At 48.2% G+C, this 144,179-nt stretch overlaps 2 protein-coding genes across 3 annotated transcripts; one reads left to right on the forward strand and one right to left on the reverse strand.

Moving 5' to 3' along the window:
- The first annotated feature begins 43,032 nt into the window (after window positions 1-43,032).
- Pard6g (par-6 family cell polarity regulator gamma) lies at window positions 43,033-99,602 on the forward strand. Its single transcript, XM_027935349.3, has 3 exons — window positions 43,033-43,278; window positions 70,043-70,265; window positions 96,808-99,602. Exons 1-3 carry the CDS (start codon window positions 43,207-43,209, stop codon window positions 97,662-97,664), a joined length of 1,152 nt encoding a protein of 383 aa, XP_027791150.1. The 5' UTR covers window positions 43,033-43,206; the 3' UTR covers window positions 97,665-99,602.
- An 11,598-nt stretch (window positions 99,603-111,200) lies between these two features.
- On the reverse strand, window positions 111,201-140,463 carry Adnp2 (ADNP homeobox 2). Of its 2 annotated transcripts, XM_071602584.1 has the most exons (5): window positions 140,387-140,463; window positions 132,475-132,595; window positions 118,371-118,460; window positions 114,090-115,035; window positions 111,201-113,666 (listed from the first exon to the last, which is right to left on the reverse strand). In XM_071602584.1, the coding sequence occupies exons 2-5, from the start codon at window positions 132,580-132,582 to the stop codon at window positions 111,763-111,765; spliced, it is 3,048 nt and encodes a 1,015-aa protein (XP_071458685.1). In that variant the 5' UTR covers window positions 132,583-132,595; window positions 140,387-140,463; the 3' UTR covers window positions 111,201-111,762. The 2 variants fall into 2 exon arrangements, with proteins under 2 accessions (XP_071458685.1, XP_071458684.1); XM_071602583.1 differs by having other exon boundaries at window positions 111,201-115,035.
- Between the last annotated feature and the right edge of the window lie 3,716 nt (window positions 140,464-144,179).

Here is a 144,179-nt window from a genome sequence, read left to right on the forward strand (position 1 = left end):
ATCACCAGCTTGAAGCCCCTTCGGGTCACCTGACCCCTCTGGAAGTTCCTCATGAACTCCGGCATTCTCTGCCTGGGCGTGCACCTCCTTGGTGGCCTCCTTCAAGGCCTCGGACAGATCTTGGGGCAAGCTGTCGCTCTGCAGGCGGTCTGTGGGGTCTGTTGCCGGGGCTGGCTGGGGCAAGCTGTCGCTCTGCAGGGTCCACGGCTGGGGCTGGCTGGCGCCGGCGGCTCTGCAGCAGCGGCCGAGCAGGCAGCGGCTGTGTCAATTTCAGTTTTCAAGGGCAGATGTCATAGTAGCATTCATGTCACAGGGCAGTTATTATATGAGAATTGAAGCTCTATGTGGATATTATATTTTTACTAAAGGTCTTGGGGACTGATTATATTAGGAATAAATGCTATTATGAGGTTTTTCATATGAGTATTAAAGACCACATTGTATATATCATGTGATTTTTGTGATGCTATACAAATAAATATGACATTACTAATTAAAGACCACAGAGAACGTCACATTGACTTGCTTTTTAGTATAAAAGAACCCAAGGCAGGTGCATTATTGCTAAGAGCCAAGTATATGATGCATGGCATTTTTGGTTGAAAGGTGACGCCAGCTAGCCATTGAGATGATATGATTATGTTAAGATTTGCATTCATATGGATATTGGACTCCTGCTGTTCACCTAGGCCGGCTACGGGACTCCTGGAGAGTTCCCATTGGTTGGGGAAGTACAGTAGGAGGGAGTTCCGGGGGAGGAGCTCGCTCGGCGGTCCGAGAGGAGGCCGCGTGGGTGGAAAAAATCTTCCCGGGCGGTACCGGACATTGGCGGCAGTTTCAAAAAATAAACTTTGTTCCTGCTTGAGTGGCTCGTGATTTTGTGCCCAGCCAGACTGCGGCAACTGGTGGCCCGCACGGGGAACGCCTGAAGTTTGGAGGTGAGTAAAATTGCTCGCCCCTGAGGGAAGGCAACAAAATGGGTGACCATTTCAAAAAACAATGTGTTCTCGTTTTGATTTATCTTGTTTTTGTTTCAAGCTGCCTATCCCTAGAATTTTCTCAGGCAAACTGGGAAAATTGGTTGGCTCAAGGTTTGAAGTTGTTCGGCCCTGAGAAAGAGAAAATTGATACAACTATTCTTTGTTCGGTTTTTGTTTCATTCTGTTTCGGTTTTGTTTTATGCTATCTTATTGGGTTGCGTTACCTGTATAGTAGATTAGAAACTAGTAAAAAACAAACCGAAAGACTGTTAAGTAAATTGTTAGAAGTCCAGACTATGGTAGAAAACATGTTAGGTCAAGCGAAAGAGAAGGTCTCTCAAGCTAGTCAGACAGAGGAAGATTTGAAGAAAGAAAGCTTAGAGGAAAAACAACCATCAGGCGGGGAATTACAACAGGAGGCTGCTACTAACCCCGTTCTATCACCAGAGGGCGTAATTCAACCAACAGCTCCATCTACAGCTGAGCGGCCCTCAACTCCCGTAGTTGATGGACGGAATCCTGAGGCAGGACCCCAAAGATTAGCATGCCCTGTACTTGAGCAGGCAGGAGGGCAACGAATTCACCGTGCTTTAGATTTCAAAACAGTGAAGCAATTAAAAGAGGCTGTAACAACCTACGGGCCGCAAGCACCCTTCACTGTGAGCATGGTCGAATCCATTACCAACTTAGACATGACGCCAGCAGATTGGGCTAACATGTGTCGATCTGTGCTAAATGGAGGACAATATTTGTTATGGAAGGTTGCCAATGAGGAATTTTGCATGGAGACAGCTAGGCGAAATGCAACAGCCGGTTACCCTCAAAGAAATCTAGAGATGTTATTAGGAAAAGGACCTTATGAGGGTCAACGGCAACAAATTGAATATGATCCTGGCGTATACGCACAAATTGCTGCAGACGCAGTTAGGGCATGGAAAACTTTACAGGGGCATGGAGATTTACAAGGACAATTATCTAAGGTAATACAAGGAGCTAATGAACCTTACGCTGAATTTGTAGATAGGCTTATTCAGACAGCATCTAGAGTATTTGGAGATACAGAACAGGCAATGCCATTTATAAAACAACTGGCTTATGACCAAGCAAATCGTTGCTGCAGAGAGGTCATCAGACCATGGAAACATGAAGATTTAAACACATATATTAAATTATGTAGAGACATTAATGAACAAGGGCAAGTCTTAGCAGCAGTACAACAGGCTTTAGATGCCAGGCCAAAAACATGCTATAATTGTGATCAAACAGGACATTTTAAAAGGAGTTGCCCCATAGGAGGAGGGTTTAACAAGGCTAGGTATCAAAGGAATAGAATACCGGGTATTTGCCCACGATGCCGTAGAGGGAAACATTGGGCTAATGAATGCCATTCTCAAACCACCATAGAAGGTATTCCGTTATCAAAAAACAGACAAGGACCAAGTGTTTACCCACGATATCGTGGAGAAAGGCATCAGGCTCCATTGCCAAAAAACGGACTGGAGGGCCCAATGCTCCGGGGCCCAAAACCACAAATATACGGGGCAGTGGAGGAACCCAGCAACACCATCAAGGTAGTGCCCAGGACGCATTATCCATTAAATCCCTCATCAGACAAACTAGAGGGAGCGCAGGGTTGGACATCTGCGCCTCTGCCAGAGCAGTACTAACTCCAGAGATGGGAGTTCAAATCATTCCCACAGGAGTAAAAGGACCTCTTCCCCAAGGAACAGTAGGCTTATTATTGGGACGCAGTTCTTCAACACTAAAAGGACTTATGATAAGTCCTGGGGTAATTGATCCCGATTATGAAGGTGAAATAAAAATTATAGCTAGTTCTCCAAGAGGTATATCAGTAATTTCACCAGGAGATAGAATAGCACAGTTATTAATAATACCCAGCCTACATGATAAATTTTCCAGTCGTACTGTAGAAAGAGGTTCCAGGGGATTAGGCTCCACAGGTGTAGATTGGGCTATGCTGTCTTTAAATCTAGATTCTCGCCCAATGCTAAAACTAAATATTCAAGGACATGACTTTAATGGGCTACTTGATACAGGTGCAGACCTTAGCATAATATCTCGTCAAGAATGGCCAAAACACTGGCCATTACAACAAGCCACTCAAACGCTTCGAGGCCTAGGAGTGGCAACTAATCCCCATAGAAGTGCAATGGTATTAGATTGGAAGGATCCTGAAGGATGTGAAGGAACTATACAGCCCTATGTATTGGATCATCTTCCTATAAATTTATGGGGACGAGATGTCCTAGATCAATTAGGTTTGACATTAACAAATAACATCAATCCTAATGCGCCCACTACTAGGGCTAGACAAGGCTTTAGGAAAGAAGAAAGATTAAGAGAACAAGAACAAGGTATGACAGCACCAATTCAAATAAATCAAGAAACAAATAGACATGGATTGGGTTTTCAGAAAGGGCCACTGAGACAATCAAAATTACTTGGAAATCAGAAAGACCAGTGTGGGTTCCTCAGTGGCCCCTGACTAAAGAAAAGATACAAATAGCCCATGACCTGGTCAAACAACAATTAGCGGAGGGACATATACAACCTTCCGTATCTCCCCATAATACTCCCATTTTTGTCATTAAAAAGAAATCTGGTAAATGGAGATTATTGCAAGATTTAAGAGCCATTAATAATGAGATGGTTATTATGGGACCTGCTCAATCAGGGATTCCCCAATTGTCTGCTTTACCAAAAACCTGGTATGTTTTAGCTATAGATATTAAAGATTGTTTTTTTTCAATTCCAATTCATCCCGAGGATAGTCCACATTTTGCATTTACTATCCCTGCACTAAATCATGAAGGTCCTGATCAGAGATATGAATGGAAAGTACTCCCTCAAGGGATGGCTAATAGTCCAACTATGTGTCAAATTTATGTTAACAAAGCAATCCAGCCACTTAGAAATCAAAATCCTGAACTACAAATATTTCACTATATGGATGATGTGTTATTGGCACATAAAGATAAAAACACATTGCTAGAATGTTATGCCACACTTACAAATTTATTAAAAAATTATAATCTAGAGATAGCAATAGATAAAGTACAATTAAATCTTCCAATTAATTATTTAGGGGTTTTATTATCCTCAACCATGGTCCGTCCACCCAAAATTCAAATACGAGTAGATCAACTCAAATCACTTAACGACTTTCAAAAGTTATTAGGAGACATAAATTGGATAAGGCCTTATCTAGGCATACCAACAGGAGAGTTGGGACCTTTATTTGATATTCTAAAAGGTCCATCAGATCCAAATTCACCCCGCATGTTGACGCCTGAAGCAAGAAAGGCATTAAAAATCATTGAAACATATATGGAAAATATGCATTTGGATAGAATTGATATAAGTTTGCCTTTATTATTTATTGTACTGCCAACAAAAAATATACCTACAGGAGTATTCTGGCAAGAAGGTCCATTATTGTGGATACATTTATCTTATTCTCCTAATACTATTCTTACTAGGTATCCTGAGGCTGTAGGACAATTAATACTCAAAGGAATAAAAGCAGCCAAGGGAGTGTTTGGGATTTCTCCCAATAAAATTATTACTCCATATACTATAGATCAAATTGATGAGTTAGCTAATGAGTTAAATACTTGGGCAATAATCATGTGTAAATCTAATGTTTCATTTGATAATCACTTACCGTCTAATCCTTTGTTGTCTTTTTGGTCTAAACATCCTGTAGTTTTTCCAAAGATGACAAAAAAAACCCCTATCATGAATGCTCCAAATATATTCACTGATGGGTCAAATAATGGTACAGCAGCAGTAGTTACCCCTGATCAAACTTTTACATTTTTAGTACCCAAACAATCAGCTCAAAAGGTAGAGCTTAATGCAGTATTACAAGCTTTTATGATGTTTAAAAATTCTGTATTTAATTTATTTTCTGATAGTCAGTATGTAGTTAATGCTATAGTATCCCTTGAAGATGCTGGTAGGATTTCCCCTTCTTCTACTGTTTTCTCTTTGTTTTCTACTATACAAAGTCTAATCTGGGACAGAAAAGATCCATTCTTTATAGGACATATCAGGGCACATACAGGATTGCCTGGAGCCCTTAGTTTGGGCAATGAGTTAGCAGATAAAACTACACATGACATACATATTTTCTCCACAATAGAAGAAGCTATAAATTTTCATAAAAGGTTCCATGTCAATGCTAATACTTTACAAAAGCGTTTTAAAATAACTGAAGAACAAGCCCGACATATAATAAAACAATGTCAAAATTGTGTGACATTTTTACCACAAGTTAATCTTGGAGTCAATCCTAGAGGACTGATACCTAACCATATTTGGCAGATGGACGTCACACACTTGCCAGAATTTGGAAAATTAAAATATTTACATGTTACAGTTGATACTTCTTCCGGATTTCTGATGGGCTCCCTTCATGCTGGAGAAAAAACTAAAGATGTTATAGCTCATTGCTTACAAAATTTTGCCACTGTGGGCGTTCCAAAACAGTTAAAAACCGATAATGGTCCTGGTTATACGTCCACCTCTTTTAAACAATTTTGCTCATCATTTGGCATTACTCACATAACAGGAATTCCATACAATCCACAAGGACAAGGCATAGTTGAAAGAGCTCATCAAACTATTAAAATGTACTTATTAAAACAAAAGGAGGGAATTGGAAAGGGGTATATATCCCCCAAAGATAAACTTAAAATAACCCTTTTTACTCTAAACTTTTTAAATTTGGATTCATCAGGGCTTAGTGCTGCGGAAAGACATTTGTATCCAAAAAATGTACATAAGCCTAAGGTACTTTGGAAAGATATTCTAACAGGACAATGGAAAGGTCCTGACCCAGTGATAGTCTGGAGTCGGGGCTCTGTTTGTGTTTTTCCACAGGAAGAACAGCAGCCGATTTGGATTCCAGAAAGACTAACTAAAACAGCTCCTACAGAACAAAAGGAAGATGATTCCACTCAAATCCATAACAGCTGATATCCAGATCTCCAGCTTGGCTATTCTTACATCTGTGACAGTGATTAACCAGGATGTTTTTTTCAATATCTATTTTATTATTGCTTTTTCCCACATCATAAAGTTCTATTTTATTTTTGAGCTCATACAGACCTAGGTTAATGTTTTTTCTGATCAGTTTTTTTGACTGTGGAGTTTTTGAACATTGCAATGGAGATTTCACCTAGGTAAAGCTACAAGGCCTTTACTATTGTCTTATGTGTTATATGTTACGTGTGCACACTTCTGTTTTGTGTTGTATGTCTGTATGTGCGTATGTCCATATTTCACATATGAGGGGCGCTCATGCACATGGATCCAAAAAAAAAAAAAAAAAAAAATTTTTTTTTTTTTTTTTTTATTATTCACGTGATTTTAATAGTTTAATTTAATTTGGGTAAACAGCTGTTGAGGATTGTTCTAATATATGAACAAATAGAAGGTTAACAAATCTGTTTGTTTACTTTCACCTTTCCTTTTCATTATATTTAATAATTCTGTTCAGGATAATGTAAATTGTTCTAAATATTGTTTTCTTAGTACCTGTTGAAATGTTACATATTTTTTTTTTAGCATCATTGTCAAAATTCCTATTTTCATCCCAGTGCCGGTGAAGACAAAGATAAAACCAAACTACAACTTCTTTGAGAGTTATCACAACAAACCGTGTAAGCTGATACATCAATGATTTATAACTCAACAAGTAATGCTCAATCAATGAGTCGATTTATTTTGGAAGGATATGGACATATTGATAGATTCCTCTGCTTTGAACTGCTTACAGAACTTGCCTGGACTATGTATCACTTGTATGCTTTATTTTGGGAGGATATGGACATATTGATAGATTCCTCTACTTTGAACTGCTTACAGAACTTGCCTGGACTATGTATCACTTGTATGCTTTGTGATCTATTTGTTGATGCAGCGAATTATGGTAGTGCTAGCGTATCTTTGCTGATGTGTCACCAGTGATGTAATTTTTCCTAGGAGCCGTTAATTGACTTGGTGTCATGACATTTCTGTATCCTCCTCCCTTCTACTAGTGATGGTCTAATTTTGGGGGCCAACAGAGGTGAGGTAAAGAACCTCATCCCCCCACCAGCACCAAGGCCAATTTTGGGGGCCAACAGAGGTGAGGCAAAGAACCTCACCCCCCCACTGGTACATAGGCCTATCCACAAGTATGGCTATATGCTGGACCGGTAGTCAGTGACGGGTATGATCCAATTGCAGTGGTATCAACCTAAGACAGGAGGCTGACGCCTAAAAGTCAGTTTTCCGATGACGGGTAAGAACCATATGTTGAATTGGACAAACCTAACAGGCACGGTCCCTAGCCAGATTGCTTGTTACTTAAACAGAAGGGGGGAGATGCTAAGAGCCAAGTATATGATGCATGGCATTTTTGGTTGAAAGGTGACGCCAGCTAGCCATTGAGATGATATGATTATGTTAAGATTTGCATTCATATGGATATTGGACTCCTGCTGTTCACCTAGGCCGGCTACGGGACTCCTGGAGAGTTCCCATTGGTTGGGGAAGTACAGTAGGAGGGAGTTCCGGGGGAGGAGCTCGCTCGGCGGTCCGAGAGGAGGCCGCGTGGGTGGAAAAAATCTTCCCGGGCGGTACCGGACATTGGCGGCAGTTTCAAAAAATAAACTTTGTTCCTGCTTGAGTGGCTCGTGATTTTGTGCCCAGCCAGACTGCGGCACATTATCAGTTTTTGAAGCTATAATATGGATAGTGTATCAATATTGAGGGCTACAAGCCAGATATTTTATCAGTTTTTAATGCTATAACATGAATATTGTATGAGTATTGAAGTCCACAGGGCAGCTATTATATCATTTTTACATTCCATAGTATGGGTAATATCTCAATATGAAAATTCACAAGTCAGAAATTTTATCAAGTTTTGATGCTATAATATGGATATTATGTTAGTATTAATGTCAAAAAGAAGCAATTTATCAGGTTTTCATGCAGCTATTTTATTGGTTTTGAATGCTATACTATGGATATAACATAAATAATAAACCTGTAAAATGGATTATCATTTTAGAACAAATTCTTTGAGGCAGCCTTTATAATAGATTTGGATGATATAACATGAATATTACATTAACCAACGCTATGATATTAATTTTACATGCTACAATATGATACCCAATTGAGGGCTGAGGCTGTAGCTCAATGACAGAGTGCTTGCCTATCATGTGTGAAGCACTAGGTTTGATCCTTAGCACAACATTAAAAAAAAAAAATGAGGGCTGTGGATATAGCTCAGTTGGTAGAGTACTTGCCTTGCATGCACAAGGGGTACATGCTGGGGTTCAATCCCCAGCACCAAATAAATAAATAAACAAATAAATAAAGGCATACTGTCCATCTACAACTGCAATTTTTTAATATTATATCCAGTTGAATCAAAACAAGGGAAATTTATATATTAATGTAACTCATGTAGCATGGATATCACATCAATATTAGGGCCACAGGGCAGCTGTCATTTAGTTTACATTCCATAATATGGGTATTTTATTAATGTTAAGGTGACAGGAAAGATGAAATATTGCATCCTGAGGCCACAGTATGGACATGATATTGATATTCAGTGCCAATCTTATGTTAGTTTTTTTTTTTTAATTTTTTTTAATACTTATTTATTAGTTTTCGGTGGACACAACATCTTTGTTTGTATGTGGTGCTGAGGATCGAACCCGGGCCGCACGCACGCCAGGTGAGCGCGATAAGGCTTGAGCCACATCCCAGCCCCTTATGTTAGTTTTCAATGCTAGAATATAGATATCCTTTTAGTCATAAGGGCCAAGTTCATCTCTTATAATAACTTTAGATGCTCCGATATGGATTTCATGAGTATGAAAGGTCAAAGTGCAAGAATTATTGTAGTTTGAAATATGCTATAATATGAATATTGTATTAATGTTGAACACCACAAGGAAACCACTATGTGACTTTTAAAAGGTATTTTAGTGATATACTATCAGACATAAAGGCCATAAGGAAGCCATTAATCAATTTTAGGTGCTGATCATATAATTATAAAGGCCACATTGCACCCTCATATGTTTTCCATGATAAAATGAGTATGTCTGTTTAGTGTTAGGGGAGATATGCAAGTTATTTTGTCAGTTTTTCATACTATAGTATGATATCATATCAGTTTTCCAGGCCACAAGGCAAGTAATGTCAATTAGTGATGTGACCCATAATATGGATATCTGATCAGAATTGAACACCAGAAGGTAGCCAATTGATCAGTTTTTCTTTCTGTCTTAAGGATTACCTATCACCAATGAAGGCCAAAAGTAGTACTTTGTCATGTCCTTGTGTTATATTATGGATGACTTTCACTATCAAAGGCTCAATGGCAGTTACTCTATCACTTTTTCATGCTCTATTATGGATGCCATGTCATATTAGAGGCCACAAAGCACCTGTTTCATAAATTGTTCATAGTTCATAGGAATAGAATAATAGTACTCAAGGACTCAGGGAAGCTATTTTATCAGTTAGTATGGATTTACATTAATAATAAAGGCCACAAGACAGCTATTACACTACTTTTATACATGTTATTTTAATATTAAAATCCAAAGGGCAGCTATTATATTAATATTGGATGCTATAATATGGATGTCATATTAGTATTAAATGTCATAGGGCATATATTACATATAAGATATTTTAGTAAAAATATTACATTAAATAAAAACAAAAAGTCACATTTTGTATTAGGGTTAGAGGTTATAGTATGAATATTACATTAATATTAGAGGCTGAGGACACACATTGTATTAGTTTAAGATGCTGTAATATAGATATTAAATGGGCACAGGGCAACTATTCTATTATTTTGGATTATATAGCATGGAGATTATATTAACAACTACAGGGCAGCTATTATATTAATTTTACATGCTGTATTATGGATATTACATTAATATCAAAGCCACAGGAAACGTATTGTTTAGTTTTAAAGGACACAATATGTTTATCATATCAATATTAAAGGCCATAGGCAGCTATTCCTTTATGTTTAGAGGCTATAGGAGGGACAGCATATTAATATTAAAGGCCACAAGGCATCTGTTTTACTAGTTTTAGATCCTCTAGTATGGATATAATATTAGCACTAAGGATATAGGAAAAATATAGTATTAATTTAAGATACTATATTATAGGTATATATTAATATTTAAGGCCACAGAGCACCTATTATATTAATTAGACATGCTATCATATGGATATTACATTAATATTAAAAAACAAAGGGCATCTATTATGTTAGCTTGAGATACTGTAGTATAGGTATGCTATTAGTATAAAAGATCACAGGCAGCTAATACATTAGTATAAGGTTCTGTAGTATGGCTATTACATCAGTATTAAAGGCCACTGGTTAGCTATTACATAAGTTTAGTTTTAGAGGCTTCATTATATACCCCGTAAGTATTAAAGGCCTCTGGATAGCTATTATATTCACATTAGATGCTACAGTATGAACATCATATTAGTATTAGAGGCAAAGGACACATATTGGTTTAAGATGCTATATATGGGATTTTACTTTAATAATAAAGGACACAGGGCATCTACTAGATTAGATTAGATGAGACAGTATGTATATTATATTAATGTTAAAGTCCACAGGGCAGTTATCATGTTAGATTGAAATGGTATATTATGTATATAATAGTACAATAAAAGACCACAAGGCAGTTAATATATTAGTATTGGATGCTATAGTATGGATATTTTGTTAATATAAAAGCCACAAGGCAGCTATTATATTCATTTTAGATACTATGAAATATATATTATAATGCTTTTAAAACCATAATACAACTATTATATTACTTTAGATGGCATAGGATGGAGATCTTTAGTATTAGAAACCAGAGAACTTCTATTGTGTTAATTTTAGATTTTACAGAATGGATATCATTAGTATTAAAAACTACAGGGCATCTATTATTATACTTTAGGTATCATAGTACATCTCATATTAGTATTGAAGGTCACAGGGATGCTATTATATTAGTTTTAGAGGTCACAATATGCATATTGTATTAGTGTGAAAGGCCACAGGGCAGCTATAATATCCATTTTTTATGCTATATTAGGGACAAAATATTAGTATTAAAAGGCCACAGGGAAGCTATTATATTCATTTTAGAGGACACATTTTACTGTCCTCTAATATTTATAATATTAATAATAATATTAATATTATGTTAATGTAGACTGGGGCTGGGATCATTAGAGAGCCTTTGCCTGACACGTGTGAGGCACTAGGTTCTATCCTCAGCACCACATAGAAATATATAAAATAAAGGTATTGTGTGCATCTACAACTAAAAATATTTTAAAATATATATTATGTTAATGTTAAAGACAGCAAGGAAGCTATTATACTAGTTTTAGATGCTATGGAATGTATATCATATGCCTACATGGCAGCTATTTTATTAGTTTCAGATGCTACACTAATGGATATTATATTAACATTAAAGACCAAAGTGAGGTATTATATTGAATTTAGATGCTTTAGTATGGATATTACATTAGTATTAAAGGTCACAGAGCAGTTGTTAGGATAGTTTAAGATGCTACAATATGCATATCATATCATTATTAAAGACCAAAGATCAGCTATTACATTAGTTTTAGATCGTATATTTTAGATTTCATATTACTATGAAAGGCCATAGAATGATTATTATATCAGGTTTAGATGCTCTACTATGGAGGATATATTAGTACTAATGTCCACTGGGCAAATATTATATTAACATTAGATGCTGTAATATGGATAGCATATTAGTGTGAAAGACCACAGAGCAGGTATTATATTAGTTGTTGATGCCATAGAATGGATATCATATCTGTATGAAAGGCTGTGGGACAGATAATATATTAGTATAATATGCTATAGTGTGGATATTACATCAGTATTAAAGGCCACAGGACAGCTGTTATATTAGTTTAACATAGAATAATACTGATATTACATTAATTTTAAAGGCCACAGAGATGCCATAATATTAGCTTTGGATACTAAAATATGGGTATTATGTTACTATTAAAGGCAACAGGACATCTGTTATATCAATTTAGATGCTACAGTGTAGATATATTAATATTAAAGGTCACAGGGTAGCATTTATATCACTTTTATATTTTATAGTATGAGTATCATATTAATATTAAAATCCACACAGCAGCTGTTAAATCAATTTTCCATGCTATAATATGGATATCATATCAGTAAAAAAAAAAAAAAAAAAGGCCACAGGGAAGCTATTATATTAGATTTAGGGTCAACAGTGTAGACATCAAATTAGTATTAAAAGCCACATGGCAGTAATTATATTAATGTAGAGACCACAGTATGGATACTATATTAGTGCTAAAGGTCCCAGGACACCTATTTTATTAGTTTTAGAGTGTATAATATAGACATCTTTAGTATTAAAGACAATAGGTCAACTTTTGTATTAGTTTTAGATACTATAATATGGATATCATTAATATAAAAGGTCAAAGGGCAGCTATTGTGTTGTGATTTTAGATACTAGAGTATGGATAATATGTTAATATTAAAGGCCACAGGGCAGCTATTTTATTAGTTTTAGGTGCTATGGTATGGATATAATATTACTATGAAAAAACCTAAGGGCATCTATTTTATTACTTTCAGATGCCACAGCATGGATACAATATGGACATGAAAGTCCAAAGGGCAGCTCTTACATTAGTTTTAGATGCTGGAGTATGAATATCATATTAGTATGAAATGTCACAGAACAGCTATTGTATTAGTTTTACAGGCCACAATGTGGTTATTATATTTACTTTAAAGTCACAAAGCTGTTATAATGTTAGTACTAGAGTCCATATTACTGATATTATTTTATTATTACAGATAAGAGTGTAATGTTAGATGACATACTGTGAATATTATCTTAGCATTATTAGAGGCCACAGTGTAGACATTACATTAGTAACTTCCAAAATTCAGATATTATACTAGGATTAAAGGCTAAAGGTTGGATTCAATTAACCTTAGAAACCATGATGTGGCTCATATTTGTGTTGGATGCAACCATATGGATATTATATTAATATTAATAGTGACAGTATGGATAATATATTAATATTAAATGCCACAAGGCAGGTATTAAATCAGTACTAAATGCCACTGTGTAGATATTACAGTATTCCAAACCACAGTGTAGACATTGTATTAACATTAAAGAACACATGGCATGTATTATATTCTCATAAGACAGAGTGGATATCATATTAACTTTAAAGGACACAGAGAAGCTATTTTCTTATTAGAGCTCACAGTGTGGACACTATATTAATAGAAAAGGTCACAGAGTACCTATTATATTAGTGTTAGATGCCACTGCATGGATATTATATAAGTATTAGAGGCCACCATGCGGTTATTATGTTAGTATTAGTGACCAAAGTGTGGACATTATATTAATATCAAAGTCCACAAGTATTAGAAGCTTCAGTATGGCTATTGTGTTAGTATTAGAGACCACAGTGTGAAAATTATATTAGTGTTAGAGGACACAATATAGTGTTAGGATATTACATTAATGTTAGAGGCCACAGTGTGGTCATTATATTAACATTAAAGACCATATGGCAGGGCTGGGGCTGAGGCTCAAGTGTAGAGTGTGCACCTAGCACATGCAAGGTCCTGGGTTCAATCCGCAGCACCACATAAAAATAAATAAAATAAAGGTATTTTGTCCAACTACAACTAAAAAAATAAATATTAAAAAAAAGATCATATGGCAGCTATTGTATTAGTGTTTGAGGTCACTATGGACACTGTACCAGAGGCCACATGTGGAATAGCATCAAAGGTCACTAGAGAATGTATTAGCACTAGAGGCTACATATGGATGATTGACACATTTGCATTATCTCACCACCATCTCTGTATTATTATACAGCCAGTTCTGGTAAGGTGCTGTGCAACCTCTGGTAGCCATTGAAGCTCAGCATAGGATACTGCAGTTCAGCAGTACACACACACACACCCTCCTGGAATTCCTAAGAAATGAATGATATTCAGCACTGTATTTAGTTTATTCAAAGCCATGATTTTGGAAACTCAAACAGAAATGAAACCCATTCTCCATGATTTTTCAAATGGCTGTGATTAAACAAGTTTTTGAAAACTATATTGAATGAAATCAATGTACACACAAACTGAAATTCCTATAAAAATTGACTCATAATAGTCCATAAGCAAACTTTGAGAAAACTAAAAATTTTCTAGAAGGAAACAGAAGAAAATCTATGTAATCTTAGACTTAGTGGTGAGGGTATAAGTGTGTGTTCTGGTACTGGGGATAAAATGCAGGCCCATAGACATGCCAGACAAGCTCTATAATACTGAGCTATATCCCCAGTGCTTAGTGGTGCATTTTAACTTACAATAACAAAAGTCAATGGACAGGGCTGGGGATATGGCTCAAGCGGTAGCGCGCTCGCCTGGCATGCGTGCAGCCCAGGTTCGATCCTCAGCACCACATACAAACAAAGATGTTGTGTCCACCGAAAACTAAAAAAATAAATATTAAAAAAAAAGTCAATGGACAGAAGAAAAATACTGATAATGTGGACTTTACAAAATTAAATTTTTACCAATGTTGCATGCCTATAATCCCAATTGCTCAAAAGACTGAGGCAGGAGGATTATAAATTGGAGGCCAGACTGGGATATTTAAAAAGGGGTAGAATGTAGTTCAGTGGTAGAACACTTGCCTAGCAGGAAGACCTGGGTTCAATCACCACACAAAAAAAATTAAATTATATACTCAATGAGAAAAAGAACAAAAAGACAAGTCACGGACAGATAAATTATCTACAAAACACATTCCTGAAAAAAATTCATTCAAAATACACAAAGGATTGTCAAAAGCCAATAACTAAAAACCCAAATAAAACTGGTAAATATCTGAACAGACACATAACCAAAGAAAATACAAACATGGCAAATAGTTATACAAAATGGTGCTCAGCATTACATATTATTAGGGAATCATGAATTAAAACAATAGTGAGGTAGCACAGCACAGCTATTAGAACTGCTACACTCAAAGAAATAGCAGTGCATCAACAGCTGCAGGATGTGGGACATCAGCACTCTCACGCATTGCTAGGAAAACATGTGGCATGGCCACTTTGGAGGACAGTGTGCCAGTTCTTTCCAAAACAAAAGAAGTCTAATCTATGACCCAACAGTGTGCCTATCAATTATCTGCAGTTAACAAATATTTTGAAAAATCATAATAAAAAAATCCAGTATGTAATTACATGCAGCAGTTCTGCTGATGTTGGTTAGATGAAAAATCAGAATGTCCAATGTCCTTCCATAGCTGAATCAGCACACAACATAAAGGAATAAACCACCAACCTATACAGAGACACAGATGAATCCTACCTGACTAAGCAAAGTTAGCCAATCCCTAAAAAACAAATGCCAAATGTCTTCTCTGATATAAGGAAGGTGACTCAAAACAGAGTAGGGAGGAAAAGCATGAGAAGAAGATTACCACAAAACAAGGAAAAGAGGTGGGAGGGAATGGAAGGGAGAAGGGGAATTGCACAGAAGATGGAAGGAGACCCTCATGGTTTCACAAAATACATATATGATGGTGTAAGGGGGAAGGGAAGAAAAAAAGAGAGAGATAAGTGTCACAGTAGAATGGGTAGAGAGAGATGATGGGAGGGGAGGGGAGGGGGGATAGGGAGGGCAGCAGAATACAACTGACACTAGGATTGCTGTATGTATACACATGGAGGTATAACCAATGTGATCCTGCAATCTGTACACATGGAAAAATGAGAATTCATATCCTATTTGAATCGAATGTATGATATGTCAAGATCATTGTATTGTCTTGAGCAACTAATAAAAAAATCCTACCTGATATGCTGCTAAGTAAAATAAGCCAGACTGAAGAGGCTACACACTGTATGGCCCATCTTTTATGACATTTTAGAAAAGACAAAATTGCAGTCAGATGAGATGCACAGGATGAAGCCCAGGAGGGTCCCTAGTGCAACAGCCTTTGTCCACTTAGAGTTGGGGCACACTACCCTCTCTGTGCATGGAGGTATTCAGCAACTCAAAAACTCCCTAATTCACCTTTGTTTTTAGAGACTTTGGTAAAGAAATGGAAAAAGTCATGTAAGTATCATGGATTATTAACTCAATCTCTAGCTTTTTTTCCTCCAGAGGATAGAGTGGGGGACTGAAAGTTCCAAGCTTTTGCTTGGTCTTTCTCCTGACCATCCTACAACCTGAAGCTTCCCTAGAGCCTGTCAATAATCTTATGAGAGCAAAAGATCTTCCTTTCACCCAGGAGATTCTGGATGATTTAGGAGCTCTGTTTAAGGAACCAAGGTCAAAGAACAAATAGGACAAAAGATGATTCTAATACCCTATTACTTGGAGAATATGAGAGTTTTAAGATCTTTGAACCAGAAACTGAGGACTGAAACCAAGTGTGTGCTTCTTATATCACAACCTATAATCTAAAACTATAATGAATTAATTGCTCATAACCAAACAATAAATTAATTACATGACAGAATCTAGTACCCAGGTTTCTCACTGCTGAGGTGAGAAGTTACAGATAAGTAAGGAGTGAAGGCAGAGTGATCTATATCATAATGGATCTGAACCCACTCACTGCAGATCAATATAAACTCATGTTTAGCTTAGTACAAACACCGATGGTTCCACATAAACATAATTATAATGGGAGGGTGTGTATTAGAATGCACATACACTTCTTTGCACTGTCAGTTGTGAGGATGCAATGAGCACATTCAGCTGCCAAATGAAAGCTTTTAATATCACTTTCTAATAAAAGGAGCCAGGGTTCTTTGAAGAAGTGGCGGATGCTAGGACTGATACAGTAAATTCATGAGTCAGGGTAATCATCAAGTATCAGAAAGAAAAAACTTTGGGGAAAAAACCAGAAATTATGCTAAAGGACAATAGGAGAAAATAGAAAGAACCCCCATTGGAAAGAACTCCCAATGGCTAAAGCAGAAATGAACTGGGCAACAAAATACTAGAGAATTAAATAACACAGCTTAAAGTACCTATCCAGATGTCCACACTGGACTGAACATATAAACAAATGGGGTTGCCAAGAAACCTCTTGTGTAGAACAATTGCAGATAATCAAAGCAGACATACCCAAGGGTTGCAATGTGGGTCACCTTGCATAGAAGCCACATGGGTAGAGACATCTGATGTCTGAGAATGACCAGTGGACATTTTCTCTGGTCAATTGCCCAGGGACAATGTGAATCTCTATCCCGTTCTGCCATGGCCCACATAGCACCTGAGATGGGTGTGTCCTACCAAGATGTCAATCAACCTGCTGACTGTAAGACATCATGAAGTAAGATTCCATGCTTGAAACCTTATCCCTGCCTTTGAGGTACCTCCTTAAATAAACCACCAGAGCCATTTTTTTCTTTGTCTAGTTCCAGAATCCATAAGGACTAGAGCTATAAGGGGCTTCACCTTTTGTAAACATATTTCTGAGTATTTGTGTTTTGTTATCCACTAATTATTTGGGATTTTAAGTTTTAGGGTTGTTTACCCCCTCCTAGGCAGAAAGAAGAACCCCCAGTGAGATGCTGGCCATTGACTCTGATAAGTACCAACATGACATTCACCTTGAGGATATGACAGAATAGCTCTCCACCTCTGTGACCTGCTTTCTCCAGACCTATAACCCCAGTCTTAACATGAGAAAAACTAAAACACCCAATGGAGAACAATCTAAAAAAAATACCTAACAAGTCCTTCTTTTTTTCTTAAGAGAGAGAGAGAGAGAGAGAGAGGATTTTTTTTAATATTTATTTTTTAGTTTTCGGCAGACACAACATCTTTGTTATGTGGTGCTGAGGATCCAACCCAGGCCGCACGCATGCCAGGTGAGCGCGCTACCACTTGAGCCACATCCCCAGCCCTAACAAGTCCTTATTAACACTGTCATGGTCATCAGCACAAGGAAGGTCATAGACACTGTTACCTCCAGAGGAGTCTATGGAGATATGATAACTGGTTGTCACATGGGGTCCTGGATTGGGCCTTGGAACAGGAAGAGGCAGAACTGAGAATCCAAAGGAAATACAACTTCAGTAATCAGTAGCATACCAGTATTTGTTCTTCATACATATGGTCTAAGATGTTAACACATCTGAGATAGCGCACGTAAGACATCACAAGGGAAAAATTGGGTTGAGGCTATCTGGGCAATCTCTGCACTTTCTTTGCAATTTCTGCATAAATATAAAATATAACCTTAAGACATGGTTATATTTTTCAAACATCTACTTGTTTAATTAGTGATAGTTAATTACTGTTAGCTGACACTCAGCCAGTTCTATAATTTCTTATAAACATTTATGACAAAAAATAAATAATTCAAATATTTAATTTAAGATATGTGCCTTTTCGGGCTGGGGATGTGAATCAAGCGGTAGCGCACTCGCCTGGCATGCATGCGGCCGGGGTTCGATTCTCAGCACCACATACAAACAAAGATGTTGTGTCCGCCAAAAACTAAAAAATAAATATTAAAACTCTCTCTCTCTCTCTCTCTCTTTTAAAAAAAGATATGTGCCTTTTACTTATATGCTTTATGTTGATGTAATAACACGTGTAAACTTATTATACTTTTATGCTGTCACTAGGTCCTGGGTGTGCCTTCTAAAAACCCAGTCTCTTTAGAAAAAAAAAAAAAAAAAACATTTCAGTGATTATTTTGACATATGGCTAAACTTTCTCAAAAGAGTGTCTTTGTTTAAAAAAAAAAGTTCCAATGATAAATTGGCTCATTGTGACTTTCAATCCCTTCCCAAAGATCCCTGACTTTGTTTCTATGGATACCCTTTAGCAGAAATAGAATCAAATATTTGCTACTGGAACAGAGAGTTAAAGAAAAGAAAAAGGTAAGTGGAAATTGCAACCACCATGAGTAATACCTCCCAAGTAGAAGAATTTAAAAAGACACCAGTATCCATCTCTTCTATGATGTTCTGCAGGAAGTAGTGCACCAAAAAGAGGAGCACGGGTGGCAGCTCAGTTCAGGAGTGACCTTAGATGCTGCTGTGTTGTAGGAAAACACTATACCTACTAGAAACCACAAAAAAGTGGATGCCCAAACTGTTGAATCATTCTAAATTTAGCTGAATTTCTAAGTTATTTTATTATCACTATAGATTGTCATGAAGCTAATGATAATTAAAGGATCTATGATGCTAAATGAAAAGTGCTTGCCCAGCATGCAGAAGACTCTGGGTTCAACCCCCACCACCTCAAAAAAAAAGTATTTTTGCTTTATTTGTGTAATCAAATAGAAAATGAATAATCACTACTCCTAAGAAACATGTTGACCTGAAACACAGTTCAGACTACCAGAATCAAAATACTCTTCTTGCTATCATGAACCAGCACAGCTTGCACAGCTAAACTATCATGAACAGCAGTGTCACATTGTCAAGTATGTTTGTATTAAGCAAACCATCAAAACAACAAAAAAGCTTTATCAATTATCGAGAAGAAGAAAAATGACCATAATTTAGCTTAGGAAATTATTCATACATTGGAAACTTATGATACTAACATTAAAATCCTCTAGGACAAGCCAGTCACTTTGACACACACCTGCAAACCCAGGTATTTGGGACACTAAGGCAGGAGGATCACAAATTTGAGGCCCAACTGGGCAATTTAGCAAGACTCTGACCAAAATAAAATTTTAAAATTCTCCAGGACAGATATCCGATCATAGACAACCATGGCAGGTGTAGAACAGGGCATAAACCATTATGTCAACCTCCCCAAGATGATGACTAAACCTGTACTTTGTTAGCTCACAATATTAATATGTCTAATCTCTGCTTTTTCTAATTTAAATATGATAATCCTTTGAAATATGGTAAAAAGTATATATACTTTTCTAATAAATCCAACAAATACAAGATATACTCAACTCTATTCTAGAAACAACCTTATAAACACATAGAAGTACCAATGTTAGGATAAGATGTAATCATGGCACTTCCCACATGAAATAACCCCAAGTGCTAATAAATACATAATCTCAAAAGAAAAAATTTAAATTTCTGATATCAAATATGTTGGTACATTTTTAAATGATATTTTGAACAAAGACAAAACACTTAATAGAGTTCTCCAACAATTCCTGACAATATATAAAGCATCATGCTCATCAGAAGGCCCACTCCCCTTGTTTGCAAGTAATAAAATAAACTCTCTGATGAATGTACAACTTTAATAAGACACATGAATATACTTCCTAAATTTAAAAATTAGAAAATTTCTGTTAAAAGATTATTTTTAGTAAATGTCTTGAATTACAAAATGCAGCTATGACTTGCCTCTTACATACTATAATGATTTGAATCCTGAGGAAATTTCATCTATACTGGTTTTAAGTATGCAATATCAATAGTTGCCATTAAAAATATCACAACTCTGTTTATTTCTTCCAAAATTGATTTGAACATTTTGCTCAGAATTATTTTATCCAAATTTGGAAGACATATATTGTGATGTATATGCATATGTGTAAATACATAATCTTTTTTTTAATTTTAATATTTATTTTTTAGTTATCGGCGGACACAACATCTTCGTTTTGTATGTGGTGCTGAGGATCGAACCCGGGCCGCACGCATGCCAGGCGAGCGCGCTACCGCTTGAGCCACATCCCCAGCCCACATAATCTTTTAAAATGATACCTCTGGATACTTCTGATGCTTAGGTCCTGTCAAAGACATCTTCTATTTGTGAGGGGAAAGGGAGAGTAGGTGTTGGGATCCAATCAGGGCCTCTTACGTGCTAGGCAAGTGCTCTGCCACCAAACTGCACATCCAGCCCCCAGTGATATCTTAATAAGTAGAAATTAATTAAAATCATTTATGATTATTATGAGAAATTTCAAACCAGACAATTCTCTCAATCAAAAACAAAGTAAGCTAAAAGTATATTTTTTAAAATATTGCTGATGAAAAAGTAGCCAAAACACTTGATAACAAAAAATTAATAATTCAATAAGTGGGCAAAATAACTAAACAGACACTTCTCAAAAGAAGAAATAGAAATAGCCAATTAATATATGAAAAAACATCCCTGGCGATCAGGGAAATGCAAACCAAAACTATACTGAGATTTCATCTCATTCCAGTTAGAATGGCAAACATTAAGAATACAAATAATAACAAGTATTGGTGAGGATGTAGAGGGAAAGTACATTCACATGTTGTTGATGGGACTGCAGACTAGTCCAATCACTCTGGAAAGCAGGGTGGAAATTCCTCAAAACATTAGGATGAAACCACCATGTGACCCAACTATCCCACACCTCAGTATTTATCTAAAAGAACTAAAATCAGGATACTATGGTGATATGGGCACATCATTGTTTACAGCAGCACAATTCACAATAGGCACAATATGGAACCAACCCAGGTGTTCATCAACACAGGAATGGATAAAGAAAATATGATGTATATACATAATGACAGTTACTTAGCCATAAAGAATGAAATTACAGCATTTGATGATAAATGAATGGATGTGGAGAACACCATGCCAAATGAATTAAGTCAGACTCAGAAAGTCAAATGAGAGCTCCTGGTGTCCCTAGAGACATGACCCAAGAGGGTCCCCAAGCCAGACATCTCCTTCAGGGTCAAATATTTTATCTCATATGTAGAAACTAGAGGGAAATGAGGAAATATAAAAAGGGTATGATCCTATTCCATCAGTGGAATAAAGGGGATGGAGGAGGAGGAGAATGAGAAGGAAGGAGGGATAAGAAAGGGAGAAACTGAGGAATAAAACTGATCAAATGATGGTATGTATATATATAAATAAAGAGACCACAGTGAATTCCACCTTCATGTGTATCTATTAAGCACCAATTTAATAAAACAATAAATATATAGAATGAAGACCAGTAGAGGAGGGGGAAAGGAGAGGGAGAAAGAAAGAAAGTAGAAGTACTGGGGATGAAATGGACTAAATTATATTCCATGCATGTATATATACATCAAAATGAACACCACTATTATGTATAACTAAAATTTTCTAATAAAAATATTTTTACATGTACTGCCAATTGAACACTGACTTTATCAACCAAAGAAAATATGATATTTAATTCCATGAAAGTCTTGAAATAAGTTTTAATAAATTCTGACTGTGTTAGAAATAATTCATCTACTTAAATAACTTTGTGGGCTTAAATATTTACTTTTAAATTTTTCAACATTTTTTCTTCTACTTTAACACTGCAAGAGAAAATGAACTATTAAAACATTAAGAAATGATTTAAGTAATGTGGTATGCTGGAGCCTCTTCTCAAGCTCAGGACCCTCCCTCACTGTTCTTCCTTCCTGCCTGTCAGGATCCTGAGAAACCACCCTAGGTCACTGTGTTAACATGCTGAGGGTCACAGTTGGGGGAAGGAGCCCTTCAGTGAAGTGAGCTGGATGAAATAGTGAAGGAGAAAGCAGAATTCACATACAGGGGTGCCCTCAGCTTTCAAGCCCAATACAGAGCTCTCTCCACATTCTCCCCACCTTTTAATCACCTGCCACCTGCTCATCCAGGAACTTCTAGAACGTTTCCCTGAGGCTAGTCTGAAGAGAAGGAAGCTCCCCGAGGAGGAGGGATCCCTAGAGATGTGACCCATGAGGATCCCCAAACCAGGCATCTCCCTTAGACTGCTCTGAGGAGAATGAAACCCTGGGTGTCCATAGAGACATGACCTGGGGGGTCCCCAAGCCATGCATCCCCCTCAGGCTGCTCTGAGAAGGGAGCTCCTGGCATCCCTAGAGACATGACCCAAGAGGGTCCCCAAGCCAGATGTCTCCCTCAGGCTGCACTGAGGAGAAGGGTTCCTGGCATCCCAAGAGATATGACCCACAGGGGTCCCCAAGCCAGGTGCCACCTTCAGGCTGCTATGAGGAGAATAAAACCCTGGGTGTCCGTAAAGACATGACCTAGGAGGATTCCCAAGCCACACGTTCCCCTCAGGCTGTTCTGAGGAGAATGAAACCTTGGGTATCCCTAGAGACATGAACCATGAGGGTCCCCAAGCCACACATCCCCCCTCAGGCTGCCCTGATGAGAAGGAAACTCTGGGTGTCCCTAGAGACATGACCCAGGAGAGTCCCCAAACCATACATCCCCCTCAGGCTGCTTTGAGGAGAAGGAAGCTCTGGGTGTCCCTAGGAACATGACCCACGAGGGTCCCCAAGTCAGGCATCCCTCTCAGGCTGCTCTAAGGAGAAGAGGGTTCCTGGTGTCCCTAGAGACATGACTCACAAGGGTCCCCAACCCTGGTGTCTCCCTCAGGCTGCTCTGAGGAAAAGGGAGTTCCTGGTGCCCCTAGAGACAAGACCTTTGAGGGTCCCCAAGCCATGCATCCCCCTCAGGCTTTTCTGAGGAGAAGGAAGCTCTGGGTGTCCCTAGAAATGTGACACCAGAGGGTCCCCAAGACAGGCATCCCCCTCAGGCTGCTCTGAGGAGAAAGGAACCCCAGGTGTTTCTAGAGCCATGACTCACAAAGTCTCTAAGCCAAAAGTTCACTGAGGCTGCTCTGAGGAAAAGGGAGCTCCGGGAGTCCCTGGAGGCATGACCCACGAGGGTCCCCAACCTGGCTGTCTCTCTCAATCTGCTCTGAGAAGGGAGCTCTGCCCCTCCCTGTGGAGTGACCCAACACTCCGGTGAGCTGGGGCTCTCCGGGATTGGTCCTTAGGGGGAAGCCAGCTCCTCACTCTCAAAGAGGCAGCATTAAAGATGTGGTGAGGCCCCTCCCCTTGTTGACCACACCCCTCTGGCCACGCCCAGCGCAGGAGCTGCTCTTAGCTCAGAGGTGGGGCCTCTCCCAGCTCCCTGGTGAATGTCAGCGCCTCCTTCCACCTCAGCAGTTACTGAATAAAATCTGTTCCCACTGCTGTAACTAGGTCTAGCTGAGGAGTGGAATCTCAGGAGAGGAGAAATGGAGTCCAAGAGACCCCCTCCCTGCACCCCAGCCCTGCACTCCACCAGGCCAAGTGCTGCAGCAGCCTGAGCCAGGCGGGCAGAGGCACAGAGGGAGGCAGCCACAGGGAGTCTAAACACTCACTCAGGCGCCCAAGGGCAGAAGGCCAGAAACAGACTACCACAGAGGCTTCTGGGATGTGTAGTCTTCCAGACAGAGTGACTTAGCCAGGGACTGTCCCATTTTAGAATCAGGGGTTTTAAGAAAATCTGTTAAGTCCCAGCCCAGGATGGCCACTGTCAAGACGAGGAGAACCTGAGCTCAGAAACAAACTCCCAGAACCCCAGGGCGATTCTAGACAGTTCACTCCATCTTACCAATCCTCCTCTAGTAGCAGAGGCATCTGGGAGCTGCCAGCCACATTGCACACCCTTGACTCAGGGCAATCTAGATAATTCAGTCTGTCCTACCTAACCATCTCTCACCATAGAGTCCCCTGGAAGCAATGGGCTGCAAATTCACTCAGCATTCCTGGGGATTTGGGTCAGCATATCAGGTGTCCTGTCCACACAAGCCTTGCCATAGAGGACCATGGGAGCTGAGTGCCATGACTACTCTGCCATAGAGGACCTGGGCAGAGTAGTCGTGCTCTGACTTGCAGCCCTCCCCCAAGAGGCCTCTAGGAGATATGGACCAGAAGTGTATTTTGGCACTCTGCCACCCAGCCCTCAATGTGAAGGCTTTGGAAGACACAGGCCCCCAAGTTTTCTGGGCGGTGCAGTCTGGTGTTCTGCAGGTTCAGCACTCACTCTGGAAGCTGCAAGCCAAGTGTTTGCCTGGCAGCCCCAGGATAGTGTGATCCATTATTCTACAATGCAGCCCTTGCTCTGGAGGCTGCAGATCCCCCAAAGATCATGGAAAGTATAGTCTGGTACTATGTTGGTATAGCCTCACCAAGGTGGCTCCTGTGGCTGTGCGCCCCCAAGAATTCTGGACACTGTAGTCAGTTCTTCAGCCCTGACTTCAGAGGCCTCTGGGAGCTGTGGGCCACTTGGTGTTCTAGGTAGTGCAGCAATCTACCCTACCTAAGTGGACCTCTTCATCAAGGCCCTTGATAGCCGCCTGCCACATTCCTGGCCAGGTACTCCTGGGGACTCTGGGTAGCACAACCCAAAGCTCTGCCCATACAGCCCTCACAGGAAGATGTCTGGGAGCTACCATTCCCCCAGGAATCCTGGGCAGTGTAGTCTGACCTGCGTTCATAGCCCATGCCATGGAGGCCTCTGGGAGTTGCAGACTGCACACTGGCCTGGGTGTCTCCCACCAAAGATTCTGTAGTACAGTTCAGCTCTCTCCAGTTCTCATCAGGGCAGGTCCTGGGAGTTGCAGCCCCTGAGAATTGAGTGTACAATTCCCAGGGGCTGCTGATACATCCCTGCCAGGAGGACTATAGAAACTGCAAGCCACAAGCTTGCCCTGGTACTCTGAGGATTCTAGCTAGTATAATCTGGTGCTCCTCCAGTGCAGCCCTCACCATGCAGGCCTCTGGGAACTGCAGCTGCATGTTCACCTGGGGATTCTGAGCAGTACTGTAGTCTGGCCTTCGGCCTGCACAGTTCTCACAGTGGACATCTCAGGGAGTTGTAGGCTGCACACTCTCCTTGACACTCCCCTGCCCCAGGGGATTCTAGGTAGTGGAATTCATTTCTCTCCTCTACAGCTCCCTAAAAATTATGGGAAATGTAGTCCAGTGTTTTGCCTGTGCACCACAGAGGATCCTGGGAGCTGCCACACCTGAGGATTCTGGGTAATGTAGTGCAGTGTTTTTCCTGCACACCCCTACCAACAGGACATGAAAGCTGCAGGCCACATGCTTGTTCCAGTAATCTGAGGATTCTAGGTAGTGTCATCCAATGCTCTAGCAATGCAGCCCTCAACAGAGAAAGCTCTCGAATTACAGGTTGCCCATTCATCCAGGAATCCTCAGGGATTCTGGGTAGTGTAGCCCAGTGTTCTTCCCACACAGTTATGACTATGTAGGGCCATGGGAGCTGCCGGCTATGCATTCACAAGGGCATGCCCAGGAATTCTGGGCAATGTAGTCTGGCTTTCTGATCTTGCAGTCTTTTTTTTTTTTTTTAAGACACAACATCTTTATTTGTATGTGGTGCTGAGGATCGAACCCAGGGCCGCACGCATGCCAGGCGAGCACGCTACCACTTGAGCCACATCCCCAGCCCTGATCTTGCAGTCTTCATCACAGAGGCCTCTGGGAGCTGCAGGCACCGAGAATTATGTACAATGTACTCTGTTGTTTGGCCCATTTTTCAATCACCCCTCCCCCACTGAGCTAGAACTCCATCCACTAGATTATTCTTTTAACAGACACAAATACAATATGTACACTTAAAGTAATTTTGAGTTTTAATGCATCCTCTTTTCAATCAGTATTTTTCAAGTACTTTAACACTATAACAAAAGTGAGCCATAACCAGGCACAGTGGTGCATGCCTGTAATCACAGAGGCTCAGGAGGCTGAGACAAGAGGATCTCAAGTTCAAAGCCAGCCTCGGCAAAAGCGAGGTGCTAAGCAACTCAGTGAGACACTGTCTCTGAATAAAATACAAAACAGGGTTGGAGATGTGGCTCAGTTGTTGAGTGCCCCTGAGTTCAATCCCTGGTACCAAAAGAAAAAAAAAATGAGCCATTATAACATGAATAAAAGCAAGGAATGAGGCATGCATTAGCTCTTCCCTCAGGCCCTAGTGTGGCTTCAGATGCTGGGCCCTCCTTGCCCTCCTTGCACCATCCTGAGGTTGTATTTGTATTTCCCCTTTCTGTCCTAGGATTTCTCCCCCAAAATACCCCCAATCCCAGCGAAACATTTTGACATGCAATGATGGCAAGTGGCCAAAGCCTCAATAAAGAATACGTTTGTTAACATAAGTCCTACTAAAATGTTACCAGGGAAAGTAAAGAATGTAACAGGGCTGCTTCCTCAGCACACTGGGCAGCAGCGAAGGAAGCTCTGGTCCTCACCATGGACACTGCCCCCAAGCATCCCAGGCCAGTGTCTTCCTAGGAGGGTCATCAGGAGAAGGAAGCTATGGCCCTCTGGATCCTCATGCTTTTCAGGTGTCCCCAGGCCATGGCCTATCCCAGGTGAGTCACTAGGATAAGGAAGCTCTGATTCTCATTGTAACCATGGCTCCCAAGTGTCCCCAGCAGGTGCATCTCTTCAGGTGGATCCTGAGGGTTAGGAATCTCTGGTTCTCACTGTAGACACAACCTCTCAGTGTCCCCAGCAGCAGCATCTCCCAGGGTGGGTCCAGAGGAGAAGAAACACTCCCCCCACAATCATCCACAGGCTTCCCCAACTGTGGGGTCTTCCCAGGTGGGTCCCAGGGAGAAGGAAGCTCGCTGTAAACACAGGACACCCACTCCCTGAAGGTGGGATCCTCACAGGAATGAGAGAGAGTGACTCTGAGCGCCCCCTGCTGGTCGATGTGGACAGCATAGGACCCTGGGGCGCTCCTTCTTTAACCATGGCTAAGCGCCCCCTCATGGCAACACTGGTGAAACTCTGAATTTGTTCTAATTACTCCAGGACATCAAACAGAAATAAGAGTATACCATCCCACGTCTTGATCTAACTGGGTGGAAATAACAAAAAGCAAAGTAAATAGCCACTGGAAAAAAGTCCTTTGATTTCCCATATATTATAAATAATGTGTAGCAGTTTTTGAAGTTTGAAAACTAAAATAAGAAAAAAAAATTGGGGAGAGTGGGTACCATGGATTGAACTCAGGGGCACTCTACCACTGAGCCACATTGCCAGCCCTATTTTGTATTTTATTTAGAGACAGGGCTCACTGAGTTGCTTGGTGCCTCGCTGTTGCTGAGTCTGGCTTTGAACTCACAATTCTCCCATCTCAGCCTCTCAAGCTGCTGGGATTATAGGCATGTGCCACTGTGCCCAAATAAGGCATTGCCATTTTCAATAGCACCCCCCAAAATTAAAGTCCTTAATTAAAATCTTAAAATACAAACGTACTTTCCGAAAACCTTGAACACAATTGAAAGAAAACAAATTTAATATAAATGAATGCAGACATTCCTTGTTCAGGATTGGCAGACTAATATAGTTAGGATGAAGTTCTCTCAAACTTCTTCTGAGCTTTTTTTTTTTTTTTTTTTTTTTTTTTTTTTTTTTTGAGAAAGGTCTATTTAGTTCTACTGCACATTTATGATCTGTTTACTTAGTTTTTTGCTAATGAACTTTTGGAGTATCTTATATATGCTGGATATCAACCCCATGCCAGATCTATACATTATGAATTTTCTTCTTCCATTCCATTATGAAATTTCTTCTTCCATTCTCTGAGGAGTGTTCCTTGCTGTGGAATCAGTCTGATCTTTGCATCTGTACAGCACATAGGGGAAGCTGAGAAAACAAATCTGACACAGTTTCTTGGACTTGGACTTTCTTAATTTTGCAGTAGTGTGTTCACATGGGTGCCCATCCACAAGGAAGTCACCAGATCACAGTATGCACCCTGGCCTGAGTAAAGGGGTATGTGGAGGAAATGAGCACCCTGCTCCCCACAGAGCTGATTCCACAGGGTGGAGTTCGTACCACATCGGTTGCCTCATCTGGGGAGTTCCACTGAGTACTCAAAGGACGGAGATGTAAACTCACTTTCTCAGTGCAAATGCACTTTACAGCAGCTGTTCTCCAACCCTTCTGGCTAGCTGTCCTCTCTGGAACAGGCTGCTGTGTGCTTGGATCATGCACAACCATCTCTGATTGTTCCTTAGGACACTGGGGGTCTCACATCAACCTACATATGCTTGTCTACTCTGCATCATTCAAAATCAAGAAGATAGTTCCCAAGTCTGTCAATTCACACCCGTGTTAAATTCCTAGGAAGATGGTGATGTTGACCTAGAAAATGAGGTCGCTCCTTTACATATTGCCCTGGTTTTAGCAGTTGCTGGGGTTTGCGCACTCTGCCATCTGAGCGACTTTCTCGGTGTCCAGAGGCTGCAGAGGTGTTATCTGTTGTTCCAACTTAACTTTTCCCTTCATTTTCATTGAGCCATAGTGGCCCTGAGGTTAGCAACTGTAGCTCCAACCCACCGAAATCCTGCAGGTGTCCTCCGGGCGAGCAGAGTGTCCCTGCCTCCCGGGGACTGGTGGCTGCGCTGTGGGAGTGGAGCAGAACAGGTGAGCGCCTCCTGGGCTGGGGAGCCTGGAGGAGAAAGGGCAGAGCCGTGGTGCGCGGATGCCAGGCCCACAGTTTCCACTGCAGGACAAACCAAGCATCTTTCAGAAACTACGACCTGGCTCCTGTCTGCCAGGTATTCCTATGGGCGACACAAACAGGGGGCCTTTCTGGCAGCAGAGCGTGGAGACCCGGGACCCCTGAAGCCGCACCTGGGAAGGGCGAGTGCCCTCCAGGCTCCATAAAGTCAATCCAGGGCGCTGGAGTGGGAGAAAGGGCTGCGTTCCAGGTCGCGATTTCTGAGTTCTAAATCCGCTGCACCCTGGCCCAAGCCTGCGTGGTTTGGCTATGTGACTTAACAACTCTGAGCTGTAGTTTCCCACCTGCGCCAGGCGGTGGCAGTGCAGTCCTGCTTTCCGCCAGACCAGCGGCTAGGAGCTGGTGGTTTCAGGGTTGGAAAGCTCTCTGGGGCTCTGCAGCACTGCCACCCTCTGGGCATGGATCCTGCTCCCCTCTCCATAGCTCTGTATTCAGCTTGTACTCACACTTCATGACACTGCAGCCATGACGTAATTCCACATGGGTACTCACCCACACTTCAATATACCCCACATTGTTTGGAGAACCATGCAGTAAATGCCCTCATTTGCGGGGCTGGGATGTGGCTCAGTGACTAAGAGCTTGCCTCATACATGTGAGGCCCTGGGTTCGATCTTCAGCACCACACAAAAAGAAAATAAAAATTAAAAATAAAAACTAAATGCCCTCATTTGCTATTCCCCCTTTCAAGACTTAAACCTTTCTTTCAAGCTTTGGATCTGAGATTTCTCAGTGTCCAATGCAGGTGGCTTTGGTTTTTCCCTCATCTAAGACTGGGCCTTGCAATATGGTGGGGCTGGAAGCTGATAAGCACGACGTGGTGTTTACACATGATGTTGAGGCTGGGACTGCAGCAAAGTTATGTCTAGGAATAGTGACTGAGCCTGGACCAAAATGTAAGGAGTTTTGAGAGCTGTTGAATAAACACCCAGGCCCTGCCTCTCTGATCTTGAGTCTGAATTATACCAATTAACAGGTGGGATGGGAGCTACTTCTACATAGCATACACGAAAGCAATTCATAGGAGAAAGGAAGAAAGGAAGACTGCAGAAGGCATCCTACACTTGGCTGGGCTCTGGGCACTGCTCTGACCTGTGGCCCTTCCCCATGGGGCACTAAGCCCCGCCTCCTCACTGCCAGGAGGTTCCCTGTCCTACAGACACCAGGTTGTCCTCATCTTGGACACAAGAGTTTTCCACCAAGGCCTTCTGGGTTCCAGCAGAAGTTCAGTGTCTAAGCCCAGTGGATGCTACTGGAAAGAGCGGGCAGCTGCAAAAGGGGGTGTGAAAGGCTGGCCAAGGGGAAGTAAATGCAGGTTTGCCCTTGCACAGAAATGGGCTTTCAGTGGACACACTTTGTGCAATAAAGTGGCTAACTCTGAGATGAACAAGATTGATAAGCATTTAGCCAAACTAACCAAAATGAAAAGAGAGAAGACTTACATTAATAAAATTAGAGATGAAAATGGAGAAATCACAGACATTACAGAAATTCAGCAGAACATTAGAGACTATATTGAAAACTTATATTCCAATAAATTGGAAAAACTAGAAGAAATAGACACATAAACCTGCTAAAACTGAATCAAGAGGACATAGAAAACCTAAACAGACCAATAATTAGGAATGATATATAGAAACCATATTAAAAAATGCCTTCCCCTAGAAGTATGGCACTTGCATAAAAACAGACACATAGGGCTGGGATATAACCCAGTTGGTAGAGTGCTTGCCTTGCATGCACAAAGCCCTGGGTTCAATCCCCAGCAACCCTGCCCCCCACACACACACACACGACACATATACTTATAGTACAGAGTAGAAGACACAGAGACAAACCCACACCTACACTCATCTGATCCTTCACAAAGGTGTCAAAAACATACATGGGAAAAAAGAGCCTTTAAATAAATAGTGCTGGGAAAACTGGCTATCTGTATGTACAAGAATGAAACTAGACCCTTATCTCTCAGCTTGCACAAAAATCAACTGAAAGATTAAAGAAATTAGACCATAAACCATCTCCTAGAAGAAAGTATATGGTCAACACTCCAGCATACAGGCACAAGCATCAACTTTCTCAATAAAATCCCTAAAGATCAAAAAGTAATGCCAAGTGTTGATAAATGGGATGTATCAAATTAAAAACCTGCTCAGCGAAAAAGAAATGTGAAGAGAGAATATACAGAATAGAAGAAAATCTTTGCTAGCTACTCTTCAGACAGAGGATTAATATTTAGACTATATAAAGACATTCAAAACCACCAAAAAAACAAATAACCAATAAATAAATGGGTAAATGAATTAAACAGACACTTCTTAAAAGAAGAAATAAAAATAGCCAACAAATACATAAGAAAGTGTTCAACATCATTAGTAATTAGAGAAATTCAAATCAAAATCACACTGAGATTTCATCTCACCCGAGTCAGAATGGCAGTCATCAAGAATACAAATAACAATAAATGCTGGAGAGGATGGGAGAAGAAAAAGCACTTTTACACTGCTGGTGAGACTAAATTAGTACAACCACTGTGGAAATCAGTGTGGGGCTCCTCAAAGGAGTAGGTGTGAATCCAGCACACGACCCAGCTGGACCACGCCTCAGTATTTAGCCTAAAGAATTAAAGTCAGCGTACTAGAGCAGTATTTGCACACCCATGTTTACAGTGGAGTTTTATTCAGCCATAAAGAAAAATGAAATTATGCCATTTGCAGGAAAATGGATAGAACTTGAGACCAGTATGTCAAGCAAAATAAAGCCAAACTCAGAAAGTTAAAGGTGGTCTGTTTATCTGCTATGTGAAAGCTAATGATGAAAAAGGAAAAGAGAGGTGGGAGAGCTCATGAAAATAAAAGGGAGATCAGTAGAATAGAAAAAGGGGCAGAGGTAAGGAGGAGGGGAAGGAAAGGGGAAATACTGGGAATGATGTTGGCCAATAGTGATATTGTGCACATGTGCAAATATATAACAACAAATACCACCATTATGTACAACTATAATGCACCAATAAAAAAAGTGGGAGAATAAAAGAATGGCCAACTCTGTGTGTGTTCTTATAAATATCTTAGACTTAAACTGTGCAGTAAACTGTGTTGCAAGAAGCACTGGCCTAAAGAAAGCCGTGTGGCAGCGATGTCCTTCAGGTGGGTGGCCGAGAACCCCATGTTAGCCTTCTTGGTTTCATTTAGCATTTCCAGTTTGAGGCTCAGCCTTCCTCTCAGGCCTTTTCAACAGGAGTTTAGGGTTAGACAGCAGGAGGATTTGGGTCTGGAAGTGAGAAGTTTTTCCTAGAACCATGGGGCTGGGGCTACAACAAGCAGGTGGCAAAGTTTGAGCAGCAGAGCAGCACTGGGCTTACTGTACCAGGAGGCCCCAGCCAACTGTGAAGGAGAGGAGGAGGGACCCGCAGAGTCCTGCAGGGTGGGATCATGGGTGGTGAGGCAGGAAGGGGGAAGGTGGGTACAGGCAAGTGGGTTTCACGGTGTTCACAGCTGGAGGTCAGATGTTCCAGCTGTGTGACCTTAAGAAAGTTAACTAACCTTTCAGAGTTTCCGTCTCTCATTTATAAAGTGGCCTTAGAATTTATTCATTCCTACATGGAATGATTAAATGAGAAGTGGAGATTTTAAACACCCACAAGCATGAACATCACTTCTGCTTTCTTCGCGCCTTTTCACTTGTTCCTCAAAGATTCCAATTTGATGGGCCCGGAAACACTGCCTGCAGAAGGTGCCCACAGTCCTCAGGCTGGGCTCTCGGACCACACCTTGGGCGGTGCTGTTCCTGAGGAAGGAGCAGGAGTTGAGGCATTGACTGAGGAGCAGAGCTATCCCAGTTCTTCAAGGCAGCTCTGGGGGTGCTCCACATCACAGAATAAGGCCGTAGTGCACACAGAGCAGTCCACAGGCAGAGCCCTGGGTGGGTGTTGGGAGAGCACTTCATGCTGAGTGTTGCATGTCTCTGGCAGGTGTGTGTGTGGCACATGACGTCTGCTGGGGTGGAGGGGATGTTGGGGACACTTAGGATCTTTCACTCTGGAGACACAGGGAGGGAGGTGGAAGGCGGGGCTGCAGTCCTTAGGTGCTGGGTCAAGAGACTTGGGCTTCCCTAGAAGCAGCAAGAAGCCACAGAGCACATAAGAAGAGGGTGGCCAGACCATGCTGATGGCCTGTGAGGGAGGAGCAGGAGGGTGGGCAGCAAGCAGGGCCAGTCACTGGGGACCCGAGTAAGCCAGCCAGGTGACAGCCAGTGAGAGCTTCCTGAGAGGAAATGAGGTGGAACCTGACCTGAGAGCCATCTAGGAGGAAGATCAGGGGCCTGGAGGGGAGGCGGGGTGGGGAAAGAGAGCAGAAGTGGTGACTCTGTGTGTCTCTGCAGAGGCAGGCCAGGGCAGCAGGTGTATGTGGAAAGGGAGTCCTGACCTCAGGCCTTTACAAAGTAAAGTACAGACCCTGTTTGATCATGGAGCTCCTGGGATCTCAGAGGAGAGGCCTGGGAGGAGGAGAAGTTCCCATGTTTGGACCCTTGGGGACCAGGTGCCACCAAGGCAGGGTAAGGAGCAGGAAGGGTGTGGTGCATTGATAGGATTCCAGGTCACATCCATCTCCAGGAGGTGGGAGCACATGGAGCCAGGAGATCGAGCAGGCTAGGAGGAGAGGGGGGAGGTGGCAGCTGGCTGGGCCAGAGAAAACAAGGAGGCCTGGAGGATCCTGTCACTAGATGCCCCCAGGAGACCCCACCTTAGTGGGTCCATTGGGCAGGAGTCACTCTGACCAAAGCCCTGGCTCTAGCTGGAGGCATTTTGGTAATGTGGGAGCAGAAGCCAGTTGGCTCTGCTTAGGAGAAATGGGGAGTGGACAGGGAACCAGGAGCCCTTCTGTGAGACATGCATGGGAAGGACAGAGAGTTTAGGCCATGGGGAACACAGAGCACAAGACCAGGAAAGGGGCCTTTGGGGTGAGGAGCAGCTGTCTGCACTGCTCACTTCTCAGGCATGTTATACCTAGAGCGAGAAACCAGAGAAGTGGAGGGAGAATCTTTAGAGGAGGAGGATGTCCCAGATGCTTTTGCTTATATTCTGAATGTGTGCTATGGGATTGTAGACCAAAACCAGAGATACCTGGGTGATGCTTGCCTGTCTGTCAGGTCCCCACCTGGCCACAGCCTTGCAGCTCCCACTGACCAGCAAGCAGGCTCTGCACTGCAACCATGGAGCCTCACACTAGTCCAGAGGCATCCAGGAGAGCCCCACTGTTGGAAATGCACAGATGCAAACAATGGTTTCCACATGGCTCTGGAATGTGGGGAATGCAGTCTGCTGTGGCTGAGAGAGCATCTGCAAGGGAGATGCTTCAGAGTCCTTGGTTGGGAAGTTTCCTGAGGCTCCAACATGGCTTCACCAAAAAGACAGGAAGACCACTTTGAGCAGGTGCAGAGGAAAACCTGGAGAGAAGAAATGTGACTTTGGATGAGACTCGTGGTAGTGGGATGAGAAAGCCTCACTGTGCCAATTTCAACTTAAATAGTGTCATTTGGTATAAATTCCTGGACCAGAGGGTAGACTCCAGGGCCCCAAAAGCAATGCTGAAGACCAGGGAAGGAAACTTCAATGTGGCTGTGTTGGGAAGGCACCATGAAGGCAGGTGCCTCAGCCACGTCTCTGGGGTGCTGAGGCGAGCCTTAGGTTTCAATGGAGGAAGAATTGAGCCTTGGTAACACTGTGGTCTTGTGGATAGTTCTCTAGTGCTGGGTCCAGAGAAGTCTTTCTCTTTGAGGGCTCAATTCAGTTCCTGTGAGATGATTGCTCCTGCTGAGGATAGAATGCAACCTCATTATGGGGTTACTTTCTGGAGGTATAAGATGAGGACTGAAGACTTCCAAATGTCACTCCTGTCTGAAACAGGAGGCTGCAAGTCTCTGTAAATCTGGCCTCTGTTCTGGAGGGGATGAGAGAGGTTAGTAAACTTTTGTGCTGCTCATTTTTAGAGGAATAGCTCTTAAATGTGTAACATGTCTCCCTGCAGAGCCAAGTGGGGACCTGAGGACAGATGCAAACTGAGACAGACTTCTGGACACCTGCTGCCCAGTGAAGAGTCAGTGCTTTGAGTGAAGGCCGTCTTTCCAGGTGGCTGATGCAGTGTCTCCTGCCCCATCCAGGGAGCACTCAGCATGGGCTCAGGGCTCCTGATGCTCTCCTATCATCCCATACCTGTGCCCTGGAGGTATGATCATGGAGCTCCTGGGATCTCAGAGGAGAGGCCTGGAGGAGGTGGAGTTCCCATGTTTGAACCCTTGGTGGAAACACAGTCAGCAACAGATTTTCAACCTCAGAGTCCTGGTGACCATGTATTTGATAAGTGGTTGGCAGAGGTGGCTCTTTGAAACATTCCTGTCACTGAAGATACAACCCACCCACAAATACACTCTGTGTACTTGGGGCAGATCAAGAGGCTCTGGAATGCACTATACACTTTCCACAGTGGACAGCTCAGTCCCTGGCCTCCACCCTGGAGCAGGAGCTGGGAGGGACGTAGCTCGGGGCAGGCGCCACCCAGCTCATGTCCCATGTTGCCCTCCTGAGATGACCTCACTGTGTCTGCTCCTTGCCTTTGATTTTAAATGATCACCATTAGGACCAGCTTGTGGCTAAAAAGGAGAAATGATTCTTTCCTGGGAATTAGCCACTAATTTTGTTGCCTAGACCTTTGACCCGTATGACATCCACTTAACCTGGTTAGGTAGTAAGTCAGACAGTACCACTTCCACAGAACAACCTCCATAAGAAAACACCCCTGAATCCTAGACTCCCTCACTCCAGGTCATGTCCTTCACTGAGGCTGGGGGGCAGAGACACACCACCTGCCCTTCAGCTCTGGGTGGATCCTGAGCCCACTGTTCTAGGACAACTCAGAATCCACATGCACCTACCAGCAGAGCAGGCTGTGAGCCTAGTGTGAGGTCAGAGACAGAAAACAAATGAGCAGAGTGTGACCAGTGGAGCTGCTGGGATAACTTAGGTCCAGGACACCTGCTGCCCAGTGAACTCTAACAGGTTCAGTGGGGTCAGCCAGAAGGTGGGAGGCAGGAAGCCCTTTGGACAGGGGCTTGAGCCTGGGAGGAGAGCAGCCATGGTAGGGACACTGACAGGATGAGACATGATGGGGGTCAGGGAGCACATCAGCACCTGGGGCTCGTGAAGGCCACTCCTGACCTTGCATCCTCCCTGTGTGAGGGACCAGAGCTGGGACACACTTGGGGCACAACTGTGGGGCACACACATAGTCTTTGCCACCTGCCACCTCACCCTCTGTGCTCTTGCCCACCTCAAGCCTTGCCAGTGCCAGAACATAAGGGATGACAGCATCCTTCCAGCTGAGACCCCCAGGGTGTGCCCAGCTCACTCTGATGGAGACCAGGTGCAGCCGCAAGGGGATCTGAACTGAATTCTCTGGGCACTCCACCTTAAGCAATAGGGGGAAAGGACTCTACCCCTGAAATGGATACTTTATGTTCATAATTTCAGCTCACTTTTGTTGCTTTAAAGAACACATTTTCTTAGGAGACTTTTACACCAAAGTATCATCTTCAAAGAGAAAGCTCAATATGAAATTTCTCTAAGCACAATTTCATTTTAAATACATAGATATGTCTTGTGTTGTTTATATTTCTTTGAAGTGCGGAAGATCCCCAGGGCACAGCAGAGCCTGCGATTTATTAATTGTTGGTTTCACAGCACGTTGACTTTTCCTGCATAGGGTCTCCAGGGTCAAGGACCAAAAATGAAGGCAGTGCAGGTCTGCACACTTTAGATGTCTATAGAAGTCTTCAAGCTCAGGTCCTTACAGGAAGCTAAAGGCCAGGGTGACTAATGGATGGCAGGAGGTGGAAGTGGGAAGCAAATAGCCAGAAAGAAAGTACATGTCAACACTTGGAAAGGTTCCCTGAAGCACCACATCTGAGATGCCCTTCCAAGAGCAGGAATTCTGTGCAAAGCAGGAGCAGTGCAGCCAGGGATGCACCTGCCGAGCACCTGTGGAACCAGCTCCCATCCTGAGCTCCCCGTTACACATCAGCACCATGTTAATTTGCATGTTCCCTGTGAGTTGGCCAGTGGGTTAAGGACTTGAGTGGCTACCCTGGCTCCTATTTAGGGGTGAAAATGTGGGACTCAGAGGAGCAGCTGGGTATAGCAGAGACCTGATGCCTCCCGCTCTGTCCATGCTCACAAGCTGGAACCACTGGCCCTGAAACCTCCTGCTCCTGGTCCTGCCAGGCCTGTCTCGCCTTCTCCTGTGTTAACTCCATATCCTGACCTCCCCAGCAAACCCAACAGCCCTGGAGACCTTTGCCCAAAGTGCTTGAGAGTGTGGCACTGATAAATGAAAGGTGACATCTGATCCTATGGTGCAGTAGCAGCAGAAACATGGGCACCTCTAAGCTTGGAAAGCACTTGCACATCCATCCCCCTAGGAGGAGGCACCAGCATTTCACAGGTGAGGACACCAAGGCAGAGCACGAGTGGAGCCAGGACCCAGCCCAGGGTCACATGTGCATGCTGCACACTGACCCCAAAAGTCAGCTGAAGCCCCTCCAGGTCCTGGAGGGGAAATGCCGTATCCACAGAGACATCACACAGCAAACAGACTCTGCACTAATCCACCCAGGCGAATTACTCCAAATTAACCAAAAAGGACTCCTGACAGAAGTCTTCCAGGCTGGCAATCCATGAAAATCTGCAGCCAGGAGAGGCCTGAGGAGAAGAGGAGGCTGCCATTAGTGGAGAGGCGGAGATGGGAAGGGCTTCAGGGAGGGGAAGGTGGCACCTCACCGGATGGGTGCACTTGTAACCTCTGGAACCCTCTCCACACCATGCACAGACTGCCCAGCTCTGCCTGTGACCAAGTCCAAAGCAGCAGCATAAGTCTGCAGCCAATAGATAAAGAAGCTTTTACCCGGTCAAACAGATGAAAGTCTAATGTGGGCATTTCCTCTGGCAGAGCTGTTGCTCCAGGGAGTGTGCCCACTTCACCCCTGTGGATGCCTGGATTTGAAGTGTTAAAGATGCAACACTTATTTTTACCTGAAATAGTTTGAGGTTTAAACAGAACTCTCCTTGGCTGTGTCGTTTCGCTGTTGCCGGCTTCTACCCCTTCACATTCACAAATCCTGCCTGTGGCCCTCCAAGTCAAGGTGATAGCCAGGGCTGGAAGGCATGCTAAGACCCTGGTGCTATAACCTCCGGTGGCATGGCCTTGAGTTGACCTCCTAAAGCCTGTTTCCCTGGTAAAATGGGGCGGTAACTGTAGGCTGGCAGTAGGTACATACCATAGAGTACTAGGTGACTACACCATACCAGGCTTTCAATAAACAAAATCTTGGGAATTCTGTGTCTTTATAGCTTCAATTGCAATTTTTATTTCAGGATTGGTCCCTGCTGGGCCTCAGATGTAAAGCCTACTCTCAAAACACACAGGCAGGCCAAGCACAGTGGCCAGGCACCAGTGTTACGCCTGTCCACAGACAGCCTCCTTAAGATGCTTCTGTATTTCTTCTGCATTGAGTCACTGAGGTTAAGCTGTGGAAATCAAATGCCTGCATCACCCTCTCTGGCACATGCCACACCCACAAGGACTTTGCTGAAGGGTCATTTTGGACATGAGCAGATGAGGCCCCTAGAAGCATGCCATCGTCCTCCCAGCAGGTGTGTTCCCGGGTAGCAGCCTCTAGTTACGTAGACAGGGTGGGTCTTATAGCCACACACCTCCATCACGGCACTGCTTGATTTTAGGCACACACACTCAGCAGGCTTTTTTAAATACAGAGGACATAGGAAAGGTGTGGAAATCCCTTGTATCCTACCCAAGAGATAACTATGTTAGCCTAGGTGGATTTCCTCAATTTGGCATTGAGGTTGCTCCAGGTGGGTGACATGCAGATGCCACTCCACTGCTAGCAGAGTGCAGAAGGCCCTTACACCTGACTGAGCTGGCAGACAGCCCACCTCCTGGGGCAGGAAGGGATGGGCAGGGACCAGACTTCTGGCAGTAGCACCACACATGGTGTTGGCTGACCCCTCTTTGTGGAGCTGTCCTGGGCATTATCACCTCTTCCGCAGCAGCACTGGCCTCCACCAGCCAGCAGCACACCCTCTTTGACTATGGATGTGCCCCTGGGGGAACCCCTGGGGGCTATGCCCCCCTGTTAAGATGCAGCATGCCCGTGAAGTTTCCACCACTGCTGCACCTCACAGGGCCGCCTCCTGCTCAGACCTCCTGACCTGACACCCATCCTTCACCACAGGTAGTCCACTGAACTCTGCTGCCTAGTGGGCCCAACCCTTAGGCTGGTAATTCTGTTACCAGGGATCCTAAACACAATTTCTCTTTGTGTTTTGTTATCTGAAAAGTGAAAAGCATAGTGAATTGCCAACCTCCTTTCTTTCTGACCTATGTGTTTGGGATTTTGAAGTCTCCTACAAATTTCATTTTGGATACTAACAACCCAAAGCATGCATTCTGCAGGTCTGTGCTCAGTTGGCAGCACTTTTGTTTTGTTTTGTTTGGGTACCAGGGATTGAACCCAGGGGCACTCAACCACTGAGCTACATCCCCAGCCCTATTTTGTATTTTATTTAGAGACAGGGTCTCACTGAGTTGCTTAGTGCCTTGCTTTTGCTGAGGTTGGCTTTAAACTCACCATCCTCCTGCCTCAGCCTCCCTAGCCACTGGGATTATAGGCGTATGCCACTGCACCCGACTCAGCAGTTTGTTTTTGAGTTGGGGTCTCACTGTGTTGCCCAGGCTGGCCTCAAACTCCTGGGCTCAAGCCACCCTCCTGACTCAACCTCCCTGATGGCTGGGACTACAAGCATATACTGTTCCAAAGGCATGAGAAATATGTGTATTTAATGGCCTAACAATTCAACACACCTGGCTTTGGTCACTACCAAAGACTGATTCTTTGAAACAATGGCTTGAGGAAGAGTAAGCCTTACTTGTCCCTATTTTCTTCCCCACTTTCTGACTGAGACCAGCCCACCAACAATTCCTCCTGAGGCTTCCATGACCCCACAGCTGTGCAGAAGGACAGGCTCTCAGGCCAGGGCCCAAGGGACATTTGCCTTTATCTCTGAGGCCAGAATGTGAAAACGTTTCCTGCTGAAGGCTCTGAAAGTTGTGCCAGTCCACACCCAACCTGATGTCAGGCTTGAGGCCCAGAGAACCCTGCTTAGGCCCAGCTAGAAATCCAGTGGCTTCCTCGTCCTCTTGCTGTTTCTTATGCCAACCAAGTCCTGAGGGCAGCAGTGATTAAGAGCTGGGTACAGCCCCTCTAGAACGTCCTTGTGCTCATGAGGCCTAGGACCTCGTTCACAGAGCTCTGATTCAGCAGGTCTGGGTGGTGCGCTGCTGAGGAGCCCTATGAGAGTGTTAGCCTGGGACCACACTCTGAACCGTAGGGTTCCCACAGGATTCCAGAGAATGCTGCACCCCATCTGGTGGTCAAGGCCAGCCTGAGGCACTTACACCCCACCTTCCCATGGAAGGGCTGCTTGTTACCCAGAGCCCAAACCTGCAATTTCCCTCCTTCCCTCCCCACTCCCAGAATGCTGTCCATTGCTCCACTTCGGAAATGTCTGGGTTGGAGCTCCTCCTCTCACGATGCTCCTCCGCCTCTCCCACCCATAAACAAGGTTTCCCTGGATAGGGCAGCATGTGATCATGGAAGGTCTGACTCGCATTCAGTTTTCAGAAGTTCCCCAGGCTGCTGTGGAGTGTGGCTCCCTGGCACTGTTCTCAGCTTGCTCACCCATATGTGTCTGTTTGGGAGTCCATCTACAAATCTGACCCTCTGCCGAGCCTGGTGCCTCTCTCATGGGTAGGGATCGTGACTCTGAGCCTTTACGGCCTAGCATTAGTCCCCTGGCCTGTAACAAGACAAATATATAACAAAAGTAAATGAAAATTAAATTTGGGGGAATGAAGTGTGGCGATCTGTTCCAAAGGCATAGGGAATACGTGTATTTAATGGCCTAATAATTCAATTTTTAGGTGTTGATTTCCAATAAATGATACAAAACTAAGCAAATTTGGGAAACAGGGCATTATATAAAATCTAAGCATTGGAAACATCTTAAATATTCAGCAAAAATAGAATGATCATAAATCAAGCCTATGACATGAAGTTTTAAATTGTGTTTTTTGTTTGATTTGGTTTGGTTTGGTACCAGGGATTGAATTCAGGGGCACTCTACCACTTAGCCACATCCTCAGCCCTATTTTGTATTTTATTTAGAGACAGGGTCTCACTGAGTTGTTTAGCACCTCGATATTGCTGAGGGTGGCTTTGAACTCACAATCCTCCTGTCTCAGCTTCCGGACCGGCTGGGATTACAAGTTAAAATGTGTTTTCTAAAAACACAATGAAAACGTTAATCATGCAACAAGCAGTGACAAAAGCAGGTTGCAAAACTGGACAAACAGCATGGTCACATTTCACCACATATGAATACACATGCAGAGAGGTGGAGGGCACCTACAGCACCCAGGTTTCAGGTGAGTGGAGTCCCACCACGTCAGGGATCTCACTCTACTTTCGCCTCCTTGGATACACCATGTTTCTCGTGCCATGAGGTTATGGCAACATTATAATTATGTAACTTGCAAATTACAAAAACTGGGAGAACACAACAGTCTTTTTTTTATTGTTTGCTTGGCTTTACGGCTGAGCCACATCCCCAGCCCTTTTTCTTATTTTGACGTAGGGTCTGCTAAATTGTCCAGGCTGGCCTGGAACTTGCGGTCCCGCCTGAGGTCTCTGGGTAGCTGGGAGTACAGGCCTGCACCGTCGAGCCCGGTTTACAACAGTGTTTTTAAAACCCCGTTACTTATCTTTCCGACTTCCTCACGAATGGCTCAAGAGTCAGGCTATATCTTGGTTTCTTTCACCTCTTTCCGATGCTTATTAACAAGTCCTTAGGGACGTCGCTAATAATGGGTGCCACCTTTCTCCACACTTCTTCCTTTTTTTATATTAGCTGCCTTCAAGTCTCCCTCTCATCAGAGGGGCGTTCTTACCTGTTCCTGTCCCTTTTCATTTGGCCTGAGCTTGACTGCGCCTTTGGAGTTCGCCCCCTGAAGGACCTTCTCCCACCTGCAGCCTGGCAGTCAGTGCGGGCAGGTGATGCCCAGTGAGATCAGGTCTCCGCAGGTTCTCCCCAGCACCCTTATGAATAATTACCCAAGACGACGGCAAGTGAGCTCCTTTCCCAGGCCTCCTTTGGAGGCAAACAAAACGAGTTCCTCCACCCGCCTCCCGCGCCGCAGGTCGGTGGTGCTTCTATTCCCAGGCTCCGGGAACGCAGAGAAAGAAACTTGACGTTGCTGTGAACAGCAGTCGGGTGGGGGCGTAGCCGGGTCCTCCCGGGCTAGGGAAGGCGGGGAGGTAAGGAGGTAGGGTGCAAACAGGGCTTGGGGAGACGGGGAGGTAGAGAGGTGGGGCGTGGGAAGACGAAGAGGCGGGGCGTGAGGAGGCGGGGCGTGGGGAGGCGGAGCGGCGCGCACCAGCGTCCCCGCGCTCCTCCCGCGCGCGGCCCCTGGAGTCCCGGAGGCGCGCGGCCAGGCCAGCTCCGGCCCGCCGCACACCAGGCAACCGGTCGCCCCAGCGAGCGCGGGCCGGGGCCGGAGCCGGGGCCGACGGCTGGGGGCGTCGCCCCCAAGAGTCTTTCTGCGGCCCCTGAGCTTTGAGGGCGAAACGAGACTGATCGGGGCCGAAACCATGAACCGGAGTTTTCACAAGTCTCAGACCCTGCGCTTCTACGACTGCAGCGCGGTGGAAGTCAAGAGCAAGGTAAGCCCAGGAAGGCTGCCCGACGATCTGCACCCCTCCCCTGGCAAACGATCGGGGTCCCCGCGGAGGGGGACCGGAGCGGTGTGGGAGGCGACCGGCGCCAACTTTCGAGCTCCGGCACCGCGCGCCACTGTGCGCTGGGTTCCTGGGATGTGCCTGGGGGACCCCGGCCCTTCTTCCCGCCCCCTGCACAGACACAAAGCCTGGCAGCCTCGGGAGGGTCTTGTTGGGACTGAGGGCTGTCGGACAGTGCGTGCACGCTCCAGACCCGCTCCCCGAGAGCTGCTCTTTTGTTACACGGTAAGAGGCGACCCGGGCGCGCCACACGTTAAGGGAGGGCGGCGTTTCCGGGGCGAACTGGGGGACGGGACTGTGCGGATTCCGGGCTGTGGAGGGCCCGGGGAGGGACCCTGCCGTGCCGCCTCCTTGACTACGAAGAAGCCTCGTTACCAGCGAGGAGGCTGGTCGCTGGCTACAGGGGCAGGGCCCGGCCCGCCACCCAACCTGGCTCCGTGTACCAGATTCCCTGGCCCCGGTCGTGCCCCTAGCCCCCACCCCTGGGGCACGCCCCTGGCCGAGATCCAGCCACCCCCACCCCCAAACGTGCCCCCCACTCAGACACCTCACCCGGGAGTGCCCCCAACTCAGTTCAGACCCCAAGTCTGAGGCGGGCCCCTGGCCCACACATCCTCACCTCCGTGGGCGCTCAGAACTTGACCCGCTACAGGACGCGCGTCCCGGGGCCAGACCCAGACCCCCACCCTGGGCGCGCCCCAGCTCCTGATGCCTGCGCCAGGCTGAGCGTGCCCTAACTTGCGGGTGCAGTGTGCGTGTCTGGGTAATTGGTTGATAGGATCTGGAGCTTCTGCCCTTTGCGGGGGCGGCTTCTTCTCAGCAGACTCTTTTGTCTGGGAGGGTCTCTGTGGTGCACGCAGGGGGCAGAGGAGGAGCTGCAGTCACTCATGGCCCTGTGGGAGAGGGGCCCTTAATCCTTTTGCTGACTGCTGCCTGAGAACTGAGTGGCCCGCTCACCCTTTCTGGCTGCGTACCCTTTCTCGGTAAAGTGAGGTGGAAGCTGCCAGAGTGGTGGGAAAGGGGCCGGGCCACTAGCTCTGTGTTCATCTTGGGCACAGGACCAGTGTTTTCTCTGGGCTCTGGGGAGGCGAGTCCCACCCTAGACTACAGGTGGCCCAAAGGATCCATCGGTGTAGGATTTCCAGGGCCCTCACAGGGGTTCGTGGGGGACCTCGCAAGGGGCATGGCCACATCCCGGAGTTGCGGGATTTCCTTTCCTCTTGGGAAGACACAGTCATCTTTTGAATTCCTGCCCTTTCCCCAAATGCTAATTCGGTAATCCCTATCCATGCCCATCTTCTCTGGTCCAAACCCATAGATCCGGGGTGCTATCCATGGGTTGTGAAGGAAGGACCCGCAGTAGCAGAGGGAGTTTGAAGAATCTGCCCTATTGAACTCTGTACAGTAGCCACTAAGCCCCTAGTGTTTGGGGTTTCTTGTTTTGAGATCATTGTAGTTCACCAACAGTTGTGAGAGAAAATAGACCCCAAGACTCTTCATCCTGCCTCCCCCAAAGCTGACATCTTATGTGACTGGCACCATGTGGCCTGTGCCAACTGTGGATATCAGCACAGTGCTGAGTGCTCACTTGTGTGGCCAGCAGCTCAGTCAGGTACAGGGCCTTTCATCACAGGGACCTCTCCTGCTGCCTGTTGTGCAGTGCCTACTTCAACTTAAGTGAGTTGGTCAGTATGGAACACTGTTCTGGTAGTCCGTAGCTGTGTGAGGTGCCTTTTCAAACATAGCAAGGCCCTAGGACAGATCTGGAGGTGCTCTCACTGGTCCTAACCCTGCAGTTCTGGAACTGCGCCTGTGCAGGCTGCCAGGGGCTAGAGTAGGGATCTGCCTTTGCCTGTCCAGGGGTGTTAGTCTGCCTGCCTCTTCCAGCCCTGCTCAGTAGAGAGGTGCTGCCCCATGCCCCACAGGAAACTCAAGTTCAAGAGCAGTGAGTGTCATGGCTGGAGTTTGGACTTGGGAGTCCTCAGGACGCCTCATGGACCTGGGCCCCCTGAAGTAGCTGTCATATCTCCTCCTGTCACACAGCCTGACTTGCTGCTTGTCAGAGGGTCCACATGGCTCTTCCTTCTGCACATGCCCTCCCACAGGTACTTACTGTGGAGTCTTCTCTGCAGAGAGTGACTGTTGTCACCATATAGGAGGCAGAACTTCATGAGATTAGGACTTAATGCAACCTGGACGGAGCACCACAGAGCATGGCAGTCAGAGAGCGAGTGGACCTGGGTTCTGCCACCTGCTACCTTTGGGGCTTTCAGACAAGGCATTTAACCTTTCCCAGCCTCAGTTGTCTTGTGCAAAGTGAGCATCATATCTGATTTGCTTACTTTCCAAGATGGAGAGAGTCAGTGAATCTGAGAGCAATCTAAGACTGAGCAGAGCCCACCATGGCAAGAGCTCATTTCTGTGGATCAGGATCCTCTGGCATTTCGAGATCTGGGCTGAAAAGTTCTTCAGGCCCTCTCATGTCTAAAATATATTAATTTAACCAATCTCTCACTCAGATTACTTTCAGGTTTTTTTTTTCCATAGTAAAATAGTGTTTTTAAATCTTCACATAAAGGAGTGTGTGTGTGTGTGTGTGTGTGTGTGTGTGTGATGTGAAGATTATTGGTTCGGTTAAGTCAGTGCAGGGCTCTTATTGTTTGTTTAGGACAAACCCCTAGAAGTAAAATTACTTGGAAGAAAGTTATGCACCTTTGTGGGCCTTTCTGTGTGTGTGTGTTTGTGTGATGCTGGGATCAAACCTGGGGCCTCTGGCATGCTAAGTAAGCACTTGGTATGCACATTTCTAAGGCTAATAAATATTGCCGAATGTTCTGGGCACTCATTTCTGCCAGTTTCTATGCTGTTTGATATCCGTCCATCCATCTCTCTCTCCTCTTCTTCTCCCAGTGCTGGGCATTTTCTCATACCTTCCAGACTATATAAGTAAAACCATGTCCCATTGTTTGAATTTGCATTTCTTGAGTTATTAGTGATTTGAAGGTTTTCACATGTATTGGCTATTTGTATACCTATTTTTAATTTTCTGCTCTTGTCCTGTATCATTTTTCCTATCAGTGGTCTTTTTGAGTTATGAGAGCTGCTAGTGCAGGTGGAACTGGCCCCTCTATCAGTAGAGGGGCCTTGCCCTAGGCACTAGCCCTGCACTCCCAAAGGGTGGGAATAAGCTGGCACAAGCTGATCCTGTGCTGGCTGGGCAGTCTGCTGGGGACATCTGGGCACAGGGCCTTATATTAGCATGTCTCCTCTGATCCCCAAGATATTATCACTAGCTGATCTCATTGGCCACCACGGTGCTGCAGGGGCACACCCTTCCTTCTGAGATGAGACATGGGGTGAGATGGAGCCCAGGCCAGCCTCCCTATTGAGTGGCTGGGGACTTGCCTTCCGTGGGCCAGTTGAGAACTGCCTGGACACAGTTTGACTCATCTGTGTGTCAGTTACACCCTCTTAAGACTCTGGTTTGCTGTACTGTTCACGTATGTGTTCAAACAGGTTCAGGGACTTGATCTGGGAAGTGGCATCCAGAGGAGACTTGTCAGGAACCCAGGTAGCACGTCAGTCTGGGGGCATGGTGGCATCAGTGTACCCAGAAGGCTGCCCACCTCTGGTGGGTAGGATCTGGAGTGGTAAAGCATGCTGACAGCCTTCCTGGGGCACCATACCTGGGCAGGGGGTCAAGCCCTTTCCTAGGACCAAGGGCACTTCAGATACAGGGCGGAGTCCTCCCAATTTTATGGAAGGGGAGAGTGATGGCGGTAGAACTGCTGGGTGGTTGGGTTTGTCCAGTTGGCTGTTTCCATGTCAAATCCATGTCCACTGGCTCCCCAGTTCCTCTTGGCAAATTTTAGTTGTATATGAACGTGGGAGCCCAAGGAGGTGCTGTCCCCTTTACAGCTCATCACCCACCCCACCCCTGCCAGCCTCTTCCCAGCGCACACCAGGGCCCTTCTCTGCAGCTGCCCCTGAACACTGTCTACAGTTCAGAGGTTACGTTCTAGAACAATTCTGGTTTTTTTTTTAATATTTATTCTTAAATTTTAGGTAGACACTATCTTTATTTTACATTTATGTGGTGCTGAGGATTGAACCCAGTGCCTCGTGCATGCTAGGCGAGCACTCTACCACTGAGCCACAACCCCAGCCCTCATTCTAGAACATTTCTAGATGTAAATAACAGTTCATCAATCCCTGTTACAACCTGTAAGAAAGGCTGTCTCACACTCTCATCATGCATAAAAAGACACTGAGCCACAGGCTCCTCTGACCTACCCAGGGTCATAAAGCTCAGCACAGGGTCTGAAACCCATAGAACCCACAGCCTGACTCCAGCACCCACAGTTGGGCCACTGTCTGCTCTTGGTGGAGAAGGGCTTGTGGCTCTTAGGAACTGCAGACCATGGATGCCGGACCAAGGTATAGATACAGGTGTCCCAGCCGCCTTCTGTAGTACAGGAGGCCCTGGTTGTCCAGCCGTCCCTCTGTAGTACAGGAGGCCCTGGTTGTCCAAAAGAAGCTCTATCGTTCTTGCACACCTTAGGTTCCTGCTGCAAGCCTTTAAAGGAGGGCCTCTGTTTGGTGTCTGTTCTCTGAAGTCCAGTCCCACCCTCTGTCCATTCATTTGCTTATTTGCTTGCTCCTCTATTGAGCATCTGCTACATGCCAGGCACAGGGCCCTCGCTGGGATACAAAGACAGCCAGGGTTGACACCATCCCTGCCTCCGTAGAGCAAGTGGCAGATTTGGCTGAGTGGTGGGGTCCTTTGTCACAACATTCAAATCCTTAACTTCATATCTTCGTGAAGCCAGATGCCCAAGGGCAACCTGGTTGGCCCTCTGTCTAACAAGGCCAGCCTCCATGTTGAAGCCCTGGGGTTGCTCTTTGCCTCTGTGACAGAGAGGCCTACCAGGCTGGCTGGCTCAGGTTTGGGGTTGGCTCCTCTGGGGGGTGCAAGGCTCCTATATGGGTCTTGCCTCCTCTGGGGCTTTTCAGTCTTCCCCTCATGTGTTTTCTGGGTTTAGCACACTGGGAGGCCAGAAAGTTAACAGGATTCCTCAGTTTCTCCAAGGGAAAATTCAGCATCTAACATGTGAAAAGTGGTGCTCAATATGCAATAGGCACCCAATAAATGTCTGTTCAGTTGATTCAAATGAGAAATGACTGGATATTCCTGTTAGCTACTAATTCACAAATGGTCTGTTAGGCTACTTGAGGAAATACCTACTTTTTAAAGAAAGTGATGAATACTTAATTACAGTTGGCTTATTGTCAGAGCGTCTCTGAGAAAGGCTAGTGCCTTGCCCCCTCCCTGCTTGTCAAGGTGGTTAAGCTAGTGCCATGGGTCAGTGGTAGGCAGGGCTGGAAAAGATGAGCTCGACAAGACATAGCAACTTAGGAAGCTGAAACTCCATCACTGTTTCTGCTGCTGTTGGGTCTCCTGACTTCCTCAGGGCTCTGCATGGCCAGCTCTGTGTCTCCAAGATCCAGCACTGTTGGCTTCTTCCAGCAGATCCCTGGGGGTCAGGACCACTTCCTGGGCAGACATTTGGGAGTGCTCTACCCTGTCATTCCCTGCTCCTGGGGTCTGGGCTGGGCTGCCCTGCCCCACCTCTCCCTGAGCTTCATCTCAGCCTGTCCATCCAGAGCATTAAGCACTTGAAACCTCAGGGCCTTCTCCATTTCCATGCTATCTGTGCTCTGTCTTCACTGTGGGAGTGACCTCAGCACCACCTGCAGCCCAGCACTGAGTTGTCTTTGCACATAGACTGTGCCCCCTGCCTGGATTTAGGGTGGAGCTGTGGCTATGGCAGGTCTGAGGACACAGGAATCCCAGAAGGACTCAACCACACTTATTAAGTACTTGTGGATTAATTAAAGCAAATCATCAAGTTTGCTCTGCAGAATTTAGGGCTCCTGCTTAGGTGTGAAGTTTCCATAGCCTTCCATTCAATGCTGAGGTCGAGTGGTTACTTTTGCGGGTCTCTTGGCAATCCCTGAGTCCACAGCAGTGGGCATTGTGGGGAAGCGGGTTGGGAGCAGAGCTGAGAGTTCTGCTTTTTCTGCCCTCATGGTCCCCACGAGGCTCCATTCTTACACTCTTGCTCCAGGATGTCACTGCTGCGTATCAGGGAAACTTCTCTGCTTCTAAAAGTCCTGCCTTCTGAGTGAATGTGTCTGCTTTCTACCTTACATCATTGGTACTCCTGTCAAAGGCTGGATTATGAATCAGTGAGTCCATGGCCACAGATCTTTACTGAGACAGGATGGATGGACTAAGACACCCAGACCCAGATTGCTTCCCCTCAGTGATTTCTTTTGGGGACGTATGCTGGTGTGAAAGGGCCAAGAGGGAACCTAGGACCCTTAATGTGATTGCTTTGAGTGGTAAGCTATTCTAGAGGAATTTAGATATGAAAGCCATGTTAGTGTCCTGTTCTCTATGGGCAAGGGACATGCACCACTGGCTGCCCACCCCCCCACATTCCTAACATCACTTCCTCGCTGCTCTGACAGAGTGTCACTATGTGATACAATGTGCTTTTCTGCCTTCTGTGGAGGTGGTGGCCCCTCACCCCCACCCTGTGACTGCAGCCCCCTGGGGCCTACCAACACCAATATGGTGGCAGCCATCCAGTCTGTGCTGAAGCTGAGCAGTTGCTGAGTTGGACTGTGTCATTCAGGTGCTCGGTTATGTCTGAAAACTTCGCAGGAACATGCCCCTTTTGCTGGAGGTGGCATCGTTTGCCTGCAAGATGACCCCGTGTCTGAACAATGGCGGCTGCAGGTGTCAGGTAGCCTGTTGTGAGAAGCAGTGCCTGAGAAAGCCCACTCCCACCTCATGAGGTAACGAGCCCTGCGGCCCCACAGGTGAGGTCTGTCTCCCGAGGGTCCTGCTGCTTTTTCTCAGGGGTGTGGCCTCACCAGCTGTGGGAGGGGCAAAGGGCCGGAAGGACCTCTCTCAGCTTAGGCAGTGGTCACAGCCTGGCCGAGGATCAGCACCCGGTGCTTAGTAGCTGAGATGTGCCGTTGTGCGGTTGCCCCAGGTTCTTTCTGCAGCCTGTTTCTGTGGGCCCCTCCCTGCCCCAGAAGCCTGATCAGGCGTGTGGGAGAAGCTGCCACCCAGGAGGGTCCAGGTGTGGGTGGCACTTTTGAGTGAAGTTTTATGTCAGGCTCCTTTCTCCAGAAGCACCTGCCATGTGCTTGGCAGAGTCTCTGTTGCCGCTCTTGACACCTTATGTGGTAGAGTCTCCCCACCTGGAGGGTGAGGACCCTGAGGCTCAGCAAGGCAGAGCCATTAAGTCGCAGTTCTGAATTGCAACACCATCCTGCATGGTCCATTGTCCCTGCCTCCACCTCACGAGAAACAGACAACACCTGCTGCGCTGAGGTCAGTGTCCCCCACCCCCCTTCTCAGTGTCTCCGGACGCCGACTTGGGGCTGGGCTGCTTCCTAAATGCCTCCTGCATCCTGTGAGATCCCCTCTCCTCAGCAGTCTGGGCCTTTGATCCTTCCATGAGTGTTGGCATGGGGTACGTCTGGCCCTGTGCAGTCTGTCTGGCGGATGCAGGGAGTGCAGACCAGGAGCACAGGCCTGGGCACCTCACCCACTTCCTTTTGTGCTGCAGTGGCTCTCCGTGGCTGGTCTGGAGCATTACCGATCCCTTCAGATCCAGGCACGGAAGGTCACTTACAAAGGCCCACCAGAGAGCACCACTTCCACCCAGAACTGCAGGCTCAGTCACTCATGGAGTTACAATAAACCCTTTTTATTTTGAAAAATGACCTTAAAAATAGCTGCCTTTCCACAAGGAAAGGCACAGGCTGAGCAAACTAAGGCTGCTCCTGAGAAGTCAGGACCCATGCTCAGCTGAAGACCAGTCGTATCCCACAGTGTGAGCCAGCCACACAGCTGCCTTTGTCACAGATGCATACACAAATGTGCAAGTTTGGGTCCTGAGGTTGAGCAGCACCTGTGAGAGCAGGCACAGTGTGCTTCTCCAGGCCTCAGGGGACACGCAGCTCAGGAGAGGTCTCACTCTCCCATGTCACATAGTGTGAGCACCAGAATGCATTCTTGTCACACTCACAGCGGCCTTTCAAGAAATGTGTCCTCATCCCTGTTCTACCAGGTAGGCACAGGCTCAGAGCTTAACACCTGGTCCAGAGTTGCGGTGCCAGCATGTGAACCTGTAGCCTGGCTCCACCCAACTTGGCCTGATGTCTGAGTTTGTATCTGTAAGTTGCCTGATCCAGCCCATACCCTCTTAGCCCCTCTCCAGCTCTCTGCCCGGAAACCACCTGACTCTTCCACGTATCACGAGCGCACATTGGAATGTGCCCAGTTTCCTCTGCAGGCCAGGTTCCAGCCATGGAATGACTTCTCGGAAAGTCCCATAAAGGTGGGTCAGATGAGCAGGCCCCAGGCGCCCAGACCTGGGCTGGCCCTAGCCCCCAGGTCTCTCTGGGACCTCCTGTGCCCAGCTTCTGAGCAGTCCCCTCTGTGCTGACTGCTCCCTTGTAGACAGCCCCTCTCATCCACACCCAGTTGTCTTCTTCCACTGGGGGGTCCCTTACTCCTGACCACCCCCAACCACTGGAGCACTCCAGGTTTTGTCTTAGTGCTCCTGGAATGTGGCTTTCACTTTCCCATTACTAGCCTTGTGACTTCTAGGCTAGGTCTTCTCTTCTGCTCTGTGAAATGGGGACAGTGACACCTTTCCAAATAGGCTTGGTGTCGGGCTGAAGGCCACGCACATGAGGCCTGGCACTGACTCTGTGGCCCGCATGTCTCTGGGCCTCTTCTGACACCAACCCAGCCTACAGAGCACACAAAGCACACGGAAGGCCAACAGCAGGCCTGTGGGCAGGGTACGTGGCCTCACAGGGGCCACAGGTGGGGCACAGGTGGGCTCTTGCATCAGCAGACACCTGGGTATCTCATGCTCCATGCAGTGATGGCCCAGACAGTTCTGTAGGTGTGACCGTGGCACCACTATCACCCTGGGCCGTAGGGGGTGGACAAGGCACAGGAAGGGGCCAGGTCCCACCCTGCCTGACTCACAGCCTGTGGCCTGATTTCAAATGTGTCCCAACGCGTCAGCCAGGAAGTCATCCCACGGCACACCACTGCCCGGTCCCACGCTCCGACAGATAGCTCATTGGTTGACAGCTTGTTTCTTGTTAGCCTGCTGCCTCCTCTTTTCCTGTATAGAGTTCTTTCCAGTTCTCTATAGGGCGTGTGCATGCACACACACTGATAGGTTCTGCCCCTCGAAGTTCTGGGGCAGCTCCTGCCCACCAGACACACACACACACGCACACACACACGCACACACACACACACAAGAGCATTCGTAGCACGGATGTGTGTGTATGGCTGGTGGTCCAGCCTCTGTCCCCCTTCCTGAAGAATCTGCTCTGGGCCAGGTCTCTGACAGTCTAAGATGGCTCTGCAGTTAGAGATGGGCACTGAGAAAGGAGAGCCTTCTTCCTCTGGGGGATGCTCTTGTGGTCCCAGGACCCACCTCCGAGGAGAGCGGAACACCAGATCTGTGCTTGCCTTTCTGCCCACCATGATGGGCCCTGTGTGCTGTCCTTGCTGCTCTGGTCTGGGCTGTGCAGGCTCAGTTCACACTCCGTGTGCACCCACTCTTTCCCCTCCTTACACGCCTGATTTAAATCAGAGCCTGGGTGTACGGCTGCTCCACTGGAGCCCCTGTCTGTAACCGTGTGCCTACTTTTTAGTACCCTGCTGGCCAGCACACCCCCAGGCCCCGGAAGGCAGGTGGTGGTTGTTCAGCACCACACACCCACCCCAGCTCAGGCCAGGCTTAGCTGGCCTTCAGGACAGTCCTGTTGAATGAGTGCATATGAAAAATGCTCCCTAGCTGCTGACAGCCTGGTCCTTGGTCCGCAGAGCACAGGCCAGGCACTGCTCTAGGAGAAGGGGCTGCGGTCTTGTGCCTACAGAGCTCCAGAGGATGCTGGTGCTGCTGGCTCAAGGGACACCTGCAGGAGCAAGCGCTGGGACTGCTAATCCGTGCCGGGGCCCAGCAGGCCCAGACTCTGTTGGTCTTTGGGGGCTCCTGGAGCAGACAGGGTTCCCAGCTTGGGTGTTGCACCTTGTACCATCCTGTCAGTTTCCGACCCATTTGAGACCACACAGCCAGTTCCGTATTGTGTTCTGTTTTTCTCACTCACGTGGTGTGAAGAATCCCTTGAGTTCCTTAACCCTCCTTCTTCTCTGTCTCTCACGCTCATTCTTTGTCTCTTTCATCTTTCTTTCTTTCTCTTTCTTGACAGGATCTGGCAAAGCTGCCCAGGCCAGGAACTTGAGGATAAGAGGCTTAAACCCTCTTTTAAACATCACTTCTCTTGACTTCATCATATTTCTGTGAACCTGCCGTTTCTTTTCTTTTCTTTTTTTAAAGAGAGAGAGAGAGAGAGAATTTTAATATTTATTTTTTAGTTTTCGGCGAACACAACATCTTTGTTTGTATGTGGTGCTGAGGATCGAACCCGGGCCGCACGCCTGCCAGGCGAGCTGGCTACCGCTTGAGCCACACCCCCAGCCCCTGCTGTTTCTTTTATGTCCTCTGACAGTTTCCGTTTTACACTATTGTAAATATTGTGATGAGCATTTTCTGTGGGAATTTCTGTAGGAGCTTGTGATGACCTGAGATTATCCTCACCAAGGGTCTGGGGCAGGGCCTATCACCTGGGTGGGGCCTAGCACATGGGATGGGAGCTCACAGGGAGAGGCACCCGGCACAGGTGAGGTGGGGTCCTCTCTAGGGGTGCATCCTCATGGTCCAAGGTAGTGACCTGGAAACAGCACTGTAAAGATTGTTTAAAGTCTGTAGAGACCACCAGGGGAAAGGAGGAGGAGAGGGAAAGGGGAAATGCTGAGGAAGCGTATTGACTAAATTATATTATTATATCACGTGCATGTTTAAATTTGTAAAAACAAATCTCATTATTATGTATAATTATAATGCACCAATAAAAATATGGGAAGAAGACTATAGAACTATAAAAATGAAGACTGCAGTGTTCTTCGTGTGTGGAAGGATGGGAGTGCCTTTTGTTCAAGATGCGTTTGGTATCTAAAGAGAGGGCTTTGCAGAGCAGGCCTGAAGGCAGCACCCTGGTGACTTTCCCCAGGTCCAGAACAGTCCAGAGCAGGGGCTTTCACCTGGCCATTCATTTGGGGCCTTTTCTTCCTCTCAGTCACTCTGCCTTCCCCAGTGCAGAGACCTGCTGTGGGGCCTGTAGTCCTTAGAGCTACGAAGGTTGAAACCAGAGTTAAGTCTGGGGTACCGAATGCGAGGATGGAAGGAGGATCCTTTGAATCACATTAGAGGCTCTCTGCCCCTACCACCTGCCTCCCCCCAGTCCTGCCTCTGCACTGCCCTCCTCCTTCTAGCTCTGTGCACTTTCCTGATGCACAGGTACACATGCCTTTCCAATGAGTGCAGCCTACCTCCTGTTCCTCTTTGAGGCTCGAATGACGGAGTGGGGGGAAGTTCCCATGGCAGAGCACGGTGATGGATGTGGAGGAGCAGAAGGGAAGGTAGCACTTCCGCCTGTAGGGACTCAGGGCTTTCCTCAGGAGCCTGTGACTGGCCTTGGTGCACCCTGGCAGGCAAGACATCATGAGCCATGCCAGAGGTGGGCCAGAGAACCTGGGCTGGCATCCATGAGGCTAGCTCCGTGCTGTTGGGAAAAGAGGGATGGAGAGCAGGCCGCAGGTGGAGAGCACAGGCTCCTTTGTGTGAGCAACAGGGGAGAGCTGGAGCCTGAGACCCACCACAGCTTCAGGAGGCTAGAGGACAGAGTGGCCCTTGTGCTGCAGGGGTCTGGGGCACAGGGCGATGGGCAGACACTCTGCACATGAGCTGGTGCGTGGCCAAGCAGGGCCAAGGCTGTGGCAGTGCACATGTGCAGGGCAGGGCTGATGGGACTTAGCCAGAAGAACACAACCCTTTCATGACTGTGCAGAGGAGCATCCTGTCCTTCTGTTCATGACATTCTCAGCCAACATCAACTTTAAAAAGTTCTAGAGTTTTAGTCTAAAGCTGGTTGACAGATTTAATTCATTAGTTCAGTGAAGATCACTGCAGAGTTGGGGAGGTCCTGCCACTTGTCAGGGGGATTAAGACGTTAAAATGTGCAACTACTTGGGGTTTGGGAGGTGGCCTGGTCTTTTGGCTGGTGAAGACTGCCCAGTTTCTGTGGCCTGTGCTAGCCAGTGTGACGCAGATGGTGACCATCTCTGTGGCACCTAGAAGCCAGAAGCCAAGTGATATAACCTTTCTGAAGTTTGGGGGCATCTGAAGTCAGGGCATCTGCCCCATAGCACCATGGCATCCAGCAAGGAATGTTTCCACAGTATACCAGTCCAGCGGCCCACACGTTGGGGACCGTTTGCTGCTGTTGTTTAAAGGCTTGCAACCCGTGTTTGTTTCTATCTTAAGCACAAAATACCTTTTGAAGAGTGCATAAAAGCAACAACCACTGGTTGTCTGTGAGGTGGGGACCTGGGGAGGCTGCAGAATGCCTCTTGAATTTTAAGTTGTGTGGCTATATTCCTGTCCAAACCGTAAAGAGAAACCATGTGTGTGATCTTCATCTTAAAGCTGTGTTCAGGAACCCCAAGGGTGCTCTGTGAGCATGTTGGGTGGTTTCTGTGTGGTGGGGGTGCAGTTGCCTTGGTGGGTATCTTTGTGGGCCCTCAAGAGCAGCCCCAGGGAACTGAGCTACCCAGCAACGGTGCCCAGGGCTCAGGCACGTGAGCCTTATTGGGTCTATGGGAGGCACCATGCCTGGCGTCCCCACCATGGGGACCTCTGGAGTGACGCTTTCTGCCAGTTCGCACGAGCACATGTGATCAGCTTCTCCGACCACCTCAGGTGAGCGCTACTTGGTCTGGGTGCAGAAGAGGAAAGAATACTTTAAAAACAGCAGAGCACTTGGAGGAAATGACCAAAGGTGGTAGAAGTCAGAAACTGCCTTCATCTCAATCCTGCTTGTCCATGAAACCAACCCGAGAAGGAGGCAAGCAGGGACAAGTCAGCACAGCAGAGGGGCAGAGAGCCAGGGCCAGCCTCCCACTGGGCCTCCATGCTGGGCCCTCTGTAAAGGGGCCAGGCTGCCTGCCCAAGATCAGCAGCTGCGCATGTGCACCTCATGCCCGCACACACGCAGTAGAGTCAGTGGGAGGCCGCTCCCCCAGGCATTGAAGGCCAGCAGAGGACCCAGGCCCCAAGTGCCCCCTATGACAAGACTGCAGCCTGCAAGGACAGGACTGTTTATAGTTCTTGCTCCTCTGAACCCTGGTGAGGAAGATACAGCCAGGCTCAGCATGAGGGGGCAGCTGCTTCACAGACTCAGGGAGCACGTTGGGGACCATGTCCAGCAGGAGCTGCACCTGGCTCAGCAAGAAGGTTTTAAGTAAATAGTAGCTAAGTTGGAGGTGAAACCTGGGACCATGTTTTCAGGGGTGAGAGAGTGCATGTGTGGCTGGGCTGCAAGTGGCTCCGTTTGTGATGCAGAGAGCTCTGGAGCAGGCCGCAAATAAGGGTCTTCTTTCCAGCCTAGAACCAAGCCCCTCCGTGAACAGCTTCTCACGCTCCCCAAGTCCCCAGCAGAGGAGCTTGGAAGGACACCTCCATCTGAGACATTAATGATTTAATCAAGGGCACAAAAACAGCGAGGCAGACTCATAGTACACTGAAGTGGGCCCAGGCGTGCCCACAGCAAGAGACCCGCACCAGGAAGGTTTGCCAGCCAAGTCAGGACTGAGGAGATCTCAGGCATGCCAGAACTGGGGGCTTTTTCTGTCCTTTTAGATAGAAAAATATATATTCTTTCTAGTCATTCATGCTCTGAATTAAATGTTTCCATACAGAATCAATTTGTTTAAATGTAGGTACCTTTAGATACCCCTTAGATATTAAAATAAATAAAAATTTACATATTAAATATCTTTTAACCTGAAAAATAAGAAACAATCGTGGTCATGTCGATGTATCATTCTTGGGACGACACCCTGAAGGGGAACAGAGTCATGTGGTCAGAGCCCTGTGGCTCCAGAACCTTTGCTCATGTGAAGCCCTGGTCTCGACCTTGGAGAAGGGGGTGCAGGACACTAGGAGTTTGGGGTCAGGGTGGGGACCGTGTGTGAGGGAAGGCACGTTCCACCCTGCTCTGGCGCCTGCCATCTCTCCTGCTTACCCTCGGGAAAACCTCGCCCTACCTGCTGGGCCTTCCCAGCAGCCCAGCAGGAGGGCCCTGCCTCCCCTGAGTCCTGGCTGTGCTGACAGCAGGTGCTGGGACCCCTCCTGGTCCTTCCTGTGTGCCTGGTGACAGCAGGTGCTGGGACCCCTCTTAGTCCTTCCTGTGTGCCTGGTGACAGCAGGTGCTGGGATGTCTCCTGGTCCTACCTGTGTGCCTGGTGACAGCAGGTGCTGGGACCCCTCTTAGTCCTTCCTGGGTGCCTGGTGACAGCAGGTGCTGGGACCTCTCCTGGTCCTTCCTGGGTGCCTGGTGACAGCAGGTGCTGGGACCCCTCTTAGTCCTTCCTGTGTGCCTGGTGACAGCAGGTGCTGGGACCCCTCTTAGTCCTTCCTGTGTGCCTGGTGACAGCAGGTGCTGGGACGTCTCCTGGTCCTTCCTGTGTGCCTGGTGACAGCAGGTGCTGGGACCCCTCTTAGTCCTTCCTGGGTGCCTGGTGACAGCAGGTGCTGGGACCTCTCCTGGTCCTTCCTGGGTGCCTGGTGACAGCAGGTGCTGGGACCCCTCTTAGTCCTTCCTGTGTGCCTGGTGACAGCAGGTGCTGGGACCCCTCTTAGTCCTTCCTGTGTGCCTGGTGACAGCAGGTGCTGGGACGTCTCCTGGTCCTTCCTGTGTGCCTGGTGACAGCAGGTGCTGGGACCCCTCTTAGTCCTTCCTGTGTGCCTGGTGACAGCAGGTGCTGGGACCCCTCTTAGTCCTTCCTGGGTGCCTGCTGACAGCAGGTGCTGGGACGTCTCCTGGTCCTACCTGTGTGCCTGGTGACAGCAGGTGCTGGGACCCCTCCTGGTCCTTCCTGTGTGCCTAGTGACAGCAGGTGCTGGGACGTCTCCTGGTCCTTCCTGTGTGCCTGGTGACAGCAGGTGCTGGGACCCCTCTTAGTCCTTCCTGGGTGCCTGGTGACAGCAGGTGCTGGGACCCCTCTTAGTCCTTCCTGTGTGCCTAGTGACAGCAGGTGCTGGGACCTCTCCTGGTCCTTCCTGTGTGCCTGGTCCACCCGGTTCTCTCCAGAGCCTCCTTCTGTATCTCCATATTTCTGAACATGGTTTTCAATCAGCTTTCAATTTAGCTATGTGCCAATTGAAAAAAAAAATCATCTTAAGATAAACCTTTTTAAAAATAACAACTCTATAAGCTATAATTAATGTGAAATAAAATTCACACCTTTAAGTATAACGTTCGTTGGTTTTTAGTAGTCAGAGTTGTGTAGTCATTACCACTATCTAATTTTAGAACATTTTCTTCACCCAAAAAGAAACCCTTGGGGCACAGACCCCTTGGCAGCTCCCTCCCCCAGCCTGTGGCAGCGCTGTGACTCTTCCTGCCTGCTGACTTGCCTGCTCTGGGTGTTTCACGTAAGTGGATGCACATGCTGCCTGGTTTTTTGTATCTGGTACCTTCACCTGGCCAGATGCTCGCGAGGTTCTTCTTTGCTGTAGTGCAGACTAGTGCTTCAGGCCTCATTATGACTGAATCATGTCTGGGTGCAGTCCTCAGCATGTCTTGTTTATCCGTTCTTCAGTAGTGGACGTTCACCTTGTCTTCACTCTGGGTGATGGTGTCATGATTCATGCACATGTGTCTGTGTGGACATGTGCATTCATTATTTCTTTTGAGGGGGGGATATGCCTGAGAGTGAAGTTATTGGGTCATGTGGTAATTCTGTTTGATTTTTTTTTTAACAGCTTTCTTTTTAAATAGTTGTACACAATACTTTTTTTTTAAATTTTTTATTGTTGGTTGTTCAAAACATTACAAATTTCTTGATATATCATATTTCACACTTTGATTCAAGTGGGTTATGAACTCCCATTTTTACCCCATATACAGATTGCAGAATCACATCAGTTACACATCCATTGATTTACATATTGCCATTTTTTGTTGTGTTCTGCTGCCTTTCCTATCCTCTACTATCCCCCCTCCCCTCCCCTCCCCTCCCCTCCCCTCTTCTCTCTCTACCCCCTCTACTGTCATTCATTTCTCCCCCTTGTATTATTTTTCCCTTTCCCCTCACTTCCTCTTGTATGTACTTTTGTATAACCCTGAGGGTCTCCTTCCATTTCCATGCAATTTCCCTTCTCTCTCCCTTTCCCTCCCACCTCTCATCCCTGTTTAATGTTAATCTTCTTCTCCTGCTCTTCGTCCCTACTCTGTTCTTAGTTACTCTCCTTATATCAAAGAAGACATTTGGCATTTGTTTTTTAGGGATTGGCTAGCTTCACTTAGCATAATCTGCTCTAATGCCATCCATTTCCCTGCAGATTCCATGATTTTGTCATTTTTTAATGCAGAGTAATACTCCACTGTGTATAAATGCCACATTTTTTTTATCCATTCGTCTATTGAAGGGCATCTAGGTTGGTTCCACAGTCTTGCTATTGTGAATTGTGCTGCTATGAACATCGATGTAGCAGTGTCCCTGTAGCATGCTCTTTTTAGGTCTTTAGGGAATAGACCGAGAAGGGGAATAGCTGGGTCAAATGGCGGTTCCATTCCCAGCATTCCAAGAAATCTCCATACTGCTTTCCAAATTGGCTGCACCAATTTGCAGTCCCACCAGCAATGTACAAGTGTACCCTTTTCCCCACATCCTCGCCAGCACTTGTTGTTGTTTGACTTCATAATGGCTGCCAATCTAACTGGAGTGAGATGGTATCTTAGGGTGGTTTTGATTTGCATTTCTCTGACTGCTAGAGATGGTGAGCATTTTTTCATGTACTTGTTGATTAATTGTATGTCCTCCTCTGAGAAGTGTCTGTTCAGGTCCTTGGCCCATTTGTTGATTGGGTTATTTGTTATCTTATTGTCTAATTTTTTGAGTTCTTTGTATACTCTGGATATTAGGGCTCTATCTGAAGTGTGAGGAGTAAAGATTTGTTCCCAGGATGTAGGCTCCCTATTTACCTCTCTTATTGTTTCTTTTGCTGAGAAAAAACTTTTTAGTTTGAGTAAGTCCCATTTGTTGATTCTAGTTATTAACTTTTGTGCTATGGGTGTCCTATTGAGGAATTTGGAGCCCGACCCCACAGTATGTAGATCGTAGCCAACTTTTTCTTCTATCAGACGGCGTGTCTCTGATTTGATATCAAGCTCCTTGATCCATTTTGAGTTAACTTTTGTGCATGGCGAGAGAAAGGGATTCAGTTTCATTTTGTTGCATATGGATTTCCAGTTTTCCCAGCACCATTTGTTGAAGATGCTATCCTTCCTCCATTGCATGCTTTTAGCCCCTTTATCAAATATAAGATAGTTGTAGTTTTGTACACAATACTTTTATTTTGTTTATTTTATGTGGTGCTGAGGATCACACCCAGGGCCTCAAACATGCTAGGCAAGCGCTCTACTGCTGAGCCACAACCCCAGTCCTAATTCTGTTTAATTTTTTAAGAAACTGCTAGCTCTTTACCAAAGCAGTTGTACTATTTATATTCCTACAAAAAAGGATGAGGGTTCATATTCCTTTTCATCATCACCAACATGTTCTTATCTTAAGGTCCACTATTTCCACCCTGGGGACCACATCTTCAACTCATGGGCTTCAGATCCTGAATCTAGGGTCCATTTCTTTGGGGAAATGTCTATTCGGGTTCTTGGCCCACCTTTTTTAATAGGTTAGTTTGCCTTTTAACTGTTGAGTTTTAAGGGTTCTTTTTTATGTTCCAGGTACAAATCCCTTATCAGACATAAGATATCTGCTTTAAAAATATTATCCACATTTCATAGATTATCTTTCCACTTTCTTTTTTAAAAAATTTTTTAGTTGTTGATGGCTCTTTATTCTATTTATTTATTCGTATATGGTGTTCATAATTGCATCCAGGGCCTCATACATGCTAGGCAAGTGTTCCACCACTGAGCTACAGCCCCAGCCTCTGCTTCCACTTTCTTGATGGTACCCTTTGAAGCAAAAAAGTTCTGATTTTAATGAAATACAGTTTATCTACTTTTTTGTTGCTTATGCTTTTGGTATCCCATCTAAGAAATCAGGGCCTAACCCAAGTACTGAAAATCGAATCCCGTGTGTTCTAAAAGTTTCATGGTGTAACCCTCGGTTTGTGACCCAGTCTGAACTCATTTCCCCGGGTGGAATGAGCTGGAGTCCAGCTTCCTTGCTGGGCATGTGGACCTGCAGTCGCCCAGCACATTTGCTGAAAAGACTTTCTTTCCTCCACTGAATTGTCCTGACATTCTTATGACATCAACTGACGTATCCCTGATTCACTTCTAGCCCATCAATCCTCTGTATGTCTACCTTTATGTCAGCATTACAGCATAAGTTTTGAAATCAGGAAGCGTGAGCCTCCAACTCCACTCTTTTTCAAGATCTTTTTGGATATATTGGGTTCTTTGTATTTCCAAAAGGTTTAGGGCCATCTTGCCAATTACTGCAAAACAGGCATCTAAAAGTTTTTTTGTCATTCTTTTTTTTTTTTAAATTTTTATTATGAGTTGTTCAAAACATTACATAGTTCTTGACATATCATATTTCATTCATTTGATTCAAGTGGGTTATGAACTCCCATTTTTACCCTGTATACAGATTGCAGAATCACATCGGTTACACATCCACTGTTTTACATATTGCCATACTAGTGACTGTTGTGTTCTGCTGCCTTTCCTATCCTCCACTATCCCCCCCTCCCCTCCCCTCCCCTCCCCTCCCCTCCCATCTTCTCTCTCTACCCCCTCTACTGTCGTTCATTTCTCCCCCTTGTTTTTTTTTCCCTTTCCTCTCACTTCCTCTTATATATAATTTTGTATAACAATGAGGGTCTCCTTCCATTTCCATGCAATTTCCCTTCTCTCTCCCTTTCCCTCCCACCTCTCGTCCCTGTTTAATGTTAATCTTCTTCTCAAGCTCTTCCTCCCTGCTCTGTTCTTAGTTGTTCTCCTTATATCAAAGAAGACATTTGGCATTTGCTTTTTAGGGATTGGCTAGCTTCACTTAGCATAATCTGCTCTAATGCCATCCATTTCCCTGCAGATTCCATGATTTTGTCATTTTTTAGTGCAGAGTAATACTCCATTGTATATAAATGCCACATTTTTTTAATCCATTCATCTATTGAAGGGCATCTAGGTTGGTTCCACAGTCTAGCTATTGTGAATTGTGCTGCTATGAACATCGATGTAGCAGTATCCCTATAGTACGCTCTTTTAAGGTCTTTAGGGAATAGTACAAGAAGGGGAATAGCTGGGTCAAATGGTGGTTCCATTCCCAGCTTTCCAAGGAATCTCCATACTGCTTTCCAAATTGAAGGCATCTAAAATTTTGATAGGGGTTGCATTGAACCTGTCAAGCAATTTGGGGAGTATTGCCATTTGAACAATATTAAGACTGCTAATTGATGAACATAGAATGTCTACCTGTCCATTTAGATCTTCTTTAATATTTTGACACCATTCTGCAATTTTCCATGTGCAAGTTTTCACTTCTTTTGTTAATTTTATCCCTAAATATTTTATCCTTTTAATATTGTTGTTAATTTGTCAGATTTGTTTTCTTAATTTCATTTTCAGATTGTTCATTGCTACTGTGTGTATGGTTTATTTTTGCATATTGATTTGTTAGCACTGGCAAATGTTTTACTAGATTCCTAGGATTTGCTATATACAATGCGTGCCTTCTGTGAATAGAGCTGTTGCAACTTCTTCCCTTCAGTCTAGTGCCCTTGTTTCTTCCCTAACTGTCCTCTGTAGAGCCTCTCTTATAGCATTAATCAGACGTGACAGTGGGTATTCTTGTTTTTTTCTGGATCTCAGGGCATGTGTCTCTTTAACCATTGAGTCTGGCATTGTCGGTGAGTCTTCATAGAAGTCCTCTGTGAGGCTGAGGAATTTCCCTTCTGTTCCTAGTTTGTTGAGTATTTTCATCATAAAAAGATGTGTTTTGCAGCTGGGGCTGTGGCTGTGGCTCAGCGGCAGAGCACTTGATAGCACATGTGAGGTACTGGGTTCGATCCTCAGTACCACATAAAAAAATAAATTAAATAAAGGTATTGTGTCCAACTACAACTAAAAAAATGTTTTTAAAAAGATGTGTTTTAGAGTTGGGGTTGTGGCTCAGTGGTAGAGCACTCGCCTAGCATGCACGAGGCACTGGGTTCGATCCTCAGCACCACATAAATGTAAAATAAAGATATTGTGTCCACCTAAAACTTAAAAAATAAATATATTTTTAAAAAAAGATGTGTTTTACTTTTTTAAACTGTTGTGGTGATTGAATGGCTTTTGTCCGTTAATACACAAGTATGACATTGATTTTTCAAATGTTGAACCAACCTTGCATTTCTGTGATAAGTCTCACTGGTCATGGCGTGTAGTTCTATTTAGATGTTTTGGGGTTTTTTGTTTGTTTGTTTTTAAATATTTATTTTTTAGTTGTAGTTGGACACAATACCTTTATTTTGTTTATTTATTTATTCTTTATGTAGTGCTAAGGACCGAACCCAGGGCCTCCTACGTGCAAGGCGAGTGCTCTACTGGTGAGCCACAACCCAGGCCCTATTTAGATGTTTGGATATGATTTACTAATATATTTTGGGGACTTTTGCAATTCTTCATAATGGATGTTGGTGTGTGGTTTTCTCCTCTTGAGGTTTCTTTTTCTGGTTTTGGTATCAAGGTAAAACTGGTGTCACAGAATAAATTGGGACTCATTTTTTCCTCTTATTTTTTGAAAGAGTTCATGAAGGAATGGTACTAATTTTGTAGACATTTAGTATAATTTCCCAATCAAGCCATCTGGGCCTGGACTTTTCTTTGTGGGAATTTTTTGATTCGTAAATTCAGTCTCCTTACTTGTTGTAAGTTTTTTAAGATTTTCTATTTCTTTTTGAGTTAATCTGGTATTTGTGTCTTTATAAGAATCTCTCCGTGTCATCTAGGTTATCCAATTTTGGCACATAGTTACTCATAGTATTTCAGAATAATCTTTTTTAAAAAATAAAATCTCATTTTAGAACAGTTTCAGATTTGTGGGGAAATTGCAAAGATAACACAGAGTTTCCAGACACGCAGGCTCAGTTCCTGCTTTTCACCTCTCGTTTTGATCAACGGTGGTCCACTGCCACGGCACGAGCAGACTGAGCTGGTGTTCATCAGGTTTCCCTGGCCTTTACCTGAAGACCTTTCTGACCTGATGTTCCAAAATCTTATCCTGAAAACCACACTATATGGGGTTGTGAAGTCTCCTTGTGCTCCCTCTGGCTGTGACGGTTTCTCAGGCTTACCTTGCTTCGGATGACCAGTTTTGATTGAGGAGGACCGGTCTGATATTTTGTGGAATCTCTCTCAGTTGGGATTTGTCTGTTGTTTTTCAGTGTTAGAACGAGACTGTGGACTTTAGGGAGAAGGACCACAATGGAGTAGTGCCACTTTCATCACATCTTACTGAGGATACAAGCTGTCATGTGATTTGCCTTTGGCCCCCTGGCTGAGGATGTTTTCCAGCCAGGTCCACTCTGAAGTCACTCTTTCTTCCCCTTTCTACACTGTGCTCCTGGGACCAAACTTATTATGTGGGGGGCCTACATGTCAGGGGTGGGAGGTAATGTTCTCCCTCCTTGAAGGTGGTGTATATCCACATAAATTATTGATACCTTTCTGCATGGGAGGTCTGTCTATCCTGCCTCTTTTATTTATTCAGTCACTTATTTATATCATTGTAGACTCAGGGACATTTATTTTATACTTTGAGTTATAATTCAGAGCTACTTTGTTTTGGCCAGTTGGTTCTGGTTTTCTCTGACATGCTCCATGTTTGGTGGGGGGATGGTTGTTTTCAGCACTTCCTTGCTTTCTGGTGCTGCGTGATCCAGCCTCATGTTTCCTGTGCCTTCTCTCAGAATCAGACCCTTCTCCTACGAGCCCGCTTCCTTGGGCGCCAGGTGCGATTGGTGCTTCTGGAATGCCTGTAGAGTCCTCAGTTCCTTTAGGTCAATAGTATTGCCTCCTCTTACTTCTTCTTCTTTTTTTTTTAAATATTTTTTAGTTGTAGATGGACACAATATCTTTATTTATTTATTTTTATGTGGTGCTGAGGATGGAACCCAGTGCCTCACACATGCGAGGCAGGCGCTCTACCACTGAGATGCAGCCCCAGCCCCCTCCCGTTACTTCTGATTTTAGTAGTTTGAATCTTTTCTCTTTTTCTGTTAGTCTGACTACCTAAAGATTTGCTAATTTTGTTGATCTTTTCAAAGACCCAACTTTTGGCTTGTTATTTTCTCTAGCTTTTCTAGCTTTTATTCTATTTATTTCTGTTCTGATCTTTATTTTTTTTAGAGAGAGAGAGAACTTTTTTAGATATTCATTTATATTTTTTTAGTTTTCGGCGGACACAACATCTTTGTTGGTATGTGGTGCTGAGGATCCAACCCGGGCTGCATGCCTGCCAGGCGAGCGCGCTACTGCTGGAGCCACCCCCCAGCCCCTGTTCTGGTCTTTATTATTTCCCGCTTTCTGCTTGCTGTGGGTTAGGTTGTCTCTCCCCCAACCCCCATCTACCTTCCTCCTCGTTTCTAATGACAGAAGTTTAACTTACTGATTTAAATGTTTCTTTTTTAATATAGGTGTTTACAGCTATAAATTTGCCTATAAGCCCTGTGTTAGCTGCAATCCAAAGTTTTGATATAGTGTATTTTAATTAATCTCTATTTTATAAATTTATCCTGATTCTTTCTTTAATCCACATATTATGGAGGAGTGTGTTGTTTAATTTCCACATATTTGTAAAACTGAACCCCCCATTTTTATCATCCTATTTCAGGAATAATTGTTGGGGTCAGCTACAAAATAGATAAGTGTAATTATTAAAATAATACTGGAACAACGCTTCACTTGGCTGGAAGCTGTAGGAAAGGAGGAACTGCGTGTCTTTCGAGGTAGCCCAGTGTCTCTGAGGACCCCGTGCTTCCTAGAGGAGGAGCTTCAGGCTCACGTTCACTTCTCGCCTCTGCCTGGGGTTAGCCGTTTTGCCCTGGGAGCCCTGGATCCTTTTAGGCCTGAATGATGGAGCCTGAATCAGGTACTGGGGGTGAGGGTGAGCATTTTGATTCTTTGTCTACTGATTTGCCTGCTGACCCAGCCAGGCACAGCAAGGCAAGCTTACCTAAAACCTCTCTTAATAAGTACTGGTTTGGGATTGGATCCAGTTACTGGTTTAGAGGGAGACCATCTCCCAGGGTAGGCATCCCTTAGCAGCATGTTGTGGGGCCAAAGAGGTTGGAGTGGTACCTTGTCGAAGCCCCCGTGTAAACCAACATTCAAACCAAGACTCCCAGCGCAAGGGAGTGGCCAGGCTCCCACCAGACTTCATGGTGGTTTGGGTCATGGTCTTCCAACATTGTGAGCCCACTAAGGAATTTTGTAGAACTACCAAGAGGTGGTTGCCGCTCAGTGGCAGAGGGTGTGTCTAGAGTCTAACTCCACAGGGGATAATATACTTTAATGCTAGCGTCTAAATTTTTTGAAATATAAATAGTACAAAGGATATAATTTCCACCATGCTGTAAATATTTCACTTAAAAATAAAGCTTTTTAGCATGTGATGTTTTAAATATAGTGAGTGACGTCTGAAATCTGTAGTGATTTGATACCACCAGCAGATGTTTTAAAATAGGATGGATAGGCTCTTTGCAATGAACAGAAATTGTACGTGAAAAAGTTTTTTCTCCTTGATTCCTTCTTTCTATTACTCTCCCAAGAGATTCTGTTCTATTATTTTTTGCCTTAAAAATGTATGCTTAATTATCTGAAACAATAATATATGCTTTTCTCTGCAAAAACAATATTTGTTTTTAATGTTGATGTTAAAAGTTCTCTGATGGGGCTGTAAGGCTCTGTGCTTTACAGTTACTTCTACTGTTGTGAAGTTTTAATGCTCAAGACCAAAAGTTCTAGAGATCCGATGCCATGCAATTGACATTCTAGAATTGTGCACTGAATAATAGCTAAGTAGCAAAGTATCTATATCACAGTAAAAAAAAAAAAAAAAAAATCCAGGTTGAGTCATTGCAGTTCTTATCAAATCATGATTGCAATATAGTTGCAAAATCTGTTGAAATATTATTTGTATCCAAAGTGAATATTTAAAATCCTTTGTATAACAAGGATGTTCATGTTACATGAGCCAATCTGCAGCTTCTTTGCTGTGTTGCCAATGCATAGCTTTGTTTACACAAACAAATCAATCAAATGCTTACACAGAGGAAGGTGGAAGCAGGGGAGGAGAGGCTTCTTCTTGGCTCACCAGCCACCTCTCCCCAGGACATGTGCCAGAAACAAGTGATAATGGAGTGGTCTGTCATTCAAATTGTTTGGATGATCTATTGATTGACAGTTCAACTAGGACAACTTTTAATTTTGTTGAAAGCTAATAATGGGAAGCCACTTGATTTGCAAGATTTATTGCTTGCTCATTAAGTCCATGTGCTTTTTCAGTTTGGGGTAAGTGTGCTGACACCATGTGGCAGTGGGTTGCACCTGTTAATTCCTTCGTTTGAAGGCCCCTGTTTGAATCTGATATAACTGAGGAAATAAAATACTAGTGTCCTGGGCTAGGGCTGTAGCTCAGTAGTAGAGTACTTGCTTAGCATGTGTGAGGCACTGGATTTGATCCTTAGCACTACATAAAAAATAAAATAAAGGCATTCTGTCCATCTACAACTACAAAAAATAAATTTAAATGCTAGTGTCCCATGGTAGTGATATTTTTAAATAAAATGCTCCATATGTCACATTCCACATCTCTGTTTGATACTCTGGCACCTTGAGAACAGGAGGCAGACTTGCTGCTGCAGGGCAAGACCAGCGTTATTGTCAGTGACGTGCTTTGCTTCAAGAAAGGCCTGAATTAACTCTTCTTTTCAAATTAACGTGAACACATATCAAGAGGGAAATTATTAAAATACTGAGGAATAAATTGAGCTGTGTCTTAGATTAGTTACTATGCTGAGATCAAAACACTGTAGGTGGGTGTTGAGGGTGCCCTCAGCGCTGAGCCACAGGGAGGGTGCTGGCGATGGAAAGGGGTGTGCTTGCATGCATCCTGTTGGGACACTCTGAGAACCATGTGTGAAAGCCAGAAATGGTGCACCCATGATTGCATCCTCTCATGTGTAGTGAGAAGAGAGGTTTGGCTGACCAAGGAGGACACTGCTCTGGGAGTTGCACATGGGCCATACCAGACACTAGGCATGAGGTTGCCCTAGTGAAATAAATGTTTTGTGATTTGATAGGACAACCAAATCTGAAAGAATCATGTAAAGCTCATGTTGCTGGTTGTATCCCTTGTGCCTTAAAGGTGTGCATCTCCTGTGGGCAGAGGCGCCTGCAGGGTCCAGGGCGCTCCTGGTGTGGTGTGCGGAGGGGCCTGCAGCATCCACTGGGCACACCCACCTGTGGTGCATCCTGGCATTAAGTGCTGAGAAGAAATACAATGCTTATCTTTGAGTAATGGAAGAGGGAGTCTAGAGGATTCTCTGCACCTCTATGACAGCCTTTCCTCTGCCACTTCCAGGATACAGGTGCCGTCAGAGCTGTAACTGGCCAGAAACTGCATTCTTGGGTGCGGTTTTTCCCCTGCTGACTGTGTAGAAGGGGGCTTAGGCTTTTGGTCATTGCAAGTGGCTTCTCCCAAACCAGCATGCTGCATTATCCCACAGCTGAGTTCCAGGGATAGTGCAGGTTAGGAAGAGGCTGGCTTTGCTTTAGATGACCTGGAGGAGGTGGAATGGGGACTGATTCTCAGGAGGGTGCTAGACCCTGCAGGTGCCTCTGCCTACAGGAGATGCACACCTTCAAGACACAAGGGATACAGCCAGCAACACCTATTTATTTTAAAAATAAATAGGACTAGGCATGTAAAGCCTCCCTGGGTTCAATCCATAGTACAAAATAAATAAATAAATAAAGACACCCTCGTTTAAGATTAAAACCCATAAGGACTTCACCTCACCCTTATAAAAATGTCTGGAAGATACTTTCTCTCTGCCTCTGAATCTCCTGGTCCTGCTGTGGCGCTGTGCCCCTGAGGAGGGGGGTTGTAGTCAGCACGGACTCCTGCGTCTCACCCTCTAGGTCTGTGTGCACTTGGCCTTGCTTTTCTGACAAGCTGAGCCTAATGGACCCTGCAGGCCTGTCCTCGAGATGTGGGGCACCTGCTCGGTGTGAACAGGTGCACAGCTCCTCCCTCCATGCTGTTTCATTCCCTGATGCCCCTCGCTGCCTGGTGGTCTCTCGTTTGCTCACAGCCAGTTATGTGACCACGGCCTGGCTGACACTGTGACTCTGGGGCCTGGCGGAGTCTCGGGAGTCTTGCTCATGAACACACTGTCCTTCCTCTGGTTCACCCCCATCTCTTGCATTGTAGTTTGGGGCTGAATTCCGAAGATTCTCCTTGAACCGCCACAAGCCTGGCAAGTTTGAAGATTTCTACCAGCTGGTGGTGCACACCCACCACATCTCCAGCACCGAGGTGACCATCGGCTATGCAGATGTGCATGGCGACCTGCTTCCCATCAACAACGATGACAACTTCTGCAAGGCTGTCTCCAGCGCCAACCCCCTGCTCAGGGTCTTCATCCAGAAGCGAGGTATGGAGGCCCAGTTGCTCCATGTGTCAGCATCACTTATTAAAAACTTGTGGTTTGAGTTTTGTCTGCCATGGTAGGATCATGAGATTCTATTTCCTAGCCTGTAGGAGATTAAAGAAATCAAACTTTTTTCGTCAACATTAACTTATTAGAACAACTTAACAATAGCTAGACTGTATTTTCCACCTTAAATAGTGTTGATTTCTGTCTTTTAAGCACTGAGGAAAAAGTAATATTGATACTTTTAGTATTTTAACTGGAAGCAAGCAAATTCAGTAATGAAGTGGAATTCATCAGTAGCCTAAAAATGAAATTTGAGGGCACTAGTGTATGTTCCCCATGTCTTTCAGGATTGGAGCAAAATGTTAGCTTTAACTTATAACTTTGATCAATGTTTAGCACTGAAGGCCTCGCTGAAACGATGTCATTTGATGAGAACATAAATGACTAGCTTTGAAGGGGGTGGAGGCCGGATGCCTGCTCGTCTGGGACCACATGCGGCTCGCATCCCACAGTGCAGTTTAGACTGTTTCTTCCTCAAGAAGCCTGGGAGAACCTTGTCATTTCAAAATAACCTGCTGGAGGAAGGAATGAACTGCAAGCAAAGCTTGAAAATGGGAAAATGGCATGTTTGCGATTAACTTAGCTTATATGGACAGGGTAGACCTGTGTTGACATGAAGAGGGTGTTCTCCCTCCTGGGACAGACCTTCTGTGTGCACAGTGAGCACTGACTGCCTCAGAGCAGAGTGACCTGGGACCCTTGCAATGTGGCACTACAGTGCTCTGCATCTGCAGTTATAGACTTGCTTGTAGGTGCCTCTCTGAGAACTTAGAAAGGGTTCCATGAGCACAGACCAGAGGAAGCTGCATGGGGGTGGGAGGGGAGTGCTCAGGTGTGGGAGTTGGCCACTGGCTTTGCATCTGCAGGTGAGGCTCTCTGTGTCCGGTACCTTAGTGTTCTTGTTTGCAAAATGAGTTGTCAATGGTACAGTCACAACACGCTGAGCAGTGTGCTAGCGTACAGTCTGTGCTCTGCAAATATTAGCTCTTCTTGTTATTCCCACTCATGGCAATGGGGGGACAGCAGGAGACCGCTGACCTCACAGCAGGCTGACTCACAGCCATGAGATCAAAGCCTCTGCATCTGCAGTCTTGGCTGAGCCTGCAGGCCCTTCTGATGGTTTGGGGCGCCACCATAGGCCTGCCTTCCTGACAGCGGCCAGGGCTACTGCTGGGGAGCAGGACCCTCAGTGTTCCTTGAATGGCTCTATGTAGCTTCTGGCATCCCCTTATTCTGTTCTCGGTGGTGGCCACCCCCTGCCCAGCCTATCCTGGGATGGGTGCCTGCACCCCACTGCCCCTGCCTGGAACTCTCTGCCCTTCACATCTCTCAGGAACCTGGACGCTCTCTTGCCTTCTCAGGAAGGCTGCGCTCCGTCTGCTCTGATCAGCTCACACGGCTCTCCACCTGCTTTGCCCTCTTAGTTTGCTCTCTCTTTCTCTGATTACTTATTGATAGCTATCAGGGTGCTGTCCATCTTCACCAGACCCCACGCCCATGGAGGTTGTTACTGGCTGTGCCCCAGCAGCCCCAGGTCACAGTCTTGCTCACCAGGGGACATGTGTGAAAGCCCTGGGAAGACAGCTGTGGACATGGGCTTCATTGTGCATCCTACGTTTTGCCCCTGGCTGCAGGGTGGGGTTGAAGCTGGGCAGAGGTTGGCCTGAGCAAGGGCTACCACTGCTGGGTCACTAAGCTGAGGCAATATGGGCCTAGGGTTGTCTCCTGGCCCCTCGTCCCTGCTGGGGTGTTCATAGCTTTCTTCTCACTCTCCTCAGTGGGTTCTAACTGGAGATGACAGGCAGGGCAGTAGCTAGGCATTGGACATCCAGGGACAGCCAGACACCTGGCATCAGGACAACCTCGTGTCAGGACAGACTTGCCGGTCTGCCCCTCAGAAGACTGGTGACTGAAGTGGTTGGGTCCTGAAGCCCCGAGGTTGGGGCTCACAGTTCACAGCCTTCTGGGCATCAGCCGTGAGAGGCCAGCTTCTGTTCACCGTCCTACACAGCATCCACACCAGAGTGTCATGCTGTCACTTTCCACACCGATATATCTTATTAAATATGTTTATAGTCACAAATGAAAAGTCAGCATCCTCCTAACACCTACTGAAATAAACCCCCAGCCGTGCTTACAATATCAGACCACTACTTACTAATCTCTTCCCTCAAACCACACAAAGACATAACTTCAGACTGACATCTCTGGCCACCTAGGTGTAAGCCCAGCAAAGAGTGGAATGAGGACCACACCCACCCCACAAGGACCCTAGTATGGTGCTCACATTCATTTCACAACAGCCAAAGGGCGGACACAACCTGGTGTCCATCATGGTAAATGGCAGACAGACTGTATGCATGCAATGGAACGTGATCATGAATAAACTTCCAATCAGCTGAGGGCACTGCACCAGATGTAGGTTACTTTGAGACGGCTCCTACTGTCAATCCTTGCTCAGGCCTCTGTATTTGCAAATTTACCTGCTTGCTAAAATTTATTTGTAGCCCCAAATCAATACTCACTGTGGTTTTGTAGTCCTGTGAGCACATGCACAAAGTGATAAGAAATTCAAGTGGCCGATTTGCACATTCCCAACTGAGACCGACAAGGGGTCTCTGCTCCTCATTTGCTCATGCTATAGACCTCCCTCTGCTGATTCAACAGCACACTTTCCACATTCCTGCATTTCTCCTTACGATCCTGCTGCTGAGGGAGGCCCAGGCACAGGACTGAACCATCCAGCACCTCAGCACAGGTGGCTGCTCTGCGCCTCAAGGGGAAGTCGTGTGCCTGGAGAAGCTAAGATCAGTTGTGCTGCCTGAGTTCTGCGTTGGTGACGCTGCGGTGCATCTTAAACCAGGTGTCTTTAAACAGAAAACAAGGTGATGTATTGGTGAGTTGGTAACAGTGCTGTGCCCAGAGGTTGCAGGTACCAACCTGCCATTCCTCAGGACCCACAGCTCCATGTTCGCTAAGAACCTTGCAGGGCAAGGGTCAGTTGTATGTGAAAAATCCAGGATGGCCTGTCCACAGGGATAAAAGGAGAGGGGAACTGGGACAGGTCACTTCTTGGGGTGACCAAGATGTTCTGGACCTAGAGGCTTCCGGACACATGAATCCATGCTACATCTCAGTAAGGTGGTAGAAGAGAGCCAGGCTGGCCAAGACAGTGGCTCAGAGCACAGCCTGGTCCAAGCCCTAGCTGGGTCGGCTCAGGGCCTGCCTCCAGCCTTCACCTCCCAAATTTAGCCACCCTCGCCACGTAAGAACTTTGGTTCTCTAATCATCATGTTTGTTCAAAATCTTTAAAAATCATCTCTTCCCCTACTAATTAGAACCCCTGGTACGTGCCCAGGGAGCTCTCCTGGTTGTAGGAACCCCTGCTAGGCCCAGATGTGAGCTTGGCCCAGGTGTGCACATGGCTTTCTGTCCTCTGTAGGGTTGCAACGTGCACAGCCCAGTAGGATTCACAGCCCAAGTCATTTTGTCACCAGGAGAGATCAGGTATCTTCACATCTTGTATCTTAAATGTCATTTACAGTAATAGTCATTTTAAAAACACAGTGCATGTTATTATCAATGTGTTCATAAGAAAGCACACACGGTCTCGTATCACACTGTTGATATTCTGATGGTTGTTTCCCGTGTAATCCCCCATATTTTACTTTACGCTTCTAAAACATTAGTTCAAAAAGTATTCCTAAGCATCATCAGACTGCTCTAGGGCTGGTGGGTAGCACATACAAGGCCAAGTGCTGGTAGGTGTTTGGGACCCATTCTCTGTGCCCCTGCCACCGCCTGCCCTCCCCAGGGACATTTGCAAAGCTGGCTCAGCCAGAGAGCACAGGACCAAGACCAGCAGAAGAAACTCAGTGTCTCTATTTTTAGAATAAATAGAATAAACAGGAAGTACAGATACTAACAATTCACCACTCAAATAAACCCTTCAAGCACCAGCAAACCCATGGTCTTCATACTTACCTCCATGCCCTGCCCAGCCAGAGGGGCATGTTGCAGGCATGCCAGCATCTGTGACTGCCTGGGCATTCAGGGCACTCTGTTGGGCTCCTAGAATAAGGAGAGCACATTTGTAAATCTTGAGATTTATCAGAATTTGCATGAAGGTGAATTTGTGTGTGATTTCTCTTAAGTGAGTTGCTTGGAAGAGTAATAAGGAATGATCTTCAGATTAAAATGTGTAGACAGCTGGGAATTTGATACAGACCTGACAGAGCGTCTGAATTCAGGCACATGAACCCTGCTCACATTTTTCTTGGATTCCTGTGTGTCTGGATGTACACTGGGGGCTGCCTCCTCAGCAGGAGGCACCCAGCAAGCTGTCAGAATTGTTTCGGACCCCTTCCCACGTGGCTCTCAAGAGCTGCCTAGAGTCTCAAGGTGCTGGTGCTGACCTAGCCTCGTGTTCTTGAGCTCATGGGGACAGGCCAGAAGCCAGGTTGTCACCCCTCTACCAGGCTCATGAGCCTCTGCTGCCACAGATGCCTGGAAGTTGGCATGTTTGGAAGATTTCTTCTTTTTTTTTTTTTTTTTCAAATAAAAAAAAGGGCAAAAAAGCCTCCCACTGCTTCTTGGGAGGCGTCTTCCCATTGCTCTGTGTTCTGTCCGTGGGAACGTGGGGACACAGCGTGCCTGCAGTTTCCCTGCAGTGGGCCGCGAGAATGTGCTGATGCAGCAGGCCAGAGTGGCAGGGCCAGAGGCACTCGTGACAGAGGAATGAGGGGCCCGGCACTTCTCAGCCCCCACTGTAGACATGCAGCACGCTGCACCTGCTTCTAGCTGAACCCCTGGGGGCTGCTCTCCAGCAGCCCAGGTGTGGCACCTGCTGTGACATGATGACAGCCCATGTTCTCTGCCTTGGTTCTCCTTCCTTCCTTCCTTCCTTCCTTCCTTCCTTCCTTCCTTCCTTCCTTCCTTCCTTCCTTCCTTCCTTCCTTCCTTCCATACTGGAGATTGAACCCAGAGGTGCTTAATCACTGAGCCACATCCCCAGCCCCTTATTTATTTATTTGCTTGTTTATTTATTTATTTTTTGAGACAGAGTCTCTCTAAGTTGCTCAGGCTGGCTTTGACTTGCAATCTTCCTGCCTCAGCCTCCTGAGTCATTGAGATTACCTGCATGTGTCACCACACCCAGCTGATTCTTGCTTTTTAAATTCAATGTATCTTCCATTAACACTTCGTAAAACTATTTTGTTTTTAAAAATTCCTTTCTGTTCATTCTTTTAAAAAATTTTTTTTTCAGTTATAGATGGACGCAATACTTTTATTTATTTATTTATTTTATGTCGTGTCAAGGATTGCACCCCGTGCTTCACACATGCGAGGCAAGCACTCTGCCACTGAGCCACAATCCCAGCCCTCTATTCATTCTTAAATATTTGTGAAAGGAAATCTAGGTGACACGGAAGTCCGATCCCAAGGTCACATTTGTGACCCTCATGGTGGTGAAATCACCCTGGCCTCTTGCTGTAACAGGCAGCTGGAAGTGGTTTTGTGGAAGGGGCTGTCGTGGATGCGACGGAGATGGCTCTGGCTGGGCTCTGTCCTTGGTCCTGTGGTGGACTCCCTTCACCCCTCCTTCTGTGGTGGGCACTGGTCGTGAGAAGACAGGAATGCCGTGGGTCTCTTGCTGACCACCCTTTAGACCCCCCCAGTTCCTCCTCGTCAGCAGCTGTGTGAGCACATTTATGTACTCACCAGCTTCTCTCTTGGAGTCAGCTGGTAGATGGTTCTTGCTGGGTTAGAAGCTTGTGTTTTAAACAGAGATACCTACTTCTGGGATTCCTCTCCTTGGCAGGGCATTAGAATAGCATTTGAATTGGTTCTTCTTCCTTTGAAAAAGATATGTCTTTGAAAACTGTCACTGTGGCTTGGAAACCCATTGTCTGGGATAAATTTGCTGTCAACTTGGCCAAAGTATTGAATGGCTTAAAATTGTCATTTTTTTTCCTGCCACCCAGAGTGGCTCGTTGTGTGAGGATGAACATGCTTATTATCTATGTCAATTTTGGGCTTTTTTTTCAGGTTTAGGCAATAATAAGCTGAGCCAAAGTGATTGGCTTTCAGGTCACTGTGGCAGCAGGATTTGTCTTTGAAGTGAATCTTTTAAAACCCAAAGCAACATGCTTCTCAGAGAATGTAACAGGGGTTGTTTTTGGGGTGGTTAGGGTTGTGTGCTGGTGGAAAGCTTCAGCCCTCTAAGAGGCCACTTAGGCAAACCCCACCTACCACCACCCTGCAAGACCATACCACCAGCCGTGGCACAGCACAGGAAAGCACCAGGTCTCTGGCCCCACTGGAGTCTTGTGGGCGGGCTATTCAGGCACAAACTGGACATTCATTCTTGACTCCCTGCATGCCTACTGGCCACTCCTCAGGTGTGCTAGCACATGGATCGGGACTGCCCAATTGGATCAGCTGTGGCAGTACACGGATGCTCAAGGACCACATGCATGGCTACTGTGGTGCACAGATCAGGCATGACTCCTGCTCTCCTAGCGCAGGTCTCTGCTGACTGGAGCCAACCACTAAGTAGATGAAAATTGAACAGCACAACATCAGCAAACGCGAAGGGCCACCCCTGCTGTGATACAGAGTCTGGGGGCCACTTGCACAGCAGGTGCGTGAGCAAGGACTCTTGAGGGACCCAGCTGACACCCCTGGGTGCTGGGCCTGGCTTCAGGGTACAGTCTTGCTGTCAAGAGTTTCCATCACGGGCTTTGTGGCTGAGCCCCTGGTCACCCGTGTGCCTGCCAGGGACCACATGTCTGAAAGGCTGGTGAGAGCCTGCAGTTGGGAGGTGTGAAGAGACTTCTTATCCTGCATGGATGGTGGAAATCCAGCCTCACTCACTGTGGGGCTGGCAGAGTGGGACATGACCCCTCAGGTGGTCTGAGCTGTCCAGGCCCTTGTCAGGGTTGCTAGGCACAGTGCCAGCCCAGGCTGTTTGCCGAGGTGATTTTCCAGAGGCCAGGTTCTTGTCTCGCCCCCTTGACCTGGGTGTCCACAGCCCAGGCTGCACCTTATGCAGCATCCTCCGCAGAAAGTACAGCCGTAGGCACTTCTGGCCATCGTCCCAGAGCTGACTTCTTGTGCTGACTGTCATGAGCAGTACCTGGGCAGGCTTGTGCTGTACCCTGCAACCACAAAGCTGGGAGAAGTGTCCAGGCTGCAGTCAGCTACAGGCCTGCCTCATTTATTAGGCATCTGCTGCATCCTGGGGACATACAGCCAAGCCATGGTTCCTGACCTAAAGGGACCTGCAACTGCAGGGTGTCCCCTAGTGGCAGGTGCGGGCCATGTAGATGAGAAGCAGGGAGCAAGGCGAGCGGTGGAGATAAGAAGGCAGCCCGATCAGACAGGTCCGGGGGCTTTTTGAGGAGCTGTGCCAGACCCTGTGCATGATCGCTGTGGGGTGGCCGAAGGACTTCCGGAACACCCATGGCCACACAGGCTCTGCTGGCTCTCAGTCCAGCCCACCCTGTGATCTGGCCTGGGCAGGACTCTCCAGGGAGGAGCAGGGCAGTCAGCCCAATAGGCTGCTGGGGGTGCTGCCACCCTACCTCTGCCAGGTGTCCAGGGCCTGTTGCTGCTCTTGGGTGCTGCCTCCAGGGAGCCTGCTGGACACTGAGCTCACGGCTGGAAGGTGTAGAGTACTTCTCCTTTCCGTCTCTCTCCTTTAATCCCCAAGCTCCAGGTGACGACAGCACCCACCACAACTTGTCCACCCCTCGCCTGGCCTCACTGCTATGTGGACTCCTGGGCCTGGCCCAGGACCAAGGCTGGGCTGGCCAGGCCTCTGAGCTGGTCTCCTGCCCACCCTCCTCCTCATGCGCAGTTTAGGAAGCAGCAATGTGGTCCTGATAGCTGGCCCCAGGAGAACCTCTGATCAGTCCCGTCAGGCACACAGAGGCCTGTGTTACCAAAGCATTGGTTCCTAGCTACTGTGAGGCCCTACACCAGGGCCTTGGGTTGGGCCTGTGGTCTGGACCCTCCCACCCTTGAACCAGCATCCTGGGGGTGAAGGTCGTAGCTCAGCTTCTCCATGACTCAGGCACACAGAGGGTCGTGACCTGCTACCCAAGAATATGGAGATGCATCTAACTGTAAACCACGGGCTCTCTTCAAGTTACGTGACGCTCACGGCAAACCACATTGCATGATTCTTCACATTTAGCACATGATGAAACCGAGACTTCAGGAAGTCAAGCCGCAAAGCTCTTCTCAGCTAAAGTCTGGATTTCTGTGGCATCCCCACTCTCCGCGGCTTCTACAGTGCCTTCATGATGGCTCAGGTGTGCTGGCGCTTCATTTCTCAAGAGAAGACTTTCCCTGCAGCTCAGAACATCGGTCAGCTTAGGAGCTGGAGTAGCCCCCGTGACCACATCATTTCTGTAGGAAACCAATATTCCCAGGGAGAGCCACTGTTTGCCATGCCCGAGTGTAGAGAAGGTCATGGCAGAAATGATTTACCTCGACTGGCTTGGAGTCCAGAGGCATAAATATTTCCACAGTGAACTCTTCGTTTCCAAAAACGTAAGCAAGATCTGGATTTCCTCTGGCACAGCAGTTTCTTTTCCTGTTTTTGCCCTTATCTCTGTACTTTCACCTCCCCTGCTGGAAAGGGACCACTGTGGAGGTCACCATCTGCAGCATGTGGCACCTGTCCCTGGTTCTCATCCACCCGAACCATCCTGTGGCACTAGTGAGCACAGAGGTGTGGAGTGTGTGTCCGGCCTGGTGTGGAGGGCCATGTGCTAGGTGAGTCCACCCATCACCACCCCCAGAAAAGTGGGGATGAATGCACTGACTTTATCATGCCACAGAGGAGAGTGTTAAAACATACTGCTAATAAAAATTAGTTACTTTTCATAGTGGCAAAATAGGCACACCACAAAAAGAACCCTGCTAGCCACTTCGGGTACTTTTCAGTGGTGCTAAGCACATCCACCCTGCAGCTGTCACCACCACACACCTCCCGTCTTCCCAGTGTTCCCAAACGCCAGAAAGTAGCTTGATGCCTGTAGGGACCGATTTGTATAAAACATCCATGGGGCATTTTTTATTGCTGGTATCCACAGCCTTGTCAGACATTTTAAATCAAAAGTGAGGAATCACACTCCTCCAAAAGAAAGATCACTTGAGGAACAGCAGTCTCTTGCTCAGGAAGCACTGACCCCTGAAGAGACCCCAGGCTTCCTGGCTGCTGTGGCTCCTCCCCTCCTGCTCACTGGTGGCTTCTGCTGTGTGGAGTGGGGGGCACTCATGGGAAGCCGAGCACCTGGGAGGTGACTAGTCGGCAGCCTGCATTGTGCTTGGGGAGCCAGGCTGCTTGCAGGCTGCTGTCTGGGTGTGCAGGGTGCCTGCTTCCTGATCCACTCCTGCCTGCCCTGTCTGAGCCCCTGAGGACACGGCCTGGGCAGTGGGTTCTCTGGGGTTCCAGGCCTGGGCCGTGTTTGTTTGGAGGGCCCTGGAAAACTGCAGTGCTGGTCCTTCCAGAAGGAGCCCCTAGGCCTTGCCTCCAAGCCCTCTCCTCTGCCTCCCAGGAAGTGAAGGGAAGCAGGACTGCCCAGGCCCAGGCCCGGTGCAGGAAGTGCCCTGCCCAGGGCTGGGAGGGTGGGGTGCTGCAAGCAGGGACCCTCATCTCCAGGCTGGAGTGCTGGTCTTCCTTCTGGGCCACCCTTCCAGCTTCTCTGGCTTTCTGCACCTCATGTGTGGGGCTGGCATCGAGGGGTCTGCCCTCCCACCCCACCCTGGTCCCCATCTGGGAGATGGGCTTCAGGTAGGGTGACTCCTGTTGAGGCCTCACCCTGGGGATTCTACACAGAGCCGCTTCCAAATGACAGCTGAACCGAGGCCTCACCAAGCTGGAGGCCAACCTGATGGCCTCATGGGGACACCAGGCTTAGAGACACCCAAAGAGCATTTGTTGATACTCTTGCTCTCTGGAATGAGCAGAGGGTCCCCTCAGGGCGAGTCTCTTCTGCCTCAGCCTTGCCAGCCCACCACCCTCCAGGATTTCCAGCGATTCCTTAAAGATTCAACGGGACTCTTCTTGTAGTTCACCACGATCTTCTTGTATGGTGAAAACCATATTTTTGACGTTCAGGGTGGAGCTGATACCTGTGACCACTTTGATCCCGGACTCAGGAGGTTGGTGGTACTTGACTGAAGCAGGTCTTCCTGACCCCACAGCTTCAGCAGCAGGGAGCTCCGTGGCCCTCGTCAGGTGTCTGTGCCTAGACACGCACTTGAGCAACCCAAGTCTGCTGCTGTGTCAGAGTCAGGAATGTCCTCTCATGCAGGCCTCGTTCGCCAGGCCAAGTCTGAGCCCTGATCTCTGGCAGATGTGTCCATGTCTCTCATAAGCATTTCTAGACCTGGCTTTCTTTTTCTTTTTCCTTATTGGTGGTGCTGGTGATTGAACCCAGGTGTATCCACCCTGAGCCACACTTCAGGCCCTTTTTATTTTTTGAGACAGGGTCTCACCAAGTCACCCATGCTGGCCTTGAACTTGGAGCTTCCTGCATCATCCTCCCGAGTCGTGGTCACTCCAGTGTGACCACCCCACTTGGTAGACTTGGTTTGTTTATAGACCAAGACATAAATGGTGTAAGTGCCTGTCCAGCAAGTTACTAGAGAGCCCCTGCAGCTGAGCTCCCTGAAGTTCCTCGGTTGCAGCCGATCTGTGTCTGCGTGTCAGAACACCAGAGGCTCACGTGGAGCCTGCAGCCACCAGCTGCTGTGTGGACTCGCGTGTGTCCTATAATGGTTTCTTTTGCTGGTTTTCCTATAGGTTAGTGGAGCCCAGAGAACTGCGAGGAGGGAAGGAAAGACAGATAGCTGCGGGCGGCCTGGTGACTAAGTGAGAACACAGATCTGTGTCCACAGCAATATTTGCATAAATAGACTCTGGAACCATCCAAAAAGCAGGGAAAGCCAGCCTCGGTGGTAGCTGTGGAGTCCATGAATGCCAGTGGCTTGGGGCTCCCTTGGGGGGGTGAAAGCACTCTACAATTTGAGGTACTGAGTGTTGCCCATCTCTGAAGGTCATGGCACCACGGTTAAAGCAAGGACCTCTGGCAGGTAAATCAGCTCTACAGGGAGTTTCAGCCGAGTGTTCCTGTGGTACTGAGAGGTCCTCACCCCAGCCCTGCTCCTGGGAGAGTCCACTCTGACAGGACTGGGGGGCCTCTGGGGATATGCTGGGAGACCGCTCTCAGGGCTGTGAGCCAGGCAGTTGACCTCAGTCTGGAGCTGCCAGGTCCTAGGCTTCTGCCATGCCGCTGAAGTGAGCAGCCCTCTTGGTGGATTCAGGAGAGGGACGTTCTGCCTTTGGCATTTTGTACTGACCTCACGAAGGGCCACAGAAGCATCTGCCAGTGACCTCCACACACAGGGCCCCTTGTATTTGTCTTAGCCTGCACCTCCATGTGGAGCCCCACAGCTGAGAACCTTGCTGATGCTCCCAGCCTTTCACGGGGTCCTACAGTCGCGTTGGCTGGTGGCTTAGCACAGTCATGAGAAATGCTGAAGTCGGCCTCCCCTAAGTATGGGCTTTTCTGCCAACAGTTATTTTCAGTTGTTTCAATTACAGTTGTGCTCTCTGGTAACCACTGCAGTGGTGCATAAATGCAGGCTGAATCACAGCGGGCCCACAGAGTCAGCTCTGGGGTGGGAGGACACATAGACAGCCCCGGGAGGAGTCCGGCCCAGAGCCTGTTCCTCCAGCACACCTGAGGCCACTGTGTTCTGGGGCCTGGTGGGGCCACCACCCACTGGAAGTGGGAAGCTGTGGGATGCGTGCCACCCCAACTCTCCTGCTGCCCAGAGAGTGCTGGCAAGGCCCCACCCACCTCTGCCCTGCTCCTCCTCGGGAATTCTGGGGTGTGTTTCCTTTTGCATTCAAGAGTGAGGGGTGGGAAACAGCAATTCTTCCTCTAGCAAGGTGGGAGTCAGGAGAGGCTGAGGGCCCCTCTTCTGGGTTCACATCAGGAAGGGTATAGGGGACACAGACTGTAGAACTCATGACCGGTGCTGTTTTGTGCCTGGAAGAGGGATTTGGGGAGGAAGGGGTGGCAAGAGGAGGTACCAGGTACTCAGATCTGCATTACAAATTTTGGTTGTTGAGGAAGCCGGGTCTCTGTTCCTGAGGGCCCCCTGGGGTCACTCTGTGACCTCAAGTCGCTGACACCCCACACAGGGGCCTGCAGTTTGCACTCCTGTGTGCCAAGGCCAAAGCAGCACAGACTGCAGGAGAGCCAGGGAGGGGGGAACTGCTGCCCCGGGCATCCCCCTGCTACAAGCACTTTCGGTTGAGCTGACTGAGAGGGCTTCCCCACCCACTGGACCAGCCTGGCCCTCATACAGCACCAGCGCGGAGCCCAGAGAGTGAGTCTTGCTCTGTAGCTCTAAAGGCACGTGGTCCTGGGCAAGTCATCCCAGCCCCCTGGGCTAGGGTTCCCAAATCAGTTGAACATTGGTCAGGGAGGGTTAACTCTGGCAGACTCTCGGAACAGATCTCAGGGGTGTCAGCGACTCAGTGTTCAGGAAGAAAGGCACCCCTGGAACACAGCGGGCATATCCATAAGGGAAGGAGTGGAGAAGGTGGGGCTGGGGATTCTTGCTTAGCACCAATGAAGGGGCCAAGCAGTCCTTCTACCACTCCTGGGCGTGATCAACGAGCCACTGAGGCCGCCTCCGGCACGCTGCATGTCCTCCTCACAGAAGCGTACCTCAGGTGAGGTCCACGGTGCATCAAGATCCCACAACATCCTTGCAGGATACCGGGTCCATCCACTTGGAAGCAAAATTTTAAAACCAGTAAAACCAATGTCCCATAGTACAATTCTCACAGGAAGGAGCTTGTCCTGGGCTGCTGTCAGCTCACCAGGCTGGAGCAGAACATGCACCTCGAAGGCCAGAGAGCTTGGAGCAGGCAGAGCCATGTCCTTGGGAAGAAGACCCCAGCCTCAGGGCCTGCAGAGGAGATCCATTATGCCGCCACAATTTCCTAAGGCACTTTAAACACCAGAAGTGAGAAGACGTGGTCAAAAAGCAGGCTTGGAGGTCTGAGTAAAATTGTATTTTTTTGTTGTTGTTGTAGATGGATATAATATCTTTATTTTATTTATTTATATGAGGTGCTGAGGATTGAACCCAGTGCTTCACACATGCTAGGCAAGTGCTCTACCAGTGAGCCCCAGCCCCAGCCCTATATGTAGTTCCATATAAAACAGTGGGAAGGCATAGCAGCTGCAGCCAGAGTGCCATCAGCCTATGGTGAGGAACAGGATGATCAGGCTAAGGACTAAGCCTTGCAACTTTGCCTCTTTCCTGCCAGGGCTGGTTCTCAGCCACTTTCTCAGGCAGACTTTGGGGTCATGAAGAGCCCCCCTTTGCTAGAAGTGTGTGGAGGAGGCGGGGTGCCCCTTTGGCACCGCTTAGTTGGATAACTATGGGGTGTCATATGGAATGTAGACTGTTAATCAGCCCCCTTGCCACTACCAGGCAGATGCCAGCAGCATCTGCCCAGCCAGTTGTAACAGTCGCTAGGTGTCCCCTGAGGGCAAAGCCCAGGTAAGTGGTAGCTGCCTGTGTCATGTTAAGGGTTGGGCTTAGGGTTAGGATGGGGCTGGGCCTGCAGGATCTGGCCTGCCCCTCAGCTGGTGTGATTGTGATGTAATGATGCACAGTCTAGGAGAGGCCAGGCTGGGTCTCAGTAGTGCCAAGGTCACTAGAGTGCTGGGTCACCTGCTTCCTACAGAGATGAGAGTCCCTGTGGCGCCAGGCAGCCCCATCGCTCACAAATGGGCAGAGATAGTAACGTTGGAAAATAAGATCACCCTCCCGGAAACATCCAGGGCCACTGGCAGAGAATGAGAACTCCAGAGCCTGGTGGGATTGGCCCGGGAGGCCTCCAGCAGTACCTGGGTGTGAGCGTGGACCAGGCTGCTCTGCTTGGATTCCTGTGTGGGCGGCACTTGCTCCTCCTGCTGCATGTCCCTGCCTGTTAGCAGCTGTCACCGCCCTTGCCAGCCCTGCTCTGCCAGCAAAAGAACTCCCCAAGCAGGACCTCAGGTGAGCAGGGCTCTGTACCTGCACCCCACAGCCAGCTAGCTCAACCAGGCCAGACCAGCAAGCCAGGCCTCCGTTCAGCTGTCCCCACCCCACCCCTGCCACCTTCCTGTAGGATGTTTACTTCTGGGCTGCTCTCTGCAGACACTGAACTTCACTGCTGCCAGAGCCACCGAGAGGTGCTCGTCTCAGACCTGGCTTCCCTGGACAGAGGCAGGCCCTGCTGCAGCAGCTCTCAGGAACCAGCGTCCAGTTGCTACCAGCAGGCAGCTCCGTTTTGGGGCCAGACAGTACACCACCTGAGCCTTCACGTACCTACAGTAGTTCTTGGGCCATTTCATGCCCAACCAGAATGTGAACAACCTGTGGACCAACTTGTCACTGCACTGTCCGGTCCCATGAGGAGGTGAAGATCTGATTAGAGTTGGGCAACCTGAGCCTTGTGCTCCTGCAGGTCTACCCAGAGGCAGAGGGGATCTCAAGCCAGATCTCCATGTGTGGTCTGAAGGGAGGCCAGTGGCAGGTCTTGGGGACCCCTTCAGTCCTTCTGCTGGCTCAGGGCAATGACCTGCTGATGTGGCTGCCACAGGGCAAGTGTTGCAGTGTGTGGGTGTGTGCTTCAGCTGCCCAGGTTGACCCCTCCCTTCCCAGCCTTGCTGAGCACTGAGGCTGGCTCAGTGTGACTCACCTGACTGACTTCAGCTCCTGAGATTACCAAGAGAAAACATTCCCTTCTAGTTAAGAGAAAAAGAGAGAGAGATGACCATAGCCACCTTCAGGTCCTTTCTTCGGAGATGCAGTGGGTCATGCCACCTGGGCTGGCCAGGCAGCATGCCCACCTCCTGGCACTACCCAGAGGAGACTTGGGAGGGAGCAGCGAGTTCCCCTGGGTGCTTCCTGACTGGCTTCCCCTCTCATTCCATACCTCTGCAAAAATGTATGAAACAGGGACTTGCCTTCCATGGTTTGCTCTCTCCCTGCAGCTAGGCTCTGCACCTCCTGCTCCTCCCTCCTGGGAAGAAAAGCCGCAACGCGAGCCCTCCAGGCTGCTTGGTGTTGGCACAATCTGAGGGCGGGAAAGGAGAGGGGACCCACCTGACATCTGCCTTCAATTCTTGGAAGAGACACTTGCTGTGTCCACATCTCTTCGGCACGGCCCCTCTGGGATACCCAGCCCCACACCTGCCCCTGCTGGCACCACCTGACTCTGCACTGCTGCCGTCCTCCATGGACGAGATGCTGTCTAACCTTCTGGTGCTGTGCCAGAGGATGCACCTCCTAACTCCTTGAGGGTCCACTCCCAGCCCCACAGGGGCCACAGCACCAGTGCCAGCTCCATTGGCCATTACTAGGAGACTAGGGCTGGAATGTGTCTTCCCAAGGTGCTGTGGTCAGATGCTTCCCTGGAGCAAAGATGGCCAAAAGGCCAGGCAGGAAGTCTGTGCACATCTCCCCTGATTAAGAAGCACATGCTGGGCTGGGTTGTGGCTCAGAGGTAGAGCGCTTGCCTACCATGCATGAGGCACTGGGTTCAATGACCAGCAACACATAAAAATAAAATGAAGCTATTGCATCCACCTATAACTAAAAAATAAATATTAAAAAAAAAAAGAAGAAGCACATGCACATGCTTTGAGAGTGGGCAGGTTCTCTGCCCAGTTCCTCTTTTCCATCCCTTGTGCTGTGCTCTCTCCTTGTCAGCATGCCTCTCTGTAGTGTGGTGTCCATGCATCTCCAGGAGCCTTGCTTGTCTGCCTGCCTGGCTTTCTCTCGCATGGTGGCTTCTGTGGCTCCTTGCATGTGGCATCAGTACCTGCTCCTGACCAGGGAACTGAATCTCCTTTGTCAATTTGGATACCGCCCCAGGACTGAGCATAATGGCTTCCAAGCATCAGTAGCTGGAAAATTTGAAAGCCTAAGGAGGGAGCTGTGGCCGCCTCCACATGATCTTCAGTTAGCAGAGTGAGGGTGTCCACGTTGGGACACCCCATTCAAAAAAGAGCCATTGTTTGAAGAGATCCATTTAAAAGAAAAGCAGCATCTATTTCTGCCTTCTTGCCATCCAGGTGGGGTCCCTGGTGTCTGAGCACGCTTCCTGTCACTGTGGCCTTTCCAAGGAGGCCACAACCCTGCCCCCAGTGGCCCTTCATCATTTCTAGTCTTGCATGGTAGATGTTTTCAGGCCAGAGCAGCACAGTTCCTAGTATGTATCACACTTGCAGGGAGCTGGGGAGACTGGGAGCTGGGCGTGATAGTGCCTGATTTCTCGGAGTGGGACTTCCTGTGTTGGTAGTGAGTGCAAGCATCATGTGGAAGCATCATGTGGTTCCGGGCAACTTCTGTTGGTGCCTGGCGTTGAGGTGGGACCACTCCCCACGATGGACAGGGGCACAGGAGTACTTGGTTTCTGTTTTTATAAGCCAGGCAGCGATTGCTGTTGCTGCTTAGAAATACACAGGAATACCACTTGGGCTTCGGCAGTGATTTCTTAAATACAACACCAAAAGCTCAAGCAACAAAAGAAAAAACAGGATCAAAACCACAATTTAAAACTTCTGTGTTTCAAAGGACATGATCAAGAAAGTAAACAGATATCTTACAGATCGGAAGAAAACATTTCCAAAGTATGTACCTTCTCGGGGACTTGGGTCTAGAATGTGTAACTATTCTCATGTCAGCAATAAAAAGACAGAAAATCCAGTTGGAAATGGGTGAAGAACCCGAACAGACATTTGTCCAGAGAAGGTAACAAATCGCCAACAAGCACATGAAAAGATGTTGGACATCACTGGTCTTGACGGAAACAAACCCACAGACAGCTGTAGTCAGACAAAGGAGAGCCAGAGTTGAAAACGTGGAGAGGAACTTGGAGGCCCCACACACACTGCTGGAGAGCTGTGAATGTTGCAGCCACTATGGGAAATAGCATAGCTGTCCCTGAAAAGCCGAACAGGGCTGAGGCGTGGCTCAGTGGTAAAAGCGTGTGCGTAGCGTGTATGCGGCCCTGGGCTCAGTCTTCCACGCCATGCACAGTTAAACACGGAGCTACCACATGACCATGAAGCTGATGCACACATATGTTTGTGGCAGCATTAGTCACAATAGGAAAAGGCATAAAGAACCCATATGAGCACCAATGGCTGAGATAATGAGCAAATGAAGGTTATCTGCACAAATATTATTCAGCTATAAAAGGAAATGAAGACAGGCGCAGTGGCCACACCTATCATTAGGCAACTCAGAAGGCTGAGGCAGGAAGATTGAAAATTAGAGACCAGCCTCGGCAACTGTCTCAATAAAAAATAAAAAGGACTGGGGACATAGCTCAGTGGTAGAGTGCCCTGAGTTCAGTCCCCAGTGCCAGGAAAAATGAAGAGGAAGGACTTGAATGTGAATGAAGCTCATGAAAACCCTGGACTGTGGAAGCTCACGGGACTTAGAAGAAGCCAGTTGGAAACTCCCCTGCCCCATGGTTCTGTTAACACAGTGTCCAGAGCAGGAATCCGGAGACCGTAGCCAACAGGAAGCTGCGATGGGGAGAAGGGCATTGGGAGGCACAGGTCCATTTGCGGGGGGTGATTTAAAAGGTCTTGTGGTTAGATGAAGGCTCCACAGCATACCAAAACCACTGAACTCTGGGCCTTAAAAAGAGAGAAAATGGTGAATTTTACGTAAATTTTATCTAAAAGAAATTTAAATGAAATGCACATGGAGCCAGTGTGGCTAGTGATGGAGCAGTGGGTGTTATGGCCTCCTGCGCAGCCTGGGGCCGGGCAGACACCTGCTGCCACTCCCCACTGGGCCCTGGGTCATTCCTTGCCGTGTGACCTTTCCTGGGAGCCTCTCTGCAGAGATGCTTCTTTGAAGAGGTAGCCTGAGATTGTGGGAGGAGACACCAGAAGGCCAGTTGCCTGGGACTGCTGGGGCAGCGTTTTCCACAGTGAAAGCAGATGCTTTGGGCTGTTTTTGTTTGTGTTTGTTTTGGTTTTGTGGTGCTGGGGATGCAGCCAGGGCTCGCGCCTGCTAGGCCAGGACTCTGGGGCTGAATTGCACCAGGTCAGGACTTGGTACACATTTTTAAGACAGGGAAATAACGAAGAGGTGGGGCCAGTGCTTCCAGGGAAGGCTTGTGCTGTCTTGCCAGCCCCTCTCCTGCCTCTGCACCCTGTTGGGTCAGGACCAGCTCCTGCCCACCCTCAGGACTCCATATCAAGTGCACATACTGCACCACTGTGCCTAGACACAGGACCCCAGAGGAGTTGAGGCTGGTTCACTCCTGGGTTCTGTTTTCCTGTATTAGTGGGAATAAAACATTGCTTTAAAGTTACAGAAAAGGGCTGAGATATACAGATATAGTTGGTAGAGTGCTTGCCTTGCATGCACAAGGCCCTGGGTTCAATCCCCAGCACCACACACCCACACACACACAAAAAAAATAAAAAAGTTACAGAAAAGACTACTTGGATGAGAATGAGGACTTGGTGTGTGGGGTGTTTTCTTCTGCTGGCAGAAATCCTGCAACACACTCAGCTCTCAGCCCCCTGGAATCTCCCTTACGGGGAATGTACCTGGGGAACACGGGCCATGGGGATCTCCTTGGTGAGCTTCCGCCCAGCATGCTGCACGCAGCCCTCCTGTCGCAGGGACAGTGTGCTCGATGCTCAGCAGCCCCGAACACTGCCAGCAACACCCCTGGGTTGGGGTGGGGCAGAGAGAGGAGAAGAGTCCCAGTGTCAGGATGCTGACACTGGGGGGGTCCTGCGGCTCCTTCCTGTGTGCACATCTTGTTTTTCAGCTTCCGTGGCAGACTTAGATGTTGACGTTTCTGTTGTTCTTAGAGCAGAATCTTGTGCCAGCTTGTTTTGCTCCGCGTTGTTGTTCTCAGACTGCAGCCTGTGCCTGTGCCGGCACCCAGCTGTGGGGAGGAGGGCTGGTCAGTACCTGGGGCTGGGGCTGGAGCATGTGCATGTGGGCCTGCACCCCACAGCTGCACTCACATGTGGCATGCCATCTGATGTCCCCAAGAAGATGAGAAGCACATTCTCTTCTTGCTTTCTCCTCCTGTCTTCCTTTCCTCTTTTAAAACTTGGCTTGCACTTAAACAATGGCCACCTGCTCCTGAGCAGGGAAGGCTGCTGCTTGTGCTGTCCAGGGGCTATGAGGTGGGATGCCCTGTGCCAGACACCAAGGTCCCCTTGCCCACTTCTCTTCATGGTGTTGAAGTCAGGACCTGGTGCCAAGAGGGAGATGTGCTCTCTCTAGGTGGAGAAAAACTGGATCAGCAACTGTAGGACAGGTTAGTCAGAGGAGTCAGAAAGGTCCGGAGTCAGGGGCCTTGCCTCGCACATCTGCACCAGGTCAGACACCAGGGTCTGAGCCGTTCTCTAGCTTCTTGCCACCAAAGGATCAAGACAGTATCTCCATGCCTGTTTCTGCATCCGTCTGGTGCCTCCATGTTCAGCGCCCACAGAATGAAATGGAAGGTGAGGTAGCGGGGCTGGCGCTCCTCTCCGCCCTGCTTCTCACTGCCGTGGCTACGGCAAAGGCTATCGGCATGGTTGGCAGGCAGGCCCAGCAACAAGCAAGGCTGGCAGGGAGGCAGCCACCTGCCACCCTCACATCCTGACAAGAAACCACTCTGACAGGGTCACCTGGTGCCGAGACGCCAGGGATCGCACTCCCTGGCACAAAGCCTGGCCTGGACACTGCTCATGAAGAACAAAGGCCCTGCACTATTCAGGGACTGGAGTGGCTGTCCTGGAGGCATACGTAAGACAGCTCCTGAAACTGCTAATGCTCACAGGTCCTCTAACCCACTTTTGTTTCTGTGGTTGAGGATGAGTAGGGCCCCAGCATACTTCCAGACTGCTGAGGGCAGGTGACCGGGACCAGATGCACTGAGTTCTGATGAAAGCGTCCCTTTGGGCCTGGGCATTTACCTCAAGGAAGTAGCCAGAGATGCCCCCAGGGACCCCCTGTATCACCACTGTGAGATCCAATGTGAGATGGAACCAGTGTCCAGCAACAAGGGATGACTAGAGTATTTCCAAGCAGGACACTACTGGGCCCACACTGCCAACCTTCATTATGGACAGGAGGAGCCTAGACGTGCTGTAGGGACACACAGACCTACCAGGGTTGACAAGATGGTGCAAGCATGTGTCATTTCCCAAACAAAGAAGTGTTCTGTTTAAAACCTGCCTCCAGGGAGAGCTGAGGAGGAGAAGACACTGCTCCCAGAGGGCCACAATATGCCTGAGGACATTCCTGCACCCTCCATGGGCATGGCAAGGTGGCTGTGACGCAACTCCCACACAAGGCAGGGTCGTTTGAGCCTGGAGTCCTCGCAGCCTGCTCTGCCTCCAGCCAGTGTCGCCCGGCGCGCTCTGCACTCGAGGACAGACTCGACACCAGAGCCCTTCCTTGCATTTCTTCAGCACAGATGTTCAGTTCCTTGATCCCAGGAGATGTGGGGCATGGCTGCAGCAGCCAAGACCCAGCTTTCCAGGGAGGTGCCCTATCCAGGGCAACCTCTGCTGGCCATCCTGGTTTCGTAGCATGAGCTGCAACAAAAATCAGCCAGGGCTGATGTCATTCACTATTTTGGGCAAAGGTCCCCAGGGGTACAGGGCACATCGTACCTGCCTGGGCAGTGTCTGCCTGGCTAGGCTACTGCTCCTGTTGGGCAGTGTTGTTGGCATGTTTTTCTCTGGGGTGGGGACACCAGGGAGCCAGTGACCCCCACAGGGAGCTCAGCAGCGGGGAGAGAAAGACACAGGTATAGGGGGCAGATGGCAGTCCTGGCTCCACCCACAGCCGGGCTGGGCAGGAGCAGAGCTCCCAGGGCCTGCATCCTGCTGGGAGCCTCCCATCTGCTGAGAAACGGCCTGTCCAAACAGGAGGTACTCCAGCGAGTCCAGTTTCTCTGTCTGACGCAACTGAGGGCCCAGGGCAGCAGAGGCCACAGCTGTCAGGTGAGTGTGCATCCAGTGCTGGAGGAAAGAGGATGCTACTGGTTCTGCTGGGCTGCCAAGGCCTGGCTAGCCAGGTTTCATGGTGCAGCCATGGGGTGGCTCCCCTTACCATACCAGAGATCATCAATGACGCCAAGGAACCAGCCTCCAGTTTTCCATCCAGACGTGGCATGATTTGAAGGGGAACCTGGATGCACATTCTGATCCTCATCTGGATGCCTGACAGGAAGATGAAAAGGGGCTTTTCAAGCAGAGTGGCCAGGCCCTGCCCTGCACATGCCTCAGGCAGGTACTCAGGAGTGAGCAGTGCCTCCTAGAGTGGGCCAGTCCCTCTGGTGGACCTGTCCTGGTTCCCTCCCTGTGCCAGGTAGTTAGCTCTGTCCAGGAGGGTGGCCCCCCAAACCTCCAGGTTTTACAAGCTCCCCAACCTTTCTTGCAGGAGAGCAGGCCAGCTCAGGATCAGGAGTGGGTTTAATCCATGTCAGGCTCAAACATGAAATGAGGAAAGATTTCATAGAAATTCTCGAGTTTGAAAACCTGTAATCAGCTGGGCATAATGGCACACACCTGTAATCCCAGTGGCTCAGGAGGCGGAGGCAGGAGGATTGCAAGTTCAAAGCCAGCCTTAGCAACTTAGTGAGGCTCTAAGCAACTCAGCGAGACCCTGTCTCAAAATAAAATATAAAAAAGGACTGGGGGGCCTGGAGTTGTGATTCAGTGGTCTTTGTGAGGCACTGGATTCAATCTTCAGCACCATATAAAAATAAATAAATAGAAAAATAAACAAAATATTTTATTAAAAGGGGTAGGGCTGGGGATGTGGCTCAGGGGTTAAGCGCCCCTGGGTTCAGTCCTCACTACAAAAAAAAAAAAAAAAAAGTAAAAGAAAACCTATAACCATAGGAGATTTATAGCACAGGCTTCTCTTCCCCACTTTTTGGGGGATATCCTGAAATAGAAGTGAGAGAATAAAATGTAATCTGAGTGGAAACAGACATGGGGAGAGCTGTCCCTAAAGGAGGAAGCTGTTCCCATTGCTCACTTTGTGGAAAATACAGATTTAGCACATTCTTGACTGAGAAGCTGTGACAATTTAGCTCTCATGAAAAGGTATTTCAGGAACCAAAGATGGAATTTTAGGAATGGGGCATTTTTCAGAACACATTCTAAGATAGTTTGAGATTTTTGACTAAGGAAGTTCATATGTGGTGGGTAATGTTTAAAGAACAAGGGGAGCAGTGCCTTCTGAGACCCCACACAGGCCCTGGCAGGTGCCCCAGGCTGGGCTGTCCTGCTGCAGATAGGCAGGGCTCCCTGGCAACAGTCGGAGCCACACAGGCCCTTGGCCCTAGCTGCTGGGAAAGAGGTCCAGGCGAAACTAGGCCAGGTCTCAGGGCTTCTGCCCAAGCTCCCCCAGAGCCTTCTCCCAGGACCCCCGAGTTCTTCAGTAGCTTGGGAAGAACCAGAGTCATACGCACCCCTCCCTCCCTGTGGGGCATCTGCTCATTTCCCCACCAAGCAGCCCACACTTTTACTTCCTGCCTAGAGACTTTCCCCTCCCACTGACACAACTGACTGCCAGTGATAGACATACTCCTTGGTTCAGTATTTCCTTATTACTCAGGATAAGTCCATGAACTCAGAGCATAGCCCCTCTGAGAGCATCAGCATAGCCCCAGAATTGGGCTCAGAACCTGCATTCCAGGACAGGGCTCAGTGCATCCCTTACTGGGGCTCAGAATGCACACCCTGGACCAGGGCCAGAGCCTGCCTGTCTCCATGCTCAGTGAGAAGCACCCAGTGTGAGAGTGCACATCCTGTTCCTTGAAACTCTGCTGCTCACACTGCTACTGGATTCATCCTGAGGGGTCCTGCTGCTCCCTTCATGTCTCCCAGAGGAGCAGTGTAGTCTCAGCATCAAAGTTGAGCCACCATCTCCTAGAGGGGCATCTGCCAGGGCTGGAGGTGGTATGTGGGGCAGGCCTGGAGGTCTCGGGGCTTCTGCCCAAGCTCCCCCAGAGCCTTCTCCCAGGACCCCTGAGTTCTGCGAAGGCAGGGAAGAGTCCTGATGCCCATACTATTCTTGCCCTTGTTACAGGCTCCATGCAGCACCCACCTCCCCTCAGGACATGGGGCCCCTGGATGCCCACCCACACCCAATATGCATCTGTAGGAAACCAGTGGCAAGCAGCTGCCCCCTGATGCCCTGCAGAGCTGCACCCTGCTCCTAGCCCCTGCAGGCCCGAGTGCCCACAAGTCTGTGTGATGCAGAGGACTGCAGTGGGGCCCACTGTCCTTGTTCATTTTCATTGCTTTGATTGACATGTCTGCTCGTCATTGTTAACTCTCATTGCTTTGATTGATGTGTTTTGCACTACAAAGTTAACATCTGGGCCCTAAAGAACATGGCTGGTTTTTTGCACCTTGAGATTTGCTAAAACTCCCTGTGCAGTTAAATAAGTCTCTGGTCAAGGCCAGAGGAGTCAGCAGTGGGTGTTAGCAATAAAGGCCAAAGGTTAGAGACTCAGATTCATGGGGTCTTAGAGCTTATGAAGGAGGCAGCTGTGGTATAGAGGAGGGACCTTGAGTCTGACCCCTCCCTCCAGCCTCACCCACTCCTGAGGGAGCCTGAAGAGTGCAGCTCCTTCCACGTGGTCTCTAGATAAGCCTTGCCACCATCAGCCAGGTTCCAGCTCTACACACTCTTCTTGTCCATGTCCAGGGCACATAAATGGACCCCAAACCTAGAGGATGCCTGGAGACCATCTACTAAAACTAAACTGCATAAATCCTTTGACATAGCAAAAAATAACCTGGGAGTTTGCCCGCAGATACTTGCTTCTCAGTATAGGCAGCCCACATGCCTAGAGAACAGAGTACCACTGCATGCCTCAGCAGGCACATCACTGCTTAGCAGCTCCGCGAGGGGGTTCTGAAGTCCGTGCTTCTCACTTGCCCTGCCAGTTCAGACACTGATGCCAAGGCAGACCACAGAGATCATGGGGATAGGCAGAGACTGACACATTCTCGGTGACCAAGAAGCATGGTCTGAGGGGCCAAGGCTCCTCCAGTAGCTCAGCATTACTGGAGAAGGGTGAGAGACTACTGAGAAGCTAGAAGCCAAGAACAGGCCAGAGCCCCAGATGCATAGGCAAGCGGAGGAGCAGCAGTCCTGCCGACACTGCTCCCTGCAGCCCTGCCTCAGAGGGAGACAAGTACGTGTGTGTGTGTGTGTGTTGCTGGGGATTGAACCCAGGGCCTTGTGCATGCTAGGCAAGCTACCAAGTGAGTTATATTCCCAGCCCAACAAGAACTTTTTAAGTCACTAACAAAATGTACCCATTATTTGACTAGGCCCTTGATAAGAGATTGAGAGCACCAATTTGTGAGAATAAATTCCATTCATTAGAGCAAAATCGGAATCTGGAGCCTTGAGGACTGGCTTTGTCTTTGGCAGAAACTCCAAGCCCACAGCCTCTGCTCAGCCCCAGCTGCTCTGTGCACAGTGCTCCCCTTTCTGCATGCTGTGGGTCAGGTCCTGGCTCCTTGGCTCCCAGGCGACCGCAGTCGCTGCACTGAAGGCAGTGCTGTGAGGTGGCTTGAGCTGCTTGCATAGCTCAGCTCCTGTGCAGGTGGCAGCACAGACTGTGTGTGGCAGGAAGATGGGCCTGGCCAAGGGAACAAGGCCCAGCCAGCCACAGGTGGCCGCTGTGGAACCCGCCCTCTCTGTGCCTCACACCTCTGCACACTGGCCAAAGGAGTGGGCACTGCTCCCCAGGCACAGCCTCAGCAGGAGGCGTCTCACAGTGCGGCCACCCAGGGCCACCACTCTTGTCATTGCCATCTGGTGCCCATGGTCTGAGAGCCTCTCCTCTCAGCCCTGGGTTGCATGGCTGAGTGCTTCTTTGTGCACCTGGCCTTCTGGAACCTCTAGCAGGTGGCGAGCAGCTAAGGATGGGGTTTGGCTGCAGCAGGCTCTGGTTTCTGGGAGTCTGGCCCCTCTGACAATGAGCTAGTTCTGCTGGTGGCTATCAGAGAACTCTTGCCCACCACCATCTCTGCACCCTGCTCTCCTTCTTTTGTTTTGCCTGACTTTCCTACCCATGATGCCCAGGGTTTATTTCCTTTTACTCCTTCAGTCTTTTGCAGCCCCCTGAGTGAGAAGAGCCAAGATTAGCTCTGAGGCTGTGCACAGACATCCTGGGCTGCTGTGAACTAGCTGCCCCTCACTGCCCGGTGTGACTGGAGCTGGGTCTGAGGAACAGGCGGGGTCTGAGGAACAGGCGGCTTTGAAGAGAGGGGTGTGAGGAGGAGAGGTCCTGGCCAGGTTCTCACCAGCAAGGACAGAGAGGCCCCCTAGGCCATGCAGAGTAGGCCACCATGAGGTGCAGACCCCAGGGAGCCAGTACAGAGAGCAACATGTACATCAGGGGTTCCGTGGGAGGGAGCCCTTCATCTGGGCCCAGAAGGGCCTCTCTTGCAGAAACTTGTGTCAACACTAAGAGGCTTAACATAAATGTGAAGTGTCGTGGGTGTTGTCTCCGACATAGGGAGATGGCCCTCTTCAGGACTCCAGCCACCAGCTGGCTGCCCCTTCATCTTCTTCCAACTTTCAGAACCTTTAGACTAAGCCCTTGGCACCCTCTCTGCCCAGTGAGGTCAGTCCGCTGTCTTACTTTGCCATGGTCTTCCATCAGGGCAGCAGCAGTGCCCTGTCTGGCCACGCGCCATGAATGGGCAGAACTGAGTCCTGAGGACACCTTCCATCAGGCTGAGCTGCTTGTGGTGCCAAGGTGCAAGGAGAGGGACCATAGTGTGGGTGTGGAGCTATCCTGGGACCCGCGAAGCAGCCAGTTCTCTGCCTTACAGTTGGAAATGGAAGTGTGACAAAAGGTGGATCATCTGCAGGGACCCATCTGGGTGTCATGGAGGACACACAGTCCTGCCCTGGAAGCGCATGTCCCAGGCCCTGCTGGCCCTGGCCCTGCTAAGGCCCTCAACTGGCCACAGCACCCCCATCGCCCATCACTGGGTTTGGCTGCCAGGCAGGCCAGGTGCCTCTGTTTCAGGGAGGCGACTGCACCTGTGCTGACCTCAGGTGTGCCTGGGGCCTCAGCCTGGATGGGGCAGGCGCGGTGAAGTGACCCCTCAGTCTTGCCCATGTGTCTGTGCTCGAGGACCCTCGTAGCAGTTCTGCCAGGGCTCGGGAACTAGCGGGGAGTGTAAAGGTAGCTGGGAGGGCTGGGGCTGGGGCTCAGGGGTAGAGCGCTTGCCTAGCATAAGCTTGGAAACAGCTGCTCTGCTGTAGGGGCGGGGCCTGCAGCCTGCGCTTCAGGCTGTGCTGGTGAGCTTTGCCAACTGCTGTGTGCCATGCTTCTCACTGTTCTATCTCTGGGCTGTTTCAGAAGAGGCAGACCACTACAGCTTTGGGGCTGGCACCCTCTCCAGGAAGAAGAAGGTGCTGGTGACCCTGAGGGAGGAGGGTCTCCGCCGTCGTGCCCACCTTGACATCAGCCTGCCCCATGACTTTCGGCCCGTGTCCTCCATCATCGACGTGGACATCCTCCCCGAGACGCACCGCCGCGTGAGGCTGTACAGACATGGCTGCGAAAAGCCTCTGGGCTTCTACATCCGAGACGGCACCAGCGTACGGGTCACCCCCCATGGGCTGGAGAAGGTTCCAGGCATCTTCATTTCCCGCATGGTCCCTGGGGGCCTGGCAGAGAGCACGGGACTGCTGGCAGTGAATGACGAAGTCCTGGAGGTAAACGGGATTGAGGTGGCGGGGAAGACGCTGGACCAGGTCACAGACATGATGATTGCCAACAGCCACAACCTCATCGTCACTGTCAAGCCTGCCAATCAGAGGAACAATGTCGTCCGCAGCAGCCGCACCTCCGGCAGCTCTGGCCAGTCCACGGACAGCACTGCCAGCCACCACAGCCTGCCAGTGGCCCACGTGCTGCAGAACTTCCACCCCGATGAGATGGAGAGCGACGAGGAAGCTGACATCGTCATTGAGGGCACCTTAGAGCCTCAGAGTGTCTCCAAGATGCAGGGCACACCTTCAGGCAGCCTGTCTCGGGCCAACGGCAGCAGCCTCGCACACAGGCTGCAGCGGGACCTGGCGCTGCACAGCCCGGGACGGGAGAGCAACGGCAGCATCCACAGACTTCTCTGCTCCCTGAAGGCGGACCCCCGCCACAGCCTGGTCCTGCCGCAAGGCGGGGTGGAGGAGCACGGGCCAGCCGTCACGCTATAGGCCCAGAGGCTGGGTGAGGCAAGTGCTGCCTGTCCCACGCAGGGGCTGTGGGAGCCGGTGGCCCTGGGAGGCACTGTGATTTCAGACGTGAAATTCCTAGCAGGAATATGCTAAAAATGTATGCCAACTTAAAACCAGGACAGCTTGTGTCCCTTCCTCCTTGGTCACAGGCGTAGCCCTCTTCTCTGTGTCAGCTCAGCACTATTTTATAGAATTTTGCCCCACAACTTAACAGACACATGCACACCCCAGGCCAGGCCCCCATGCAGGTTCCAGCCCTCTGAAAGATCTGAATACAGAAATAATTAGTTTTTAAGTTTCAAAAGTACTTCATTTTTTTTTTTAATTAAGCTTTTGAAGTTCATGTTTTTTAACTCAGCTCACGTGAAGATGCCCTTTATGCTGCGCGGTTTCTGCTGACCTGCACAAGACTTCCCCAAGAGGACCGAGGGGCCAGGCCTGTGCCAGGTCCAGCAGCAGCATTCACACCAGGCCAGACCCCCACGGGCATGTGGGTCCCTACAGCAGTAGGCACCACCGTCTCAGGAAGCAGAGTGAAGGTGAGGCAGGCACTGCCAGAGGTGACTGCGAGCTGTGTGCTCCCAACTTGTCCTTCGGGGAGGTTTTCGAGTGTTTCCTGCAGAGGTGGTGGACAACGGGCCTCAGGCACCCGGACAGAGTTATCTCTGCCCCCACAGCAGCCAGCTCTTCCTGTCAGTTGATGAACACATACTGACCTCCATTCCTAACGTCATGGTCAGAGGCAGGGGTTCTCCTGCTTTTGAGTCATATGAACATAATGGTTTTAACAAATATTAAATTCAGTGTCACTTTCCTTTAAACTTTTAGAAGTTTATTCATGTTTGAGTCAATTAAATTTTATATGAAGTATGTCTTCAGTTTAAATCCAATGTCAGGGAGAAAACATTACATTTATGCTTTGAGAACAAACTTTGGCCAAATAAGTCTCCTGCAAACAAAGAGTATTTTCCAGGTTTTCTAAGCCTGAATTCCACTGCTGCTTTCTGCATGATCCAGCACCACCTGCTGGCCATCAGCAGAACTGTCTTGATCTGTCAAGGTCAGAGGGATTTGGTGCAGCCCAGCTGCATTAATTAAGTGAAAAGAAACTTCTTTTCCCTTTGAAACTCTTTCTTGGGCAGAGTAGCCTTTTCCGAGTAGCTTCCTCCCTGCGTCTGAGTTTCTCATTTTGTACAAGGGGCCACAGCACATCTCCAGAGTATAGGACAGAGACACCACTGGGCGGGGATCCAGCCCCCAGGACGCATGGAGCTGCCACAGGGGAGGTGCTGGCCAGTGAGACAAGCCGTGGAGCCATGGGAATGCCCAGGGGGATCACCAAGATGAGGTTTCACTGGGTCTCTGCTGGTATTAGTGTCCGTGGAATAACTGGGCCCACTACCAAGAAGGGAAGTTGTATTAAATTGTTACACAAATGTGAATCCATGTTTTAAAGAGAACAAGGCTTACTCAGTGTGTAAGCTTTGTGCCTGTTGCTGGTAACTGCAGGGATCACAGGCTGCTTGGAGGAGCTGTGAGAGTGTATTTTTCTACCCGGGTCTATACTTCTGCAATTTGTTTCTTAAAAGAAAAGCAACAAAACCATGTCACTATATATTAAAGATTTTTTGTTTGTTTGTTTTATATATCAGAGAATAAATTTTTTTGCCTTTGAGTTAACAAAACGTGTAACCAATATGTCTCTTGTGTGCTGAGAGGGGACTGCTGGTGCCGAGTGCGGCCCTGCTGGTCTCTTCATTTGGGGTCCTCACATCCTCCGCAAGGCAGAGCCATGCTTTCCCACTGTGCAAATGAGAACCCGGACTGTGCTCAGGGCTCCAGGAGGAGCATCTCTGTATTCAGCAGTGCTCCTAAACTACCTGTTGTAGTTTCTCCAGCTCTGCGCTCCTCTCGAGACAGAGAGGGCTCAGGGGGCTTGCCAGACGTCCTCCACCGAGGATCTGGCTTCTTCACCTCAGGAAGGGACCTCCCAGACACACCCTGGGTGTGTTCTCTTCCCTGGGTAAACTGCTGGATGTTTTGAGGGAGGTACCTGGAGGGTCCCTCACAATTCTGGTAAATGTAAGGAATTCTTCACTTACATCAATATAAACACATGGACTCCTGTTTTATTCAGTGGTTACAATCTATTACCTTCATTGTTTATTTTTATGTCAAAAAGGCTGACTAGTGGGTGTCTCCAGTCCTCTGTGTATGTTCACACTCAGTCCCACCAATCTCAGGGTGTATTCTGATCCATCTTGCACTCACCTTCTCTCCAGGGAGTGCTGGTGCCACCAAGGAGAACAGCCATCAGAAGAGAAGATGAGCCTCCAGATGTGCTCCCCATTCCTGGGATGTGCCGGGGCAGCCCTGGGCATTGCAAGCAAGAGTGCCCTGCAGCCTACACCAACAAGTACATGCATGTACAGGAAGAATGGTCCCCAAGCCTTCCCAGGGGGCAGCCCTGGGGACGGGGACACGCACACACACACACACACATGCAGGAAGTCAGTCCCAGGCTTGAGTGGCTCACCCTCCTGCACCCCGGAAGGGCCTGTGTTCCCTTGGCCATCTCTGGGCTGCCCTCAGGAACACGCTCACTGACCAGCATCACACCCTTCGACCCAACAGTCTGCTAGACGATGTAACTGATGGTGAACCCTACTTTATTCTGGAGCTCTGAAGCCTCATGTGCACATGCGGGATGACCCCAGTAAGTATGCGGACTCAGGCTCAGCAAGCGCCCCTGGTGACCATGCCTCACTCAGCCACAGCATCTGCCACACCCAGGAGAGGCTGCCCACCTGGCACCTTCTCCGTGGTGGATGCTCTCTGTAGCCTCTCACTGGAAAAACCGCAGCTGCAAGTAAAAGCCACTTCCAAGTCCTTCAGCTGTCCCAAGCCTGGGTGCTCTGACAAGCCTTGTTGTCCTCACACAGGTACACGTGCCCACCTCTGCCATTCCTGTGTCTACCATCAGCATCCCGATGCCTTCATTCCCATCTATTCTGCAGGGCTTCTCCCTCTCCTTATCTACAAGTGTCATGGTTCTGACAAGAGTCCCCCAGAGGCTCCTGTTAATGCAGGAAGGTCCAGAGGTGGAGTGATTGGACTGAGAGCTGGAACCTAACCAGTCCTCGTTTGAGTGGACTGACTGGGTGGTGACTGTAGGCAGGTGGAGTGTGCCTTGGGAGGCTTCATCCCCTACCTTCCTGGATGGTACAAATGGAGCAGTGCTCCTCTGCCACGCCTTCCGCCATGATGTCCTGCCTGGCCATGGGCCCAGAGCCATGGAGTCGCCCACCATGGGAACTGTGTTTGGGTCATAGTGCAGCAGAGTCCCCTGACACAGCGAGAAACCTGCTCCTGCTATCCCTGATATATCAGCCCATCAGCCCCCTGCGTGCTGCCATGCTCCTCCCCGACTCCAGGCCAACAGCCCTACGCGGGCCCCTGCAACACCTCTGGAGCGCCACGCTTCATTCGTGGCCCTTTCTCAGCTGGCCCTTCTGCCAGCTGTGCTCTGCCTCAACACAGGACTGAGCAGAAGGAAAGAGCAAGAGAGCGGAGGAAGGCTCTCAACACTCCAGAGACTTACTGCCCAGGGGCTTTTCATCAAATTTGCTTATTCAACAAAACTTCTCAAGAACCTCTTGGCTAATTGGCCTGACTGATCTTGGCACCTGGCACTCCTGAATGGGGTGGGGGCGGGGGGCAGCACTGCCCAGAAGCAGCAGCCCAGAGCTGCCTGGTGCTGCTGCCAGCCTGAAATGGGCCCGTCGCCAGTACCCAGCCCCCACCGAGAATTCAGCTCTCTTCCCCAGTCAGCCTGCCTTCACACTGCAGTGCGGACAGGCACAGGGTCTCGCTTCAGGGCTAGGAGCTCTTAAGGGCAAGACCCTGGTCCCCCAGCATCAGACAGGACCCAACAGGGAGGTGGAGAGTCAGCCAGTGATGGCGGCAGGAGCAGCCTGGAGGCCACCTGATGTCTGTCATTCCGGTTTGCTCCTGTGGGTCTGGGGCTCTGACCTTCAACAGCTACTCTGTGACTTCAGGGAACACATTCTGCTTGCTATCCTCTGGCCTGGCTGGCACCTCCCCCAGGGGCCAGGACATGCCACCTCTGCAGATGGATGTTCTCACAAGGCTGGCAAGGAGGGGACAGGGGCCATCATGGTGTGGAGTGCTGCCCACCAGCCCCATGCTCTGTTTTCCCGGGGAGTGTCACCTATCTGCTACTGGGCCAAGGGACCACCCAAGTGTTTGCACCTCAGGCTTGGCGATTTCCCGACCAGCAGTCATCACTCAAGTACAGCGGCGGCTCCCACAGTTCACTGTCAAATGAGCCAATTCATCTTCCTACTGGTGACACTGTCAAGCAAGACACCACTTATACTTTTAGAAAAGTAAATAAACACACTCCTTTAAGAAAATCTGTAAGATACAGGAAAACATGAAGACATCCCCTGCCTCGGCACCACGCTGGAAACACTGGTGCTTCATCTGCGCTTGGCCTGGCAGGGAATACACCTCCACGGGAGTCCCCGGGGTTCTCCCTGCCCTAGCTGGCCTATGCACAGAGCTTCCCCTCACTGCCAGACTCCGTGGCTCTGTCACCCTGTGCCTGCAGCCTTACTCCCTTGAGGAAGGCGGCCATGCTGATATCTGGGGAGGACCCTCAAGTCCACACTGAGAACAGGACTTCTCCAGGGCCTCAGGCTAGTTCTCAGTCACAAACCACAAACAGCTGACTCAAGTATGGTTTGGAGTGTTCTGATGGGGAAAGGGTGGCAGGTAGGTGGGAATGACCAGGAAGACCTCAACCATGGCTGGGCCCAGTGGCACATGTCTGCAATCCCAGCATTCCGGAGGCTGGCAGGAGAGTCACCAGCTGGAGGCCAGCCTGGGAAAGTCAGAGCTGCCTAAAGTAAGAAGGGCTGGTGACAGGTTGGTGCTGGAGGCTTGCTAGCATGCACAGGCCCTGGGTTTAGTCCCTGGCACTGCAAAAGGGAAAAACAAAGAACTTGACTATGGTATTTTCTAAATGGATCCAAAACTCATTTCCCAAAGGAAATGCTCAGAATAAAAAGTCCCAGACCATTCAAGGTGCTCTGCAGAAGACTCATGTGGCCTGGGCCTGTGTGCCAGGCTGAAGGCAGCTTCACTCCCTGCTTGGACCCCTGCTGCACTGGCGGGGGCTGCAGGCCCATCAGCCCTGACCCAGCCAGGCCCCCTGCCCGTGTGGAGGGAGTGGAAGCAGCCAGCCCCTGCCAGCCCGAGGCTAAGGTGCAATGCCCAACGCCTTGGGGGAGGGGCTACTGAGAGAATCCTCTGAAGCTGGGACTGGGATCTGACTGCACCCAAGATAACGCAGCCAAGACAGCAGGCAGGGACTGCAGCACAGGGCATCCAGAACCACCTGGACCAAGTGACACAGAGCCCCTCCTGTGCAGGGCTTGCAGGGGTTCACACCACACAGCCAAGGCGCTCCACTGGCAGTCACTGACAGAGGATACTCGTTCCTCTCTTCCACCTAATTCTCTCCGAGGAATTCCTGCCCACCCTGGCAGTGGGCAGAACGTCACTGATGGAGAATGTGAACGCCAAACGCTAGGAGCACTCTGCCTGAATCCCTTCCCCAGCCCTTTATGCCAGTGTGGAGCAGCAGGCTGGCCTACTCCTGCCTCACAGGCCTGCTCAGCCCAGTGCCAGGTACTCTGGCTGCCCTGCTTCCTTCAGCATGTCCTTTCTCCTCACTGAAGGTGTGCACCATGCAGCCTTCATCTATAAGGGGTGAAGCTGACTTGCCACCCTTGCGGGACAGGAACTGTGGAGAGCAGGTAATGCCTACCCCGAGTGACTCTATGGTGTGTAGGACAGCAGTCCTCAGGCTGTGCCTGCCCTAGTGACTCCATGGTGTGTAGAACAGCAGTCCTCAGGCTGTGCCTGCCCTAGTGACTCCATGGTGTGTAGAACAGCAGTCCTCAGGCTGTGCCTGCCCTAGTGACTCCATGGTGTGTAGAACAGCAGTCCTCAGGCTGCACCTGCCCTGAGTGACTCCATGGTGTGTAGAACAGCAGTCCTCAGGCTGCGCCTGCCCTAGTGACTCCATGGTGTGTAGAACAGCAGTCCTCAGGCTGCGCCTGCCCTAGTGACTCCATGGTGTGTAGGACAGCAGTCCTCAGGCTGCGCCTGCCCTAGTGACTCCATGGTGTGTAGAACAGCAGTCCTCAGGCTGCGCCTGCCCTGGTGACTCCATGGTGTGTAGAACAGCAGTCCTCAGGGTGTGCCTGCCCTAGTGTCTCCATGGTGTGTAGAACAGCAGTCCTCAGGCTGTGCCTGCCCTGAGTGACTCCATGGTGTGTAGAACAGCAGTCCTCAGGCTGCGCCTGCCCTAGTGACTCCATGGTGTGTAGGACAGCAGTCCTCAGGCTGCGCCTGCCCTAGTGACTCCATGGTGTGTAGAACAGCAGTCCTCAGGCTGCGCCTGCCCTGGTGACTCCATGGTGTGTAGAACAGCAGTCCTCAGGCTGTGCCTGCCCTGGTGACTCCATGGTGTGTAGAACAGCAGTCCTCAGGCTGCGCCTGCCCTGGTGACTCCATGGTGTGTAGGACAGCAGTCCTCAGGCTGCGCCTGCCCTAGTGACTCCATGGTGTGTAGGACAGCAGTCCTCAGGCTGCGCCTGCCCTAGTGACTCCATGGTGTGTAGGACAGCAGTCCTCAGGCTGTGCCTGCCCTAGTGACTCCATGGTGTGTAGAACAGCAGTCCTCAGGCTGCGCCTGCCCTAGTGACTCCATGGTGTGTAGAACAGCAGTCCTCAGGCTGCGCCTGCCCTAGTGACTCCATGGTGTGTAGGACAGCAGTCCTCAGGCTGCGCCTGCCCTAGTGACTCTATGGTGTGTAGGACAGCAGTCCTCAGGCTGCGCCTGCCCTAGTGACTCCATGGTGTGTAGAACAGCAGTCCTCAGGCTGCGCCTGCCCTAGTGACTCCATGGTGTGTAGGACAGCAGTCCTCAGGCTGTGCCTGCCCTAGTGACTCCATGGTGTGTAGAACAGCAGTCCTCAGGCTGTACCTGCCCTAGTGACTCCATGGTGTGTAGAACAGCAGTCCTCAGGCTGTGCCTGCCCTAGTGACTCCATGGTGTGTAGAACAGCAGTCCTCAGGCTGTACCTGCCCTAGTGACTCCATGGTGTGTAGAACAGCAGTCCTCAGGCTGTACCTGCCCTAGTGACTCCATGGTGTGTAGAACAGCAGTCCTCAGGCTGTGCCTGCCCTAGTGACTCCATGGTGTGTAGAACAGCAGTCCTCAGGCTGTGCCTGCCCTAGTGACTCCATGGTGTGTAGAACAGCAGTCCTCAGGCTGTACCTGCCCTAGTGACTCCATGGTGTGTAGAACAGCAGTCCTCAGGCTGTGCCTGCCCTAGTGACTCCATGGTGTGTAGGACAGCAGTCCTCAGGCTGCGCCTGTCCTAGTGACTCCATGGTGTGTAGAACAGCAGTCCTCAGGCTGCGCCTGCCCTAGTGACTCCATGGTGTGTAGGACAGCAGTCCTCAGGCTGCGCCTGCCCTAGTGACTCCATGGTGTGTAGGACAGCAGTCCTCAGGCTGTGCCTGCCCTAGTGACTCCATGGTGTGTAGAACAGCAGTCCTCAGGCTGTGCCTGCCCTAGTGACTCCATGGTGTGTAGAACAGCAGTCCTCAGGCTGCGCCTGCCCTAGTGACTCCATGGTGTGTAGGACAGCAGTCCTCAGGCTGCGCCTGCCCTAGTGACTCTATGGTGTGTAGGACAGCAGTCCTCAGGCTGCGCCTGCCCTAGTGACTCCATGGTGTGTAGAACAGCAGTCCTCAGGCTGCGCCTGCCCTAGTGACTCCATGGTGTGTAGGACAGCAGTCCTCAGGCTGTGCCTGCCCTAGTGACTCCATGGTGTGTAGAACAGCAGTCCTCAGGCTGTACCTGCCCTAGTGACTCCATGGTGTGTAGAACAGCAGTCCTCAGGCTGTGCCTGCCCTAGTGACTCCATGGTGTGTAGAACAGCAGTCCTCAGGCTGTACCTGCCCTAGTGACTCCATGGTGTGTAGAACAGCAGTCCTCAGGCTGTACCTGCCCTAGTGACTCCATGGTGTGTAGAACAGCAGTCCTCAGGCTGTGCCTGCCCTAGTGACTCCATGGTGTGTAGAACAGCAGTCCTCAGGCTGTGCCTGCCCTAGTGACTCCATGGTGTGTAGAACAGCAGTCCTCAGGCTGTACCTGCCCTAGTGACTCCATGGTGTGTAGAACAGCAGTCCTCAGGCTGTGCCTGCCCTAGTGACTCCATGGTGTGTAGGACAGCAGTCCTCAGGCTGCGCCTGTCCTAGTGACTCCATGGGGTGTAGAACAGCAGTCCTCAGGCTGCGCCTGCCCTAGTGTCTCCATGGTGTGTAGAACAGCAGTCCTCAGGCTGTGATGCCCTAGTGACTCCATGGTGTGTAGAACAGCAGTCCTCAGGCTGCGCCTGCCCTAGTGACTCCATGGTGTGTAGAACAGCAGTCCTCAGGCTGTGCCTGCCCTAGTGACTCCATGGTGTGTAGGACAGCAGTCCTCAGGCTGTGCCTGCCCTAGTGTCTCCATGGTGTGTAGAACAGCAGTCCTCAGGCTGCGCCTGCCCTAGTGACTCCATGGTGTGTAGAACAGCAGTCTTCAGGCTGTGCATGCCCTAGTGACTCCATGGTGTGTAGAACAGCAGTCCTCAGGCTGTGCCTGCTCTGAGTGACTCCATGGTGTGTAGAACAGCAGTCCTCAGGCTGCGCCTGTCCTAGTGACTCCATGGTGTGTAGAACAGCAGTCCTCAGGCTGCACCTGCCCTAGTGACTCCATGGTGTGTAGAACAGCAGTCCTCAGGCTGTGCCTGCTCTGAGTGACTCCATGGTGTGTAGAACAGCAGTCCTCAGGCTGTGCCTGCTCTGAGTGACTCCATAGTGTGTGGAACAGTAGTCCTCAGGCTGCATCTGCCCTAGTGACTCCATGGTGTACAGAACAGCAGCTCTCAGGCTGTGCCTGCCCTAGTGACTCCATGGTGTGTGGGACAGCAGTCCTCAGGCTGTGCCTGCCCTAGTGACTCCATGGTGTGTGGGACAGCAGTCCTCAGGCTGCATCTGCCCTAGTGACTCCATGTTGTGTAGAACAGCAGTCCTCATTCTGCACCTGCCCTGAGTGACTCCATGGTGTGTAGATAATGGTTATAGTCTGTGCCTATATCTTTGTTACTATCTCATGAAGCAGTAGTGTGCCGTGAGTTACTACATTTTGAGTTTAAGCTCTGAGCAGTAATGACTATATGCATTTTTTATACAAGTAAACAGCCACCATTTGCCTGGCACAACCATAGGCATAGACTGATAAATAAATTAGGCATGTTAGTAAGAATGACCACCTATGAACTTACTGAATTAATGAGAAGCACAGGGATGCAGGCTGGGGATGTGGCTCAAGCGCAGTGCGCTCGCCTGGCATGCGTGCGGCCTGGGTTCGATCCTCAGCACCACATACAAACAAAGATATTGTGTCCGCCGAAAACTAAAAAATAAATATTAAAAAATTCTCTCTAAAAAAAAAAAAAGCAGCAGCACATGGATGCATGGGTGTATCAATCTCATATGGATAAAGCGGGCCCATGAGCTTAAGGAACACACCAGACCTCCGAATGATGCAGCCCCTCACTTGAGACCCATAAAAGGAGGGGCACCCTAAGACTGAAAACAGTGACACCCTAACCCTATCCCTGGTCATTTGTCACGAGCTGTGCCCAGAAAAACCTCCATATCAACAAACCTCAAATTCTGTGTCTTCAGGCTTTAGCAGAATGTGGCCCCTCCTGCCTGTGATGATCATGCAAGTCACTCCAAGCTGACACTGTGGAACTGCCACCATCCATACCTGGTCTAGAATAAGTTCCTGCCCTTTGAAGAGGAGGAGGAAGAGAAGGAGAAGGACACGTGGTTATGGAGTACCTTCTCTAAATGGCTGAGAAACACCAGCCCCAGCTCCCACAGAGCAGCCCCTAGGAGTACAGCAGTCTGGGAAAGATGGGCATTGCTGTTTGTTGACTATCAGACCACAGATGGGCTTAAAGCTTTTTTCAACAGGCTCCACTTTTCCATTGGAACCTCTTAGGAAGTGGCCTTCACCTCCTCAGCAGCCCCGGGACTTGGAGTCATGGCCACAGAACTCTGAGGGTGGCAGTGTCCAAGTCAGTGCTCATTTCAACTGGCCATCATGAAACGCCTGGAAGTATTCTAGAATTCAGTCTTTCAGCCTTCTAAGTGACTCAGGCCCTTCTACTAGGAGGTTCACAGGTCACAGACTAGAAACTCCTGGCTGTGGGATCTGCATATTCACCTGAGGACACACTGTTGAGTGAGCTCTCAGGGCACACTTGTGACATGTGAAAATAGCTTCCCCTTCAGTCTCAGTCCTTTGTAATCTACGCTGGCAAACTGACTTACGGCTTGTAGTTAAAGACTGAGTAATAATGAGTACAAGTCACTGAGAACAGGAAGAGGTCTGAAGCTGGTTTCAGTACCTGGAAACGCCAGCCAAAGCTGCAAGGCCCAGGTCGGCAGGTGTGCCCCAGGAGCTCCTGAGGTGTCAGGGTGTGCAGAGCACTGGGTGTGGTAGCACACACCTGTGATCCCAGGTGCTCATGGGACTGAGGCAGGAGGATTAGGAGTTGAAGGCCAGCCCAGGAAACAGGCCCTGTCTCAGAACAGGAAAGGCTCAGAACAGAATGGGATGGGACTCTGCGGTAGAGCACTGCTCAGCCCGTGTGAGGCGCTGGGCACCATTCCTCGCACCGGAAAACCAACAACAAACGGTGACTGGGCCCAGATCTGGAGAAAAGCAGTCCACTGACAAGCACAAGTAGGCAGCTCAGTTCTGAGCCCCGGGTGGGGTTCCCTCCCAGGCATGTCAGAGCCAGGGTCGCAGGAGCCCCTGCACCAAGGCTGTGTGCAGTCCGCTGCTCACCAGCCAGCACTCCTATGCACTGGCACTACGCGGTGCCACGCTTATCCCCAGGGTCCAAGAGAGCATGGGCACACAGCAACCCTGCCGGTGTTATCACCAGAAAAGGGCAATGTGGGTCAGGACGCCCTATACACCATTTATTGTTGGTTTTCCAGTGCTAGGAATGGAGCCAGCGCCTCACACATGCTGAGCAGTGCTCTACCACCGAGTCCCGTCCCATTCTGTTCTGAGCCTTTCCTGTTCTGAGACAGGGCCTGTTTCCTGGGCTGGCCTTCAACTCCTAATCCTCCCGCCTCAGTCCCATGAGCACCTGGGATCACGGGTGTGTGCTACCACACCCAGTGCCCTGCACACGCTGACACCTCAGGAGCTCCAGTAGACGTCTTGCACCACTGAGTGCACGTCACCAGGGCAGCAGAAACGCATGGGTGACAAACGTGCCCATTTGCTTGCACATCCCAGTTTTAGCCCTAAATATCTGGAGACCCAAGTCCTGAGCAAACTGGGCAGCTGCCCAGCTCACCCGAGCGTTTCCTCACCTGTGAGACTGAACGGAATCAATGGGGCACACAAACCCACCCCTGCCCACCACTTGAGCACCTCCCTTGCCAGATATTAGGGCAGGCTCCACGAATGGCAGTTCCCAGCAGGCCCTGGCTGGCTAACATCTTCCAGCCCATTTCCTAGCAAATACTGGGTAGCTGACATTTATTCCTAGGCAGACCTTAAAAATTATTGTCATTTTTCATTTTTAGTAATAAATTCACTTATTTACATTAGCAAGAACTGTCACATGTGCTTTCCAAAGCTCAATTTTTGTCAAATTTTTATCTATATCCCTAAAAATCTGCTTAGAAATAGCAACTCACATAGAATTGAGACTAACCATCAAAAGTTAAAATGCGAGGAAGCAGAATGCCCCAATGGCAGTGGTGCTCCCAAGGCTTTCTGCTCAAGAGGGGCTGCCTGGCAGTGACACTCAGGTGGGGATGGGGCATGGTGTGCTGCTGCTCTCTAGGTGGAGGTAGAGAGCCGCCTGGCAAGCCCACAGGTGTGGAGGCTGCAGAGCCCCAGTGCACACGCAGGCAGGAGGACCAAGCCACACAGACCTGCCACAAAGCACAGGGTCAGCAAGAGCAAAGCTCACTGCACCCACCTCCCAGCCGTGTCCTCTCTGGCACTTTGGAGGCTGTCATAGAAACTCGGGGAACCCCTAGCCACACTATTGTCTGAGTGTCTCCCACGGGCACCCGAGGGAGGAACTGCATCCTCCACCTGGCACGTTGGTGGCCACTGGGAGGGCTGGAATGGGATGAGGCCCTCGGCCTGGGCCCTGGTGGTTCTGTGAACCAAAGGATCAGTCTGTCTTGTGATGCCCTGCGCCAGCGGGCCTCCATCAGCAAGAAGACATCAGATGAGTCCCCTCACCTCAGGTCTCTGCCAGCAAATATGCACCAAATGAGTTCCCCTTCCAAGCGCCTCCCCCAGTAAGAGGCCCCTCCACTTTAGGCCGCCAGAATCATGAGCCATAATAACCCTCTCCTCTTTATGAAATCTTTGCCAAAGTAACAAAAACATTCATACACACATCAATTTGATGACTGGTAATTAATTAGCCTCTGAGTTATGCTTATTTTCACACAAATAATGAATGATCTTTAGCAATAAATGTGGTATCAATGTCCATGTTTTAGACTATTCCCATGAGTCTGCAATTTTTCATTCATTTCTTTTGAGATAGGGTCTCACTACATTGCCCAGGCTGGCCTCCAACTCCTGGGCTCCAACAAGCCTGGCTCACACCATGTTTTAAAGATCAAAGAATTAGCCAGTTCTATTTGCAGTGGTGTAACAAATTTTAATTCAAAATAGACACTCTGAAACAAGAGGTTAAAAAAAAAAAGGAAACTATAAAGTCGGACAAGCTCTCTGAATTTACAAGAGTACACCAAGAGTCAGACCAATTTCACAACTGCCTCGAAAGCACACATCACAGCACCTGCATGCAAGTGAGTCACTGCTGGCCTCCGGGACCACCTCACCCTCTGCTGCATGCCCCACAGCACCACTCACGGCCCTGCGGGGAGTGCAGCATTTGTCCTGGACTCTGTGCTACTTCACATCGCCATGGAAATACGGGCTACCCACCCCAACACGTGACACGTGGAGACTTTAGCAATCACCTGTCCCACTTGCCTGCAAAATCAGGCCAGAGCATAGCCCAGGCTCCCCACTCGGATGAGCCCAACTCTCGCTACCCCAACCACAAAGACAAGCTCTGGTCTGCAGGCTTGGGCGGGCACATGGCCCTTCCAGCCCGGAGCAGCTCAGGCTGGAGTGGCGTGCTGGGTGTTCTGTCACTCTAAAGGCACTAAGCAGCTGCTGTCCTCCCTGTGAGTGAGGAACGGCCTGCCACCACAGGGAAAGGCAAAGTCTAGGCTGGAAAGCACTTCTGCCCCACGATGACTTTACAAATAGAAGCTCCATGATGAGCTGCACACCAGACCTTAGACTCAGGTATTTTTAATAAATGAAAACATTTGGTTTTCTATGAGTTATAACTTAAAAAAGAAACAGCCGTCAAGACAAACATGAAAAAGTGTCTAATCAAAATTATAATCTCATAAGCAAGCAGCTTCCAAGGAAGAACTGGCAGGGTGTCTGCAGGGAGCCACGCACATCATAGGGTGCGCTCCTCCAACACAACCCTGTGTCCGTCACTTTGCAGGTCTATAGGCATCTCCAATTGATCAAGTACTCTCCAACAAGCTGGCATTTCCTAAAATTAAAAAACAAGTACTTGCAGGTTTCAGTTCATTCAATACTGAGCTACTGGGAAAACAAGACGTGCATGAATGCCAAAAGATTTAATTTACACGACAGAAGAAAACTGAGAGTAAGTGTTAGAACCCAACTGCAGGAAACAACCAATCTAAGAACCATCCTCCTCCTCAGCCGAAGTCTCTCGGAGCACCTGGAACAGCTGAAGAGCAGCAGGCAGGACTCAGGGACTCAGCAGGGCAGTCTAGGCCCAGTGGGAACCACAGCCTGGGACTGAGGCTCACTGTCCTATGAATGCTGTGGTTCATATTCAAAGTTCAACCTGTGCTTAACATTTTTAAGTTCAGACATATCAAAACCTAGAAGCACAGAGGGCTTGTGGTTTTTTATTGCTTTCATGCAAATATATCTCCTTTTCCCAAAAAATGCAGGCACGTCGATTTTCCACACCCATAAGAGTGAGGACAGCAATTCTATTTCTTTTCTACTAGGATAAGGTCTCTTATGGAAATAATCTCTAAGAAACTGCTTTTTGTCCTCGTAAGAACGGCCTTCATATTTCTTAGGGTCTAACACCAAGACCTGGAGCATGTCATCACCAGCCGTGGGCCCCTCTGTCCTGCCTTCATTCCTCTGTCTCTTCAAAGGCACGACACTTGTCCCTTTCTCTGGGCTGGGGGCTACATCGGTGTTTAGGACAAGCAATGGCTCCTCCAGCTCCCGCTGGTCTTCTACCCCTACATGGCCATCTGGCAGCTTCCTCTTCACAGGAAAAGTAGAATCAGGAATCACTTCCCCATTGACTAACAGCAGCTCACTGCTCTCAATAAAACCTGGCTGGATCTGCAGGCCTGAGCTGCTGTCCTTGGGAGCACTTCTGCAGCGCAGCAAATGGACGGCAATGGCCGCTAGGGTCATGTTTCCAGTGTAGACCCCACAGCAATGGATGCACTTGAAAGCTGGAGACCTGAGCATCGTGTGGACCGTCGGCATCACGTGGTGCCTCTCCTTGAGGTGGAGCTCATAGGCCTCAGCCGTCAGGAAGGTACCAAAGCAGAAGGGACAGGTCAGCTTCTGTCTGCTGGGGGCCCTGGGCAGAGCCTCAGGCTGAGGCCTCACCTTAACATACACAGGCACCAGGGATTTGGAGTGTATCCCGGCAAGGATGGCCAGGTAGACTTCCCGCTCCCCCAGCTTCTCCCGCGGCAGTATGGTGCTGAAGTCGAGATGAGGGAACAGCAGATTGCCGCTGGCATCGAGGTCCAGCTGGAAGCCCCTGTTGCTATAGTCCAGGGGCAGCTTCTTCTTGCCCAGGTGCTTAGTCCTGCTGTGCTCCAGGAGGCCCCGGATGTCGTGGAAGGTGCAGGGGCAGAACAAGCAGCCCAGGCCATGCATGAGCAGGTGGCGCATAAGCTCCTCCTCTGAGATGGCACATTTGCAGGACAGGCACCTCACAGCCCTCTCCCGCATCCACTTCAGGAAGGGTGCACATGCGGCCAGCTTCTCGGGCTCCAGTTTCTCGCCCACCTTGGCCTCACTGTGCTTGTGAGCCACCTCCACATGCACCTGGTAGACGTTGGATGGGAAGAGCTCATTGCACACCCGGCAGAGCTTGGATTCGCTGTGCTTGTGAGCCACCTCCATGTGCACCTGGTACACGTTGGACGGGAAGAGCTCGTTGCACACCCGGCAGGTCTTCCACTGCTTGGCCTGTCTCAGCACCTGGTTGGCATCTGCCGGGGCAGGAGTAGCCTGAACAAACACGCTCGGGGCAGCACTCACCAGCACTTGTGGGGAGGGCAGGCTGGGAAGGGAACTGGCCATGTGCGCACCTGTGCCTGAGGGCAAAAGCTGGACAGGCACCTGCGGTGGAGTAACAGTTGCCATGCTTCCGCCGGGGGGCACAGGCAGGGTGACAGACACTGGAGCCAGGGTGTAGGTGGGGATCCCATTTACCTGCTTCCCAGTGGGGATGAGCTGCCTGAGAATAGAGCCTGATGTGAGGAAGGTGGTGCTCTGCGAAGCCCCTGCCCTGGCTGGGGGGCTCACAGGCAGGACGCCAGTGCTGACTGAGGGACTGAGCTGCAGCACTCCAGGCCTTGCAGGTGGGCCCACGGGAAGGACCCCCGTGGTGACCGGCTGGCTAAGCTGCAGCACACCAGAACTCACACCCTGGTTCACAGGGACGACTCCTGTGGAGACAGGCTGGTTGGCAGAGAGAAGCCCAGACGGGACCACCTGGCCTGCAGGGAGAACCCTCAAGGGCACTGTTGGACCAGGGGGAAGAACCCGAGATGGAGCTGTCTGCCCAACGGGGAGAGCCCCTGACTGGGCCACCTGGCCAGTGGGGAGAACCCCAGAAGTTGCTGTCTGTCCAGGGATTACCCCTGCAGGGGTCATCTGGCCTGCAGGAAGGACCCCCGATGGGGCTGCTCGACCCACAGAAATCACTCCTGGTGAGACAGCCTGCAGAACCCCGGGGGTGACAGAGGGACTGGCAGGCAGGACACCAGGCCCAACAGGTCGGCTTACAGACCCCACAGGCTGGGAAAGGGGCAAGACGCCAGGGCGGACAGCCTGACTCACAGGGAGGACACTCTTTCCAACAGACTTACTTATGGGCCCCACAGGCTGGGTGAGGGGCAACACAGGGGGGTTCACAGGCTGGCTGAGCGGTACCCCGTGAGACAGAAGGACAGGCTGGGGGGTGGAGGGCTGCAGGGAGAGGCCGCTCTGGCACACAGGCAGAGGGCTGGAGACCAGGGTCACGTGGGGCTGGGCAACCGCAGGTGGGGAGTGGGTCAGACTCCCAGCAGAGCCTGGGGCCACAGTCACTGGCTGCACCACAGCCGGGCTTTGGCCATTCTGTGGCAGGGTGAGACGAAAGCAAGATGGCGGTGCCGGGATGCCAGGGGCGCCGCTGCTCGGTGGTATGGCCAAACGGGCGGCTGGCTTTGGGGCAATGTGCATCTGCTTCAAGAGCCCAGTCCTCTTAATGTGCTCTGAAATCACTGACCTCAGCTTGTTCTCCAAGTCCCTGTGCACATCAGACGTCAGGATGTGGTACATCAGGGCGTCCTGGCTGCTGGCATTGGCACTGCACTTCTTACAGTAGTACCGGTCGGATGGCGGGGTCCTGTCCACAGAAGCAGTATCACTTGCTTTCTGTTGGTCCCCCACCTCCTCAGTTCTCAGGCCAAAGTAAGAGTTGATTAAGTAGTGAAAATGAGCCACCAGAACGTGCTTCTTCATGCTGTAGTACAAGGTGTTCGAAAAGTTACATTTTAAACATGTGAAACTAATCACATCACTTCTAGACGACTTAGTCTCGCCTAAGATGTTCACTGTGTAGTTCTGCACTTTGCGAACAGGGGCGTGGAACATCCTGAAGTGCTTGCCCACCACCTTGGGCTGAGAGGCAAAGGTGCAGTTGGGGCACGGGATCACCAGCTCCTGGTCAGCCTCATCTTCGTGGTGACGATGTAAATGGTTTTTGAGTGAAGCAAGCACCTTTGTCGAGTATCTGCAAAGGCTACAACAGTATGGTTTTGTTCGGTATCTCTGTCAAAATAAAAGAACAGTCTTAGGCAGATGAAGAAAGCTGCTGGGGGTCCCACAGTGCACTGTGCCCAGACACCATCACCCACTCCACCCACCCTGAGCAGCAACGCTTGCTCCAGGACCAGGGTAGGGGGATTCTCCACAAGAGAACAGTGACGCTGCACTGCCCCATTAAGGGATAGGCACAACTGCTGTGTCCCAGTGCAACTTTACTTATAGAACCAACTCCAATTTCACATGACTTTCACACATTCCAAATAGTACGCCTTTAAAAAAAAAAACACATAAGAGCCTAACAAATATTTTTAGCCTGTCAAACACAGAAACCCAGAATCTGGCCCAAAACCCACAGCTTGCTGACCCGTCTAAACCATGCCCTGAAACCACAAATCCCAGCACTTAATCCTGTATTTTGAATTGAACTGCAATAAAAATTTTCTGTAAGAGGAAGTTGTTTTCTTCCCTACCTCCTCATCTCTTAGTTATGTCATTTTTACTCCCGATTCTAAAACTTGGAATTCACCTACAATTGACCTGGCTTCCAACCCGTGAGACCCATCGTTACTGTCTTTTTAACTTCCCCACTGCTCGAGATGGTAACAGCCAACAGATGTTGCTCAGCACAAGCAAGTGCCTGATAACAGTCTGAGAATGGTAAAGAGCGACCAACTGCCTAATGCACACATCCCTTTTTAAAAATTTAGAGACAGGGTCTCACCAAGGTGCTCAGGCTAGCCTCAAACCTTGTACCACTGGGGCTGGTACAAGGCACAACACTGTGTAAGTATTATTCTAGATTTATTAGTAGTTCATTAAAAATGGCCCATCTTCTACTAAATGAAATGCAGTATTGAGAATCTATACATTCAATGAAAAACAACGCTCAACAAGAGAACCAGTGGAAGTGGACAGTACATGCACACCAGCATCTGCTGGAATTGAGCAGAGCCTGGGGAGGAAACTTTCTAGAATGCGATGCCACAGACAAGAACTGCCAAAGAAAAGGGCGGAGAGCTGAGCTTCATGGAGACAGCAAGCTTCCGCTTCTTGGAAGCTGCTGTTCAGAACTGCAAGGGGGCGCCACAGGTAGATGTGGACTTGGGAGCCACCCAACAAAGGACACAGGCCTCAAGGCCAAACCTCCTAAGAAGAGCAGCGACCTGATATTCTAACAATGGCCATGGATCTGAACCCTTTCCAAAGAGGGCTAGTGATGCCAAAAGATGTAAGGCAAGAAGCTCCAGGTCCTCAGCAGTGGGCAAGATGCAGACCCCAAGCAAAGGTGGCACCCAAAGGTGGCATCCACACACCCACTTGAAGACCACAGCAACATGCACTGCTCATGGGGAGGAATGACATGGCCACACAGCCTAGCCAGCACACCCCAAGGCACCACCCTGGGAAAGGCAAGCATGTGTCCACGGAAGCCTCCCCACAGGAGGGGGAAACACACACAAGCTGGACACCAGGTCACAAAGGAGGCTGCTGAAAGGGGTGCTGAGCCACCGCTGCACCACACCTAGGGGAGCCTCCTCAAGAGCCCACAATCCTAAGCTGAACCACAGGGCTCTGACCTAAGCCCTCAAGGAACTCACGGCACCACGAGCCACATGGTGCACCTTACAAACCACTCTCCTGCTGTAACACTGTCTGGTCTCTATCCCCAAGTCCTATCCCCTGAGCCTGACTGAAGGAGGCCACCTGCAGATGCAATGGTAGACCAGCAAGCACCACACTGCCACAGGGGCCCCAAGCCATTCCATCCTGAGAGCGGTGTCTGTTAACGCCAAGGCCCTGTTCACTCCACAAACACACATTCCTGGGGCAAAGGAACCCCTAACTTCCACATCTTCGGAGCAGGTACTGCAAAGCTTGTCACCTGCTCTGCAGCAGGAATTCAAAGATGTTTCCTGATGAAAAGCATGAAATTACACACATCGCATGTAACACCATGGGATATTTTTAAGAATTCAGGTGAGAAAAATCAGTGAGGCCTGAGATTCATGAGGTCAAGACCTTCACAACAAGGTTAGGGAGTAGAGTGTCCTGTCAAGGAAGGACTTGAACGTGGGTAGACAAAAGAAACATCCCTGAAGAAATTTTCATAACACAGTAAATAATGACAGGAATTTTTCCCTCCAAAATCCCCAAGGCCAGCATGACAGGAACTGGACAGGGACCAGCCGAGTGAACCATGACAGGCTCCATTTGACACTAATAGACATGTCAACAAAGGGTGCACTTTTCACAGAGCTCCTCAGCAAGAGGAATCAGCCACATGCTGCACATTTCAGTGTGACGGTCTGAGGTTTCCAACCACTAGACTTGTTCCCTGATCCAGTGGTCTACATTTTTACTTTAGTTTCTGGAACCAGGATGTGAGAGCATCCACGGGTTTACTTACCCAAGCCTGTGGAGGGCAGCCCATCACACCTAGACCACAGACCTCAACCTGCAGGCATGCGTAGAGGCTGTCTCTGCACATCTGAACATGCCTACATGTTTAGGTCTATGCACGGAAACATTACAATAAGCTAGGCTGATTTATCACTGAGGAAAGAAAGCATTTCTTCACATGTGTGGGTTCAGCGTTCACAAAGGCCTGGGCTGTCACAGCTCCCAGTCCTGCAGCTCTGTGTGTAGTAAGTGCCATCCACACACAGGATTCCCCTTGCTGATCTTTACCTGCTATGTTTTTACTCTTCCTTTCCTATGTGTAGGCATGTTCAGATGTGTAGAGACTTACTTAGCCTGTGCAGCTGCCCGCGGTGTTGAGTAATCTGTGTGAGGTCTATGGCCTGGCTGTGCAGTGCGCCACCCCGCACAGCCTTGGTAAGTACACCCTAGAGTGTTCTCACAGTCACCCCTCCCAGTCACCTGAGGACACACTCTCAGAATAGGTCCCCATCATTAAGCCACACACAGTGGTATCTCTGTTAAGGGCCATTCACAGCACAGTTCTATGTGCTACACTCTCCTATGACCCGCTGCACATAGGCTGTCACACCAGCATGGCTGGTGTGTGAGGCTAAGGCCTTAACAACAGTTACACCACTGGCAACAGCCACACTGCGACTCTGCTACAACAGCATGAGCCAGTATGCACACACAGCCCTGAAAAGCCACTAGCTCTGCAAGGCTGCACACCTAATAGCACGTTTAACACAGGACAGTTATCAAGTCAAAGGTCCAGTGGCTTCAGCAGTTCTTCAGGATCACACTGAACCGAATCCCTGCGCCCCCTCCCACTCACCCACCAGGCTCCAGACACCTGAGGAGTTCCTCAGATTAATCCACACTTACCCCTAGTGAAAACTAAATACAAAAATACATACCACTTTCTTTCCAGAAGGTTCCCAGAGAGAAACATCTCCCCATGATGTGTTATAGAAGAACTTCTCTCCTGGATCAAAGCCTTTAAGGTCCTTCAAAAAAATGTAGGAAAAAAAGATCATTATACAAAGTCAGAAGATAAAGAAATACTGACTAGGATCCGATAAGGTTACTTGGTGCCTAAAATCTACCTGGGTAAAGAGACACAAAAGTCTCTTTGGGAACCACTGAGGACGATCGCTGAAAAGGATGGAGTGATCAAGCAGAATTACAGAAGAAACAGATGAGGCCTCCTGACACATAAGCATCTACACCTTGTGCTATGGTCCAGGTATGAGGTGTCCCCAAAGCTCATGTGTGAGGCCGTGCAAGGAAGCTTAGAGGTGAAAGGGTAGGTTAGGAGAGCCTTAGCCTAACCAGTACCCTCGTCCACCCCCAGGGGTTAGGCAGGTGGGCCATGGTGGGAGAACCACAGCCTAACCAGTACCCTTGTCCACCCCCAGGGGTTAGGCAGGTGGGCCATGGTGGGAGAACCTCAGCCTAACCAGTACCCTCGTCCACCCCCAGGGGTTAGGCAGGTGGGCCATGGTGGGAGAACCTCAGCCTAACCAGTACCCTTGTCCACCCCCAGGGGTTAGGCAGGTGGGCCATGGTGGGAGAACCTCAGCCTAACCAGTACCCTCGTCCACCCCCAGGGGTTAGGCAGGTGGGCCATGGTGGGAGAACCTCAGCCTAACCAGTACCCTCGTCCACCCCCAGGGGTTAGGCAGGTGGGCCATGGTGGGAGAACCTCAGCCTAACCAGTACCCTTGTCCACCCCCAGGGGTTAGGCTGGTGGGAGAGCCTCAGCCTAACCAGTACCCTCGTCCACCCCCAGGGGTTAGGCAGGTGGGCCATGGTGGGAGAACCTCAGCCTAACCAGTACCCTCGTCCACCCACAGGGATTAGGCAGGTGGGATGTGGTAGGAGGAGGCTGTCCCTAGGGGAAAGTCACCGGGTTTAATTTTGTCCCTGGTGAGCGGAGCTCTCTCTGCTTTGACTGCTATGTCCTTCCACCATGACTTTTTCCCTCACCTCGGGCACAGAGCAATGGAACTGGCCATCTATGGACTGAGACCTCTGAAACCCTAAGCACCACATAAACGTTTCCTCCTCGAAGCTGTTCTTGTAGGTCTTTCAGTCACGGAGATGAAAAAGCTGACTAAAACACCATGTTTGTGTCAACAGAGCCAAGCCCAGGAAAGGGTTCCACAGCAATCGCAGCTCTGAGAGTAGCATGAAGAAACAGCAGCACTTCCAAGAAGAAGAGCTCCCACGCTTTACCACCACAACCGCCTCCAGGCCTCCCTCCCACACAAGAATCAGACACAAAGGACCACCGGGACAGGAACGAGACTCTCCACTCCCATGCTCAAGTGTGAGGGACGCAGTCCGGGGGACAGAGACCCTAGCCAGCTCAGAGGACAAAGGTGCCCAGCTCTGATGGCCTCAGAGGGGCAGGCAAGGACCAGTCTCCTAATGCCATCACAGGCAGAGAGGAGGTTTAGTGGGGCCTCCTCGCCTCCTCCTCACTCCTCTTCACCATCCTAAGTTTCCACCTAAGATGTGATTTTTTACTCTGTTAAGGAAGTAAAGGTACCTGCAGGCAAGGCACCACGGCCACGCCTCTGATCCCAGCAACTCAGGAGGCTGAGGCAAGAGGAAGAGGATCCCAAGTTCACAGCCAGCCTCAGCAACTTGGCAAAGAGGCCCTAAGCAATTTAGCTAGACCTTGTCTCAAAAAATTAAAAAGGGCTGGATGTGGCTCAGTGGTAAAGCGCCCCTGCGTTCAATCCCTGATATAAAAAACAAGAAAGAAAGGAAGGTCTCCTCGGTGGCTGTTCTGTGGACACCTTTGCTCCTCCCACCTGGGACATCTCAAGAGTTCCCAGTGTTATTTTTGTAACAGGAAAGACTATTGCCTTGTCTGAGGGTTTGATTTTAGTGACCTTGTCTCTTTGCTCGGACTTCTTGGTATCTCCACTGACCACAGTCTCTGAACTATACTGGCTTCCCAGCCTCTGTCTTCAGGTGTGCTATCTTAACTGCACAGTCTGCAGTTCTGGCCAATTTTCTGGTATATTAACCCCATAAGACTAAGCCTGGCTGGCTCATTCCCTCTGAGCGATTTTATATGCTTAATCTTTTTTTTTTTTTTTTTTTTAATTTATAGCTTGCTTTTTCTTTTTGTAGTTGTAGATAGACAGCATGCCTTTATTTTTATTTGTTTATTTCATGTGGTTCTAAGGATCAAACCCAATGCCTAACACATGCTAGGCAAGCCCTCTGTCAATAAGCTATAGCCCCAGCCTGCATTATTTTTTTGATTACTTTGTTAACTTTTTTACATGGCACTAGGATTGAACTCAGTGCCTCCTACTGCTAGGCAAGTGCTCTGCCACTGAGCCTCAATCCCAGTCAACTCGTAGTCAACTTTAAACTGCACACTGCCAGTACTGGCCAGGCTCTCTGTCACAGAGAACAAAAGCAAGCATTTTTTCATCTTACCTTTCAAGCACATTTCAGGATGGACATTTCAACAAGAACTAAGACATACAGTTTTTTTCTCAGATGGAACAAGTTATTTTTCACTCAAAAAGTTACTTGCCCCAGCCAGGCACAGTGGCACCTGCCTGTAATCCCAGTAACTCAAGAGGCTAATGCAAGAGGATCATAAGTTTGAGGCCAGCCTCAGCAACCTAACAAGGCCCTACCCGAATTAGTAAAACTCTGTCTCAAATTTTTTAAAAAATATAAAACGGGCTAGGGATGTTGCTCAGTGGTTGAGCATCCCTGGGCTCAATCTAAAACTAAAAAAAAAAAAAAAAAAAAAAACAACAAAAAAAGCTACTTGTTCTAGTGAGAAAGTGCAGATAAGGGTGTGAGGGAGAGAAACCTCACTGCTGGCTGGGAAAACGAGCTAAGAGGCAGCTACCTAAGAAACACTGACAGGGCCTCCAAGGAGCAGGGTGGACCTGGGGCTGGACCTGGAGAGGGAGAAGAGACGGGAATGGCATGTGAACCAGGATGACTATAAAAGGTGGGGAAGGAGGGCATACATACCTGAGACTGACAGGGTACAAACAGGCTGGGAGGGCTGGAGTGCAGCCCAGTGGCAGAACACTTGCCTAGTATGTGCAAGGTTCTGGGTCCCATCCCTAGCACAGCAATAAAACAAAAAGAGCTGGGAACCGACAGCATCAATTCAACCCTCACATGTTCACTGCTGGACTCTAAGAGAGACTTCAACCTCAGTTTCATTGTTGACAAAGCTGATTTAGATGATTTCATGGAAATCGGGAAGCAGGGAACGGGAACTCAGCAGCCTAATCTGACCTGAGCAGGACCAACATGCAGGAAGGCAGGGCAGGGCAGCTGGAGCACAGAGAGGGTTTCAAATGGGAGTTTCCAAGAGTGAACACCAGTCACCAAGGGAGGAGGCACATGTGAAGCATTTCACACGCTCTCTAGCAGTTCACAAGGCTCATGACACTTTCTGTTTCACTGAGTTGAAATGAAGAACCTTTTGCCCTGGACACATTCCAGAGCAAGTGAAAACAGTGCTGTACGGAACACCCTGCACACCCACCCATTTCACCTCTGCAGCAACAGTTCATACATGTAAAAATGCAAACTTTCAAGGAGTAGTCCAAGGAGAGCAGAGATTAGGATCTAAGGCACCGAGACAGGTACTTAGAGGAAAGGGTGTCGGGGTGCAACCCTAAGGCATGTTACAGTGGTCGGGGCAATACCCAATGGGAGTAGGGTGCATCTCAGTGGTGGACTGCTTGCCTAGCGGTGTGAGGCCCTGGACTCCAGCTCCAGCACAGCTAAAAAACAGACCCATGGCTGTGGAGAACCAGAACACACCCAATCATGGGAAAGCCACAGCAAAGCTCAAAAAACCTGAAAAAAGAAATTCCATGAATATGAAAAGTTACAAATTACTTACTATGAGAAAGTAACAACTCAGAGAAAAGATGAGCCCTTGCTACCTCTCCAGGAGGCTCTCTACATCAGAGACCAGCGATCAGCTTAGGACATGGTCAGCGTGCCAAGCCCCTATGCGTGAGCATGTATGTGGTATTCCCAGTTTCTCTTTCTAGGGAAATGACCACCTCTGCTGTATAGTGGTCAGTCTATAGTGCTGTTTTAATAATCAAAGGTTGCTTTTAAAAAATATTAAAACAAGGAGTTGAACCAGAGAATGATAATTAATACAACTGCTTCAACTGCACTGAGGTACACAAATCAAGTCAACTCAGAAATAATAAGGAAAAGACAAGTCATCACCAGTGTTTAAACCAGAAATAGAAGGCATTCTCTGAATTAAATGAAAAACTGCTACAGCACCAGAAACCAATAGCCAAGCCAGGGATTCAAAGGCACCCAGAGCCATCACGAAATCATCATGGCCTTACACAAAACAGAGTTTCACTGTTTTGGGGTGGTGATTGTGTCCTGGAGGTGGAAGACTTGTGTTTTTGTCAGCTTTATATCGCTGTGACCAAAAGACCTGACAGGAACAATTTTGAGGAGGAAAAGTTTATTTTGGCTCGAGGTTTTAGAGGTTCAGTCCGTGGCTGGCCAACTGCATAGCTCTGGCCTGAGGTGAAACAGAGCATCGCGACAGAAGGGTTGTGAAGGAAAGCAGCTTAGGACATGACCACCAGGAAAGCAGAGAGCGATCCGCCCACCAGGGAAAAAAATGCAAACCCCATAGGCACACTCCCAGGGATCTACTCCTCAAGCCACAGCCCACCCACCTACAGTTACCTCCTAGTTAATCCATATCAGAGGATCAATCCACTGATGAGGCCACAACTCCCATGATCTAATCATTTCATGTTTGAGAATTCTAGCTCTGTCTCACATGAGTTTACGGAGGTACTCATATTGAAACCTTAACATTCTGCCCCTTGCCCCGAAAGCTCATGCCCATCTCACAATACATTCAGTCTATTTCCAAGAGTAACCAGTCTCAACAGTTTTAGCATTGCCCAAAGTCCAAGACCAAATTCTCATCTGAAACTCAAGGCAAACTTATGGACATTCTCCCCTAAAGATCAAAAGCAAGTCACGTACATCCAATATAAAATGGCACAGAGTAAACATTTCCATTCCACAAAGGAGAATCAGGGGAATAAAAAGAGATAGGACCAAAGTAAGACTGAAATCCAAACAAGTCCTGCTAGCTCCCTGTCCAGCATCTGGGGCCCAAGGCACTGTGAAGTTCTCTCCAAAGGGCTTGTGTAGCTCCACTCCTAAAGCCTTGCTGGGTACAGCCCACACAGCCTCTCCTGGCTTGTTCCTGTGGCTGTCCCATGGTACTGGCATCTCTTATTCTTGGGAGTCTCCCCTGCAGCTGCAGCTTCCTACTCACTTCATGCATCACTCCTCTCAGGGGCAGCCCACAGGGACTCCAACCCCGCAACACTGTGCTGGCCTCCCAGGCCTTCCTTTGAAATCTCGGCTAATGCCAGTGCTCAACGCCAAGGTTTGTCTCCATCTCCAGTAGTAGCCAAGCCTCCTGGGACCACAGCTACCGCAGCCTCTGCAGGCCTAGGTAGCTGAGGACGGTGAAACAGCTTCCTAGGCCCCTGTTGTGCATGCAGGATGCCCCACCATTCTCTTCCCAAAGGAATTTTTACCTTTACACCTTAAAGCCTGAGATGGGTGTGGTCTTGCCAAGTCCTGAGATGCCCTCAAGTCATCTTTCCTATTGTCTCTGAGTAAAGTATTTAGCATCCATTTAGTGGCGGTATATGTCTTTAAGGACTGCGACTTTCTGAGCTCCAGTTGTACTGCACTTTTCTGGTCAAACTGCAAGTTTTCCAAATCTTTCCACTTTGCTTTCTACTCCTGATTATCCCAGTACACTTGGCGAAAAGTCACCTCCTCAATGCCGTGCTGCCTGGAAATGTCCTCCACCAGATCAGTTCCTACGTCACATTGTAAATTCAGCCTCACAAAGAGTCTCAGAACACAGACAAAATGTGGACAACTTCTTGGCCTGAACATAACACAAATGGCCTCTAGTCCAGTTCCCCAGTGGAGCCCTCCTGCTCTGAAACCACATGCGCCCAGTCCTGGCTGCCCACAATCCCATCGCATTCTGGTCTGAGCTCCCACCAGAACCTTTCACTGACCTCTGCCTATAATTCTAAAGCTTTTCCAGCTCACATCTCTAGACTTTTCAAAATACCCACCACCACCCGCAAAGGCTTCTGAACCACATGATCAGGTCAGTCACAGCAAGACCCCATTTCTTGGTGCCAATCTGTTTTAGTTTTGCGACACTGTGACCTAAAGAACTCCCAGGAACAATTTAGAGGAGGAAAAGTTTATTTTCGCTCACTGTTTTAGAGGTTCAGTCCACGGTTGGCCAATTCCAAAGCTCTGGCCTGAGGTGAAATAGAACATCATAGTCAAACAGTGCAGCGAAGGAAAGCAGCTCAGAACACGGCTACCAGAAAACAGAGAGGGTTCCACCCACCAGAGTCAAAATATCAACCCCTCAAGCACGCCCCCAATGACCTACTTCCTCCAGCCACACCCTGCCTAACTACTTACCTAGTAATCCATATCAGAGGGTTAATACACTGGTTAGAAGACCTCTCATCATCTAATCATTTGCCTCTGAAAATTCTTGCCATTTCTCACATGAGCTTTTGCTTCCTTGGCATTCATTAGGCCCTGGTTTCAATCCCCAGCACCCTCCCCCCACCAAAAAAAAAAAAAATCACCATTTCAAGAAAGTCAACAGACATGAGCTACTACTATGTAGGGACATCCTGCAATACTGGATGACAAATAATACTAATGTGTGACAAGCCTGAAAAGGGTCTCCTGGAGACTCTGAAGAAACCAGCAGTGAAGAGCAACAGGAAGGAGAGGGATGGGATGCTGGAGCCCCGGGCACCAACCTGGGTACCACAGAGGTACTGCCTCTGCAGTGGGCAAAGAGCTGGGCTGGACCCATTCTAACAACAAGCTTAAGAGCAAGCTTCAGAAGGCTCAAACCAATGCCAAGTAGGACAAAGCTCAAATATACCCAAAGGAAATCACAAAATCCTGGAATCACAATATCCAGCATGCAGTCAAAAAGTGCCAGTCAAATAAAGGAGCAGAAAAGTTCAACCCAAACCAGGAACACAAGGGATGACAGCAGACACAAGTGAAGGGTGGAATGCTGGACTGCGGCTCAGTAGCAGAACACTTGCCCTGTACATTCAAGGCCCTGCATTCAATCCTCAGTGGGGGGGGGGGGGGGGGGGGGAGGGGGAGGAGGAAAAAAAGTAAAAAGAAAGGAAACAAATACAATAAGGAGAGAAATGAAAGATCAAACTGTACTTGCTCAATGAAAATGTATGATCTACAATGACAGGATGAAGAACAGGCCAGACTCTGCTCAAGAGAAGCCTGGGGTCTGCACACAGCAGAGAGGAGGAACCCAGAGTTTCCCAGAGCGGATTATCTCTACATCTGCAAATGATCCCTGTGACGGGGCTCTCAGAGACAGGGGCTCTCAGAGACAGAAGACACAGCGCCACAAAGCTTTCCAAACCCAGTGAAAACCATAAACTCTCAAATGCAAGCTCAGCAGATCCAGCGAGAGAAACACCAAGAAAACCAAACCAAGGCATATCATAATCACAATGCTGCAAATACAGAAGACCAAATATGATGGACACTAATCCTAGATGTCAGCTAGGAGACAGAAAGTCTTTAAAACACTAAATGGGAAAATACTAGAATTCCACACCTAGCAAAAATATCTTCCTACATAGAAATGTTCCCTGATCTCACCAAAAAAAAAAAAAGAATGCTGAGGTTATGTAACTCAATGACAGAGCTCTGGCCTAGCAAGAGCCCTGGATTCTATCCCCAGTACTGCAAGGGAAAAAAAAGTAAAGACAACTTACAGAATGGGAGAAAATAGCTACGAATCTTTTATCTGACAAGGGTTTAATACTGGGAATATATAAAGAAATTCCTACAACTCAAAAACAAAATGATAAACAACACAATTAAAAAACAAGCAAAGGACTTGAATAGACATTTCTCCAAAATGTACAAATAGCCAAGAAGCACATGAAAAGACACTCCATTTGTCTCCACGGAGACACAGATCAAAACCACTATCAAATACCACTGCATACCTACTGAGATGGTGAAGGAGGGAGGAAGGGAGAGGGACAAGAAAGAACTGAAGATAAAGAAGCAAAGAGGGGAGGACAGGCAAGAAGGTGGAGAAAGCCGGGAGCGAGGACATAAAACAGCCAGGGCTGGCAACAGCATGGACTACCTGTACACTGCGGGAGCAATGTGAACGGAGCACTCCCACAGAGACAAGTGCAGCATTTCCCAAAAATGCTGACCAGAACTGCTGTGTGGCCTGGCATTACACTCCTACTTATTTATATACCCAAAACCACTGAAAGCAGGACTGAAACTGATACTTAAAGGCCAATATTCACTGCAGCACTACTCACAATAGCTAAAAGGTAGAATTAACTCAAACATCCTTCAACAGATGACATGATAAGCACAATGTAGTACAACAGAATATTACTGAGACATAAAAAGGAACAATATTTTACAGAGAAAATTTGAAAACACAAGTGACATACGCCTGACACAAAAGGACCACTACCATCCAACTCCAGTCTATGAAGCATCTCTAGCAGGCAGAGTCACAGAAATAGAAGGCAGATCAGAAATCACCCAGGACTGGGGATGGGGGATGGGGGGTGGGGGGTGGGGAGTTACTGTTTAATGGTTATGTTTCTATTTTAGGTACTGAAAAATTCTGGAAATAGATAATGAGGAGGGTTACAAAACATTGTAAATATAATTAATGCTGGTAAACTGTACACTTAGGAATGGCTAAAATAAAAGCCAGGTGCAGTGGTACGCACCTGTAAATCCAACTACTTAGGAGGCTGAGCCACTTACTGGGAAGGATGGCTTGAGACCAGAAGTTCAAGACTGACCCTGGCAATATACGAGACCCCATCTCAAAAAAAAAAAAAAAAGAAAAGAAAAAGAAATAAAATATATTCTATTTTTAAAAATCTATTTTAAAAATAAATATATCAAAATTTTGGCAAATTTTGGCTCCACAGGCAAGGGGACCAACGTAGACAGGCCTAGGCTTATGGTGGGGATTCTCAGTGGTTACCATCTTGAAATTTTTAAGAATTTAAGCTCTGCATCTGTGGCCCAGAGCCTAAAAAGCATGAAGCAACTACCAGGGGCTTGAGGTCTCAGCATACATGGTCCCCCCTCCAATCTCTCCAGGACCCATTCTGAGGCTGCTTTCTGCCTCCCCTCAAAGTCCCACCTCCTTCAGCCACCACTCCTCTATTCTGTCTTTTACTTGGGACAATAAACAAGTTGTCAGGGGATCCAGATTCCACATTGCCTCACATGGGAGCCTGGCACAGATGTTGTGGGGAGCAGGCACTGGAAAGGAACACAAGCCATGACACCTAGGGTGGGCCATGGTGGCAGCCATCACTGACCTGCATTGGCAGTGCAAGATGTGTTTGCAGGACAACCCAACAGAGGCCTCAGGCCCATCCTAGACCCAGGCACCAAACATATCCTGGAGAGAAGTCACCAGCAGTTATCTGGGAATGTGAGGCGGAACAGCCCTCCAGGTCCAACATGTTCACTGTGCATGTATCCTACACATTATGCAGCCAGCCTTAGTTTAACTGAGCAAGTATAAATTTTCTTAAAACTCCATAAGACCCTATATTGCAGCAGGTTTAGATTTACCTTAAGGCTCACTTCTAAGCCAGGCTGTTGACAGGAACCACAGAGCCTCCTATTTGAGGTCCTAACTCTTGCTAAGAAAGGGGGAGTCACACGCACTGTGGAAATCAGATGTGAAGTCAGAGTGACATCACACCATGTGCCCCAGAAAGCAGAGCAGGCAGTCTAAGGACCATGGACAATACCCCGTTTCCAGCTGCTAACAACCTTCCCATGAGTTCCCCCTGGTGCAAGTCAAGTCAGTGAGCTCTACCCTGCAAAATGTTTAATAAATACAAGGTCAGAGCAAGTGCAGTGTCTTCTTGTACAGTTCACTCCTGTCTTCGCAAGGAAAAAGAAATAAAATATATTCCATTTTTTAAAATCCATTTTAAAAATAAATATATCATAATGTTAACAATGGATATTTTGAGGTCATGCTTATAAGTGAGTCTTATTTTCATGTTCTGTGTCTAATTATTATAATAAAATTTTATGCTGCTTAAATTTTTAAAAGTTTCATAAGACATAGGCACAACTACAAATTAATAAAAATAAAAATGTTCCCCCAAAAGAATTAGTCCCAGGGCTGAGGATGCAACTCAGCGGTAGAGTACTTGCCTAGCAGCACAAAGCCCTTGGTTCAATCCCCAGCACCACAAAAGAAAGAATTAGTCCTATTCAATTCAATAGTTAATAATTTCACTAACTGAATAGCTTCAAATTGAAATTCCTCAGTTTCCCCTGAAGTGCATCCATGTCTCTGTCAGTGATAGTCTCGAACAAATGTGGGTGCTCAATTTGCTCCTCAGGCTCACCAAGGAAACCTTCACGAGCACACTCAGTGCCACTAAAAGTGCCTCTACCCTAAGGGATAGAGGATGAAACCTGTAGTTGTTACTGACATTTAATCTGTGAAGACAAAATGAAGGCTGATGCCTTAGCTCAGAGGCAGAGCTCTTGAATTCCTGAGCCAGTTCCTGATCAGATCCCCAGCACCACAAAAAGCTCGAGGGGCCAGGCATGGTGGTACAAGCCAGTAATTCCAGCAGCTCGGGAGGTTGAGATAGCAGGATCGCAGGTTCAAAGCCAGCCTCAGCAAAAAGTGAGACCCTGTCTCTAAATAAAATACAAAATTGGGCTGGGGATGTGGCTCAGTGGTGGAGTGCTTCTGACTGCAATCCCCAATCTCAAAAAAAAAAAAGCTGGAGGGTGCAAAGAAAACAATCGCCTAATAGAATTCCAGTTTTAAAAGCTGAATTCACATTAAGTGAAGACTAAGGTGACATAACAATGAAATTCAACATCTGACTGGATCTAGTACTTAAGGGGAAAATAACACTGGACGACGATAGATAAGACAAAAATACCCTCTCGGTGCTGCATTCACACAAGCTGATAAGCACCCTGCAGTAATAGAGAAAACTATCCATATTCTCAGATTTATACACAGTGGGCTGGGATGTGGCTCAAAGGTAGAGCACCTGCCTAACATGCACAAGACCCTGGTTTAATCTCGGCACCGCAGAAGAAAATTTACACTATATAGGTAAAAAGAGCCTTGAGGTATACAACTTACTCTGCAATGGCTCAAGAGAAAATATACACACAGAGAGAGCACCTGGCAAGAAGTCACCTCCAAGAGGGAAAACGTTCACACGTGAATTTATGCAAAGGTAACAGGAGTGTTCTTTCTGCCATTTTAATTCTTATCTTTTCTGTAACTTTTAATTATTGTTTCCAAACAGAACATTCTTAAAGCTGGATTCGCTCATTGTGGTCTGGTGGGGCTTCTAAATTCACGTTCCTGAATGCCTCCTCTAGTCCTTCCCAGTGGAGAACTCTAACTAGGCTCTACAAAAACAAACTTCACTGCTTTTTGTGCAGTGCTGGTGACTGAACCCAGGGCCTCCTGCATGCTATAGAGCACTCTGCTAGTGAGCTACATCCCACCTTAAGCAACACTCACTCCCAACTCCTCCACAAAGGCCACAATAGGCTCCCACTGGACACTATGCTTCTGCCTCCTCTGCACAATGACTGTCCCAAGACTGTCTCAGCTTCTGCGGGACTGTCACTGCCTGACAGGAGCAAGCATTCTGGCTTCAATTCTCCACATCCCTTCCCTGGGATTCTGAGGGACACTGAGGCCCAAGGAGTAACTCATTTGTTCCAGGTCACACCATTAGTTAAGAATCAGGATTAAAATAAAAGGCTTTAGCCAGGTTTGATGGCACAGGCCTCCATCTCAGTTAACTCCAAAGACTAAGGCAGGAAGATCACAATTTCAAGGTCAGCCTGGGCAACTTACTTAGCAAGACCCTGTCTCAAAATAAAAACTAAAAAGGGCTCGGGATGTGGCTCAGTGGTACAACATCTTTGGGTTCAATCCTCAGGACACACACACAAAAAAAGTTTCTGGTTAATTCCCTAGTGATCAAAAGAAAACATGTAGGGCTGGGGTTGTGGCTCAGTGGTAGAGCGCTTGCCTAGCATGTGTAAGGCACTGGGTTCAATTCTCAGTATCGCATATAAATAAATGAATAAAATAAAGGTCCATAAACAACTAAAAATATATATAAAAATAATTAAAAAAAAAAAAAAAAAACATGCAGTGTTTGTGAAATGACACTCCCACCCTGCAGGGTGCCTTCTGGAGCACCCTCCCTAAACCAGAACCAGTGCTGGGAGTGCCTAGTGTACCACCACTTGAAGCCTGCATGGCCTACACACACTGCATCCCTAGGTGTTCATGTCTCGTTCTCTACAAGCATCACCCAGCCCCACTCCTTATCTGCCCTTGGAGGGCTCATATCTACCCTCAACCCACCAAGCAAATAGAGCTTATCAATCCTATCTGCAAATAATCACCTGCTTTCCTTCCTTGGGCATAAAGTATGGCTTAGGCAGAGCTGCAGAAACCTCCAGAAGGCTTCCATCTTAGGACTGTCCTGAACTAAAGGTTCTGCCTGAGCAAGTCCTCTTCCAGCACCCCTCCCATTCTCACATTTTCACATGAGAATCTCATACTCTTTAAAATGTTTCTCACAGGATGCGGTGGCACACAGCTGTAATGCCAACTGCTGGAAGGCTGAGGCAGGAGGGTTCCAAGTTTGAGGCCAGCCTCCACAACTTAGCAGGACTCTGTCTCACAACAAAAAGGGCTGGGGATGTACCTCAGCAGTAGAGTATGCATCCCCAGTACCACACAAAAAATAAATAAATAAATAAATAAAATAAAAATGTTTCTGTATATGGGTTTTAATTTTATTCCTTCATTCCAGAAATATCTGTGAAGCATCCATGTGTCAGACTCCACTCTGATCACAGGCAGAAAAATAGGTAACACCACAGTGAGGTCCTTGCCTCCTCGAGTTCAAGTGGAAGACAGAGTGCCAACAAATAACACCAAGTAGTTGAAGTGCTCTGAAGAAAACAGAGGAGGAGGAGAGAGAAGAGAGCATGGGAAGAAGGCAGTGTGTGAGGACCAGCATCTCTCAGAGAAGAGCAAGTCTGAGCAGAGACTTCTCTGCGGCCCTTCAGAAATCAACAGTATGTATCTACCTGAGAGCCAAATTAACTCCTGACTACTGTCAGGAACCCTGGTAAGTATTGGCTTTTCACTCTCAGACTGCCTTTTAATAAGTAAAAATCTGGCTGAAAGTCTCGAATTTCAAGATTAAGAAACTGAGCTCTTTCCAGGCCGTCATGCTCTGAACCAAATTCTTTACGAGTTTTAGAAATTCAAAACAGCCATTGTTCCTATTTCTACAGCAATGAACAACACATGTAAAAAACTATCAATGACTGTAAGGGTAGGTATGTGCCCTTACTTAATATTTTTAAACCATATATGCCCACCATCTAGTTTCAATATTATAAGGAAAAATTCAAAGAAATCAAATTTATCAATAAAGCCTGAATTTTGGAACTTTGTAAGACTGCACATACTAAGTTCATGAATCAGGACAAAAAAAAAAGGAAAGAAGCTACCACACCACATGTGCATTGCATGCCCACTAAAGCTGAGAAAGTGTTTGCAACTTCTTTTACTAAAACAATGTGACTCGACACAGGGCCCTCAAGCATGAAAAACAAGTTGTTTTTTTTTTTTTTTTTTATCACTAATAAGTATAAAAATCACCTCCTAAAAGTAGCTCAAAACTTGAACAGCTTAAACTGCTCACTTAGAAAGACACGTCACAGCCACTTGGAGGAGGCACACCCACTCTCCCACCAGCTCCCGACCTCCCTGCCAGCCAACCCTGCACCACATCTTTCAGCCTGCTGCTGACACCCTCTTACCTTCAGCAACTCCCTGCAGCTGTCAAGCCCGACATCCACAAGAATTCCTTTCACCCTTTTCCGCACCTTTCTGATGTTGTCAAGATTTTCCACAGGAATTTGAAACATTTTTGAAATTTTCCTTAAAAGGAAAGAAAACAAAACTGTAAGAAGATAAATACACAAAAATACGGTTTTTAACAGGGTTGGGTTAAGCACTAGGAATAAAGTATAATTTCAACAAACAGAGCTGGGAAAAACTGGAAAGTGACATGCAGAAGGAGGAGGCTCCCTTCCCCATACCACCCGCAGTGCCAAGTGGGTCACACAGCCACAGGGACAAGCGCAGCCACAAACTGCAAGAAAATGGAGGCACTGCAAGGCAAGAAGAGGATGGCTAGTTCCAGGCCAGCCTGAGTACCTCAGCAAGACACTGCCTCAAAGTAAAATTAAAAAGTGGGGGTCAGGGATGTACAAAGGCCCTGAGTTCAATCCCCAGCATCACAAAAAGAAAGATGACAGAGGCATAAATCTTCATGGCTTTGGATGTGCAACAGAGTCTTATGACACAAAATAGTACTAGAAACAAAGGGAAAAAAAATAGATTAAACAGATTTTATCAAAATTAAAAACTTTGGGTGTGGGGATGTGGCTCAAGAGGTAGCGTGCTCGCCTGGCATGCGTGGGCCCGGGTTCCATCCTCAGCACCACATACAGACGAAAGATGTTGTGTCCACCGATAACTAAAAAAAAATAAATATTAAAAAATTCTCTCTCTCTCTCTCTTTAAAAAAAAATTAAGAACTTTAATGCTTTCTATGTCACCATCAAAACAGCAAAAATCACACAAAATGGAAAAAAAATTCAAATCTTTTTTCTGATAAGGAACTTATATCCAGAAAAGAACTCTTATAACTCAATAACTGAAAGACCAATAATCCAATTTTCAAATGGGCAAAGGATCTGAACACTTTTCTACAGCAGATAAAAACAGGACATAAAGGGCTGGGGTTATGACTTACTGGTAGAGTGCTTGCCTAGCACATGTGAGGCACTGAGTTCGATCCTCAGTACCACATAAAAATAAATAAAGGTATTGTGTCTATCTACAACTAAAAAATTTATTAAAAAAATAGGACATAAAAAGATGTTCAGTATCTTTAGTCACTAGAGAATTGAAATCAGAACTACAACAAAATACTTCACATCCACCAAATGCCAACAATTAAAAAAATAAAAACAAACTCAACACAGTGCCCTCAAGCATCAAAACCAAAAATACTGATTAGTATCAGTCTGGCACACAAGCCCAAGTCAGATGTATTGGCAAGGATATGGAGAAACTGGAATTCTTGCTAAGGGTAAGGTAAAAAATGGTAGCCAGTTTGGAAAACAGCCAGGCAGTGCCCCTGAAGATCCACAGTACCGGCGCCAGTTGAACTAAAAAGCCCACCCAGGAGAAAGAAACAGCACATATCCACCCAAAAATCTGGACCAGGATGTTCAGGACAGGTTGCTCACAGCAGCCCAAAAGCATAACAACTCAGAGGTCCAACAAGTGCCACTGAATAAATAATGGATGAGTCCATATTTAGGGCCATCAGAAGAAACAAGGCACCTGCTACACGTTCCCACATGGACAAATCCTAAAAGCACTCTGAGGAGCAAGGGTGAGTCCATGTGTGAAGCGTACAGAAGACCTATCTACATACAGAGAGCACAACCATGTTGGCCTGGGGAGGGAGAACTGGGAGGTGATGGCTGAGAAAGGGGTTTCTTTTTGGAACCACAATGTTCAAAAATCAATGTAGCCAACACATGCACAACAGCCACTAACTCTGAATATGCCAAGAGCCACTGAGCTGCACATTTTAAATGAGTGAACTACATGGCATATTATCTCATTAAAACTATCATTTAAACATCCAAACAAGCATAAAACCAATATAAACCATGTGGAAACTGACCATAGTAGAAGCTATGATATGATCTGTCTTCAACAGGCAGAAAGATGTGTATATGTAAATATACACATTCCATGCTCTGTCCAGTAGAGATCCCAGTCACACATCCCAGCAGGAGTGGGCACACCCATCTCAACTTCTAAACACCACTTTCATTAAAAAGAACCAGAGTTCCTTGGTAAAATGGCCAATTCCAGGGCTGAGCTACAGTAAAGGCTAAGATGAGCCAAAAACATCTTATGCCAGAAAATAAGGCAATTCTCAGAGAAGGATGATGCAAAAGGAACCCAGCTCTGATGCCCACAGCACTAATGCCATGACAACCTCAGCACCCACCAATTAAGGGAACTAACAAAGAAGCACACAACAGTTCTTCCCATCACATGAGCTTCTTAACACAGGACCTGGAAGCTCCTCCCCTGAGCGCAGCATCTATACCAGCCCTCTTGACTCAATAAAGTATGGAGGGAGCAATGCCAGCAAAGACTCCAGGCTACATGGTAAAAACGCCACACAAGCCAGACACCACGGTGCACACTTATAATCCCAGCTCCCTGGGAGGCTGAGGCAGGAGGATCACAACTGGAGGCCAGTCAGGACAACTAAGAAAGCTCATCTCAAGTGTAAAACAAGGACTGAGGACACAGCTCAGTGGTAGAGCTCTCACCTTGCATGTGACACTCTGGATTATATACCCAGAACTGTCTAAAAAAAAAGAAAAAAAGTACATTTCTCTCAGGGAGACAACACTTGAAATCCAGACACCAGGCTTGTAAAGATGCAACAGCCCATGGGAGTGAGGGGAGGAGACCTCAGACACCACCACGGGCCACTGCCAAGCTACTGCTGCCCCCCAGTCTCTCCACACTGAAGAAAGGCAAGTGGTATGAATTCTGACTCACAGAACTGGCGAGCCATTTTAATAGTACTTTTTTACTCTAGTTTTGAAGAGGTTTGTAAACAGCAATAGTAAGTGGAATAGAGGCTACAAACTGAAGCTCAAGTCCACACTGACATAAGTAACTTGAAAGCGTGATGAAGGCCAGGATGCAGTCCTCCCACAAAATACTGATCGGTATCAGTCTGGCACACAAGCCCAGATCAGAGATACTGCACAAGACAATTAGCTACAACACCCAGAATGCCAGGACCACCCAAGACGAACAAGACAACCAGCCACAATACCCAGAACCCCAAGACCACCCAAGGCATGCAAGTCAACCAACCACAATACAACACTAAGACCACTCAAGGTGAAAAAATCAGCCATAATACCCACAATGCCAAAACCACCCAAAATGTAAACAACAGCCACAATACCCAATTAATGCCAAGACCAACTAAGGCATGCCGGTCAACCAGCTATAATACCCAGATTGCCAAGATTACTCAAGGCAAGCAAGTCAACCAGCCACAATACCCACAACACCACGACCACCCAAGGTGTAAAACCACTACAATACCCTGGTCATCAAGACTACCAAAGGTAGGCAAGTCAATCAGCTTCAAAACCCAGACTCCCAGACCACCCAACGCATACAAGTCAATCAGCCACTTTACCCACAACGCCAAGATCACCTGCCAAGATCACCTACGGTACACAAACCAACCAACCACAATACCCTTAATGCCAAGATCACATGAAGCAGCACAGTTCATTGTAGCAGAAAACCAGTGTGCCCATCAAATGGTGAACAAATAAAAAATGGAATACTACTCGGCAATATAAAGTAACAAGGTACTAGCATATGCTACAACATCAATCCAAAATCATCATGCTAAGCAAGAGACAATATGCAAGAGCCCCCGTATCATCTTGATCTATTTATATGAAATGTCCAGAAAAATTTAGAGATGAAGGGCATAACAGTAGTTGGAGGATAGAAATAGGTAAGTAGATGGACAGGGTTGATGGGGAGATGCTAGAAATGTCCTAATATTAGATTGTGGTGGCTACACAATTCTATAAATTTACTAAAAATCTACCAATTACACATTCTAGTAAACATATCATGGAAGGAAAAACTGGAACTATTCCAGATTGAAGGAGACTTACGATAACTAAACACAACAAGCAATTCTAAACTAGATCCTTTCCTACAAATGATGTAATTAGAAAGCTGCAAAATTTTCAAGGCACCTGAGATTAGGCGCCATGTGCTGCTTTCCTGATTTTGATGGTCTTGTCATGGCTATGTAGGAGAATGTTCTTCTTTGTAGCAAAGAGGCAGTATCGGGGGTAATGTGCCACCTCAGCTAGCAACTTACTCGCAAAGGATTCAAGGAGAAAAGTTCTTTGTAATGTTTCCATAAATCCACAACTATTTCAAAAAAATGTGTAAATTCATTCTAAAAGCTAAAAAGAAATTTGCTAGTCAAGTTCAAGTGGCAAGGCAAACACTTTCGTTACTCAACTTCATTAGTTGAAGAAATGCCATGTTAAATAAAAAAATGTTATTTTTTCTTTTTAGTTGCAGATGGACATATTACCTTTATTTTTTTGTTTTTATGTGGTGCTGAGGATAGAACCCAGTGCCTCACATGTGCTAGGCAAGCACTCTACCACTGAGCTACAATCCCAGCCCCACAAGTGCTAAATTTTTATTGTCAAAATAACATTTAAGATCAATAACAGGCAATAGTGAGAACAAGCTAGGGAAAAAAAAAAAAAAATCACAATTTCTACACTTTCCATAAATTTAAAGGGCAACTTCTAGGCAAGTAATCTCCCTCCCACATCCCTCTTGCAGTCCCCCCACTACCAGGCTGTGAGCCCCAATGTTGGATCACCAGCACAACCCCCTCCCCACTCCCTTTCTGCTGCAACTACCCATTTAGTTCTGCCCTCTACTGGACTGAACCCCCTCAGGGCAGGGCACAGCACATACTCATTAAACAGACAAATAAAACCAGGTGGGGGGACTGCACCATTGAGGTACAGGAGGGAAGGCTGTGGGTAGCTGGGGCCCAACACACTGCAGGCCAAGAGATCACCTCAGAAACTGAGATAAAGGAGGGAACACTGAATATAGGTAGTATACTTTGCTTAAGTAAATTCAAATGAGACAAATTAAACTGGGGAGAGGAAGACTGAGGATTATTGTCAGAGGGAGGAACTTTGGGCAGTACAATGTTTCAGACAAGTAGAGCTTTAATTGAAGAACTGGGGGATATAACTCACAGAAATGAAGATAAATTTTTTAAATGAAATGTATGGAATTGTTTGCCTTCCAAAGGTCACACTCTAGCAGAAGAGCTGTCAGGAACCTCATGATGTATTTCAAAAATCCATGCACAAGATCCCTATCGAGCCAACTAGCTACTGTGGCCAAAGCAAGATGCAACACAAATTTGGCCACTCTATCAGATGTGCCTGGCTCTATCAAACTTGCCTGACCTTCTCCTTCAAGCACCTCTAACCTCTACCCTCTGGGGTTCTTTCTCCAAATCTACAGGGAGGATCCTCATTCACCCATCTCAAACAAGGAAATTACTGGACTGCTGCCAAGACAACCACCTTCATTACAAGGTCTGAACGCCAAGGCCACCAGGAAGGTACACTCCCAGAAGCAAGTGTCCAGTTCTCACACGAGGGGCTACTGAAATGAGGTGTCAGACCTGGCATGTCTCAAACAGGTTCTGTAGTGATTTGTCATGCTTGGGAACTGTCAGTCTGCTCTTTCTCCTAAATGTAAATGCCCCTAACTCCCTCACCATTGATATTGTGGTACCCCCCAAAAAACAAGCACACAGATCCCTTTTTTATTTTAATGGACAGAAGAAAGTTTTTTTTTTGTTTTGTTTTTGTTTTTAGCAATTCACTGTCTGCTTTTGGGAAACAAAAATAACAACAGGTTAATTACAGAAGGTTCTACCTTCAAGAAAGGTTTTTAAGATTCCTTTCATTTACCCATAATTTTTTAAATCTGTTCTAACACAAGATTCCATATAAAATGCCCATTGGACTGATGAGCTAGGAGAGAAATGGGTGGTTTCCACATTGTGGAACCTGCCTGCACTTCACCTCTGCACTACAGCAGCTCCTGCAGCTAGCCAGCTTCCCTGTCAGCCTCCTGCAGGACAACGCCTCCAGCCTCAGCTTGCAATTAGACATGGAATTACCACAAAATTCCAGTGATGTATATAAACATTTTCCTCAAAAGGGTATTCATTTGATGTTTTTGGTATCCTGATCATTTAAGAATAGTTCATTATGGAAAATACAAACTCTATAAAAATGTTGAAACACTTTATAAGATAGAGCTTACTCTTTAAAGGCCTTCGTTTTGGGGAGGGAACACAACATCCCAGCACAAGCTGAGGCTATCTGGACACTTTATCAGCTGTGTGATCTTAGCAAATTACTTAGTCTCTCTGGGCCTCAGTTGCCTCCTTGTAAAACAGAGTGAGTGTGGTCTACTTTGTGGGCAGCTGTTAGGATGACTGAGTAGAACATACTTGGCTATCTCCAAAATACTAATCAAAATGTTCCAACTATTAGGATACAGGGCTTTCTTTTAAACCAACTTTAAAAACACAAATATTTGTGCCATACAGAGAAGCAAAAACCAGAAGGTCTGGGTTCAAACCACAGAAAGATTCTACCATTGATGTTTTCATACTGCAAGCTTGGCTTCAAAATTTCAAAGGTATTCCAAAAATCCCAAGCTCTCTTCAACTAAAAATCTTGCATAACTGTCATCATCCCCCATAACCAAACATCCAGCCCTCACTTCCTCCCATCTCACAACTAAAGCCTGCACTAAGCTTTGCTCCCAGCTCCGGCCCAACCTTTCTAAATACAGATCTATCACTTCTTGGCTAAAGATTCACTGATTCAGTGTACCACCTTTACCCAAAATATTAAAACACTAATAAATGGTCATTACCAGGTAATATCATTAGGTAAGTCACACATAAATGATTCGACTTCCAACCAATGCCAAACAAGCTTTTCACAACTCCTACTTCTTAACACAGGTCCTCTTTTCTCATCCCCACACCCCACCAGACCCCATCTGATAAAACGTGGGCACCTCCAACAACCTTCACCACCATCCCATCAGTACCACCAGCAGGTTGCAGGTACCAGCTTCCCCTACTCCTCGAGTCTCCTCAACAACTCCTGAGGCAGTTATCACCATTTTTATTTCCATTTTAGAAGTTTTAATAGCACTCAGAAGAGTCTTCCATTCAAATCAAAGATATATAAAATATGTAATTATGTATTGCTCTGCAACAACGCCATACTTGAATGGCAGTTACAGTTTTTGATGTTCCTAGGCCAAATGCTTGTAGAAATTTTGTAAAGGGGATCTCTTTCAAGGCAATCAACAATGGCAGATACAAAGTTTCATTTTAAAGAGTCGGCCTGTGCTCATCAATCTTCGACACCCAGCCACGGTGAAGGAACGGGGTCGGCCTGGAAAACGAGGCGCTTGGGGCGTGGCCCGCCGGCCCTACCGCCCCTCGGTCCTCCCGCCGGTCGGCGGCTGCCGCGGGAGAGCCGGGCACGGCCGACCCGCCGAGAGGGAGGCGCTTCTGGGCGGTGCCCGGGGTCGCTGCCGAGGGCATCCTGCCCGCGCCGCCTCGGACCCCTCTCCCACTGCCCTCTGGCTCCGTCCACCCGTTCCCTTCGTCTTCGTCCTCCCGTCCCTTCTGACCCACCCTCCCCGTCCCCCGTCGCCCTCCGGTCCCCCCCCCGCCACATCCCTGTCCCCGCCCCTCCCCCTCCCCCGGGGCGGCCCCGCTCCCACGTGACCGGCGGGCGGGGCGGGAGGGCGCGTCGGGGACCGAGAGTCGGGCACAGCGAATGTCCCGAGGTCCTGAGGCGTCGCAGCGGGGAGGACGCGGGGCGGACGACGGTGGGGACGGCCGGGTGGACCGCCAGGTGGACGGCAGGGTGGACGGCGGGGCGGCCCGCGGGGAACGGACCGGGGGCTGAGCCGCGCCGACCGGGCCATACCTACCGCCGGGCGCGAGGAGCGCCGCGTCCCGCCGCCGCTCGCAGCGCCGCCGCGTCCTCCGCCCCGCGCGGCGGGACCCCCGCCCGCGCCCACCCCGCGCCCCGTCCCTCCTCCCGCGCGCCAGAAAGGGAAGATGGCGCTCAGCTGCCTCAGGAAGTGACGTCGCCTCATTTGCATGTCGGCGCAGCCAGCCAATGGGCGCAGACTGTGCTTGGGGCCCCTTGGACTCTTCCCACAGGCCCCTTTGGGCCCCTGGGTCTTTTAGCACTCGAGGCTCTGGAGAGGGGTGGGGGCCTACCGGGACCCCCCCAACACAACTTTAAGACCTCCTGGCCCAGTGAACGGTCCTGCCAGCCTCCTACCTCCACTGGACAAGCTCTCGTGAGAGTTTTGGTTAGTGATGGCGTCATCCAGGGGTGGGGAAAGTGAGACATCAACCACGTGGCCAGTCACATGGTCTACCCAAAGCTTTGGCCTCATTTGCATGGAATGGGGGCGGGGCTAGTGACAGCCCCAAGAGTGGGTGGCCCCGCCCACATCTCGGCCAATAGGAAACCAGCTGTGAGAATACTGCCTTGCCATTGGAGAATAGGACTTTGGCTCTCAGAACTTGGACAAGTGTGTCCTTGATTGACATATCTTGGTGAACGTCGGATTAGGGCCTCCTAACTTCATCATACTCTCTCTAAGAAAAATATGTCACACCTTTTGAGAATTACGATTTTTAAGATACATTTACTACATGTTGTGTAAGAAAAGGGTTACTTGTATGCATTTGTATAAACTCTTTTTCCCAGATTTTTTAAGGTGTGTAATAATAATAGAATATTTATAAAATTGAGCAAAAACATGGTGTACAAGCTCTACAAGTGGTTCTTGGTCTCCATCGTTCAGTTACCAAGACCCTCGCGTGGACTGCTCCTCTGATGGCTCTGCACCAGAGGGCAATGAGGGTGGGAAGCAGACCTCCAAGAAGCTTAAGAGTTAAGAAGGGCAAATCCACACACCTACTTTTAAAATGCTTGACAATCCATCCACCAGAGCTCCTGTCCTATTCCGGTGCCTCAAAGACCATTCCAGAGCTCTCCAAGTCTGACAACTCTGGACAGCATCTTTGCTGCCCCTTCTCCTTTTCCACAGAGGTCATTTTCTGGAAGTCTCCTTACATGAAACCACACCAAGATTTGGGCTCCCTTGCCTCCTGGCCCTACATACACTCCTGTCTACTGACAACCATCAGGCTTTGTCTAGGTTCAGAGAACTATCAGACTATGTCCAGCCCAAGGTTGTTCATCACTTGCTCATGACTGGATCTCTCCTGCCCTGTCCAGAGCCTCCTTGTGCATCATCCGTGCTCCCCAAATTGTAGCTTTTCTCTCTCTACTGGTGTCATCTGCTCAATTTAGCCCAGTGACTAGACACATACTAGGCTCTCAATAAATGTCCACATCAATTTTTAATTTGTGTTAAGTGCTGGGCTGATTCCACTTGTCCACAATTTGCTTTAATTTCCTTAAAGAAGACAAGTCATAACTGTTGGAGAGTTTGCCCTATTTGTTTATAAATTATGCCTTAATTTGATTGTGAATTACAGTGGTAAATAGGTGTGCTGTTCCTGTGTACTTTCCTTGAGAAAGTGGGAGTGAGAGGAAAAGTGTAAATTATGCCTCTGGTCCTAGGTGCTCTCAAATGCCTCACCTCATTTCTTCCCTTCCCTTCTCAGCAGAAGGCAAGGCAAACAAGATTCAGACACAGGTGGGCAATCGACTGGCCACCAGCCTTGGCAGATAGTCCTCTGAATCTAGGATGGTTCATCTCACGGCAACTTCACTCCTCATCCTCATCTCTTGAACCACCACTCTGCAGAAACTGCTTGGTCAGCAGTGACCTCCAAACTGTTGAACACAAGAACAAATTTATCCTCAGCTTGCGGCCCTGACTTTCCTCTGTGACTACCTGTGCACACTCCCTTTTCTAAGCCCTTCCTCCTCAACTCCCCAGCTTGCTCTTTAATCTCCTCCAGCCTCTCATTCTCTTGCCTTCCTCATCCACCCTTGAATGTTGGTGTCCTCAAGATTCAGCCTGCTTTCCTTCTTCATTCAGTACATGTTCACTACCCACTTGCTGCTGTCAGGCTGTTACTAGGTATTGGAAATCCCATGCTTTTCATTTTTATTCTGCATATTCTCACTTACTAGTCTCAATCAAAAACATCATCCCTTGAACCAAACCAATATCTCCATCACTTTCCTATGTTTCAGTTTAGTTTTTCTGGCTGCCACTTAGGCAGCTCCACTTGAGGGTCCCACAGCCACCTTAGATTCAGAATGCTCCAAGTTGCCCTCCTCTGCAGGCTCTCCTAGTAAACAGTGTGCTTCCCAGCTCCAGGTCCTCGGTTCACATCTTAAGGGTTCCTCAAGTCTGTTTCCTCATCTGTACCGTGTACAGACTGGTCATCTCCTGGCCGACCTCCAGCTTGACCCAGGCACATTCCCCAGCCGGTCACTGAGTGACCTATTGGAAGGTAGCTCTGAGCACATCAAACCCTTCTTGCCTTCATTCCAAATCCCCTGAGGATCAAGCCCCATTGGTCAGCATGGCAGGAAATTTTCAGAACTGACCAGCTCTCAGCTTTCTCCTGCTCCCCCAAACACTGCACACACTGTTCATGGAACTCCTGCCCCATTACCTGACCTAGTGTCCATTCACCCACTTAAGGCTAAGTTCTGCTGGTCTCTCTTCTAGGAAAATCTTTACGACCATACACACACAAAAAAGCATGCCAAAATGTGGTAGTTTGCTGACTTAACAAGTATCACAAAGAGGAAAGGAGACAAAGGGGGCTGTTATGAGTGTACCACAACTAGGGGCCCACAGAAAATCAGAATAATTACTATAGGAAACAGATCACAAGCAAAACGGGAAGTTCAAAGGTCTTGGCCCAAACTCTTGAGCAGAAGCTCTCTTCTACCTGAGCTTGCTCCTGAGACTTGGGTCTGCTGCCCACTTCCTAAGTTAGGCACTGCTGACTCTGAAGTATGAGAGGCTCTACTGAAGAACCTCCGCGGGAGATTCTTCTTTAACCATATTTATTCCAGTGGGAACAGATTTCATAAGAGATTTCCTCCTGTCTCTCCCAATAGACACAGGTATCCAGGTTTGGCTGCTCAGGAAGGTGCTGTGTGAGGAAGATTCTGTTGGTGTAGCGCCTGGTATAATACACAAGTCCCTGGCAAAACTTTGCCAGTCTGCATGAAGTAGGGCAGAATCTAGTTATTAGAGGTAAAATCCTTAAGTGCACAGGCCGTCCCATTACAAGTAGCCTCAGGCCCTTCAGGTCATTGTAACAAAATAGTATACACTATTTTGTATGCAAAATATACAAAAGTGGCTCATAAAAAGAAATTTATTTCCGCAGTTCTAGAGGGTGAAAGTCCAAGACCAAGGCACTGGCGGATTGGGTGTGTGGTGACAACCCACTTCTTCATGAAAGGCTGCCCTCAGGCTATACCTCCCCACTTGATAGAGGGGCTGATGGATCTCCCTCAGGCCTGTGGGACAAAAGCACTAATCACATGTATGGAGGCCCCACACTCCCAACCAAATTGCCTCCAAAGGCCTTACTCTCATCCATCATGTGGGGAGGGGGAAGCATTTAGATATGAATTTTGGGGAGAAACAAACATTCAGCCCATTACACTATTTCATAAAGTGACTATAACATAAGGTAACGTGAAGTAGCTGTAAGGGCTGAAGCTCTGGACAATGAGGTGCTTCAATGCATCCTGGAGACAGA

This window comes from Marmota flaviventris, chromosome 16 (assembly GCF_047511675.1).
Source record: "Marmota flaviventris isolate mMarFla1 chromosome 16, mMarFla1.hap1, whole genome shotgun sequence".
Lineage (NCBI taxonomy): Eukaryota > Metazoa > Chordata > Mammalia > Rodentia > Sciuridae > Marmota > Marmota flaviventris.

Bases quoted from the DNA above. Each gene is read 5' to 3' on its own strand.
- Adnp2 (XM_071602583.1), bottom strand. From the start codon at position 132,582: ATGTTTCAAATTCCTGTGGAAAATCTTGACAACATCAGAAAGGTGCGG. The intron at 118,461-132,474 runs GTAAGAGGGTGT...ATTTTTTTGAAG, and splicing joins GCTGCAGGGAGTTGCTGAAG to GACCTTAAAGGCTTTGATCC. The intron at 115,036-118,370 runs GTATGTATTTTT...TTATTTTGACAG, and splicing joins AACCTTCTGGAAAGAAAGTG to AGATACCGAACAAAACCATA.
- Pard6g (XM_027935349.3), top strand. From the start codon at position 43,207: ATGAACCGGAGTTTTCACAAGTCTCAGACCCTGCGCTTCTACGACTGC. The intron at 43,279-70,042 runs GTAAGCCCAGGA...CTTGCATTGTAG, and splicing joins CGGTGGAAGTCAAGAGCAAG to TTTGGGGCTGAATTCCGAAG. The intron at 70,266-96,807 runs GTATGGAGGCCC...GGGCTGTTTCAG, and splicing joins GGTCTTCATCCAGAAGCGAG to AAGAGGCAGACCACTACAGC.